The 141,546-nt window shown below is 48.3% G+C and overlaps 5 protein-coding genes, 1 long non-coding RNA gene and 1 pseudogene across 12 annotated transcripts; 5 read left to right on the top strand and 2 right to left on the bottom strand.

Annotated features, from left to right (window-relative positions):
• The first annotated feature begins 10,733 nt into the window (after positions 1 to 10,733).
• LOC142441042 (dynein light chain roadblock-type 1 pseudogene) lies at positions 10,734 to 11,095 on the top strand (annotated as a pseudogene).
• Positions 11,096 to 19,583: 8,488 nt separating this feature from the next.
• GNPDA1 (glucosamine-6-phosphate deaminase 1) lies at positions 19,584 to 30,566 on the top strand. Of its 3 annotated transcripts, none has more exons than XM_075541752.1 (7): positions 19,584 to 19,652; positions 21,019 to 21,148; positions 24,841 to 24,942; positions 26,026 to 26,208; positions 27,168 to 27,352; positions 28,704 to 28,878; positions 29,410 to 30,566. In XM_075541752.1, the coding sequence occupies exons 2-7, from the start codon at positions 21,025 to 21,027 to the stop codon at positions 29,496 to 29,498; spliced, it is 858 nt and encodes a 285-aa protein (XP_075397867.1). In that variant the 5' UTR covers positions 19,584 to 19,652; positions 21,019 to 21,024; the 3' UTR covers positions 29,499 to 30,566. The 3 variants fall into 3 exon arrangements, with proteins under 3 accessions (XP_075397867.1, XP_075397865.1, XP_075397866.1); XM_075541750.1 differs by having other exon boundaries at positions 28,704 to 28,899; XM_075541751.1 differs by lacking the exon at positions 19,584 to 19,652 and adding an exon at positions 19,665 to 19,756 and having other exon boundaries at positions 28,704 to 28,899.
• An 8,229-nt stretch (positions 30,567 to 38,795) lies between these two features.
• Positions 38,796 to 39,251, top strand: LOC142441041 (large ribosomal subunit protein eL27-like). The gene has a single exon (XM_075543143.1). It carries the CDS (start codon positions 38,828 to 38,830, stop codon positions 39,236 to 39,238), a length of 411 nt encoding a protein of 136 aa, XP_075399258.1. The 5' UTR covers positions 38,796 to 38,827; the 3' UTR covers positions 39,239 to 39,251.
• Positions 39,252 to 42,834: 3,583 nt separating this feature from the next.
• On the bottom strand, positions 42,835 to 64,685 carry RNF14 (ring finger protein 14). Of its 2 annotated transcripts, XM_075541748.1 has the most exons (9): positions 64,517 to 64,683; positions 59,705 to 59,880; positions 57,825 to 57,994; positions 56,411 to 56,562; positions 52,891 to 53,448; positions 51,711 to 51,939; positions 48,679 to 48,851; positions 47,261 to 47,391; positions 42,845 to 44,649 (listed from the first exon to the last, which is right to left on the bottom strand). In XM_075541748.1, the coding sequence occupies exons 3-9, from the start codon at positions 57,976 to 57,978 to the stop codon at positions 44,613 to 44,615; spliced, it is 1,434 nt and encodes a 477-aa protein (XP_075397863.1). In that variant the 5' UTR covers positions 57,979 to 57,994; positions 59,705 to 59,880; positions 64,517 to 64,683; the 3' UTR covers positions 42,845 to 44,612. The 2 variants fall into 2 exon arrangements, with proteins under 2 accessions (XP_075397864.1, XP_075397863.1); XM_075541749.1 differs by lacking the exons at positions 56,411 to 56,562; positions 57,825 to 57,994; positions 59,705 to 59,880 and having other exon boundaries at positions 42,835 to 44,649; positions 64,517 to 64,685.
• Positions 64,686 to 80,980: 16,295 nt separating this feature from the next.
• PCDH12 (protocadherin 12) lies at positions 80,981 to 95,839 on the top strand. Its single transcript, XM_075542699.1, has 4 exons — positions 80,981 to 83,863; positions 86,504 to 86,604; positions 89,312 to 89,463; positions 95,424 to 95,839. The coding sequence occupies exons 1-4, from the start codon at positions 80,981 to 80,983 to the stop codon at positions 95,837 to 95,839; spliced, it is 3,552 nt and encodes a 1,183-aa protein (XP_075398814.1).
• On the bottom strand, positions 92,829 to 120,232 carry DELE1 (DAP3 binding cell death enhancer 1). Of its 4 annotated transcripts, none has more exons than XM_075541746.1 (13): positions 120,076 to 120,232; positions 119,208 to 119,316; positions 118,996 to 119,119; positions 116,763 to 116,910; positions 115,534 to 115,695; positions 115,201 to 115,289; positions 115,004 to 115,100; positions 110,666 to 110,808; positions 108,127 to 108,285; positions 107,938 to 108,030; positions 105,332 to 105,491; positions 104,652 to 104,891; positions 92,829 to 93,525 (listed from the first exon to the last, which is right to left on the bottom strand). In XM_075541746.1, the coding sequence occupies exons 1-12, from the start codon at positions 120,104 to 120,106 to the stop codon at positions 104,653 to 104,655; spliced, it is 1,554 nt and encodes a 517-aa protein (XP_075397861.1). In that variant the 5' UTR covers positions 120,107 to 120,232; the 3' UTR covers positions 92,829 to 93,525; position 104,652. The 4 variants fall into 4 exon arrangements, with proteins under 4 accessions (XP_075397861.1, XP_075397859.1, XP_075397860.1 ...); XM_075541744.1 differs by lacking the exon at positions 92,829 to 93,525 and adding an exon at positions 101,084 to 101,830 and having other exon boundaries at positions 120,076 to 120,231; XM_075541745.1 differs by lacking the exon at positions 92,829 to 93,525 and adding an exon at positions 102,289 to 102,873.
• LOC142439406 (uncharacterized) lies at positions 119,997 to 135,364 on the top strand. The gene is made up of 2 exons (XR_012782851.1): positions 119,997 to 120,279; positions 135,249 to 135,364. It is a non-coding gene; the product is annotated as an uncharacterized LOC142439406 (long non-coding RNA).
• Positions 135,365 to 141,546: the final 6,182 nt, after the last annotated feature.

Below are 141,546 nucleotides of genomic sequence, written 5' to 3'. Positions count from 1 at the left end.
CCACCTCTCCCCAGGAGATGAGCACGGCCTTCTTGAATGTCCTTCCCGGGGTGGCTGTGCACATGGTATTCTCCGTCGCTGTGGAGTAATGCCGGCCTCTTCTTCACAGAGTAGTACTGGCCCGTGGGTTTCAAAGCCGATGGTTCGGCTGGTCTTCCAAGGCCATTCTGGGCCATTCCAAGGCCATTCCAACGCCAACCTTCCCACTGGTGGTCCAGCACTTAACCTTTTGCAACACCTAGAGACTCATGAATCTATCAAAGCAAACCCACTGCTATTGAATCAATTCTGGTGTAGAGTGACTCTATGTGGGTTTTTCATGACTATACATGTTTATCGGAGCAGAAAGCCTCATCTTTTCCCCCAAAGGGCAGCTGGTGGCTTCAAACTACTTAGCTACAGTTAACAACCCAACAGGTAACGCCTCCGGGGCTCCTAGTTTCTGCCTCTCTCACTGCCATCGAGTTGCTGCCATCTCAAAGCACCCTATAGGGCAGGGGAGAACTGCCCCTGTGGGTTTCAGAGACTGTCACTCTTCACAGGATCGAAAGCCCCATCTTCCTCCTGAGGAGTGCCTGGAGGTTTTGAACTGCTCATCTTTTGGATATAGCAGCCAACACACAGCCACGATGTCACCAGGGCTCCATGGCTTACGCATACAGGAGTAAATGTTTGTTCATGCCTTCTTGCACACTGTAGCACCAATGGTGCCAAACAAAGTCCTGCGTCTTGCTGTTTTCACTAAGCTGTCTGTCTTGGGGGTTTTCGTAGTGCTTCCTGTAACGCTGCCTTCTTGTTAATGGCCCCATTGTATTGCACTGGGCAGGTGTCGATGTTTTATTTTACCAGGGCCTGATAGACGAAACTCTAGGTGATTCCCTACATGTTTCTTTAAGAAGCAGGACTGGGATAAATGCTCTTGAAGAAGGTAATGGGAATGGAATTTCCTTAAGTAGGGAGGAGGCTCTTATGGCCCTTTCTCTTTCTTTCTTCTCCAATCACCACCTCCACCACCACCCTGCCCCCGAGTTGCCAGACAGGCTGTGTGTACAGGACGTGCCCTGTGCTTTGTCCTGCATCCTGTGTTGATTCAGTCAGGATGTCCTAAATGTCCTGGATTCAGCTTTCTCCGCAAAATTACTAAAATTCATCCATTACAGCTACACCTCCACCCCCTCCCCGCCATGGTAATTGGCACTTAAATCATTTCATGGTAAGACCAGCTAAAAACCAGACCTTCCCAAGTAAGGTCGGGACAATCCATTACAGTGACTCCTTCAAGTCTGGCTGAGAGAGACGGAAAGGGGCGCTGAGAATCAGATGCCCTTATTGTCATGTTCAACAAAGGGAAGAACTATTCTTAGACCAATGCACCAAGCAGTCACGAATACAAGGGGATTTCAAAGTGATGTTGGGGAAATTGAATGAAAAGATAATGGAATTTGAGTTCCGGAATCCTCCCACGCCTTTCTTATTGCCTTTCAGATTGCTGGTCTCTAGACCAGCCTAGCTTAGTCTCACCCTGGTGGATGCTTTGGCTGCATCTGGAAGCTAATGGACAGGCTTTTAGAATTTTGATGACTACATGAAGCCGATTGTGCGTTTTGCTACCAGGCAGGTAGCTAACATAGCCTAGCCTAACATATCATCGAGGTGAATGGGGACACAGCATCACCATCGAGACGCAGAGCACCTTCAAGAATACGACGTCAGCTTCAAGCTGGGAGTGGAGTTTGATGAAATAACAGCAGCTGCCAAGAAGGTTAAGGCCACTGTGACATTGGATGGAGGCACGCTTGGCGACGTGCAGCAGTGGGGTGGGCAAGAGGCGACACTGGTGTGGGAACTAAGGGACGGGAGGATCCTGACGCTCGTACAGTGTAGTGAACACTCGCACCTCCCAGGAGGAGGCATGAGCCGCTCACTCCTCCACGGACTGCTCTGCCCAACGGCGACCACTGGGCTCAGTGCCAGATCGCCTCATTTCTCCCTCCGACATTTCGTATAAATCCACTTTGGCTCAGAAGTTCTGGAATCAAGTGGCACCAACCTGGTTCTGGTTCCCATTGTGTATGCTTATTTTAAAAAAACAAACCAAAAACAACTATATTTACAAGGCGCTCTGAAGTCAATAAAGCAAAACCCAAGACCATTCAATTGGCTTTTTGCCTTTGGTGAAAGGAGAAAAATAAAAAGAGTGAAATGTCCCCCATGAACTTTTAAAGTCCCCTCTAGCAACTACCATTACAAAATACATATAGTTTTGAAAGAGTGTGTGTGTGTGTATAGAAAGAAGACAAAAGTTTATAAGCACCTTTATTGTAGATGAAAGTTTATAAGCAAATTCATTTTCCTTTCAACAATTGATACACATTTTGTTTCAAGACATTAGCTGCAATTTTCTCAGTGAAGCAGCGTTGTTCCCACTTGGGTTACAGGCCATGAATGCGGACATCTCTGACCTCCCCTGGCTTCCCAATTCCCAAGTAGCAGGGGTCAGCCAGGCCTCTACATTTCATCCTTCTTTACCTATTCTGACACCCAGCGTCCCTCCCATCTATGCTGGGTTTGATCCTTCATTGCAGTGAATTGAGGTCACACAGAACTTACAGCAGTATTCACAATTAAGAAGGTTCATTAGGGAAGTTAACAGGTTACCACATTCAGGCTCCCAAACAGTAAGAATACAGTCACTGGTCTCCTCAGCCAGCATCTAAGTCTTCAGTTCTCAGCCTCTCAGCTACATGGTCCCTTGGCCTTTGCCTCCGTGGGCCAGAAAGCCAGCCTCACTGTCACTATCCCACAGTCCCAGAGTCTCTGCACTTTGGGCCCCTGGTGCTGCTCCTGAGTCAGCGGCGCGTCTGACCTCCGTGGCTCCACCACTTCAGAGAGTTTGCATGTGCTCGTCCTAGGTCTTGGGGGGTTCCCCCCTCTGCTGCTTCAAAGGTGGCTCATCTTTATAGCCAGGACAGTGGGAATGAACGTGACACATGTCCTCTGTGCATAGTCCCACCCGGTCATTTGTTGGGCTTCAGAGACGTGGGTAGAAGGGACATATTACGAATGTCACTCCACCCCCCTTCCTCTCTGCGGTCCCTGTTCCCATTTGACCTTCTTAACGTTGTTTCTGAGCCCGTGCTGTACACTCCGTCTGTACCGTTCTGTAGGTGAGGGTACGGAGGAGTAGAGGCCTCCCTGGTGCAACTATTGGCTTTAGAGGCAGATCTGGTGTTTTGGCTGAGAGTTGGTCCCTAGGGGTGGGTTCAGTTCCAGGCTTGAAGAACGCCTCCTCAGGGTCATAGCCTTGGGGATTCTATGAGTCTCTATCAGATCAGGAAGTCTGGCCCTTTAATAATTTTATTTTATTTTTTAACTTTTGGATTTTTCCCCTCTCTGCCCAGGTGCTTCTACCGTGATCCTATCAGAGCAAGTGGCAATGATACGTGGACATCATCTAGTTCTTCTGGTCACAAGGTAGTGGATATTGTGGTTCAGGTGGCCCACTGGTCCTTTGAACTACGGTAATTGTTCTTTTGAATCTTTGAGTTTCTTCACTCGTTTTGGCTCCGGATAGAGAGGGAGAGCTGGGAAATCTCTTGACAGCAGCGCTGTACTCCAGTAACCAAGCCTCTGAAAGTTAGCAGATCGGTGACAGCCATAAGCCTCTGAAAGCAACCAAGCAATGGTATTCCCACGCTTCTGGACCACAGCCAATCAATAAGTGCCTCACTCCAGTCACCGTGTTTCTGAAAGTCAGCAATCAAAGGTAACGTTAATCCATGACCCATGAACACAACTCAAAATCCAGCATCCCTAACTCCTCCTGCTTCTGAAAACCTACCAGGCCCTGAACACACCAGGCTTTGCTCCACCTCACTAAGATCAGTTCGGGATTTGTTGGGGAGCGTTGCTTTATCAATGTAGCTCTTGGGCAGGCAAACAGGAAGTTCACCTATGTTGCATCTTAATTCAAGGTCAAGTAGCCAGATATAATCCTTTTAACAGTTTGATATCTGTTTGGGGTTCGTTATATTGATTTGCACATATTTGCAACTGAAGTTGCAGTGATGAGATCATCACATTCAATAATTTCAAGTCTTGTAGTGATTGTTATTGTCTACTTTTTAGATGCGTATATTTTAACGCAAGAATACCAAAAACTCACATGTAAATGCTGTGATGCACTTCCAGCAGACATTTGTTGAACTAGAAAAAAGTTATTTGAAAGCTCTTTATACGTTATCCAATTACTTACACACAAAAAAAAGGTGGAAACTTACATGTAAACCAACATACATTAACAACTGAATTCAACAAGTATTGAACAAGGTGGTAAACAAACTTATTTTTGTGACATTTTATTAGGGACTCATACAACTCTTATCACAATCCATACATATACATACATCAATTGTATAAAGCACATCTGTACATTCTTTGCCCTCATCATTTTCAAAGCATTTGCTCTCCACTTAAGCCCTTTGCATCAGGTCCTCTTTTTTCCCCTCCCTCCCCGATCCCCACTCCCTTGATAATTTATAAATTATTATTTTGCCATATCTTTCCCTATCCAGCATCTCCCTTCACCCCCTTTTCTGTTGTCCGTCCCCCAGGGAGGAGGTCACATGTAGACTTACTTTTTTTAATTAAAAGAAACATCAGCATCAGTCTTCCAGTTCAAATGATTGACTGTATTGTTACCAGCAGTTTTCTGGTTCCAAAATTGCAAGCAAATTTTCAAATCCACTGCCATGATAATAATAAGGCATCACTCCGTTTATTATTACAGAGATGACTGATGCTGCCTCATCCTCGGACAGCATGGCACAGATGCAAGTAGCCACAAGGGGAAAGACGTTTCCCTTGGTGCAAGCTTGTTCCCGTGAAGAGGGCTTGCTGACGAGACTATTGCAAGTCCATCTGCGCCAGGTGAGACCTCAGAAACCGCAGGGCATCTCTGCATGGCCTGGCTTCTTGGGTGAAGAGCTAAGAAGAAAGTTTTGTGCTTTGGTGGGAGATAATACAAATTTGGTAGATGTTTGCATAGAAGTGTAAAGAATGTTCATTCAAGCTGAAGCAGAGCCTGACAGATGTCCTGGAAGGAGCTGGTGGCCATGCCCATATGCTGCGTACATGCTGCTCAGATAGCATCTGAGACCCTTGCTGTTGGCATTGAAGCAATTCTCATGAATTTGTACTTTTTAAAAAAGTAATTATTTTATTGGGAGCTCTTACAAATATTATAGCATTCCATAATTCATTTAGATCAAGCAAAATTTTAAAATTGCTACCAGTTTCCAAACATTTTCTTTCTTCTTGAACTCTTTGATATCAGCTCCTCTCCCTTCCCACTCAACTCCCCTGAACCCCTAATCTTTATCTTCTTCATATTGCCATATCTTACCCCAGCCAAGATATCCATTCACTTACAATTCTGTTATTTGATCCCCTAGAGGAGGGTTATACAGTCAGCTCTTCCTTCCCCCCTCCTCCACCCCTTTCCTGTAACTTCAGGGAATCATTACTCCTGTTACTGCTTCTGAAGGGTTATCTAGCTAGCTTTCATGCATTGAACAATCTTAGTTATACAAATGAACATATGGAGATCTAACAAGATTAATATAAAACAAAGACCACATAGTGCGAAGAGGAAATATTAAAGAATGAAAGGATAGTTATATGTTTCATCAGTGCTATACTACACTCTGGATTTATCAACCCTTCTGTGTGGCCCTTCTGTGAGGGACTACCCAATTATCTTACAGGTGAGTTTTGGGTCTCCACTTTGTCCACACTCCTTCTCATCAATTTGATTGCTTGTTTTTGAACTTCTGATAACCTATTCCCATCAACACTTCATGATCACACAGGCTGGTGTGCTTCTTCCATGTGGGCTTTGTTGTTTCCATGCTAGATGGCTGCTTGCTTAACTCTAAGGGTTTAAGACCCTATACACTATATCTTTTGATCGGTGAGCACCATCAGCTTCCTTCACCACATTTGCTTATGCACCTGCTTTGTCTTCAAAATCGTGGGTTATGCTGAGTATCATACAGTGGCACATTATTCGAACAAACTGTTCTTATACTGAGGTAAGATCTAATTAGAGACCCACAGTCCATCTGATTCCTTGTTTTATTTAATATATATTCATATATCGACAGATACACCTGTCTATATCTATATATTTACATATATAGATATCTATGGTTATACCTATATATATAATTTTTGCTTCCTTTTTCTTTCTTCTTTCCTCCTGCCCCACTATCATGTCTACCCATCATTCACCTCTCAGCAATTCCTCTTAGATACATTTTGATTGATCAGACACTACCAAGAACACTGCACCCTCCTCACTGTCAATTTTAGAACCCTTACTGTTCCCTGACGCTGTCCTTATTGGCTCACCACTCATCTCCTCTCGCCTCCTCCCCTCCTGTGCCACCCTGGAACCGCCAGTCCCGTCACTGTCTCCTTGGGGTTGCTTATCCTGCCTATCTTATATAGATAGACACCACAGATAGATAGATGGATGGATAGATAGGTAAAAAGAAAAGAAAGACAATACAAATAGTTCCAGGTTTAACTGGTCTCCTGCCCCAAAGCAGATGAGCATCTCTCTGTTAAATAGCTAATGGGACCTGTTATAATCTCTCAGATCCATCCACTTTTCTTTCAGGGTTCCATATCCTGGGACCCACCTACCTAACAGAACTTACACCCTTTTAGTCCTCAGCATTCGTGTCTGAAAGGCACACAAGCAAGTCCCTATTGCTCTTCCTGTAGTCAGGGATGAAGCAGTCTAGTGCCCCCACCCCATCCCTTGACACCTTGAAGATTTCAGTGTGGCCCCCTTATGAGTGACCCCCAACCAGTCCAGATGCGGTGTCAGGAGCTGCCCGCTCAGTCAGGAGTCTACAATCCGGATTCTTCAGGGACTTGGTGGCTTTGCTCCCATTGCTGGTCTGTTGCATCCCCTCGTGGTGGGCAGTTCATGTGGGCGGGTCAGAACGGCTGCTCTCCCCAAGCTGTATCTTCAGGGTCATCCTCTGTAGCCCTGTCAACTAGGGAGGGGACATCATGTCTCCAGCTGAGGCCACCCTGCTGTCCTCTCGGTGAACAAGCTTCTCTGAGCAGCAGCATCACACTCCACGGCTGGTGCACCAGAATAAAGTCTACTCTCTCTCCCCCTTTCCTGTGGAGACATGAACAATACCCTGTCTGAATTAGTGCCCTGGTTCCCCATTGCCATTGTCTTCTTCCCCCACCCAACCCCCTGTGGTCCTTAAAGGCGTTTTGGGGTGGGGTGAGGGTGGGGAGACATCTTTAAACACAGATGCTATCTGCATCTTTTATTTAAAAAGTAATTAATTTTTTATGGCATCTGCTTCACTGAGTTTGGTCTGGCTCTTGTAAGAGTATCTGACCCTCAGCCAGGAACTGTGTGATTTTCCCCTATTTCTGTTCCGCTGTTTGAACTGACCTCAGTGGACGCATGTTGTACTTGTCCTTTTGTGCTTGGCTAGCTTCACTCAGCATAATATCCTCCAACTCTTTCCATGAGACGAGGTGCTTCATCTTTTCATCACTATTTTTTAGGAATACATAGTACTGCATTGTGTGAATATACCAGTTTTTAATCCATTTGTCTATTGATGGAAATTTAGGCTGTTTCCAATTCTTTATGAACCTTGGAGTGCAGACCTCCCCTATTTCTCCTGGATGTATGCCCAGTAGTGAAATTGCTGAGTCACAGGCAACTCGGTTTCTGTTTTAGGTAGAGCCAAATCGCTTTCCACAGTGGCTGTACCTAGCTACAAGACCAGCAGCAGTGGATGAGAGTTCCTACCTCACCACACCCCCTCCAACATTTGTTGGTTTCTGTTTTTCTAAATTGGGCTATTTTTTGTAGATGTTAAGGAGTATCTCATGGTTGTTTTGATTTGCATTTCCTGGATGGCTAATGATCGGGAAGATTTTCTCATATGTTTATTGGCCATTCGGGTTTCCTCCCTTGTGAACCTTCTGGTCAAGTCTTTTGGCCAGCTTCTCAGTGGGCTTTTCGTTTTTTTCTTGTTGTAAGCTTGCAGGATTCTGCAGATTTTAGTAATAAGCCTTTTGTCTGATATGCCACTACTAAATATCTTTTCCAAATCTGTGGGCTCTCTTATTACTCTCTTGATGAAGTTTTCAATATAATACAGTGTTTTGTCTTTAGTAAGGCCCACTGGTCTAGTTTACCTTCCTCTGGGTGTGTACCCTTCCTTACTTCCGATAGCCCATGTGACAGATCTGTTCTTTTTTGTCAGCATGTTCACTAGCCCGAGCTGACTAATTTAGGATTGGAGGGGTCATAGGGTGGGGGGTTGCGGAGGCACTGGTAGTCAATATTAATCAACTAATCTCTTATTCAAAAACTTTTAAAAACAAATGTAGTTATTTAAGATTCTAAAAATCTTACTTTAATTCTAAAGAAACAGCCTGGGAAAAAATCTTATTAACTTTTTAAATTATCTGTTGAATGAAGCCTACCTATTTCTTTTTCGTTATTTTCATTTTTTAGCAATTAAGTCTGTTACCACTGAGCGGATTCTATGTCAGATTAGAACTGGTTGCCAAAGGTTTTCAGTGCTGGCTTCGAGGAAGCAGCTGGCCGCAGAGAGCCCTGCAGAGCACAGTTCCACTCAGACACAAGTAGAACCGACAACACTGGTTTTTGTTTGTTTTAATGAGAACTAATTCTGATCAAAGCACCTTACGTATATGACCTGTACTTCTCCCCTGAGGTCATTATTCTCAATAATGACATCCGCTCATAGGCGCCCTCCAGGACACCGCAGAGCTGCTCCACAGGGATTCTAAGATGAGCCATTCCAGGGGCAGTCAGCCTCCGCCTGCTTCTAAGGTGGTGTTGGAGGGTTAGAAGTGCCAACCTTGTGGTTAGCAGCCCAGAGTGGTATGAGGACTCCCACTATCCTCAAAACCGAATACCTTGTCATCAAGTCAATTCTGATTCATCGTGACCCTAGGTACTGTAAGATAGGCATTATTTTTCCTATGTCATAGATGAAGAATTGAACCTAGCAAAAGTTACACCATTAGTAAGTGATGGAGCTGAGTTCAAAGCTAGGCAATGTGGCTAGACCTGTCTCTGAGCGTCCTCGGCTGGAATTACAGGGGGCAACTCTCCAGGCCCATCTTTTGAGGTGCCACTGGAGGGATTCCATTTGGTTGGCAGTCAACCACTTAACCACTGCACGGCCAGGATTCCCTGATATACTTCTAGACCAGGGATGGGGAGCTTTTTTTCTGGCAAGGTTCATTTGGATATTTAGATTTTCACGGGCCGTGAAAAATTATCAACATGAAAATTAGCCAGATGTGTTTTGTCAAACATCTCATCAGCTCACCCCTAACGTGATGACTGCACATTTTCTTTAGTGAGGCGTGGGATGACGATTTGGTGGGCTGTATGCGGCCGTGGGCCAGACATTGCCCACCTGGCTGGACATCAATAGCATTTTGATTATTTTTGGCTACTACACTATGTCTTTGAGTAGATCTCTGGTGAGGTGGCCATGCTGCGTTGAGCCACATGAGATTGCCAATATTTGGTCACTCCTGACCTAGAAGCACAGCAGTTTCATATGGTCCAATCTAATGGAGCAAAGCACTGGTGTGTGTTGGGTGCTGACCACGCACATGTCAGACCCAGTTCGCACTGCTTCACACTTACCTCTCGGTCGTCTTCACAACAGTCCACTACGGGGGCAACAGTGATGACCCCAGTTAGAGATGGAGAAACCAAGGCACAGAAAAATTAAGAAAAGTGTCCCAACTAGCAAATGGCTGATCCAGGACCCGAATCCAGCTGGCTGGGCTCCCGAGCCCAGGCACAGAGCCACGTGGAGCGCTGTCTTTCCCGTGCAAGGTTCGGAGGTAAGTGGGATGGGAAACAAAGGTTAGTGAGGCACAGCATCGGTATGGGGAGAAGACACGGCTGGATCGTTAGACGGTAGAAACCCGCAAGCAGTAGGAAAAAAAGACTCCATGAAAGGCTTCCCAGGAGATTCCACCAACATGGAAGGGTGGAGAGGTGGGGGCGGGGAGAGATTCTGGTTTGCAGAAGCTATGGATGACAGTGGAAGCCCAAAATACATTTGCAGGATGCACACAGGAAATAAGCCTCTGGTGATTTCCCTCTAACCATAGCTGAGCGATGGAAATAAACTGGTTACCAGACAGAGTATTGGAGAGACAACCATACTAAATTAAAATGATAAAGGTTACTTAAATGTTTAAAACCTTGTCACTTTTCCTCCCCTCTGGTACACTTTGGGTTTGATCTGGTTTTTAATATTTTTTTTGAGTTTTATCATATTGTTTTCATATTCATTTTGTCATTGTGGGTAGTCTTCTTGAATCTTTGCTACGTGTTTTTCTATGTTTTTGGTATATGAAACCCAGGATTGATGAACCTATACAGACAACTAGAATATGAGTTCCTGGGTGGGGGGTGTATAATGGGGGAGGGAGGGGGTGGGTAACGGGGAGCTGATATCAAGGAGCTCAAGAGGAAGGAAGCGGTTTTGAAATTTATTTTGGTAGCAAGTTTGCAATACTGCTTGATGTGATTGAACAATGGAATAGTATGATGTCTAGATTAGCTCCTAATAAAGTGATTTGGAAAATTAATTAGTTATTTATTTTTAAAAAGATTTCCGCTGGCCGAGTGCTGGCGACGCGGAGCTGCAGGATCGCTTCGAGATGGCAGAGGTGGAAGAAACCCTGAAGCGACTGCAGAGCCAGAAGGGTGTGCAGGGGATCATCGTGGTGAACACGGAAGGCATTCCCATCAAAAGCACCATGGACAATCCCACCACCGCACAGTACGCCAACCTCATGCACAACTTCATCTTGAAGGCCAGGAGCACTGTGCGAGAAATCGACCCCCAGAATGACCTCACCTTTCTTCGAATTCGTTCCAAGAAAAATGAAATTATGGTTGCACCAGATAAAGACTATCTCCTGATTGTGGTTCAGAATCCAACCGAATAAGCTACTCGGCTCCTTATGTTCGTCCTTAACTTAATCCCACACCCCGAAGCGTTAATCATGCCAATCCACTACGAATGGAATCACACACTAGAACCAATCCAGTGACCAAGGGAGAGCTGCTGCCTCACCCACCCCACCTGTGGAGGAAACCCTGCCCCACCTGTGGCTGCAGAGGAGGTCCTGCTGATGGGCCTTCTCCTTCCATGAGACCCGCCCCCCCCTCATGGCACCTGGAGGTCGGAGCAAGAGCTGTGAGGAGCCGCCGCCTGCTTCCTCCTGACCTTCAGTTCACATGTCCCTTGGAAAAGTCTGTTTTTCTTTACCTAAAAATAAACTAAATGCTTGTTAAAAAAAAAAAAAGATTCCCCCCCCCCCAAAAAAAAAGATCCCAGACGCTATTCTTTCTGATAGCCAGGCACCATCTGGTTTCTCCACCACACTTTGATACAGCACTCATACTGTCAGTGACCTCTCCCTGAGGGCAAGCATTGAGCAGGGCCATGTCATAAGAAATATATGTTCTTAGAGGCTAGAATAGAATTAAGTACCAGACCCAAATCCATTCATCTATCTAATGATTTACATATATGTCTCTGGTTCCCTTTAGAGACAGCATCATTTTATGATAGAGAACATTATAAACAATATCCCTGGTATGGTAGTTACATAATCTGTTGTCAGTGTGAAGGGGTGGAGTCTAGCCTGTCAATCAGGTAGTAGTTTGATTACCTCATTTGTAGGCATTAAAGAGATCAATAGCTCACTGGAGGTGGGACACGTGCTCACTCCCTGTGAGACATTTCTGATGAGAAGCCACATGAAGCTACCCTGATACAGTCAGAGTCCTGGGAGCTGGAGAAGCCACGTGGAGATCCCTGCCAGTGCTGAGAGGCTTACAGTACCACTGGATCCACAAGACTTCCCACCCACTGGCCTGTGATCTTCCTACATTTGGCATCATTGCATGTCTTTCGTGAGTCTGAAGAGGATTTTATAGATTGGTATCAGACATGTAGGCTAATATCAGACTTATGGACTTGGTCTGGAATGGGCTGGGATGTTCTCTCAATATTCAATTGCTTGTGTATATAAAGCTCTTTCCTATGCACATATGAATGCCCATGAATGTGTTTCAGACTGACACACCTGGGCATAAGGTAATTCTATTGCTAGTGGCCCTCATTTAGCCAATGGTATAGAATTTAAAACACCATTAAGAAAGTGCCAGTCAAATATTAATTATAGGTTAGTCTATGTAGCAGTCCTGCAAACAGAAACAGGGCATGCTGTGTACCCAGAACTACATCTTCTCACCATACTTGTGCAATCATCAGGGACTCTATGAAGAACTGAACATCAGAGGAAGGCTTGTTAACCACCTGGGATATGCAAATGACTCAGCCTTGCTTACTGTCAGGGAGGAGGACCGGAAGCACTTGCTGATGAAGATCAGGCCTGCAGCCCTCCATAGGAATTACAACTCAATACGAAGCAAACAAAATGACTCACAACTGGACCCATAGGCAACATCACAACAAATGAAATTTCATTCTGCTTGGATCCACGATCCATGCTCAGAGCAATATCAGTCAAGAAATGAAATGGCATATTGCATGGATTAAATCTGCTGTAGAAGATCTCTCTAAAGTGTTCTTCAACAAAACATGCCACTTTGAGGACTAAGGTACACTGACCCAAGTCACGGTGTTTCGATCACCTCATATGCATGTGAAGGCTGGACAATGAATAAGGAAGAGTGAAGAGGAATCATTGTATTTGAATTATGGTGCTGGGGAAAACTATTGAAAGTACCATGGGCTGCCAGAAGAACAATGTTGTCTTGGAAGAAGTGCCACATACTTCGGCCATTAGCAGGAGAGACTGGTCTGTGAAAAAGGACATTGTGTTTGGTAAAGGAGAAGGTCAGTTAAAAAAAGAAGATGATTGACACAGTGGCTGCACTGAGGAGGACACAGGACCGGGCAGGGTTTCCTTGTTAGCCACAGAGGCACTCTGAATCAGAACCAACGTGATGGCACTGAACACGTGTCTGTGGCAGATGGTGCTCTAAGAGGTCACACAAAAGTCCTCTTCCTAGCCACTCCGTTGACGGCCAAGATCAGAGTCAATGAGGTTTCAGCCTTCATCCGATTCCTGACTTGCGGTCTTCCAGTTGAACTCCCAGATAGCATCTCCTTTGTATCCTGTATCCTGTCGAAATTTTTGGCCCACCAAAATTGTAAAAGATAATAGATGGCTATTATTGTTTCAAGCCACTAAGTTTTGGGGGTAATCTGCTAGACCCCAATAAACCAAAACCAAACTTGCTACCATCAAGTCAATGCCAACTCATATCGATCCTGTAGGACAGAGAAGAACTTCGCCTGTGAGTTTCTGAGACTATAACTGAGCCAGTGAATCATATTCCATTTGAAGTCAGAGAAAGCTCTGCCAACAGTGCCTTACTGCTAAACCACTGATTATTTACTTAACAAGTAGTCCAGAAGTTGTTATTTACTTAACAAGTAGTCTAGAAGAGGCCCCAGCATGAGCCAATGGAAATGACTCAAGTCCTTTCCATGCTCCATGCCTCATGGTCACACTATGGCTGTCCTGCTCCGGGCATTTCATCTGCCTTAAAGCAAGGAAGAGAAGAGAAAGAGCATGGAACCATCGGTTCCTTTTTCAAGCCTGTTGCTTTGTTCAGGAAGCAAAGTATCTTTCCAGAAGACACCTAGGGAACTGGGTTCCTGCCTAATCCCTACCTCTGAGAAAAGGTGGAAAAGAGAATGTCTGGTGTTCCAGCTTATACAGTGGGCAGCAGCAAGGGAGCAGTAAGGGACAGAGTGACTGGTGGCTTTTGGATGAGTCGGTCAACAGTGTCTTCCTTGCCCGGCCAGCTCTGAACCAAACATAGCTAGGGAAATGGAGCGCTAATGGGTGAGACGCTAGTTCAGAAGGGTCGGGCTACCATCACACAAACCTTTTGAACTGAAGATGATTTGTGCTTGGAGGTAGGATATTTTCCCATGGGATGTTCATATATGTACACACACACACATATACATAACTGTTAGGATTATGTGGATTCTGATCCATGTCCCGGCGTTCCAGTATGGAACTGAGCTCCCTAGGGTTTTCTAGGCTAGAATGTTCATGGAACAGATGGCTAGGTCTGTCGTCTGAGAGGCCACTGCGCAAGGAGCAGGCAGTTAGGTTATTCAGTGACCACCAGCCCTTTGTACCACCCAAGCAGCTCTGCTGTGCACTGATGCCAACTCATAGGGACTTGATCGGACAGCAGAACCGGCCCACGGGGTTTCCAAGGCTGCACTCATGATGGAAGGAGAACTGGTGGGGCAGTGTTGACTAAACCACTCCGGGTAACCAGAAGGTCAGTGGGTGGAACTCACCGACCGTTCTATTAGAGAAAGGTGTAGTCATCTGCTACCATGAAGAGTTACCGCCTTGAAAACACTGGGGCAGTTCTAGTGTGCCCGGATGGGCAGCCATTAGTCATCATTGACTCCAAAGATGGAGAAACTAAGAGACTTGGGATAAGCAAAGCAGTTCTAAAGAAGAACAAAGTGGGAGGCCTCTCACTTCCTGATCTCAAAACCTACTACATAGCTGTGGTAGTTTCTAACTTGGTCCAGGTACAACAAGAGGTAAACAGAACAATGGAGCAGAATTAAGGACACAGAAGTAAATTCGTACACTCACAGACACTGGTCTTTGACAAAAGACCATAATGAATTAAATGGGTAAGAGATATTCTCCTCTAACAAATGGTGCTGGCATGTCCAGAATGAAACAGAAGAACCCATATGTCATATCATATACAAAAACCAACTAAAGCTTGTTCCAATATCTAAATGTAAAAACTGGAATGATCAAGGTCATTAGTGAACGTAGGGACAGACTTAGGGCCCCTAATACATGGAATAAACACACTATCAAACCTAATGGAAAACAGCAGAAGAAAAATAGATGACTGGGACCGTTTTATGGTACAAAGGAGACCCCAAAACTCAGATATTATTTAAGAAGAAGATTGATTAAGTCTCAAACAGGAAAAGTCAGATCATCTGGATGAGGGAGTCCATTAGCATCCGGTCTTAGTGGTGCCCAGGGGATTACAGACAATCAGAGGCTTATGCAGAACAAAGAAAACTGTCTCCGAAGCATGATTTGGCAGTAGATCAATGCATCGTAATTACAGGGGGACCATGGAAGCGGGAACAGAACCAGGATTGGGACACATGCATTAGGTCAGACAGAAGCGCTTACAGGATTGGTGCTGGGTCCACCTGGCATAGGAGTTTCCATCAAAGACAGGCAAGCCCTAACTAAGGGAGACTGCCCCTCCTTGGGCTGCTGCAGGGGGATGGAGAGAATTCACTTTCCAGCACATGCTTCCCGAGGACAAGGCTGTCTACACGCATGGTTCACAGTCGGAAGGAATGTGATGGAGGCTCGATCTATGTGGGCTCTCCGCAAATTGATTTTGGGTTTTCACTGTTCTCCGCAGCCTTCTACAAGCCTGCTGCTGTTGTCGTCATTGTTAGGTGCCATCGAACTGGCTCCAACCCAGAGCAGCCCTCTGCACAACAGAACAAACACTGCCCAGTCCTGTGCCAGCCTCACAATTGTTCTTATGCCCGAGCCCATCACTGCAGCCACGGTGTCCGTCCATCTCATTGAGGGCCTTCCTCTGTCTCGCTGCCCCTCCACTTTACCAAGCATGATGGCCTTCTCCAGGGATTGGTCTCTCCTGACATGTCCAGCGTCTCACTATCCTTGCCTCTAAGGAGCACTCTGCCTGGGCTTCTTCCAACAGGCTGATTTATCCTTTTAGCAGTCCATGGCCCTTTCAACATTCTTCTCCTGCACAATTCAAATGCATTTATTCTTCAATCGTCTTCCTTATTCAATGTCTAACTTTCACATGCATATGATGCAATGGGGAAAACATGGCTTGGGTCAGACGCACCTTAATCCTCAAAGTAGCATCCTTGCTCTTCAATACTATAAAGAGATCCTGTGCAGCATATTGACCTAATGCAATACGGTTCTTGATTTCTGGCCTGCTGCTTCCATGAGAATTGATTGTGGACCCAGGTAAGACAAAATTCTTAACAATTTCAACTTTTTCTCCATTTATCATGATGCTATCTATTGGTCCAATTGCAAGGATTTTAGTTTTCTTCCATCTGCAAATTTAGTGCTAGGAATTTAAGCTTTAATACAGGGCCTCCTGAATATTAGAAATGTTTGTGCATCAAAGTATTTCACCAAAAGAGTAAAAAGAAAGGCCACAGAGCAGGAGGGGAAATTGGCAATGACATATTGGACAAGGTACTAATCTCTAAAATTTATAGAAAACTTCAAGTCAAAATTTAAAAGACAGATAACCCGATTCAAAATGGGCAGAGAAAGGGAAATACACTGGTTTCAGCCTCTGAACTTGGACCAGGGCTGTGAATAACCTTGCTATCATGCAGACTGCATTGGAAAGTGGCTTTGTCCCCTCAGATGCTAAACCAAACCAAACTCGCTGCCATCGACTTAATGCTGACTCATAGCGACCCTATAGGACAGGGTCGAACTGCCCTGTGAGTTTCCAAGACTGTCACTCTTTTGGGGAGTAGAAAGCCCACGTTTCTCCAGGGAACAGGTTAGTAGCTTCAAACTGCCAACCTTGTAGACGGTAACCAACTTGTAACCATATGCCCCCAGGGTTCCTACCTTGGATGAAGTTGTGTTAAAATACAGCGCCGTATATCTGCTCTCCTTTTTTACCTACGTTAAATTTGTTCCAGTTTTTGATAGCTTCTGCTTCCTTTCTGATTGGGGTTTTACTTTATTAGTTTTTTTTATTTGTATGTTTTTCATCATAGGAAATACAGGAGAGATAACTCTACAGAGAGGGTAACTATGGTGCCTTGAAGGTTAAGAGGAAAGGGGGAGCTAATAACAAGGAATATGAGAAAGAAGAGAATGTTTTCAAACTGATTGTAGTAATGCCTGTATAACTCCTCTTCATACGACTGAACCACTGAATGTATGATGTGTGCATTATGTGCCCATGACGCTGTTTTTAAATTACTTAATAATAAAATGGGCAGAGGACAGGAGCAGACACTTCACTGAGTTTGGGGAAGACTCCCATTTCCAGTGAAAGCCCTACATCAAATTTTGAATCTCCACACAAAGACCGAAGAAGCGATGCATTTGAATTGTGGGGCTGGAGAATATTGAAAGTGTCACGGACTGCCAAAAGGACAAACCAGTCTGTCTTGGAAGAAGGATGGCCAGAGTGCTCCTTAGAGGCAAGCATGGTGAGACTTTTGTCTTACATACTTTGGGCATGTTGTCAGGAGACCAGTCCCTGGAGAAGGTTTGGGAGAGTGGAAGGGGCAGCAACAAGAGAGAGGCCTCTCAAGGAGCTGGATTGACCCAGTGTCTATGCCCACGGGTTCAAGCGTCAGAAGAATTGTGAGGCTATTGCAGGACTGGGCAGGGTTTCATTTTGTTGTGCACAGAATCACTATGAATCGGAATCACCCAACGACACCTAACAGCAATCCAGGAACTCAGTCTTTCTATTTAACATCGCCTTGTCCTTGGGCAGAGTGCATCAGAAAGCGGCTTATTACCACTCCCCTAGCTACTCCACAGAGCAGTCTAGCAGAAGGAGCGAGGGAGCCCTGGTGGCCTTGGAGTACTGGGGTTGGATAGTCAGGGGTCATACCCGACTGCCTTGGTTGGAGGCCGTCGTGAACCATCTTGCAAGCTCTCCTCTCCAGCAAGATGTACAGGTCACAACCATGGTCCCTTCCTGACTTCTGGCGTCACACCTGCCGCTGTGATGGATCAGTCTGCTGCCGATGTTTTTGTGACAATATCCCTCATACCCCCAAGTGGCTTTTAAGTGGCTGGTTTTCTGTAAATCCCTGCAGGCTATGTGGCTTCATGCCCAGGGCCCCTCGTTGAGATGAACAGTCTTTGTCCAGTTTAAGACTTAATAAATGTGTTTTTGGAAATTACATTTGGATTTGGGTTTTTTTTCTCCACTAAAGCACCCCTAAATCACCGACCACCTATGGACTTTTGCACACACCCACTGCCACAGACTGACAGCCCTCCAGGGCAAAATGGAACTGCTCCCTAGACACTCCGCAAATCTTTAGGGACCAGAAAGATCTCACCGTTCTCCCTGATAGCAGCTGGTGGGTTTGAACTGCTGACTTTGCAGTGGCTTTATGGGACAAAAACCTCACTCATCTAAATCACTGCCATTGAGTTCATTACAACGCATAGCAACCCTACAGAACAGGGTAAAAGCACCCCTTTGGGTTTCTGCAACTATAACTCTGCTGTTGTTTACTGAAGAAGAGGCGTCTTTCTCCCTCGGAGCAGCTGGTGGTTTCTAACAGCTGACTTGGCAGTTAGCCATGCAGCTCAGAAACACGAATGCATACAACCTGTTCCACTCCCCGTATTGCAACTTCCATCAAGGACTACCCAGGCAAGCCTGGAAGGGAGACTGCCCCTCCTTGGGCTGCCTAGGTTTCTTGTTGTTTTCTCCCTGCCATCAAGTTGTTGTTGACTCACATCGGCCCTATAGGCCAGATTAGAATTGCCTGTGAGTTTTCCAGGCCGCAATCCACTCTCCAAGACAGAAGGCAAGACTACTCACAGCCCTGGTTAATAATCAGAAACAATTTGATGGAGGCTGGGTAGCAGTGCAAACTCTGCAAATGGACTTTGGGCTTTCACTGCCATCCATAGCCGTCTGTAAATGAGGTGCTGAGCATTTAAGTTCTAATACACTCGGCAAATAAGTAACCTCTTCAGGAAGACTTTCACATTCCAAGCGCCAATCATCGAGGGCACTTCACAACAACAAACTGTAGGCACAGGAACCCTGGCGGCATAGTAACCAGGGTTGCCTGTTGGGGCTGCTAACTGCAAGGTCGGCAGTTCAAAACCAGCCTCTGCAGGAGAAAGCCAAGGTTTTCTACTGTAAAGAGCTACAGTGCCGGAAACCCACAGATGGAGTGACACCGTGGCTCTATCAATGGACAGGACTGTGCAGTGTTTTGTTCTGTTGTGCAAAGGGTCGCTCCGGGTGGAAGCCCACTCGATGGCACCTCACAACGACAACGGCAGGTGTGAAGAAGGCCGTGGCCGCGGACACCCCACTGAGTCTCCAAGGAAAAAGCGACGGTGCACCTTTCTCCCCACCTCTCGGGTCCCAGCCTGGAACACCCACGCCCCGCTCCTCCTCCACGCAAGCCTGCTCCACCCCCGCCGCCCACGGAGGGAGTTGTCCACGTCCCCTTCCAGACCGGCGGGCCCCGGGGTCCGAGACGCAAGGCTAGGGCCAGGGCAGAGTCCGGCTCCCGCGGCGGCCACGGCGGCTGGGCGGGGCGGCCCGGAGTGGGCGGGGCTGTGGGCGGAGCGGCTCGGAGTGGGCGGGGCGGTGGGCGGGGCGGTGGGCGGCGCTTCCGCGTGACCCGCGCCACGTGACCCGCGCGGAGCGGAACCGTCCGCGCTGTGGCCGCAGCGTCCGCGGGAGCCGGCGGGTGAGTAGAGCGGCTGGAGCGGGGACCCGGGTCGGGGGGCGGCCCGGCAGGCGTGTCGTTCCGGAGCCTGCCCGCTGCCCTGGCCCCTTCGCCTCCGCGGGGAGGTGAGCGCGCCGTGGCCCCCGACGTCTGCGCGGCTCGCCCCACGACGGGACTCCGCCGCCGTCGGGCTGACCGGGCGCTGGGGGAGCAGCAGGCCCCCGGACGCCGCGGGCATTTGGGGGCCCTGAGGGGTCCACAAGGCTGGGAGAGCCGGCGGGCGCCTACACGCCTCGACACAGCTCGGCGCCCCGCTGTGTAGCAGGGTCCGAGTTGGGCTGTAACCGCAAGGTCAGCAGTTCTAAATCGCCAGCTGCTCCGCCGGAGACAGCTGAGGCTTTCCGGCCTCTAGAGTCACAGCCTCCGAAACCCAGTTCCCAACCCGAGGGTCGAACGACCCTTTCACAGGGGTCCCCCGATTCATCACAGTGGCTCCAGGACAGTAATGAAGTAGGAGGCAAAATCATGTTATGGTTGGGGGTCACCACAACATGAGGACCTGTCTGACGGGGCTGTGGCAGGAGGAAGGTGGAGCTCCATGGTCCTCTGGGATTGCCAAAGAGTTTGGGGTGGCTTGTTTGGTTTTCTCTAAATCGGTTCTAGTGGCCCACGATGATTCTCTGACCATTTTTCTTGAAGTAAAGGGTACCAGGCGTAGAAATGAGGAGAACTGGGTGGATTTTCAACCCTGCTGGCCCTAGTTAACATGACATCCTGGCGGTGCTGACTCGTTAGCAGTTCAAACCCACCAGCCATTCCAGGTGAGGATGATGGAGGCGCTCTGCTTCTGTAGGGTCACTGTGAATTGGAATCGCTGAGGGCGGCGAGTTTGGGTTTGGGCTGTGTGCTTCACATGCACCTTCTCGTTTCGGATTCACCATCGTGAGTCTGTGAGGCAGGAATGCCCCTCTCCATACGAGGAAACAGCTTCTGAGGACTGGAGGCCTTCGACCAAGGTCCTCCAAACCCAACCCAGCTCACAGTGGCTCTGCAGGCTCCGGGGAAAGTGCCTCAGAGTACTTCCAAGGACGAGCGAATCCCACCGAACTGCTGCCGGTGGGTGCACACTGCCTAGCGCCTAGCACTTCACTCTGCAGTCCGTTGTGCATTCCGGAAGGAACTGAGATTAGAACTCAGGCCTAGCTCACTGTAGCCTCCTACTGGCTGGTGGAGGCTCGCCCAGTCGGAATTCCTCTGCTTTCTTTAGAGGAGGGTTTTGCTGGGTGGGAGGGATTCCTAACCCATCCCTCCATCCCACTCCAGCTACCTGCATTCCTTTTCCACCCATGTCCCTTACCATTGACTCACTGTTGTCACCTCCTTACAGGACAAGATGAAGCTCATCGTCATGGAAAACTACTCTCAAGCCAGCGAGTGGGCAGCCAAATACATCAGGAACCGCATCATCCAGTTTAACCCCGGGCCCCAGAAATTCTTCACCCTGGGCCTTCCCACTGGTGTGTTGTGGGACAGGGAGGAGACAGGGATGGGGGTGTGTAGGAAGTGGGCATCAGGTGGGCTCTTTGAGGGCCCAAGATAGGTGGGCTCACTGAGCCGAGACTTCAAGAAGGATTCTGAGAATATCTTTAGGCTACATGCACTGTCACTCCTTGTTGGCAGGGTTAATAGAGTTACAAAGCCACAGTGCTCTAAGGAAAAGCTCTGGTGGCGAAGTGGGTTGGCCCTTGACCTGCTACCCAAAAGCCCAAACCGAACTCACCGCCATAGAATCCATGCCGACTCATAGTGACCCCTAGGACAGGGTAGCACCTCCCCTGTGGGTTCCCGAGAGACCGACTACCTTTTCATGGGAGTAGGAAGCCCGTCCTGCATCCTGAAGCAGCTGGTGGTTTGGAACTGCAGTAACCGTTGCACCACCAGGGTTCCGTGGGCTGCTCACAGCAAGGTCAAATCCTCCAGCAGCTTCAAGGGAGAAAGGAGGCTGGCTGTGCGCACGAAGATTTGCAGTCTCGGCAGCCCTAGGGAGCAGTTGTGCTCTGTCCTCTAGGATAGCTATGAATCAGGATTGATCCAGTCAGTGGGTACTGCTCAGCGATAGCCATTGTGTGTGGTGGGTTGATTTATCTTCTGTGCATCTGGAGTGGTTCTCCCTGATTACTGTGCTTGACAGAATTCAGGTGGTCATACAAATCATTTTCCCTATGACTTGCTTACACACATTTTCCAACTAGAACCTCACTCGCTTCTTTGAGGGAAAATCAGCATGATCTCTATAGGAAGATCAAGTTTTTCACTCCAGTGTCTCAAAGCAAATGGCATGATTGTTTCTTCAGAGGCGGAGTAAATTTTCCCCAAGGCTTCCATCCGGCCCTACCGGACCCATCCCTTAGAGGCAGGGCTCTCCACCCTTTTCCTCTGACCAGATAGTGAATGGTCTATGCTTTGCTAGCCACAGCGTGCCCAGCACCGCTAGCTCTGCAGCTCAGCCACCCCAAACCCAAACTAGACTCCCCACCATTGAGTGCCTTCTGACTCATAGTCACCGTGTGTAGGGCTTCCGAGGAGGTCACTCTTTCTGGCATCAGACAGTCTCTTCTCCCTCCTGTGGAGTGGCTGGTGGGCTTGCAGCTCCGGCCTGCTGGTGAACAGTCCTGGCCTTACCCCACCTGGGCACCTCCTACTCAACCAAACTAGCGACACATGAAGAACTTCACCTCACACAATCGCTGTCTTAATTTTGTTTTTCTATTTAAAAATATCAAAAGAATTGTTGACTTATCGGCTGTACAAGAACAGAGAGCCAGCTAGGTGTGAGCTGTTGGCCCACATTTGTTACCTCCACCCTTGGATGCTTGGGGAGCGGTGTTTGCCTGCGTCTGCGAAATGGCTGGTGTCTCGGGCCATGCAGGAGCTGGGCCAACACCCTGTCTTCTAACTGGGGTGACCCGACCTCCACCACCTGGCTCAGAATCTGGGCTTCTGCTTTATACCCCATCCCCCACCCCCTCACCCCGACCTGCCCTAGTTCCCATCATCTGCATGGCCAGGTCCACGTTGCTCACAGCGGCATCTGAGGCCCTCAAAGCCCCGGGCCCCTTCCTGCCTGTCACACTTGAACCTGCAGTGTGTTCTCGGTTCCCTGGAACAGTGCTTCTGTTCTCTGAAGCTCCACTTAGGGTTTGGGGTAGAAACCACAGAAACCAACTCTAAGTAAAAAGCAGAAAAGGAATGGGTTGGCTAAATACCAAGAAGTTCGCGGGAAGAGTCAGAGCAGTGGTTCTCAACCTTCCTAATGCCAAGACCCTTTAATACAGTTCATGTTGTGGGACTCTCCCCAACTATATAATTATTTTTGTTGTTACTTCATAACTGTCATTTTGCTAGTTGTGAATTGGGTGACCCCTGTGAAAGGGTCGTTCCACCCCAAAGGCGTCACGACCCACAGGTTGAGAACCGCTGAGCTAGAGGTTTGGAGAATAGCGGTCGGTAGACTGAGGAGACTTCACAGAGTGCATGGAAAAGTAGACAATGAAGTATTTCCACGAGCCTTTGAACCCCCTTACACGTGATCTGGGTAGAGCAGAGGTCTTGTCGACGGTCCAGGCTGATGGTGTGTGTTTCCGTCTTGCTGTAAATTGGGCAGAGGTTCACAGAAGAGAGCACTGGATTACTTCCAGCCGTTTGCCACATTTGGTTTCACCTCATCCGTCCCCTCAACATCCCATCACCTGTTCCCCTTTCTCCTCGTGTTTCCGGCTTCTACTCCCCCTAACCCTCGGAGCCTTGTCCCTGGGCGAATGCTGCCCTTTTGATCTCAAATGCTTGGTTATTCTGTGCTGTGTGCACCTCCCTTACAGAGCTGTCCGCTTAGCTGGAATTTGAACCCTGGGGCTAAGTGCATTTCCAGATGAGGAAGGTGACCAAGGGCTATAGTCAGGCGTTCACCAGCCTCCATCCAACCCATCAACCCTTTTATGATGTTGACTTTGGTTCTTGAAGTTTCTCACTCTAGCCAGGCCCTTCTAGTGTGATCCCTTCCAGAGAGGCTGCTAGCGGTAGTCGGGCACCATCTAGTCTTCCGGCCCCAGGGTAGGTTGATTGTTTGGCATGGGTTAGAGAGAACTGGCACATTCATTCAGCCGATATTTATTGATTGCTCACCCAGGCTGAGCTATTCTTAGTGCTGGGGAGACAATGATGAACCAGAAAGACAGCTTTCTGCTTCCCCCTGAGCTTGAATTGTACTGGGAAGGACAGACAATAAACAAGTGGATGTGCAAAATATAGAGGATGCTAGCTGGTGATAAACAGTACGGAGGAAAATAGTACAGGGCCAGACACTGGGGCAGTCTAGGTCAGGGCACAGGTTGTAGCACTGCATGTGGAAGCAGGGGACGTCTCACTAAAAAAGTGAGTGAGCCATGCAGAGCCCTGGAGGAGGATGAGGAGGAGGAGGAAGAGCAGGGGTGTGGCTGGCGAGGTGGAAGGGGGCTTGGACCAGTGTGAGTAGAGGTGGGGGAGGTAGTCAGGAGCTGAGTTATGTAGGAACTGTTACTACACAGTGAAATGAGAAACCTTCTGGGGGTTTTGATGTTCTATCTAAAAAATTTTCAAATACACTTAAGAAAATTAAAACTCATTCTATAGTGTCATCTAATACTATGTTCAAGTATTTTGAATTGTTCCATATGTCTTAAAACTAAGTAGTCTAGAATTCTATCCGAGTTCATGTATCTTTAGTCTTGTAATCTACTGTGGTCCTCCTGCCACCCCATCCCCGCCCTTTTTAATAAGACTCAACTTGGGATTTACTCCTCAGGGAACCGTCTCTACCCTAAGCCCTGGGGGAGGCCTGTGTTTCCTGTCAGCACCGCTGACATAGCTGTTTGTGGCCCTGTCTTGGGGCCGGGAGCACTTCCAAGGGCAGCTTCTCGGCATCCCCACCACAGGGCCATGTGCTTCCTGCATCCATCGTAGGCATGAACCACAGCCATGCCAGTCATCACTGCGCCAGCCGCTGGGTTCTTGGCAGGGAACCAACAGTCCTGCCCTCCTGGAGCTTCCGGTCTAGTGAGGAAAGAGCCATTGACCAAGTAGTTGACGGCTGGCAGCTGGGCTTGGAGCACTGGGGCAGAACTTGTTTTTCTTGGGTGCCCCGAGGTATAGTCATGTCTGTGGCCCCTTTCAGGGAGCACCCCGCTCGACTGCTATAAGAAGCTCATCGAGTACTACAACAATGGGGACCTCTCCTTCAAATTCGTGAAGACGTTCAACATGGATGAGTACGTGGGTGAGTCTCCCAGCCCTTCCTCCTCACAGGCTGGGCCCTCAAGAGGAGCCAGGGATGTCGCTGTGTCAACATCTCTATCTTCGCCTCACGCACTGTGGATGTGGTCAGGAGAGACCAGACCCTAGACAAGGACGTCATGCTTGGTAACGTGGCAGGACAGTGAAAAAGAGGCAGGCCCTCTGGGAGATGGAGCAGCACAGTGGCTGCGACAGTGGGCTCAGGCACGGGGACAGTGGTGAGGCTGGCGCAGAACCGGGCACTTCAGTTTTGTGTGTATCAAGTTGCTATGGGTCGGAACCGACGCCGTAGCACCTCACAACACCACCTCTTGCGAGACTTGGTTTACTCTGCTTTAAGAAAACAAAGTTGAAAAGCTGGTGCCACAGGTCGTGAGCACTGAAAGGCATCCCAGTGACGATGGCGCCCCGTGTGCCAGTAAGCTGTTACTAACTCCTCCACTAGCCCCTCCTCCTCTGCCTCCTCTCAGCGCCATGTTCCCAGAATGGGTGGCTGTAAATGTGGGGCTGACGCATTCGTGGCGCCCACGGTTGGGTTGGCCTGTCTGGTCCTTGCCTCTGCTGCCCGAAAGTTACCCTTTGGCCCCTCACTAACATCACCATGACTTTGTTGGAGCTTCACCACACACTGAGGGGTTCTCCCTGGCTGAAGACACTCCGAACAGGAAACCCTGAGACCGTTCTCTCTCACAATGTGGCGTTTCGTGTGGGACTCGGGCTGAGCTGCTCACCAGGGCATAGCAAGGTGAATGGTGGGTTGGCAGGTGCAGGCTGAGAGCTGTGCCCATTTCCCTACCCTGGTGGGCGCCATCCACCCCCCGTTTGTCTAAGCCCGGAGTGGTCCCAGGCTCCCTCATGGTGAAAAGGTGCTCAGGATGAAGGGCCTCATCCAGCTCCTTGGTCATAAGTGGTGGCATCGAGTAGACACTTGGCCTTTCCTGAGGGACGGGGCGAGCAGGCTGGTACCGCAGGTGACCTGTGGGTCTGTGGGCATCCTGCTAGCCCTGTTGGTGGCAGGCCTTTAACCCAGCCTGCTGCGTGTGACAGGGTGGTCCTGGCTCTGCAGGTATTCCCCGAGACCACCCCCAGAGTTACCACTCCTTCATGTGGAACAACTTCTTCAAGCACATTGACATCGACCCCCAAAACACCCACATCCTGGACGGGAACGCAGCCGACCTGCAGGCCGAGTGCACCGCCTTCGAAGACAAGATCAAGGAAGCCGGCGGGATCGAGCTGTTCCTTGGAGGTGAGTGAGGCCCGCAGTGGCAAGTGTGCAGGGTGGGGCCGGGGCCTGGTGGGAGGAGACGGGGAGGAGGAAGACAAGACCCTGCCTGTGTAATGACAGCGGGCCCTCTTACCCTCTGGGGGTGGGGGGACGGTGCTGAGATCCTGTCCCTGCATGAGCTCTGCACTGTGATGTCCGCTTTGTGACAGGAGGTTTGCATTTGGACTCTGAGATTCTGTCTGTGCCCCAGGCTTGAGGTGTCATGAATCAGGCGTGGAACCTAATCGAACATTTAAATTCCAGTTCCAAAAGGTTCTGTCCTCATCCCCTATCTGCTCTCAGTGGCCAGTTGAACCCCAGAGAAGTGAAGTGGCTTGTCCAAGGTCAGCCAGCCAACGAGCAGTGGCGGGGTGAGGGCAGGGACTGAGCTGTCTACCCTCAGCGTTCTGCTCTTCTTTCCCTGCACCATCCTTGTGCATTTCTGTCTGCTGTTACCCCTGAAGTGCCCGCCCGCGCTCTGTATTTCAAGGTAAAGGAGCCCCGGAGCTCCAGCTTCTATCCCGAAGGTGGTCAGTGAGTCAAACCCGCCAGCTGCTCTCAGGAGAAAGACAAGACAGTTGGCTCTGTGAACATTTGAGTCTTGGAGACCCCACAGGGCAGTCCTGTCTCTCACAAGAGCCGCCATGAGACAATTGAGTCGACGGGCATGGGTTTGGTGTTTTAGGCTGTGCATTTCAGGGTCGAGGGGAGGTGGTCAGGAGTCGCTAGATGTCTGTGGGCCTCAGATAGAGCTGGGTGGAACTCAGATGCTGAAGGCAGACCTGCCGGGGGGGGGGGGGGGGGGGGAGGGGGAAGAAGAGAAGAGAGACATGCTGTCTAAGGATTTTTCCAGACCTCTGTTGGGGAAGGAGAGGTGGTCTTTTCTTGAAACCCTGGACCCCAGGGCCTCACAGGCTGCCCTGGCTCGCTCTCTCGGACAGGCATCGGCCCTGATGGACACATTGCCTTCAATGAGCCGGGCTCCAGCCTGGTGTCCAGGACCCGTGTGAAGACGTTGGCCATGGACACCATCCTGGCCAACGCCAGGTTCTTCCAGGGAGACCTCTCCAAGGTGCCCACCATGGCCCTGACGGTAGGTGTGGGCACCGTCATGGATTCAAGAGAGGTAAGGGGCCATTATAGAGCTGGAGTTAAGGGTTTTGTTTTGGTTTTTAAGTATAAGGAAAACACCTGAGTCTATTCTTATTTAAAATGGAGACATTGTATATAAGGCTGAATTCCCCACTGGCTCCTTCCACCTTGCCTTCCTCTTCCTCAGAGGTAACCATGTGCGAGGAGGGCTTTCTGTGTGTTTACACACGGACGTGGCCCTGGCTCCTGACTCCTCCCATGCTTCCTATGGGCAAACAAGAGGCCGACTCCATTGACACTGGAATAGCACTCACACCTGCCCAAGTACTAAGAGGGACCGCCTTGTTCTCTAGCTGGTGCTGGCCGCTGTTGGGACGCCCTCGGCTGCCCAGGGAGGCATGCGTTGTTACTCCCAGGGATCAGCCAGCCTGGCACGGCGCAGTGGAAAATAATTTTGTCTTGAACTGACTTGAGCTTTCCACCACCCCACCTCCTGAAAAAGTTAGGTAATTAGTTGAACATTTTGCAGTTTCAATTTCCTTAGAATTTTAGCAGATCATCTTTTCTGAGGTAAATTCGGTGGGAGCTGCTACAAGTTTACTTTCAAGTTTCTCTGAGCGAGGCCCCAAGCATTTCTGTGTAAAGGGAACACCTGTGAGATGAATGCCAGTCCCCAGGCTTCTGCGGGGTGACCTGGGATCAGGAGCCAGAGAAGCCACTGCCGCTGCCGGAGAGGGTGCAAGCCCACAGTGTGTCTTGGTCTGGAATGGTACCCGGGACTGGAGCCCGGGATGTACTCTTCTCTACATTGAGTTCTGGGTTGCTGAGGGGTCCCCACATATAGTGCCATCCTTTCTCTGCCTCTGCTTCTCATCTTGTAGGAAAGGAACAGTAAGTCCTCCTGAATGAGGCGACAAGATTGAGGGGCAGCCTCTAGGATTCCACCTGAGGGACCCAGATATGGCACCAGTGCTCCCAGACCCTCCTTGGTTCGCCACTTGCTACTGGAAAGTCACCCAACTAGGGCCCCCCAGGGCCAGGTGCTGGGATGAGAACTTCCCACGGCGGGTCTCTTCAGAGGGCTTTGCCTCCCCATCATCAAAGGCACTGAGAAGTACTCGCATGGTCCCTGGGCACAGGCTGCAGGCTCAAAACCCCCTGGTCTAACTGGATCTCCTGCTTCTTAGCTTTGAGGCCATAGCAAGTCATTTCATCTCCCAGGGTTCCTCTTCCCTACATACTGCCTCATTGGTGTGGTAGAGCACCGGGGGCACTGAGTGTTAACACTACAATAGCCCTTAGCCCCGTTTGGGGTGGCTTGACTAGAATCCAAGAGTCTAGCACCTGCTGTCCCCCGCCATCACTGCCTGCTTCTCCCTCCCCAGGTGATGATCCTCATCACTGGTGCTCACAAGGCGTTCGCCCTGTACAAGGCCATCGAGGAGGGCGTGAACCACATGTGGACCGTGTCTGCCTTCCAGCAGCATCCTAGGGTGGTGTTTGTGTGCGATGAGGACGCCACCCTGGAGCTCAAAGTCAAAACTGTCAAGTATTTCAAAGGTGCCAGAGGGAGGGGGAGAGGTGGGCCTGCCTTTCTTATGCCCATCATTTTCATAGGCAACTTGTGGTTCTGATACAGATCAAACCCTATGTCTCCCAGTGCCCGGTCATTCTTCCCCGCACCCTGACAACAGGAGCCCCTTTCTGAAGATGTGTTTCCATGTGGTGTGAGTGCCTGGCAATGTTCAGCCTCAGCATATCCCACCCCCCAGAGCTTTATTTATAATGCATCTGTTGATGGCTTTTTAATTATTTTTTAAATTTTGAAATGTAGATCATTTCACTAAAGCCTTCTCCACCCCCGGTTTGTTGGGAGAAAACCACATCAGTGGTTCTAGTCAGATCTCCGGGTGCCTGAACTTACTGAGGTGGGATCAGGAGAGTCTGCGCCTTTTCTCAGGGGCTTGTCACTTGGGGGCCACAGAGTCAAGGGGACGAGTGTCGGTATTAGAACAATCTGAGAGCCTGCTGCTGATCAGCATGTGGAATTCTGCCTATGGTAACCAGTGGCTATTTTCCTTTTTCTGCTAGGATTAATGCTTGTTCATAGCAAGCTGGTGGACCCCTTGTACAGTATGAAGGAGGAGAGTCAGCCTTCGAAGAAACCATACAGTGACTAACCTGTCCTGGAGCCTGCTGCCAAGTACCTTATTAATTTAAGCCACACGGGTCTTTCTGGAAATGGGCTTTAGAATAGAATCGGCTGTCTTTTATCCAGTATGGTCAGTCCAGATAAAGGGGCGAACAGCTCATTCTTGCTATACTCCGAAGGAAAAAAATTTCTGGAAATGTATCACACACTCTTGATCCCTACCACATGTAGATGAGGGGCATTAACTTCCTGTTCTGCGTCTGGCATTATTTCCATGCCCACCACACTCCTCAGGAGCCCCTGCCATTCCTCCTCTGGTTTGTCCTCAGGAGGGAACTGGCGCTTGGGTATGTTGCACTGACCTGGCCCCTTTTTGGAGACCTGCTGTCCTAGATTAAGATGCAGGCTGTTGACAGTGTGAGGAAGCAGTCCCTGCTCAATGACAAGGGTCATGGAAAGAAAACGCTCCCTTCCTTCCTCCCCCAACCGTAGTTTTCTGTTCTCACAGCTGACCTTTCTGTGACCTGGGAGGACTCCTTGGGGCGGGATTTGGGTGGAGAAGGCCTTTGCAGATGAGCCCAGATTCCCAGGGGGTCCAGACACGTCAAACTCCTCTCCCTCAGGGCCCTGAGGGCACCAGGAAGAAGGCAGAAACCCTCTTCCCTCCCCAGAGCCCTGTGTTTTTGTTAAATGGTCTCAATGGCTTCTCTCTCAGTTGAAGGTCAGAAGGGAGTCTCCTGGGGAGGCAGACACCACCTCCATTTCAGTGTTCATGTATGGCCTAAAATTCCCACAATATCAGGAAACAGGCCGCGTTCTCCATTTATGCTTCTGCCCTTATGCAAAGATGAGTCCAGTGCACGGCATCCCTCTTACTCTCCCAAGTAAGCCTTTGTGGGCTCGATGTTGCCTTCTCCCTGCTCCTGTGCCTGCCAGTTCGAAGTTACCTTTCTTTTTAGAAAGACCTTGCCAAGACTGGCTCACATCTCTTAGTAGTGCTGCATTTACTACCAGCATTTCGTCTTCAACCTTTGTATGTGATTGTGGTGACATTCTATTTCGGTCTAACGGATGAATGAACTTGTTTACAATGTAATATTTTCTATTAAATTCAGTTTTTTCAAATAAAATGTGTCATTTGCAGACTTCTTCCCCAGAGGATAAGAGTGGATTATCTGGGCTGATACATTTTGGAAAGGGTATATTTTGGAAATGGCATTCACTCCTCATACCCGTCCTGTAGGAATGTCACAGCCCTCACAACTATCTTTCGACCTCTAATCACCAGGGTGAAACTTTTTCTAAAAATAAAGCACCTGTGTGAAAAAATGGGTACAGATAGACGAGCAACAGCAAACACAATGCTTAGACTACACTAGTGATCCAACGAGAATATAACTGCAGCTTTGTAATGAGGAGTATAAAAACTGCTGGGTATAAAAGTTAATCTCAAGACCTGATTTGAGAATGCATCTCAAGAATAGATTTGGTGCATAGAACACTGATGACTGAACACCAGGTAAGTTGATATCAAGGGCATCATACACGAAGAAAGCAAAAGGTCACTCGGAAGGAAAGCAGGAAAACATCAAAGTGGAAGTCAGAGGAGGTTCGGAAACTTGCTGTAACATGAACACAAACTCAAGAGAATGGGAGCAATGCATGGGAGCTGACCCGAAGATTTCAAAGGGAAGCTCAAAAGGCAAAGGCAGAGTATTAAAATGTTCAAAAATAATAAGTTAGAAAACCAAAAGGGAAAAAAACAGCATTTCTCAAGCTGAAAAGATAGAAGAAAAAAAATTAGGTCTCAAGTTACAATACTCTCCTTGGATAGCAGTGGGCTTGGCTTGGTTTTATGAGCAAAGTATTGAATGACAAAACCTGCCACCAAGTCAGTACCAACTCACAGCAACTATATTGGACAGGGTCGGACTGCCCCTGTCAGTTTCCAAGACTGTAACTCTTTATGGAAATAGAAAGCCCAGTCTTTCTCCCAAAGAGCAGTTGGTGGCTTTGAACTGCTGACCTTACATCTTATCAGCAAGGTGTGGAACCCCTACACCACCAGGACTCCTGTTGAATAGCACAAGTGTAAGGTATATACAGAAAATGCTTTTCACACCAAAGGAAAAGTCTTTGACGACTAAAGAAATCTGCCTTGGAAATACAGCCAGGTATCAGGCATCATCAGAACAAAAAATTGTATCATAGTGAATGAGGTAGAAAGTACGGAGTGGAAACCCAAAGCCCATTTGTAGGCCACTGGAGATCCCCTCACAGAAGACTCTCAGGAAGGAGACAAGCCAGTTGGTGCAATGTAGCAACGATGAAACATACAACTTTCCTCTAGTTCTTAAATGCTTCCTCCCCCCAACTATCATGATCCCAATTCTACCTTACAAATCTGGCTAGACCAGAGGATGCACACTGGTACATACAGGAACTGGAAACAGGGAATCCAGGGAGGATAATCCCTTCAGGTCCAGTGGTGTGAGTGGTGATACTGGGAGGGTGGAGGGAGGGTGGGTTGGAAAGGGGGAACCGATTACAAGGATCTACATGTGACCTCCTCCCTGGGGGACAGACAACAGAAGAGTAGGTGAGGGGAGACATTGGCCAGGGCAAGATAAGAGAAAATAATTTATAAATTATCAAAGGTTCAAGGAGAGCTGGGGAGGGTGGGGAAAAAACGAGCTGATGCCAGGGGCTTAGGTGGAGAGCAAATGTTTTGAGAACGGTGAGGGCAATGAATGTACAAATATGCTTTATACAATGGATGTATGTATAGATTGTGAGCTGTATGAGCCACTAATAAAATGATTTTTTAAAAGTACAGCCAAAATGATCCTTAGAAGCAAAGATGCAAGACTTTGACTCATATACTTTGTACTCGTGTACAGTAGGGACCAGTCCCTGGAGTAACGCATGCTTGATAGCAAAAAAAAAAAAAAGGCAGACCATCAGTGAGACAGACTGATACAGGGTTGAAACATAATGACTGAGGATGGTGCAGGCCTGGGCAGTGTTCCCTTCACAGAGCCCTATGAGTTGGGACTACTCCATGGTACCTAGTAATAGGTATGGGAAAGTAGGTCATGTATCCAGTTTTGTACTGAAATTCAGTAAAAGAATAACATGGGTTAATATAACCTATTAAAGATGTACAAGTAGAAGTTAAAAGAAGGGCTTGCTTTTAACAGTTTGAGACAGTGTTTATATTGATGGGATTTTTATTAAGTATATGGAGTTGGGAAATTCATAACTACAGTCCATCTCCATCACCCCCAAAAGTGCCCTGCTGTCTAGTTACATTTTTTGAACATTTTTAAGGTGCCCAGGTGGCACAGTGAGTTAAGCATTGAGCTACCAACTGAAAGTTCATCAGTTTTAATCCACCAATTAAAACACGGCTGCTTCTGTAAGTATTTATAGCCTCAGAAGCCCTATGGAACAATTCTACCTGCCCCAGAGGGTGTATGAACTGAAATTGACTTGATAGCAGTGAATAGGTGATGGAAAAATATTTTAACTTCATAAATTTCTTGGATATGGAAACTATAGTTTTTGACTGTGACCCTTCACTTAACTTTTTCTCCTTTTATTTGTGTAACATACCACAAACATACCCCCATAGCATCAGAACAGTGACACTATCCCAGTAAACACCCTACCACCCTCTACCTAGCCTCAGTGTGGTTTTTTGTCCCCCCACCCACCTTCCCTTCTTGCTTCCCCACCCCCCATTATAGTCTTCAAAGTCTTTCCCTTGGTATGAAAACCATTTTCTTTTTTCCCTTTATATGGTGTCATCAAATATCTTTGGGAGATTGACTACCTCTGCTGAGCATGTCTTACAGTTTTGTCCAAATTGGGCTTGACAGACTTGTCATTGTTTTTTAAGGATGCATAATATTCCATTGTGTGTACGTACCATGATTTATTTATCCATTCCTCTACAGACAAGGTTTTTGGTTGTTTCTCTCTTTTTGCTATTATAGAAATTGCTGCAACAAACCTAAGTATGCATAAATCTGTTCATGTTTTGTTCCTTATTTCTTTTAGAATCTATACTGAGAGAGATTGCAGGACTATATGGTATTTCTAATCAAATTTATTTAAGGAAACACCATACTGTTTCCATAGTGGCTGGACAATTCTGCAATCCCATCAGCAATGTATGACCATTCCAATCTCTATACAACTTCTCCAGCAGTTATTAATTTTGCCGAGTCAGTGTGAAGTAGTATTTCAACACTGTTTTAATTTGAATTCTCTTATAGCTATTGATAGATCAAGAACATTTCTTCATATGATTATTGGCTAGCTGGATATCATCTTTAGTAAATTATCCATGTCTTGTGCCCACCTTTAAAAATTGGGTTATTTGTTTTCTTACCCTCCCTGGCGGTAATCCTGAGTGTGGCTCGGGGTAAAGGTTAACTGTCAGAAGCGGTAACCCTGAGGCACACTCGGGATTACACTGCAGAGAAGTCGCTTAACTGCTCCACTGTGATCGCAGAGCGATCTGACTCTGCTTGGGCATGGGGGCAGAACTGGACGGGACATTCAAAACTCCAAGTCTAAAAGAGAGAAACACACACACACACACAGTGATACAGTGTAAACTATGAGGATCACATTGTATCAAAGCAAATCACCTCAGATTTGTCCCTAGATCAGTCTATAGTGCTCTGCCTGTCCTTTTTCTGTCATTTGGAAAATTTTTTTTGCCTTGAAATTTTTGGTCCGTGGCATCAAAAAAGTATCACTTTAGGACAAAAGGAATTTTAGACCAGATAAATGACAGCAACAGTGACTTAGAATTACTCGCAGAATTGTGTATTAAAGTTTATCATACCTGAATGTCTACTAGAGAGATTAAAATTGAGTAATTTCTTAAGAATTACAGGCCTACAATATAAAAAATCTTTATGCAAAACAATGTACTGCTTTGGGTACAAAATTACTGACACAATTATACCACCAGGGAGGTTAATAGGATGTAATTTTATATGGATTTTGTGAAATTAGCCCTTTATGATATATCAGTGTCACATATTTTTCCCAATCTGTGGGTCCCCTTTTTACACTTTGATGGAGTCTTCTGATATGAACAAATGTCTTATTTTTATAAGGCCTCGGTCCTCTATTTTGTCTTCTATAGTGTGGATGTCTTCATGATGTTTGGCAGTGTATTTATGCCTTGTATTACGGTCCGTATTGTTTTCATTGATGATCCTTATGGTGCTAGGGAAGTGGTTCTCAACCTTCCTAATGGCGTGACCCTTTAATACAGTTCTTCATGTTGTGACGACCCCCCCCCCCCAACCACAAAATTATTTTTAGTTGCTACTACATAACTGTAATTTTGCTACTGTTATGAAGTGGGCGACCCTGGTCATTCAACCCCCCCAAATGGGTCACGACCCACAGGTTGAGAACCGCTGTTCTAGGGTTTATAGTTAGATTTTTAATCCATCTGAAGTTTGGTTTTGTATATGGTATAGGGTTTGGGTCCTATTTCGTTATTTTGCAGCTAGAGATCCAATTTTTCCAGCACCATGTTTTGAGAAGGCTGTTTTTCTTCACTTTAGTCCTTGATCAAAAATCAGGTATCTGTAGGTACTTGGTTGTATTTCTAGGTTCTCTGCTCTAATCCATTGGTTTTCATATCATTGTACTAAGACCAAGCTGTTTTGATTGCTGTAACTGTATAACAAGTTTTGAAATCAGGGAGTGAGACCCCCTCCAACTTTTTGTTTTTTAAGTGTTTTATTTACCCTTGGTTTCTTTCTTTTCCATATGAAGTTGGTGATTAGTTTTTCCATGTCTTTGAAGAATTTTGTGCTGGGCCTTGGATAAAATTGCATTTATATAGTGCTTTCAGTAATGTTGATATTTTCACTATATTGTCTTCCTATCCAAGGACATGAGATATTCTATTTATGTGTCTCTTTTGTTTTCTTATAGAAGTGTTTTATAATTTTCTTTGTTGTTTATTTTTCTAGATTTATTCCTAAATATTTTATCTTTGGGGTATTGTAAATGGTATTATTATGATTTTTTAGATTTCCTTTTCAAAGTCCTCTTATTTAATATACTAATAATCAAATTGATTTTCATGTATTGGTCTTTTAGCCCACTGTTGCCAAAGTTTTCAAGTAGTTCAGCCTTTTGTTTTATTGAGTCTCTTGAAATAGAGTTTTTCTTCTTCACTGATGATTTTGGATGCCTTTAATATGTTTTTGTTGTCTTAAGCTCTAAGGCTTCCAGGGCTGTATCAAATAAAAGTTGTGATAAAGGGCAACTCTGTCTGGTTACCATTAGGAGAAGGAATGGTTTCAATTTCTCTCCGATAAGTGAGATAATAGGCTCTGGTTTTGCATATATGACCTTTAATTATATTGAAATTTCCCTTCTATTCCTATTTTGTGAAGTGTTGTTATTATGAATGGACATTATGTTTTATCAAATCCATGCCTTTCTGCATTGATTGTTATGATCGTATGGTGGTAGGTTACATTTTAAAAATAATATTGAACCATACATGCACACCTGGTATGAATCCCATCTGATCATTATGCATCATTTTTAATGTTTTGTTGAAATTTTTAGCATCTATATAAGGGATATTGGTCTATAATTTTCAACTCTAGTTTTGTCTTTGGCAGACTTAAGCATCAGTTATACTTGTTTCATAAAATAAATTTAGTAGTATATCATCCTTTTCTATATTTTGGAGTAGTTTATGTATAGGATGGTATTAAGGCTTCTCTAAATGGTAGAATTTCCCAGTAAAACCATCTGGTCCTGAACTTTTTAATGTTGGGAGATTTTTTATGGGTGATAGACATTCCATATAAATGGAAGAAGCATACACATGTAATATCTTATGCCTAGCTTCATAGCATGTTTTTGAGGCTCCTCTATATACCTTGTAGAAGTAGTCTTGTTGAGTAGTATTTCTTGTATGAATATATTGTATTATATTTATACAGTTAAGAAAGGTTTAAATGTTAAGTAGGTATGTTACAGAAAAATAGAATTGCATGAAAAAATACCATATATCCTCCGAGTATAAGTTGACCCGAAAATCAGCCAAGGCATCTAATTTTACCACAAAAACGGCATTAAAAATGTGCTGGAAAACTCGGTTTATACATGAGTATATATGGTAATAATTTATAAATTATCAAGGGTTCATGAAGGAGGCAGGGTGTAGGAGGGAGGGGAAAAAAGTAAGGAGCTGATACCAAGGGCTCAAGTAGAGGAAAATGTTGATGGCAATTAATGTACAAATATGCTTGACACAATGGATGGAAGTATGGATGGGGATAAGAGTTGTATGAGACCCCAGTAAAGACTTAAAAAAAAAAAAGAAAAAATAGAATTAAGTGAAAAGACTACAGACGACAGCTCTACTGGTTATTCCTATTTGAAGTCAGGACTGTGAAAAGGCCTATTTTTGAGGCCAGTCTGTCCCCCGGGCGCCATCTTATTAGAACCAGCACTTACACAGATTGAGTGTGCCCAATTTGCACTTCTAATCGGTCTCAGTGCTCCACAGAGTTGTGTTACAGGAAGAATTGATAAGATGTGCTTAAAAGTAGAGGTCTGCTTTATCAAAGATTCGAAGTAGTCAATAAACATGAAAAAATGATCATTCGCCATTGGAGAGATGCAAATCAAAGCATTAACAGCAAAAGAACAAAACAGAAACACCCAACGCCACAGCAGCCGCTCTCTGGCCTAGACCCTAGAGAAATGAGAGCTGTGTCGCAGACAGATGCATGCGCACCACATTCACCGCACCAGGCGCCACAGGAGCAAGGCAGAGAGATCCTAAATGGCCAGCAGCAGGAGAATGGATAAGTAACTTCTGATAGATGGACAATGGAATAGACATGAAGAGTAATGATGAATCTGTGAAACACCTCAAAACATGGACACCGTGCTGAGTACAATGAGTCAATCACGAAAAGACAAATATTGTATGCAACTACTTTTGTTTAAAAAAGTCCAAGTTTTCACACAAAAAGAAACCATTTTTTATGATTAAAGGGAGGGAGAAGTCACCTCAAACTTTTTAAACAGGGGGACAGTTCACTGCCCCTCAGACCCATTGGAGGGCCGGACTATAGTTAAAAAAAAAAAACTATGAACAAATTCCTATGCACACATCTTATTTTGAAGTAAAAAACAAAATGGGGCAAAAATACCATGTCCTCGGCGGGCCGCATGTTAACTTGAGGGAAGGGGAAGGTAAGATACAGTAAGAGGGAATTGGGTTTAAAAAAAAAAAGTCTGGAGGCAGGAGGAAACTGAGGTTTGCACAAGTTAAAACCAACAGAGGCAAATACTGCTGCATTGTCCTTGTAACAGTGGTGATCTACAAGGAGCTGCTTGGACAGACTGCTGCTCAAAGGTGGGAGCAGTGGGACTATACCCTCAGACATTCAGATCAATAGATTCCACAGAGGACATCTGTTTACCTATATTGACCTTTGCTGCAATTCTATCCATGAATGTGGTGGAGCACGCAGGGGGAAAAGCTGCTCACACATAACCGAACACCCTGAGGGAATGAGTTGCTGGGCCTGGGGGACCAGGACCATCGTCTTACGGGACAGCAAGGTCAACTGGCATAACATAGTTCACAAAGACAAAGTTCTATATCCTACTTTGGTGCGTATTAACTAAGTTCTTAGAAGCTTTTGGCAGCCATCTAAGGTGTAACTATTGGTCTCTTCCCATCTCGAAGAAAAAGTGAAAACACTTAGTCCATAGGAATACTGGACTGACTACACATCCGCTCCATGACCGAGACCAAGGACTAGATGGTGCTCAGCCACCACTACCAACTGCTCTGAAAAGGACCACATTGGAAAGTTTTGGATATAGGGCGAAGAACATGTGGAACAAAACTCAAAATTATAAAAGACCAGGCTTACATGTCAGATACTATTGAGACCCCCAAGATTATAGCCCTTAGTCACCCTTTCATGAGAACTGAATTCTCCTGTTAGAATAATCAACCCTTTACCATCGAAAGACAGCGTTTACCCAAGGACAAAATAGAGTTGGGAAAGGAGGATGAACGGGAAGAGAAAACACAGGGAGAAAGTGGAGTAAGTGATGGCACTTTGAGGGATTACAATGGATGAATTGAATCAAAATGCATATGGATCGTTGAATGTAAAACTGGTGCTCTGCTCTATAAACACATCATTTACAATAAAAGGTTTTTAAAAACTAAATGAAAGCAGGGCTTCAAACTGGCTCTCCTTACTGGAATTTTAGCTAAAGAAGTATAATCGGGCTTCCTTTCTGTTGTCGGCCTGAGAGCCTGTTGTCGAAATGGGCAAGTTCATGAAACCCGGGAAGGTGGTGCTGGTCCCGGCGGGACGCTATTCGGGACACAAAGCTGTCATCGTGAAGAACATTGACGACTGCACCTCCGACCGCCCCTACAGCCATGCCCTGGTGGCTGGAATCGACCAATATCCCCGCAAAGTGACAGCCGCCATGGGCAAGAAGAAAATTGCCAAGAGGTCAAAGATCAAGTCTTTTGTGAATGTGTATAACTATAATCACCTCATGCCCACAAGGTACTCCGTAGGCATCTCCTTGGACAAAACCATCGTCAACAAGGATGTCTTCAGAGACCCTGCTCTTAAACGCAAGGCCCGTCGGGAGGCCACGGTCAAATTTGAGGAGAGGTACAAGACAGGCAAAAACAAGTGGTTCTTCCAGAAGCTGAGATTCTAGGTCTTGAGTCAAAATCATTTAAAACACCCCCAAATAAAAAAAAAGTATAATCGGAATGGATTCAAATTTGAAGAATGTGGGGGTACTACAATGTGAGAAACCATGGATCCACAGCCTGACACACTTGATCCCCCTTCTAGAAAACAAGGGCAGCACAGTGTGCTGCCTAACCAAATCGCTTGAAAACAGTAGTGCCTGGATCAAAGAGGGTAGCCAATTATGCCAATGTGAATGAGTGTCATTCTCTCACTTCTGGCTCCTCACAGGACTCAGTACCCTGGAGTCTTCCATTCCAGAGCTGCTCCACTTGGGTGATTGTTCTGGGGCACTCAGTTTCCTAGTTTGTTCTGAATTTGCTGTGTCGGCCATGACTGTACTTTTATAAACTGGTTCAAAGCTCTGGTTTGTGTTCTTCTTTCTTCTATTAAGTATGTCTGCTTTCTCAACATTGACTCAACACTCAAGAAAGGGCAGGAGGTCCATTAGAGCAAGAGCCTGGCTCACCCTTTCCCACAGAGAGCAACCATCGCTTACTCCTTTCTTCAGGCTTCGGCTCATCTGCCAAATGTTCAGCCATCTTCCCCAACCTCCAGTATAAAGTACCAGTCCCCAGTTCCCTATCTCCTCTCCTTACTCTATTTTCTTGGAATCATTTGTCATCTCACATCTATTGTTTCCCACTAAATATACATTTCATGAGGGCAGACTTTTTACTATCTCTGCATTAACTTGAAATCTAGAAGCACTCACTGATGGTTAAACTATAAACTTGACAGTTCCCACCAAGAGTAGTGATTACACACAGTAAACTGGTAAAAATACTGGCAGATTATATGAGAGTTATGAAAATTACAGAGGCTGCATTACATGAAGTACCTTAGGCTAACTGCATTAATAAAGTAACTTGGGCTAAACATTCTTGAGAGAGGATGGGGACAGAGGGTAGGTAAGTCAAATTTTGCTCCAAGAAGTGAGGATGTCACTAAAGGGGGGAAGAAGGGATTGAAAATTTGGTTTTGCGTTTAAAGTTTTTAAATTAAAAATAAAAGTTTGAAACAAACTTTTATGTCATTAAAGACTGCAAATCCACTTCCGTTTTAACGTTCTGCTTGTTAGCCACTCAGACCATTATTTCATTTTAAAGGATACGGATTCTGGAGTTTTTGTTTTCCATGAAGCAATTTTTTTTTCCTGTTAAACCATTTTTTTTAACCTCCCCTTCCCGTCTGACCCCTCCCCTCTCTGTTCCCACCCCCGCCCCTGGCTTCTTTGTAGTCATCAATCATGTCTATTGGCATATAAACCACAGCTCTTGTTTTTCCGGGTAACAACGGTGATACTTAATGTTTATTTTTGTAAGACTCAGTTTGCTAAGCATAATGTTCTCTTGTTTTGTCCATGTCTTTCAGTGTTTATCATTGTTTTTTATTGATGCATAAAACTCCATAGTATGAGTGTATCAGAGCTTGTTTATCCATCCCTCCACAGTTGGGCTATCTGGTTGTTTCTGCTGTTGCTAACGTGGAAACTGCTGCACTAAACATAGCTGTTTATAGTCTGTTCATGTTATATTCTTAATTTCTTTTAGCTATATGCCCAGTAGAGAGATTGCTGGATCAGGGAGCAGACTGCTTGGCTACTCTTACCAGAGGGTTACAATTACTCCCGTTCTACGTCCGGGCCTTATAGATAGTTTAAGTTCTCTATATCAGTGACAGAAGAGAAATGCCATTATTAAGAGTAACATAAAATGCCGACTACGGGTCAAGCATTTTGAAGCGATCCTAAGTGATCTTGCGTGGTGGTTGAGTGGGGCTGCTAACCATATGGCCAGCAGTTCTCAACTATTAGCCGCTGCTTGGGAGAAAGACAAGGCTTGTTACTCCCGTAGTTAACACTGTGGAAACCCACCGGGCAGCTCTACCGCGTGTCCTGTAGGGTGGATATAGGCTCTCCCCGATGGCAGTGAGAAAGAACAGTGGTTTGGCAACAGTTTCTCTCCTGCTTAGCTGGTATCACTAGACCCATTCTGTCCCCCGCAGTATCTAAGACACAATAAGGAAATGTAAACCCCCAGAAATTAAACCTGCCTCTTGTAATGGAACAAAATATGAATCCTGGCTTAGTGCCTGCATTTTTAAAACATGGACATGCTGCCATCTGCTGGTAATGCTTATGCCAAAGAGAATTTGGAGAATTTCATCTCCTCAAAAGGAAGGTGCATGCTTGCTTCCTTGCCTGCCTCAGTATTTGCCCGAGATGGTGCTTGTCTGCTGTGCCAGGACGGAGCCTCCTGGGTCCAGCTGACCCCAAGAATGGCTTGGTAACCTTGTCTCCTTCTAATCATTGCTCCAGAAGCCACGCGAGAAAGGGCCTTAACAAGGTTACACAGCGATGTGTCCTGAAGTAAAGGGCTTCAAGCTACAAAACCTGCTCAATCAAAATAAATTTCGCTCATCTGTTGGGCTGGCTATGATTAAGTCATCGGCCTTTTCAGCTTCTGAGCATTCCAGGTTCATCAGAGAGGGCAGACATGTCTAATACACTAACCACAGACATGGAGGAGCAGCTGTCGTGGCCGAGTGGAGCCTCCGGAGATACGAGTGTTGATGTACCGGTCAGTCTGGATGGGATTCTGGAACAGAAGTGTCCAGCTCCAGCTCATGGGCTCTAGTTCACAAGACTGTACCTAGCATTGCGCCTTGTACGAGGAGGGCAAAGAGCGTGGGGGACAGGGAACCCTCTCAGTGCATTGTTGGAATGTTTCTGTGAGTCTAAACCTAGACTGAGATGGACGGGACAGGCTCACTCGATTGACAAAGGCAGGCCCTGCAGAGCCTGTTCAATCTCAAGCATAAGTCACAAAGCCTCTGGCTTAACTTAAAAAGCTGTTTAGTAGAAGCTTTTCATTTATTAGTTGCACACCCCAAAACTTCTCGTATAAACCTCAAGAAGCCTTACCCCTCCAAACTATTGCCTGGGGCAGGATGAACTATCTGTCTGTGTGTCTGCAAAGGGACTCTCTGGCTCGTTCTCAACAAAAAGGCCCAGGAGGGTCCTTTCAGGTCATGGCAAATCGCAGACTACTGTCAGAACAATGGCTCTGTGAAACAAGCCTGGGGACAAACAGCTCTGCCCACTCAGGCTCTTTCCTGACCGGCAGCCTTGCATGGACCCGAGTATCACGGTGTCCCCGTCTTCCCTTGACTCAAGGGCAAAGTGCCCTACCAAAGTGAAGTTGTCTTCATAGGAGCTCAGACCTCCTGCCACAAGAAGACTTTCCAAGCTCTGCTTTGTGAGAACGGCGCAGTGAAGTTTGTACCTGCAGGAGAAAGGAGGCAATGCTCAGATGCACACACCAGTCTGGGAGGTGACCTTCAAGTCCTATCTGGGTGGGAAAAAATACATTTCCTTCATAAAATTGCATTATGAAGGTGTCTTGCCTTCTACTATAATACAAGGTGCAATTCTAGAATAAGATGACCGCTAGCAATGCCAACCAGTCCACAGATGCTAGGGCTACCGCGGCAACTGCTAAAACAAAGCCGAAGGGGGGTTCATGAGCAATCACAGCAGTCCCTGTCCTCAGATATATTTTGTATGTAATCAATCTTTCCAAGTTCCATTTATTAGCTTCAACTCATCCTTAAAATTACCTTGGCTCTCACATAAAATATGCTGAGAACATCTCGTTTAAATAAAACGTGGGCCCGAAAACTAAGCTCAGTCACAACCCCAGGATGAGCTGAAGCACTGTCCAAGGCTTCCTTGTCTTCTGAGACGACCTGTGGTGCGCCAGGTCGAGTTCTTCAAGGTGACCGGTGTCATGTAGCAGCAGCTCTGCGCTATTATTAAGACCGAGGCGCTCTGGTGGCACGGGAGTTAGGTGCTCAGATGCTAACCAAAGGTCAGCAGTGTGCACCCACCAGCTACCCTGCAGAAGAACGTGGTGGCAGTCTGTTTCCCTTAAAATTACAGCCTTTGGAACCCGAAGGAACCAAGTTCTACTCTGTCCTATAGGGTCGCTTTGAGTTGGAATCATCTCCACGGCAACAGGTACTGTTAAGATTAAGCACCCTCATGGACAATCCAGAAACACCGCCCAGGCTGAGCCTTTAGACCAGAGCCCACTCACAAAATGGTTCCAAGTGTTTCCCCAGTGGTCAATAAAGAGCATTCACAGACTGCAGCTGACTTCCTCTGGCCTCGTTCCCTCCAAATTTTTATTTTGCTACCAAGTCACTCACCAAATCATAAGGAAAGGCAATTTTTCAAAAAGTCAACAAAAACCTAAGTATCACGGTATCCAATATCAAACCAGAAAGATTCCCCCAAACACTGCTGTTGGAAGAGGAAAGAAGGGGCAGGAAGCAACATTCCTTCACTTATGAGATAACAGCTTAAAGAAAACAAATCCCCAGTGCAGTGGTGTGGGTAGGAACTGTGTCTTCACCTGGAGGATTATATCGGGCTTTCTCTTACTCCGCAGAGGAAATAAAAACAGGAGCTGCCGGAGGTAACATTAAGTCGGTTTCACGTGCAGGTGGTGGGTGGAGGTCCAGGGCGGAACGTGCAACAAAAGGTAGCAAAGACAAACCAATTGGGACCCAGGCTCGCTTGCCTGGGTAACTTAGATTCTTCTAGATTTGGCTCACCAGTGGACGATACACCACCATTCATATAGGATCAGGTGCCCCACCATACCCCATCGCACCATGTCTGTGATAATAAACATATTTTTAAGATAAATGATCTCTATACATTTACATTCTGAAAAGCTTAAGATCCAAATGACACAGGGCTGTCTAATATAAAGTGCACCCTCCAAGCAGAATTCACTCCAAAGACACCGAGGTTGGAAGGAATGTAAGAAACACGGAGGGAATTAGCTCTGCTTTGTAAACGGCCACCAGAGCTCTCGGTATAATTCTGATGAGGCTTCTACCCACCCCAGTTGTGCGTAACAGTACTGAGGGGGCCCCAACAGGAGTGCCTTAAGAGATCCATCTCGGAGGTCAAAGGGTCTGTAAGTTAAACTTGCGACCCCCTCTCTTTAGCTAAAGTTTAAGGAAGAAAATAAATATTTGATATTTAACTATGTAGAGTTGAGATACACTATATTATTGAATATTCTCTAGTTCTCATTTTCTAAACCTTTGGCTTATAATTTTCTCCATTTATGTTACACTTAGAATTATATGAATGTGCCTTGATCAGTAGTATCAAATGAAAATATAAACCTTGTTCTTCCATATCTTCTACATAGTGAAGTGGGTGAATGAATGGTACCCCAGATATCCTGCAAGAGTAGGGAAAACCATCCCACTTCCTTATTTTGAGCAGTAGGAATTAGCTAATCTTCAGTCTCATCTTCTCAAAAGTCTCCATTAACTTCCATAGCATAGAACAACCTGTAAGCATAAAATGAGGTACATTAAAAAAAAAGAAAAGAAAATTTCACTTAAAAAAAGAGAAAAACTCCTATGTTTACTCAAGCATTTCTGCTAATAAATTTCCAATTCCTTTTCTTTTTCACCGTGCTACTCTTTCACTGGAATTGCTGTTGTTGTTATTGGTGCTCTGTCGGTGAATTGCCTACTTTTCCACATGCCTGTTATTTTAACGTTTCATTAAATACTCTCAACACTCTTTTGAGAGTATCTGTGCGCATCTTCTCTTCTCCTTTAATCACCCTCCTGAGGACAGCTGAAATCCGAGTCTCTTGACGAGCTCTCTTAAAGTTTCTAAGGAGCATTTCTGGGCTCCAGACCAGTCTTCCAGGTTGGTGATAAAACAGTGAGTGTGAGGAAAGGAATCACTAAGCGCCCATATTCAGTGCACACATTACAGGGAGTAAGTCAGAAAAGCGGAGTCCTTTTCACCGCCTCGGAAACCCTGGGGAGCAGCTCTACTCTGTCTGCTAGGGCCACTGTGAGTCACAACTGACTGATGGCGGTTAGTGATGGTGAAATGTGATATAATATCAACTCCCAGGAAGTACTGTCCAAAAGGTTTCCTTTCAGTCTAATCAAACAGATACTCATGCCCACTGAAGCCACAATAACAAAAGGATGGAAACAATCTACATGCCCATCCGTGGAAGAATGGGTAGATAAACTTTGGTACATACACACACTGGAACACTACACAAAATTAGAGACCTGTAAAACACCTCATGACATGGATTAACCTGTCGGTCTCTATGCTGAATGAAATCAGTCCATCACAGAAGGACAAATATTGTGTGAGACCACGAAAAGGGTCTCAGGCCAAAGAGGGAGGGAGGGCTACTTATGGTACCTACTACAGGGAAAGAGAAGGCAATCAATAATACAAGGGAGGTCAGGAAAAAGACTGTGGAGGCAGGCAAGACTCTGGCAGGTGTGTAAGAATTAAAGGCCATGGAGACAAATCCATAAGCATAACCCCGCAATAACAGTGGTCTACAGTAGATGCTTGGTAGACCGGGTGGAGGCTGAATGGGTGTCAGAGGCTATTTCTATATGTGTCTTTATCTATGCTGCAAATGTTCCAGTGGGAAACGTTATGAACATTTCTGCGATACACCATGTCTCTTGAAAGGAGGAGTCACTGAGACTGGCGGCTCAGGACCACTGTGTTGAGGGGCAGCAAGGTCCACTGGCCTAACCCTGCTCATAAAGACAATGTTCTACAGCCTACGTTGGTGAGCTGTGTGTGGGCTTTGAAAACCATCTGTGTTGTCTAGTTTGGGCAAATGCATAGCCAGCATTACAGCATCACACAGAATAGTTCCTTGGCCCTAAAACTGCCCTGGGCCCAGCCGATTCGTCCTTGCCCGTCCTGCACCCCTTTTTGTCACTGCCCTGTAGTTTTGCCTTTTCCAGGCAGTCATACAGTTGGAACCAAACAGTAAAAAGGGGCTTCAAAAAGTTCATGGAAAAATGGAATCGAAAGATAATGGAATCTTTAAGTGTACCTACTGATTTTTCCCATCCAGAGCAAAGGGGAGTAAAGAATAACAAAGATGAGCGGGATCGAGTGGTCTAGTTGTTTAATGAACCATGTGAACCTCAGCCTCCTCCATGACTCTGAGGCCGGAAGAACTAAGGTTACTGACAACCACTACCAACCACTGTGAAAGCTACACACACTTTAGAAATAACCCAGCATTTGAGATCTCCCAAGTTTGGGAGAGTTGGGAGAGGAGGAGCAAACACAGGGAGGTAGTGGGATAAGTGATGTGACCTTGTAGGGACTGCAATCAATGACATGACACAAACTGTGTATGAATTGTAATCAAACCTCACTTGAGATCTAACTCCTAGTTTAAAGAAAATAGAAAGAATGAAGAAACAAGACACCATGGGGAAAGGGGCAGGAAAAAACAAACCTATAAAAGGTAGGGTAGGATGTCATAGAGGGCAACTTACCTACACTCCTCAAAGAAGTCACGTCTCCACCCAATACACATCAATGGGGAAGTTCTATTCTATATTAAAAGTGACTAAAGATAAAGAACCAAGTACAACGACTCGACTAGATCTTGGTTCACAATTTAAAACTGCGTAACAGGGCATTTTTGTAATAAATTGGGCTGTTTCAAATACTAGTAGTTTATTAGATGATAGCATATTACTGTTAAATTTTTAAAACACATTGTGGTTATGTGGAAGAATTTTCTTATGCTAGGTGATATAAATGGAAGTATTTAGAGCTGAAGTATCATCATGTCTCCAACTTAGCTTTTAGTAGGCCAATAAAAAATCTAAATAGAGCAAAAATGTTATCAATTGTTAATTTAAGTACAAAGTGTTTTGCTATTCCCAATGCTATCCTTTCGATGTTTAAAAACTCTACCTATAAACACTGGGGGGAGGGGAGGGGTAAAAATAAAACAGAAGTTCCCAATAGTGTGTGTTCTCATAAGATTCATTGTTAGGAATATAGAAATTCATGTCTTGGGAAACATGTCAAAGAATGCTCTAAAAACAATGGCCTTATGATCGGCAACTCAAGTACCCAAAGTTGCTGCATCCATACCGGTTAAAGCAGGGCGAATCAGGGTCATTGAAATGTTTGTAAGGGTTCGCTCTGGAGAGAGTCCCCATGCAGATCCAGCAGAAGTACTGCATGCAGCCAGTGCACGTCATCTTGTTACACCCGTCTAATTTCTGCGGGAGGAGAGAAAAAGAAGAATCCTGGTTCAAAAGATTCCCTATAAAAATAATAATAATTTATAAACTGTCAAGGGATCATGGGGGAGGGGAAAAAATGAGGAGCAAATACCAGTGGCTCAAGTAGAAAGCAAATGTTTTGAGAATGATGATGGCAACATATATACAAAAGTGCCTGACACAATGGATTGTGGATTGTGATAAGAGTTGTACAAGCCCCCGATAAAATGATTAAAAAAAAAAAGATTCCCTATACCATTTTTCTAGTCTTCTCCATTTGCTCATGTCAGGTTGAGATATGCAGGTAACAGCTCAATAACCATCTGTATTACTTGTAACACAGAAGAAGCATTAATGGACATATATGGCAGATACTCTTACAACTAAGCACCTAGTAAGGTCTCTTCTGGTAAACAGCTACTGCTACCGCATATGTGGAATGTGTAGTAACAGATTATTGGACTGAACGCTTTTGACATGAATTTAAGAATCAACCCCCCTCTGGCCTAAGATCGAGGCCTGCCAAAACTGACTAAACACAGTGCCAATTCCGTTCATGGCACCAGCGAGGAATTCGAGAGGAGCCAGTTTGGATCTAGGAAATTGGCACAGTTGAATAAAAGCAAGATACATTTGACTTTAATATGTATCGAAGATTTATCTAATTATTTTGACTCAGGTAATTGGGGAAATGGCTGCATTTCCTGAACATGTAAATAAATGCTAAACAAGTGTTGTGCATCTCAGCATCAACAGTTCTGAGGAAAATCCAAGCTGGGGTGACTTTTGTCTTTTGAATCAGAGGTGAATTGTGACTGGGGTGCTAGTAGGGCCTCCTTGCAACCCATCCCGTCTCCAGGTAGATGTCAGATTTTCAGGATGGTACCAACAGGTAAGCACTACTCACTGAAAGGTCGGTGGTTCAAACCCACCCAGAGACACTCGGGAGCAAGGCCTGGCAATCTACTGCTGAAAGATGCCAGCGGTTGATAAGCCTGTGGAACAGCTCTAACTAGGACACACCTGTGCCAGCGTGAGTCGGTGACTGCTTTCACTGGGTTTTTAAAAAACAATGTGGGATGACTGTCACCAAAAAAAGCACCTTGAACAGGTAGTCTACATAATTGAAGGCTAATCCTATTTAATAATAAATTTGCATCCTCTCAGGACAAAGCTGCCAACACGTGCTTTCGTAATAAGCCAGACAATTAACTAAGGAGCTTCTCCAGGGAATCCTAAGAGGCTTGCGAGTCTGTTGACCTCCGAGCTCGTCCTCAGAGTTACCTCTATGGGGGTCCCACAACACGGGCAGCTCTTGGCGTTCTTTTCCAGCCACTCCTTACTTTCCATCTCTTCCAGCGCCTTCTGGATCACTCTCTTACCGAACCTCTGCTCCAAAAACCTTTTAGTGGCCTCATCAGCTTGCAGGTACTCATCTCGTAAGTCTACTAACTTCTCTAGAAAGTGAAATGGAAAAATTAACTTTTATACAATTTTGCCATGCTGACTAAAAAACATTTTTAACCTTGACTACTCAATTCTGCTCTTCCTGGGACTCTTATCATAAGGAAATAATCCAAAGTCAAGGCCGATGCATATAACAATGGAAAACAAATTAAATGCCCCAGGGAATAATTATGGGTGGAAGAGCCATTGAACAGCATAATATTGTCATTATTACAACACAATTAAAATGCTCACTATAGAATCCAGAAAAAACTGCTCATTTTACAATTATGGAAAAATTTTACATGCACATATTGCAAAGAATGGAAGGAATCTTTCCCAGATGCCACCCCCCACCAAACTATGAAAGGTGATTTTGCTAAAAGGAGTAGAATAATAAGTTTTCCCTTTGATTGATTAATATTGATATTATTTGTGTAAATTAATATTGTTGAGTTAAAGACAAGGGTTATCTAAAAGACACAGAGGTTGAAACAGACACATTCACTGGTGTTTCACTCAGTCAGCATGATTCACCAATTGGTAATACTGCAAGGTTCAGGCAGTACACAAAAGTGCCTATGGCTTACGAGCCAAGACTAAACAATTCAGTCTGTCTGTAAAAATGTCAGCGGAGAACACTGATTACCCTCCGTCTCACCCGGCACTCTGCTTTGTCATGGGTGCCAAGAGGTTCCTCCTGCCAACTTTTCTGCTAGACACTCTTCAGCCTGACTCCTATTGCTCTATCACTGAACTCCAGTAGAGAAGGCAACCATTCCTGAAAGCTTTACTTGTAAGCCAGAGGCTTCTTCCCCAACAATTCTATTCCCTTAATTTTTTAACACCATTCATTAGCTTCTAAAACCTCTCCCAACAAGGAGTCCTGATAGTGCAGATTAATCAAACCCATCAGCTGCTTCTTGGGCGAAGGCTAAGGCTGTCAGCTCCCATCGAGATCTGCAGCCCTGAAAACCCTGAACGGCTCCACTCTGTCCTAAAGGGTGGCTGTGAGTCAGAACCGACAGTGTTCTTGGGCCTTCATTAGCTTGCTTTCCCCATGTGATCTAGAGATCGGCCTCTTTTTATTCCATGGACATCACAGGGGGCAGAATCCTCACTCATAGCCACTTACTTAAGTTTCTGCCTCTAGGTTTTGAGATGGTAAATCTTTACAGGAGTAGAAAGCCTCATCTTTCTCCAAAAGTTGAGGTTGGTGGTTTTGAACTGCTGACCTTAAGATTATCAGGCCAACACGTAACCTACTATGCCACCAAGGCTTCCCCGGTGTTGTGTGTTCCCACTGGTCCATCACCTCTACCAAGATATACAGCCATGGACCTTTTTACCCCATCACTTTTATTCTCTGATCATTCAAAGCATTTTTATGTTCCTAGATACCTTACAGACAAAAGATTATTGCTCTAGGGAGCTAATAACAATGAGTATAACGAAGAAGAAAATGTGCTAAAATTGATTGTGGTGATAACTGTATAACTCTAATATGACTGAACTTGATATGTGGATTATATGCCAATTAAACTGTTAGAGTCAATATTTTTTCTGAGATGATTGCTCTAATATTGTCAATCAGAGGAAAGTATCCATCTGTACATTTAGTGTGGTAATCGTGTGTGCGTGCACTTTCTACCCATTCTGCTGAAGCCCCCAAGCCTCACTCTACATGTTACCTGTGTCAGCCCAGTGCTTCCCCAGCGATGGTGGGGGTTCAACACTGGTCCCCTTCAATCTCTTCTGGACCCAAAATTATAGAACAAAATTATAATGAATTATTACACGCAAAAACATCGCACCCTACATTTTTTTAGTTGGATTTGACGGACATAAAATGACTATCAAAAAGCTAAAAGAAAAAAAAAAGACAATTTCTGACTCTGGCAGTCAACTTCTATATTCACCTTTTCAGAGAATGGAAAAACAAACCTAACATCCTGGGTTCATAGGAGATCTGATCGCTCATTCTCACAATAACCTATGAAGTAAGCAGCTCTTAGTGAAAGTAGTGGCGGGGGCCTGATCAGGCAAACTGGGCTCCCCTCTGATGCCTAGCCCCCAAGCAGGGACTTTCTGAAGTGCTATGTTGAGGGAGATTCCCAGGCCTCTCTAGGCCCAGTGAGGAGCCCATGGAAACAAGAGCAGCAGCTTAAATGCTCTGCACGCATCCCTGGGATCCACATTATCCCACGGTCCCAGGGAGACAGCACCTCGTGGTTCCTGCTCCTGGGCTGCTCCCCTGATGCAAAGCCTGCAGGTCCTGTCTCCTTCCTGTTCTCAGTCTTTACTCAACCCACTCTCCCAGTGCAGACTTCCCGGCTTTCCTAACCAACATCCGAAGACCCCTGCACTCAGGACATCTTATGACCTGTCCTTGCCTCCTTGTGAAGGTTTTTCTCCTCGCATGCCACCCCGCCGCATATCCTCCTCTCTTGTGCTTCCTGCCTCCATCGCTTAAGTTCTATGAAGGCGGAGATTTGTTCTCGGGGTCATTCCTGCATCCCCAGGAGAGACCGTCCCTGGAGAAAGACATCATGCTTGGTAAAGTGGAGAGGCAGTGAAGAAGCAGAAGGCCCTTGAAGAGATGGACAGATATAGTGGCTCCAACAATGAACTCAAGCACAGAAACAACTGTGAGGGTGGCGCAGCACTGGGCAGTGGTTTTGATCTTCTCTGCATAAGATCATATGGGTCAGAACCAACTCAATGGCACCTAAGAACAGCAGCATTTCTAAGACAGCAGTTGGCCCCAAATGTTTGTTGAAGAGACACTTCCCAATGGAAAGGATAAGGCTTTTTTTTGGAGAGTGGGTGGAGAAGAGAAGGGAGTTCAAGTTCACTTGGTTGCAACTGACCTGCTGTCACCTTACAGGGAGAGACCCCATGGTAGGTCAATCTGCACAAGGAACAGAAGGCAAATTTGCAGCTGGAGCAGATGCCCATGGTACAGCCGGGCTCCTGCATCACGGGCAGCTGGCAACAGGGGCGGGGGCAGTACACCACATCTGCCATCAAGTCTAAGGTGGACTGGAGGAGAAGGCGGTCATACCGGGCAAATAGCTCAGCTTCCACCAGCTCTTTGACCTACAGAGAAGACAAAAACACCACGAGTCGGATGATTCTCCAACCCGATCTCCTCCTTTGGAGAGATCCACCGAGTACAAGCCAGAGGGGCACACACAGGAAAAGCCTGTCTGACTTCAAGTCCGAGTCAGGTGTGGGAAGAGGACATCTTGACTGAGGTGTTATAAGGGTCTAGACATTTGCTAAACTAAGCAGACCATGCACTTTACATGGGTACAGTCTACTGCAATGAAAACTAGGGCCTAATAAAGTTGATTAAATAAAATAAAGCAAGTCGGCTGTCTTTATTTTAAAATTTAGAAAGGGTTCAATTAGCCACTGTAAGGGCTCGCCCCTACAGATCCCAGTCACAGCAAAAGACAGCAAGGTTAATGGATCCTCACGCACTTGCTGCCAGGAAGCCCATTCTGACTCACAGCTATGCTACAGGAGAGGAGAAGTGCCCCTACTTGAACTGCTGCCAATGGACCTGATAGGACAACGTAGAACTGCTGCTCTTAAGAGTTACATGTCAATCAAGCGGTTTTGTTTGTTTTTTTTTAAGAACTGCCCCTGTGGGTTTCTGAGGGTGTAAGTCTGCATGGGAGCAGAAAGGCTCTTCTTTCTCCCAGAATGACTGGTGGGTTTGAACGGCTGACCTTGTGGTTAGCAACCTAACGAGAAACCCACTCTATCACCTGGGTTCCGTGATGGGAACCCGGCAGATATAAAATAACTACACTTACTTCACACTCATCCCTGCATTTGCTCGACTACAATATTCTAAGGTCGGCAAAGAAACCCATCTGCCTAAAAGACCTCAGAATTCTTGAGTGATACAATAAGGAACCTTGTGGCCTGCTCCCTGAGGTCTCAGACTGCCCTGACAAGCCCTGTCCTGGAAGCTCCTGAGAAGACCATGCCTGCCCTCGAGGAGAACCAGGAGGCAGCTGCCAGCAGACAAGCAATTACCTGGCCAGGAGTGGCCACCGAAGGACACTTTGGTTCTGGACAGTTGAGGCACTGAACTTGGCCATCTCTGATCTGGATTTCAAAGTAGTCCTTCAGACAGGCCTTGCAGTACACATGCTTGCACTCCAAGAAGCGCATGCACGCACTGCCCAGCTTAGCACAGAAGCAGATAGGGCACAGGAACAGTGTGCCGTCGAAGCACTTCTTCTGCTGAGCTTGATCAAAGTCCAGGATTTCCTGGATCAGACTTGACAAGGACTCCACATCCTGCACAGCTCTGTCATCCACAGCTTCCTCTTGGTCTACATCGGATCCCGCAGCTCCCCCGAAACCTTGCCCGCTGTCGGTAGCTCCCCCTAGATCTTGCTCGCCGCAGGCCAAGGCTTGTGCTGCCGTTCTCTGCACTTTTCCCTGAGGGTCCATCTTGAGCTCAAAAGGAGAGATGATGTTCAGGTAAGCAAGGGTCTCTTCCTTCAGAAACTGCACCCAGGCAAACAGGACCACGCTGCCACGGTATTCTTCCCACAGATTGTCCAAGTGTTTGCACAGAGCAGACAGCTAGGAAACAAACAAAGGCAGGTGCTGGTGAGTGAGCTGGGGAAGGGAGATTGAGACCCATACCAACTGCTGATTTCCCTTTAAACCTAAAAGCTGGGCCCTTGTGAGTCTCAGCTGACACCGGGTTTTTGTTTTTTTTTTTTTGGGGGGGGGGGCTACTGTCGAAAGCTACACTGCAAAACAGCCCTAACGTTCTTATCAGAGGATTTCTTAACCTTTTCAGCAACAGTGAACACAAGCACAACGCAAGCTAGAAGGGCCATGAAAGCCCAAGCAATACAAGACACCACCGGTGAACCTGGACAACTGGCCTCACCTATGAGCCGCTGAGAGGGGGCCGGCTCTAGCCTTCCTTCTCTCTGTGTAGGAGATCTAGCTCTGCAATGAGCTTTTCCCCCCTTCCTTTGGAGGCCTCGCCTCGTAGGGATCATGGAATAATGGTTCCAAAGAGAACAGTTTAAAAATATGAACCAAGTTAACTGCAAGTTAATTCTGACTTGTAGTCCCACCAAAAGGCCAGCTCATGTGAACAAGGCGCTGGCAAAGTTCACCTAGTGTCCTTGTTAGTCAGACCCACAAGTGGGTCTGAACTAAGCCATCGGGGTTCACATCCATCAGCTCCTGGTCAGTGGCAGGGAGCAGAGGGACCACACTACACGATCGCCCCACAGCTTTGCTGGTCCACGGAAAGCTCATTCCCCAAGCTAAGCAACTAAGGTGGAAACTAGGTAGACTTTTCCTTCTTCAAAGTGGTCTGTTCAGTTTGAAAGGGAAATATAAGGGAGTTTTCCATTAGAGAGGTAAGATATAAGTAGAACTCAAGGGTTATAAGCAGCTTTTATTTTTAAGTCCACATCTAAAGGATGTGAACTTAAAGAAGCCTTCCAGATGGCAAACCAATTTGGCAAATGGAAATTACAAGTGCAAAAAAGACCTCGCTCTACATCCAAATTCTTCCCTGCACCTTGCATGGTGACGCACAAACACAGGGAAAAGCTCATGACGACTGGCGCTTTTCCGCATTTGTGTGACTCTCCCTCCCCGTGAGGTCAGCCTTGGTTCTGAGAAAGTGCTGGAATCTGCAAAAAGGAATCAGCTCTACCAGGGAAGTTCTGAGTGTCACAATGGAGAAACTGTTCTCCTCCAGCCTCAGTTCTCAGTTCTCCACCTAGCACTTAAGTATTGTTCATGCACAGAAAAGGGTGCGCGAGAGAATGAGGTCGTATGTGCATGTGTTGGGGGATGAGTGGGGAAATAGAGGAAAACACTAGTGGACTAAGCCCACGTCCCTCCACCACCCATTCCAATCCAGTGAGTGGCAGGCCCATGTGTCAGCTTCACTGTCAACAGGTATGGTTCATGTCAACAATCAAAGGCCCGACAACAAACACAAATTGAACCAGGGGCCAACTAAGATGCCAATTAAATGTGTGATCGTGTGGTATAGAATCCTACTATTACTTTAGGTAAAATATTAAATAATAAATAGCTCTCTCCTCCTAACAAAAAGCAGGCATTCCAAAAGCCAAACTCAGTGCCATGGGGGCGTTGCCAACACAGAGTGACCCTATAGGACAGGGTAGAACTGTCCCTGTGAGTTCCTGAGACTGTAACTCCTGAGAGGAGTGGAAAGCCCAGTCTTTCTCCCAAGGAATAGCTGGTGGTTTCGAACTGCTGACCTTGCAGATTGCAGCCCAACACATAACCACTGCGCCACCAGAGCTCCTCCAAGCAGGCATTAAGTAGATGCTATTTGGTTGGAGTATAAAGTAATCCCCATACTCGTGTGTGTGTGAGAGAGAGAATAACCACACATGCGTGCGTGCAGACAGACATAAATACAAAGTATAGCGAGCTGTCTGAAGAAAGGTGGCTATAAATATCTGTGTTATTCAGTCAACGCTGTGATCTAAATGTCAGCCAGCCTCGATACTCTTGTTCAAATAACCCGCTGTCTTCTCTTGCATCACTTCTGGCATAGATATTAAGATATAAAGCAACACTGCTTTTTCTTCTACGTGTATTATCATTTTTAAAGTGTAATTTTGTTATTAAACCATTAGCTCATGTCTGCAAAAGATTAGGCTGGTGAGTAGGGAGGGAAAACTGCAGGGTCAGAAAGGAAAAACTGACAGGCTGCTCTTCGAGGTCAGCAATTCTGACAGCCTTTGTCTTAATACACAACGTCTGTCAATCTTCATCATGGCTTCTAGAAAAGTAGCTGCTATCGATCCATTATCTATCCTGGGATACTTTACACAGACTGCAAGTCAAACTTATTGTCTCAATCAAGGGCCGAGGTTGTCACTAGGACAGGAGAGAGGACCAGAGGAACTGTAGGCTCTGGACACCAAGGCTCTGGCCTTCCCAGGATGACACACAGCATTGGATTTGATCCCGTTTCTGAACATTGACATCTGTGTGAGAGACCAGTCCACCAGGGTTCATTATTAATATGCAAATCTTTACAAATAAAACTATTTTTATGCTTCTTTGCAAAATGTGTTTATTACAAATGCATTAGCTTAATTTTCATTCCTCTAATTACAATTAAATCTTTCATTTAAAGAATGAACAAGAAACTGAGGCGGGGGGGGGGGAGAAGGGGGGATATGAACATCTGAGGAGAATGAGGAAGACCCCAGAGTGTTCACTTCAACACAGATTAAACTGGGAAAATAAAAAGATACGAAACAATGCACTTGATTAGAAATTATTGCTACTGCAAACCATAATGATTAGGGGCTTTAATTACTGCCATGCCATTCTAAAACACGAAAGTATTTTCAATTCATTAGCATTAGGATTCATGAATGCAACGGGGAAGAAGTAACAACATGAAAGTCATTTGTTCATCATGCACTGAATTCAAAATTACCAAAAGAAGTTTTCCATTAAAGATGATTTTTTTCTTTTTCAAGTTCTTAAAAACGGGTAGAAAACATGAATGCCCGGGTCTAACCTGAGTTGGTGACAGCCATTTACCGCTGAGTGTGAATGAAGGTGGGGAGGAGGATGGGTAGTCTGGCGGAAGTTCAAAGTTCAGCACAAGTGGAGGCAGAAAGCAAATGGGGTATTCAAAGGCACCACTCTGGCGACACTCGTCAGAACTGCCTGGACCGAAAACAAAGGTGAGACAGGGTCAGTGGGTGGGCACGTGTGTGCCCACAGCTGCCAAGCGGCGCTCAAGGGAAAAGGCTTGCGTGGAGAGAGGAGAGCTCCTCCCCCAAAGCCCTTCCTACTCCCCAATCTTCACTTTGCCGCCTTCATGACACACAACTTCTCCTTGTACCCGCTTCTGAGCACAGTTCCCATTGCGAATTAACGCCCGCTGTGTTCTTGTGTTGTGTCCCATAGAGACCATGAGAACACACCCTGAGATGAGGGTTTAATTCTGTCCAACAGCCACCACCGACTTGGAACAGCATGTGCCAGCTCCCCGGGAATCCTAGAGCTGGGGAAACGGGTGCCAAGACAAAGATCTCAGGGTTGAGGGCACCAGAGGGCCCACAACACTCTCTCACAATCAGGGTCCGGCTGGAACCGCCATACGCTCTTTCTTTACTCAGTGCTTTTCAAGTGGAAACGGTCTAGCACACTGTGCATCAGGGGCTGCTTTGAAATGTTTGCAACAAAAGCAAAAGTTTGGGCTTTCTCTGAAGCCAGAGTAAACAGCGTGTGTCACATATGTATAATGTGACTCTGGCAACCATGGAGTGTGACAACCACCATGACACTGTAAAGCTTCCCGTGTTGTTTTCACATACATTATACCCACTCTTACCTATTAACCTGATTGGGTGAAAACAGAGGAGGACCACATCCAGTCAAAAATGGCGGATGACTACGTCATTACATAACTGCAAACCACCAAGAAGCATGGCCCAGTCGAGCTGACACATAACCTTAACCATCACAGCCAGCGTTGCTCTCACCTAACACCCTGGCATTTGTTACTGTCACACGTAAGTCCTTCATGTGCAAAACAGATACTTTTTTTTAAACAATGCTTGTAAATACAAAACATTGACTACTGAAACAGTTAATAGGCAAGAAGTTCGAATATGTCATTTACTTTTTATTATCCTAATTTAAGTCAGTGTGATTCCTGTTGACAATTGCTAGTTAGTGGGTGACTGGAATGCAAGAATTACCCACGCTAACAACCTAATTCTGTGGTCAAAAGGGAGGAATCAAATGGAAAACTATTTACCCCAATTCTAATTTTCAACAAAGATAGACACATGTATTAAATCTACAGTAGTTATTACTAATGCCTACACACACAAAATGATAAACAGTTTAGGGAACACTTAGAAACAAGCATAATCTCTATTGAAGGAAAACGATAATCTCTTCAGAACAGTGTGACTAACCGCTCACGAATATCTTGAAATTCTGTGGCAAATCCAAATAGATCCTGGTTTCTCCACCCGGCACAGACTCTGCTTTTCTAAATTCATCTGCATCGTAAATACTCGCCAAGGCCAGCAATTCATCCTCCTGAGCTTCTCGGTCCTCTGACGACATTTAACTTCCGGGGAAGCTGAAGACAATCATTCACATCCATTTAGAAGAGGCACAAGATTTTTTTAGTGGCACCAAATTAAAAAATAAAAGAATGCCTCACAAATAATTACAAAGGATTAATAACCATTTTACCTTTTTTTTTTCCTAAGGGCATGCATGTATCCAGCATTCCATTAGCGTTCAAACAGAAACTCAACAGAACACAAAGAGAATCCCAGTAGAAACAGGCTTTTTCAAAAAATGTTTTTGCTGCTTCTAAATGTTGGCTGTGGTCACTTGTTTTATGACTGATGTGGGGTGTGTGTATGTGTGTGTAAAAGCAACTATTTTACATTTTCTGAAAAATGATAAATCACAAATTACTTTGATTTTCTCTACAGAATCTAATAAGTGCCTTGCTCATGAAAAGAGTCAAAGTATATGTGGTATACTTCTTTAAAATATTTTAAAATTTTGTTTAAATTCACAGAAATCTCTATAGCAGTGTCTCTCACCCTCGGCACTATTGACAAAGACCAAATAATTCTTTGTTGTGCAAGCTGTCCTGTGTACTGAAGGGTGATCAGCAGCATCTCTGCCCTTCTGCCCCCTAGATGTTAGTAGCACCCTCCCTTCCCCCAGGTCCCCCTGCTCCCATCACAATCAGAAATCACCCCTCCTTGAGAACACTATGTTCTAGGTTATGTTTCAGAAACAGATACTAAATACAAAGTTATGAAGAAAACAGTTCATGCAGCAAAATGACATGAGTTTTTTGGACATAATGCCAGATTTTGTCAACTCTAATAAGCCTTCAATGTGAAGATTTAGCTTTATTTTAGGTAACAGTAAGAATGAAAATATGCTAAAACAGAAGTGTAAATCAGTGGGGTTTTTTTAGGATTAAAGGTCATTATATTTTATTTCTGAGCTAGTGAATAACAAAGCAAAAAAAAGCTTCCTGTCCCAGCAAACCTAGAGTACAGAGCCGACCTCGCTTTGGGCTTTCCTAGACTGTAAGCCTTTATGGCCACAGACAGCCTCTTCCTTCTTCTGGGGAATGACTGGTGGGTTTTAACGTCTGATCTTTTATATATATAGTTTTATTGATTTAAAATTCACTTTATCACGAGCTTCATAGTTAAGTAGCCTTTAAGAATCAATGATTTTTAAAACTGTGACTGTAAGATGCAGAATGATTTTAGAGAACTTAAATGTGAGAAGATATGCAATGAGAATCTATGAAAATTATATCTAAAATATCACTCAAAATTAAAATTCTAAACTATCATTACATTTGTAAACAAGGCTCCCTAGGCAACTAAAACTTTAAAAATTGTAATACACAAAAGTAAAACATTAGGACATGGTTTTCACATTATAAAAAGTGTCACTAAAAATCTGAACAAATTCATTTAAAATTATTCCATTAAAAAAAATATTTCACCCCAAACAGAAGAGCTACACTCATATCCAAGACACAGGCAGCAGTATGTTCTATTTGAGTTCAACTAGTACCTGTTAACAAAGGAGTTCTGGTGGCATAGTGGTTACACATTGGGCTGCTAACTGCAAGGTCAGCAGTTCAAAGCCACCAACAGCTCCACAGGAGGAAAATGGGGCTTTTTTGTAACTCCCAGAAAGAGGGACAGTCTCAGAAACCCTCGGGGGAAGTTCTACCCTGCCCTCTAGGGTCAGTATGAGTCGGCATCAACTTGAGGGCAGTGAGTTTAGTTTGGTTTAGTACCTGTTCCTAACAAGAACAAAGGGGTATGAAGAACACTGCAGTCTATGCTTCAGCTCAGAGTGTGGGTCCGTGCAAATCTTCTTTTAGTTTCTAGTCAGTGGAGCTGAGACTACTGAAGCTGGATAGGAGGCCGAGATGTGGGACTCATCCTAGGCACACTATGGAGATCCTGCCATCTGCAGAAAAGAAAGGCAAAGCAGGCATTAGGATCTCTCCAGATTTAAACTCTGAATCCAAGTAGCACCACGTAAGTGAGACATATCCCAATATATACTCAGTTCTAATCTACAGCTGCAGATTGGTCCCTCAAACAGCTTAACTGAGCACACACATACGGCCTGGTGTGTGTTTGTGAGCCCCAGCTTATCTGAGTCCCCTCAGCCAGGGGAGGAGCTGAGGAGGAACACCAAGGTCCTATGAGAGGACAGAATACCGTGTCCATGACCCACATCGCCTTAGATTGGTTTGGGGTTCCCCCATCCTCCTTTCTTCCTCCTGCATCTTCTATTCCTTCATTTCCCACCCCCCTCAGTTGTCACTCTCTTGTTCATGCATTGGCGTTCCTGGGTGGTGTGAATAGTTAGCACATTCAGGTGATAAGGGAAAGATTCACATTCACCCAAAGGCACCTCCTAAAAAAGGCCTAGAGACCTAACACTCCACCCCGCCATCCCCACCCAAAATCAGCCATTGAAAACCTACAGAGAACCACCGGTGAGGATCACCAAGCATCGGAAGTGACTCTACGCAAATGGAGGGCACGGACTGAAGACCGAGGGCAAAGGGTGTTCCGATTTAATGATGATGATAGCAACTACCACTTCTTTGGTGCCGACTGGATTCTAGCGCAGAGGGAGCAAGAGACGACCTCACAAATGACTGTTTCATGACAGGGTGAATGTGGGGTCTACTCTGAGTGCCTCTGAAGAAGGGCTGGACGATCTAGCTTCAAAAAAACAGTGACTGAAGCACGGTCCTGTCACCCTGACACCTCGAGGGCCACAAAGTGGGCATTGACTCCACAGCAACTGCTGGTGGGTAGCTCAGGCCTTCTCTCGCCAGTGACATTCACTGTTAGGTGACCCTAGGCATGAGAGCAAAGCAACACCCAGACCCACTCTGAAGTCTCATCCTAAGTGCTTTAGAACCGGGCTAAGCAGGGAGCGCAGCCAATATGAGACAAGGAAGTACTCCACAAACAGGTTACAGAGCATGCAGGGAACACCCTGAAATTATCTGCTTTTAAAAAAAACTTTTCAGATTTGCAGTTCCCAAATACATGAAGGATGAAGTCCAGAATCAATTGACATTTCCTAAACGCCTACGAGGTCCTTTCATGTTACCTTATTTAATAGTAAACAATTTTTCCAGGTGGTAGCTAGTATATGATGATAATGTACGTAAGCTTTCTGTTTCCCCTATGAAAATATTTACGAATGCACTAAGGGGCGAATGTGTAATAACATTTCTGGGTTTTCAGTCCATGCTTTCCATTTGCATGTAGACTCTCTGAGGAGCTTATCTAAAAATTTCAATGTTGACAATTCCATCAGTTGACATATACAGTTTATAAAATTCCAGATCACCCTAGTTTGCTGTCTTAAAGGAGCCTCAGTGGTGCTGTCAGGGAAAGCATTGGAATGGTAACCACAAGGTCAGCCATTCAAACCCAGCAGCTACTCTGAAGGACAAAGATGAGGCTCTCTGCTCTCATTCAGATTTACAGCCTTGGAAACCCTATGAAGGGTTGCTGTCATTCAGAATGAACTTAGCAGTGGGTTTTTCTGGAGTACTGGAAGCTTGTAAGCAGTCATTTAGTATTCAACGATTGGTCTATTCTTTCTGAGCTAAAGAGAAAGATGGGAACTCAGGATCAGAAAAGAAATCACACTACAGAAATAATCATCTCCATGAACCCCAGTGTCCTTGGCCTTGACACCAGGAGACCTGCATGGAGCCTGACCGTCACTTCTAAGCCTCTGATCAGGGTCAAAATCGATGGATCCTGTTGTAAGGGGAGAACAGGACTTCAGATTAAAAACACACACACACACCATACTTACTGGATCTACTACATCTGGAGGAATCCCTGGAACTATTGTACTGAAATAGGAAAGACTTTACACCATGGACCAAAAGTCAATTCTCACTACCAGATGAGCTCAAAAGTAAAGAATGCCAACCTTGTACAGTGCTTAGAAAAGCCTTTCTGTGAGACCTTGGCCACAACTGACTGCCATCAACCCTGTGGCACAGGGGAGAACTGCTCCTGAGGGTCCCCGAGGCTATAAATCTTTACCGGAGTAGAAAGCCTGTCTTTCTCCCTCGGAGCAGCTTGACCTTGTGGTTAGCAGCCCAGTGCGACAGTGGACTACAGCGACTCGACAGCGGGAGGAAAAGGCTGGGGAGCAGAGGGAGCAAGGTAATGGAACTGGAACAACAAGGGTGAAAATCATGAGAAAAACGACACAAGGTGAGAACTGGAGCTGATGCTACTGAACAGTGCGTGCAGACACTGTTCAATGGGAACCCGTTTTGCTGCCTATAGTTTCACCAAAAATGCTGCTGATGTTGTTAGGTGTCAGCGAATCGGTTCCAACCCATATCGACACTACGTACAAGGGAATAAAACACTTCCTGGTCCTTCCTCATCCTCATGAGGATTCCTGAGCTTGAGCCCATTGTTGCAGCCACTGTGTCAGTCCATCTCATTGGGGGCCTTCTTCTTTCTCACTGCCCCTCTACTTTACCACGCATGATGGCCTTCTCCAGGGACTGCTCGCTCCTAGCACAGGCCCAAAGTCATGAAACTTACAAAGTCTCGCCATCCTTGCATCTAAGGAGCATTCTCACTGTACTTCTTCTAAGACACATTTGTTTGTTCTTTTGGAAGTCCCTGGTACATTCAAGATTCTTCACCAGCACCGGAACTCAAATGCGTCAATTCTTCAGTCTTCCTTCATTCAATATCCAACAGGCAAAGGAGGTGATTGAAAATATCAGAGCCCACCTTAGTCCACCAAAAATACCATATACCATTTTTAACTCGGGCCATACTCTAGACCAACGAAGTCTTGGCCTTGGGCATCAACAGCTCTCCTAGTTCACCAGGAAATTCCAGTACGCAGCCAGGGTTGAGAATTTCTGCTCCAAGCAGTGTTTCTCTTCAGTTCCTTTGACCTCCCCAACCAGGCTCTTCATTCAGGGCAACGACCTCCTTTTTCCTTCTACTTCAGTGGTTCTCAACTTTCCTAATGCCGCAACCCTTTAATACAGCTCCTCATGTTGTGGTGACCCCCCCCCAAGCATAACATTATTTTCGCTGCTACTTCATCACTGTCATTTCGCTACGGTTATGAATCGGATGACCCCCTGTGAAAGGGTCACTTGACCCCCAAAGGGGTCGCAACCCACAGGTTGAAAACTGCTGTTCTACTGATGGTATCCAGTCCACTTTCAAGGCCCACCACTCAAGCCCTACATCTGTGGAGCACTGCCTAATGGGATACCACGCCTTCCTCAAAAAATCCAGCTAAGCTGTTTTTACTGTTAACTTTCCCGTGACGTGGTCACAGCCCACCTGGCATTTCAGTCTCTTATGCACTCACACTTCCTCTCTTCTTCAAAGGCAAGAACCACATCTTTTGCCTCAGTGTGCTGTCCTCAACAGCCAGCACTGCCTTGCATTAGCCGCTGGGAAAGATTACAAGGAAGTTGGAGTGAGATGCCGTGTGCCACAAGAGGACTGGAGCCCTGGCGTGCTGGCGGGGTCAGCATGGACTGCAAACAAGGTGGGGGGGTTCAAACCCACCAGCCTTCTCTGGAGAAAGAGACCCCTATAAGAGGTCACTGTCTACCACTGGCGGTAGATTTGGGTTTTAGGGGGTTGGCTCATAAGGAACCAAAAGCATAGAACTCGGTCACTGCTCTGCTACATCGCACTAGAAGCAAGGACAGGGTGGATTGTCACAAGTTCAGCAACAAACTGCTAACCGGTGCTAAGCCCTCTAAAAGCATGAATTCATGTTATCACCCACAATCACAGGAAGCAACATCCTACTACTATCTCCATAACACAGCGGGAAAAAATGACCCTTTATGTCTCCTTGGGACCCACCATCACACCGCATCTATATTCACTAAATCTGAATTCAAACCACTCGGTTTCTTTATCTGAAAACCCAAACGTGCATAAATCCAGGTGCCATCGGTCAAGAGATAGTGGGGGGTGGGGTGAGGAAGGGACAAAAAGAGGTGCTGATACCAAAGGCTCAAATAGCAAGTCAATGTTTAGAAATCAATAATATCAACATATGTACAAACATGCTTGATACAGTTGATGTGCGGGCTGTTATAAGAGCTGTAAGAGCCCCCAATAAAACGATCTCTTTTTAAAAAGTCCTATGAAAGGGGAAAGGTCGTTCGATTTTGACACTCGTTTGAGCTACCTGGAAACCGTTGTGAGGGCAGCCCCATCCCCAACGCGTCCGGCGCGGCTGGGAGCTCCGCCTTACTCTTCCAGGTCACGGTGCGCGGCCGCCAGCCCCGGGTGGAGGTCAGCGCTGGCGCCGGGCTCGCACGCTCCGCCGGCGTGCTGAGTCGCTGTTGGCGCGGCGCACCCACCCCCGGCCGGGCCCACCCTGCTATCTCCGCCCAGCGCCTGGCACAGCCGCGGAGCGAGCCGGGGCGCCTCAGCCCGGCCGGGGGTGGGCACCGGGCACCCCGCCCCGGCTTGGCTGGACTGCGGCCCACCGAGCCGCCCGGCGCGGCCGCCAGGCTGCCCCTCACGCCGGAGCACGATCCCCGCCGTACCTTCCGGTCTCGGCGCCGCGCCCAAGAGTTCCTCCGGGCGCCCGAGCGCCAGGCCTGTGGCCGCCGCTCGCCGGCCCCTCAGCAGACGCCGGCCCCGCCGCGCCACGCCGCTCCAGCACCCGGAGCTGTCACCGAGCCGAGAGCCGACGACCCGGGCGCGCGCCAGCCTCGCGAGAGTCCGCGCAGCCGCCGTGACGCCCCGCTCCCGCGGGCGCCCCCTGCAGGCCGGAGGCGGTGCTGCGGCCGCCGCTCTCCCCGCCCCGCCCCCTGTCCCCCCTCCCCCCGGGGGCGGGGCCTGAGCTGCGGCCCGGGACCAAAATGCGCGCTTTGAGGAGCCCCGGGGGCGAGCTGGCAGTTCACAGCCAGCAGCCACGCCGCGCGAGAAAGAAGGCACTTGGCACTCCTGCAGAGAGTGTCTCTCAGAAATGCTGCTTGTCCTTCCACCACCGCCACCATATCACAAGCGTTCACTCGGTTGCTCATGTTATCACTTATTGAGCAGCTTGGGGGTGGGGGAGGGAGGGGGGTTAACGTTGTTTTTACCGTGCAGTTAGGGTGCTCTTGGTGATTTCCTCTTTGTGAATGAGGACAGTAAGTCTGAGAGAAGTTATTTACCCAAGGCCACGGGATTATTGAGAGACTCCGGAATTTAAATGATATGCTCTCGACCTTGTACCCTAAGAAGCCCTGGGGTGCAAACCCGCAAGTGATACGCCCTTAGCTGGTAATCAAAGGTCGATGGGTCCAACCAACCCACTGGCTCCACGGGAGAAAGGTCTGGTGATCTTCTCACAGTGCATGAAGATGACAGCCTACAACAACTGATGGAGCAAGTCTACCCTGCCACATGGGTCGTCATTGTAGGGTTGAAAATCTAATCAAAGGTGCTTATTAACAAGAACAACTTTATGCCACATACAAAAATGAATCAGAAACCTAACTGTAAGAGCCAAATAAATCTATATGGCATTGACTACGGCTTCTTTGATATGAAACCAAATGCAAAAGCAATGAAAGACAAAAGAGATCAGTTGAATTCATCAAAATTTAAATTTTTTGAGAAGGGTAAGCCACAAAATGAGAAAAAAATGTTTACCAATCAGATAAGGGTCTAGCAACCAGAATATATAGAAATACATATTAACTGTTATAATCCAGCAATAAAAGACAATTTAATAATAGGCAAAAATGTGAAGACACTTCTCCAAATAAGACATACAAATGTCCCATAAGCGAGGAAAGGATACTCAACATTGTTTCTTGTTCTCACTCTCTCTCTCTCTGCCATTGAGTAGATTCTGACACACAGTGACCAGGTGGCAGAGTGGTTTACAGCAAGGTCCGCAGTTTGAATCCACCAGATGAAGCCCTCTACTCCCGCAAAGATTTAACAGTCTCCAAACCTACAGGAGCAGTTCTCCTCTGTCTCATACAGTTGATATGATGATAATTGTTTATTCCAATGAACTCCAAACTCACTGACACGGAACTGATGTCAATGCATAGTGAACCTACAGGATAGGGTAGAACTGCCCCTGTGGGTTTCCAAGACTAACTCTTTACGGGAGTTGAAATCCCCATCTTTCTCCCTCAGAGCTGCTAGTGGTTTGAACTGGTGACTGTAGTTAGCGGCCCAACTCTGCCACCTGGGCTTATTAAAGAAATGCAAATCCAGACTACAGTGAGATACCACTTCACATGTGCTAAGACGTTTATTTTTAAAAGGAAAATAAGTGTTGGCAAAGGTGTGTGAGTCTCCTGCATTCCTAGTGAGAACGTAAAGGGATGCTGCTGCACCCATGCGTAATGTGCTCCCTTAAACAATGAACTCTAGGAGACCACTCTACATTTATGCAGAGGCAAAAATGAGAAGGTAGGGGAGTGGGGTTGTGGGGGGCAGGGACTTGATAGCCATAGAAACAGGACAAAGAAAATGGAACTAGCCAGAACACTGACACTTCGTGAAAATTGTATCAGAGGTCACAGAAGAATTTGTATAAAAGTTGCTCCATGCAAACCTAATTTGCTGGGTACACTTTCACCTAAACCACTACTAAAAAACAACCTCTCTCATGCTCATTTTAGCACTGCATTGGAAATTGTGTTAGTACATTAGCAAAATCAGATCAGAGTAGTAGCATTATTTCTACCCAAAATGCTTCCATCTGTGCTGTCTTCTTAGATAAATTAGCATATCCCAGAATGTTCCTGATTTGCTATCATAGAAGAAGGGGAAATGGTGCCACTACTGTGGAAAACAGTTTGGCGCTTCCTTACCAAGTTAAGCCTGGAGTTAACCAGGTGACCCACAGTTCTATTCCTAGGATCCGTTATCAGGAGAATAAACAGCCTGTGTTCACACAACAACTGGTACAACAACTGGTACTCTATCCATAGTGCCAAAAGGTGGAAATATCCAAATGTCTACCCACAGATAAATGGGTGAACAGAATGTGGTATGCCCTTACACTGGATATCATGCAGTCTTAAAGGAAGGAGTACCGCTACATACATGCATCACTGTGGATGACCCAGACCTTGCAAGCATTATGCTAAGTGAAAGCATTATGCTAAGCGAAAGGCCACCTATTATACAATTTCATTTACATGAAATATCCAGAATTGGCCGAATGATTGAGACAAACACTAGACTAGTGACTGTCTGGAGCTGTGGGAAGGAGGAAGGAGAAGTGACTGGTAATGGGCTACAGGACTTCTTTTCGGGATGATGACATTAGGTGGCATAGGATTGGTGGTTGCACAACATTTCTAATAGACTAAAATCCACCAAATTTTATATTTTGAAAGGTTAAAGTTAATGGTATATGAATAACTAATGTCAAAATTCACTGCAAAGCACTGCTGTTAGCCTTTAAATGGGATACTGAGATGTTGGTTTCTGCTTTTAGGCACTGCCAATCCAGCGTCCCTGATGACCCAGTGAAAACTCCTGCATCCTTCTCATGATGTACTTCTGCCCCCAGAAAAGTTCCTTCCAGAGCGAGGACTCACTCCAAAGCCAGCCTACAAGATTCTAAAGCTTGTGCACAGCCTCCTGGTCAGGATTGGCATTTTAGGCCTGTAACTTGTGCATCTCCAGAGGGCTCTCCCCTTGCAGGGGGCTGCGCTTGGTTTAATACTCTCCTGGGACCGTCTTAAAAATCCTTCATTGTTTAACAAGACTCCCCATTTCCATTTTGCACTGGGCTTCACAAATCATGTGCCTGATTTTGTTTCCAGGAGAGAGGATAGCCAGTGGGGAGAACCACGGAGCACCTGTGGCTGGTGGAAGGCGTCCTGAGGGGTCTTGGGTTACAACTTGGGCTGCTAACCTCAAAGTCAGTTGCTCCTTGGGAGAAAGACAAGGCTTTCTGCTCCCATAAAGGTTGACAGCTTTGGGGAAGGGGAATTGGAGAGGAGCAATCAGTAGAAGGGGGGCAGGTGGTGGGAGCATGAGAACTGATTTGTGATCCAGTAGATACTACTCTTTTTAGAAGCGGTTTAACAATGGAAGTGTATGCTATGTGAATATTACATCAAGAAAATGACTAAAAGAAGAAACCAAAAATAAATAAACAGGTAGATAGATAGATAGACAAATTAAAGAAGAAACCAAACTTGACCTCTGGTTACCATGGGTGGAGGAGGAAGAGTTTTCTCTTAGGGCGCAGTGAGTTCATGTTGATGTTGCTAGAACAATTTGGAGAGGAATATCAATAATGGTTGTACAACACGAATGACACTGAATTATACATGTAGAAGTTATTGAATTGGTGAATGTTTTGTTGTGTATATTTTTGTAAAAATGAAAAAAATTACATCAATAATAATGAGTATGGGGGAAATGTTCTAAAATTAATTGTGTTCAAGATTATACAACTCTTCCTGATATGGTTGAACTATTGAATTGTATGATATGGGGATAAAATTCCAATAAAACTGTTTTTAAAAAATGCAGTGGAGATTGTCATACTGACCAATCTAGGCAACCCTTACAATGAGTCAAACTCAATATCTCAAATGTTGTATAATGTTAAATATGTTACATTTTAAATAAATATTTAAAAATATTTAAAGCCATAGAGGCAGTTCTCCTCTGTCCTCCAGGTCACTATGAGTCAGAATCAACTCAGCGGCATCGAGCCGGTGGGTGAAGCTGTGGGTGGCAGTAGGACCACAGCTGGCAGAATCAAAACATTTTAGAAATGCAAAGAATCAGTTCTACTTATTCTGTAATTTCAATCCTGATTGTCAGATAGCAGGAAACGTAACTACAGTGACAGACACTGAAGCAGAAACATGTCCCTAAAAATGCAAGAAAGGAGACGTCTCTGAAGCCACTCATGAATATCAATATTCACATTTATTCAAAGAAAATAAAAGAAGGGTGAAGTGCCTGGTACCCCTACCTCAGAGTGCTCAGATCAAGACTCCTTCCCTCCACCGTCCTCCTCAGATACACTAAGATGTAAAGAGGGAACACACCTCCCCTCCCCCAAGGCCCCCTGGGAAATTCTCACAAGGGTTGAGGGGTGAATTGTGACCTCACACTGTGAACTCATGTCAGAGGTCATCTGAGAGAGAGGATAGAAGAGAGCATTTTAGGGTAGTGTTCATAATTGGGATGAATGTTTAAAGTGGAGTAAGATTTAGGTGTTAGTTTTGAGGTCAGGGTGAGATAAAGAGAGTTCAAATAAGTTTCTTATTTTCTCTCAAAACAAAAACCTCCCTGCCGTAGTGTGATGCTGACTCATAGCAACCCTACAGGACAGGGTAGAATCGCCCCTGTGGGGCTCTAATAGGGTCACTCTTGACGGGCATAGAAAGCCTCGTCTTTCTCCCAAGAAGCCGCTCGTGGTTCAAACTGCTGACCTTGGCCTTAGCAGTCCAACGCTTACCTGCTATGCTGCCAGGGCTCCCAGGGAAGTGACCAAGTTCCCACAAGGCAGGATCAGCGATAGTAAGGAGACAGTCATTGGTCTCCAACGCCAACAGTCAAGTCTCTCTGGTCCTCAGTCTCTCAGCCACATGGTCCCTCGACCTTTGCCTCCACGAGTCAGGAAGTCACGCCCTGGCACTCTGTCCCACATTTCATAGTCTCGGGCCAGATAAGGAGAAGGTACCCCATAGTCGCAGTGTGGCTCCTCTGAGTCTTCATGCCATGATCTGTGGCATATCTGGTTTGGGGCCTCTGCCACTTCGGACAGAGATCTTAGTGAGTTCTTCCAAGGCCCTGGGGGTTTCTCCGTTCTCTCATACTGCTTCGAAGAGGACTCATCCTACAGCCAGAGAAGTGGGAACTGACGATGACCAATCCCCTCAATTAGTGTGGTGAACACCCTGTTTGCATAGCCCCACCCAGTTATTTGGCAGGCGTTTCAGAGACTTGGATAGCAGAACCTTATTAATAAATGTCCCTCCACCACAATACTATGCTATGCATATCGCAGGTGTGAATTCATTCAAATGTCCAGCCCTCATGACAGGTGCTTTCTTTCCCCATGTTATAGTTGCACAGTAAAGGCGCTGCGATGGAAGTAATTTGACCAGTACCCTACCGTGAGGAAGCCAAAATTAGGACACATTTCTTGATAAGTCTTACCCTGTCCCATAACCTATAAGAGAATTAAGATTTGTTTTAACAGACTGAAAACAAAGAATAAAATAGCTGCAGCCTTTTCCCTCTAGTTCTTAAATGCTTCCTTCCCCTCCCATGCCCCCCACTATCATGATCCCAATCCTACCTTGCAAATCCAGCTAGGCCAGAGGATGTACACTGGTACAGATAGGAACTGGAAACACAGGGAATCCAGGGCGGATGATCCCTTCAGGATCAGTGGTGAGAGTGACAACACCGGGAGGATGGAAGGAAGGTGGGGTAGAAAGGGGGACCAATCACAAGGATCTACGTATAACCTCCTCCCTGGGGGACAGACAACAGAAAAGTGAGTGAAGGGAGATGTCAGACAGTATAAGACATGACAAAATAATAATAATTTATAAATTATCAAGGGTTCATGGAGGGGGATAGGGAGGGAGGGGGAAAATGAGGAGCTGATACCAAGGGCTCAAGTAGAAAATGTTTTGAGAATGATGATGACGACAAATGTACAAATATGCTTGACACCGTGGATGGATGGATTGTGATAAGAGTTGTGCAAGACACGGGAGCAGATGAAGGAACAGGAGGAGAGAGTGGAACACAGCCTGGCCCACCAGGTCGTGAAGATGATGTTCCTGAGTAGAGCAGCCAGTCCACAGAGAGAACAACATGGCTGGCCCCACTATGAGACATGATGCCCCTCAGTGACTAAGGGCGATACAGGGGACAGCACCGGAGACACAGTGTGGGAATTGCACCTGACCTGATCCCAACACACCGAGGCAAAGCACTGGGGGAGTGTAGCAGAACAGCAAGGGAATGGAGTGGCAAGGTCCCCAGGGAATGCTGAAAGTGGACTTTGGGGCCAGGGCGTGGTGCCCCAACAGACTGGACTGGAAAACGCTCCTAAGGGCCAGCAAACGATCCTTGAACAAACTACAAGCTTTTCTTTTGTGAAGTGTTTTGTTTTGTTCTTTGTCAGTGGTTTATTTTTGTTGTCTGGTTGTATACTGTTGCTTTGTTTTCCTCTGTCTTGTTTTTGTGCATGTTAGTGTCTCCACAAGTCTGCCTGAATAGGACAGGCTGGATGAACTATCTGGAGGAAAAACAACTGGACTGACAATTCCGGGGGGACTTGGGATAGGAGGAGGTGGGGGGTGGTGGTAAGGAAGTGGTGTTAACAAACACAGGGACAAGGGAACAACATGGGACCCAAAATGGTAGAGAGGGGGGAGTGGCAGACCTGGTGGGGAATGATCAAGGGTAAGGTTGCGTAGAGAAGAGGTATAGCTGTAGCCCAGGTGGTGACGGAGCATGGTAGTAGGGCAGGAGGAAAGTCAAGGGAGATGGAGGAAAGAGCTAGGAGTCAAAGGGCATTTATGAAGGTCTAGACAAAGACATGTACATGCAAATATATATAGGAGGATGGGGAAATAGAACTCTCTATATTTATAGGTTAAGTATTAAGGTGGCGGAGGGACCTTGGGCCTCTACTCAAACAGTCCCTCAATGCATGAACACTTTCTTTTATTAAATTGGAACTCTATGATGCTCACTCTCCTGACACAACTGCTGAAGCCAAAGTGGGTGAACAAGTAAATGTGGTGAAGAAAGTAGATGGTGCCCGGCTATCAAAAGAGATAGTGACTGAGGTCTTAAAGGCTTGAAGATAAACAAGTGGCCATCTAGCTCAGAAGCAACAAAGTCCACATGGAAGAACACACCAGCCTGTGTGAGCCAGTGGTCCCGAAGGGATCAGTTATCAGGCATCAAAGAACAAAAAATCATATCATTGGCTGCACACCTCCATGATAGGATCGCTGAAGACAAATGGGTGCATAAGCAAATGTGGTGAAGAAAGCTGATGGTGCCTGGCTATCAAAAGAGATAGTGTCTGGGGTCTTAAAGGCTTGAAGGTGAACAAGCGGCCATCTAGCTCAGAAGCAAAAAAGCCCACATGGAAGAAGCACACCAGCCAGTGCGATCACGCGGTGTCAAAGGGACCAGGTATAAGGCATCATGCAAAAAAATAGATATATGTATGTGTATATATGTGTATATGTATATATATATACCATATTGAATGAAGGGGGAAGTGCAGAGTGGAGACCCAAGGCCCAAGGGTCGGCCACTGGAGATCCCCTCATAGAGGGGTTTAGGAGAGGAGATGGGTCAGTCAGGGTGCGAGGTAGTACCGATGAAGAACACAGCTTTCCCCCAGATCCTGGATGCTTCCTCCCCCAAACTACCATGATCTGAATTCTACCTTGCAGGGCTGGATAGGGCAGAGGTTGTACACTGGTACATATGGGGGCTGGAGGCACAGGGAATCCAGGGTGGATGATACCTTCAGGACCAAGGGTGTGAGGGGCGATGCTGGAAGAGTGGAGGGTGAGTGGGTTGGAAAGGGGGAACTGATTACAAGGATTCACATGTGACCTCCTCCCTGGGAGAGGGACGGCAGAGAAGGGGGGGAAGGGAGACTCCGGATAGGGCAAGATATGACAAAATAACGATGTATAAATTACCAAGGGGACATGAGGGAGGGGGGAGCGGGGAGGGAGGGGGGAAAAAAAAGAGGACCTGATGCAAAGGGCTTAAGTGGAGAGCGAATGCTTTGAGAATGATTGGGGCAGGGAATGTATGGATGTGCTTTATACAATTGATGTATGTATATGTATGGATTGTGATAAGAGTTGTATGAGCCCCTAATAAAATGTTTAAAAAAAAAGAGTTGTGCAAGAGCCAATAAAATGATTTTTTAATTGAAAAGGAAGCTAGGCTTAGAGTTGATACCATAAGAGTAGAAAAGAAGGGGAAGAGAGAGTCCGGGAATACTGACTGAAGAAATCCAGGCATAAGAGAGCATGAGGTGTGTGCCCTAGACCAGAGGTGAGGTTCAAAGCCACCAGGTGCTCTAAGGGAGAGAGATGAGGCCGTCTGCGTCCATAATCGTTTTATTGTAAGGGGTCACTTTGGGTTGGAGCAGACGCGATGGCAGTGGGTCAGCTTGCTGGGCTGGAAGCCTACAGCAGCACTGTCCCATAGTCAGCCCATGTTTGAAGCTAAAGCCACTGACCCTCTAGAGGTGAAGGGACTGGCCACTGGCTCCCAGCCCAACCCACGTCCTAACTCTAGTTATGCTTAGGCCCAGTTTTCGCTTTGCCCAAGGAACGTGGTCAGCTAGGTCTGCAAGGAAGACCTGTCAGACAGACTGTATGACCATCATTCCTGGTCAGTGTGGCCCAGACAAGACCTCACGGCACCCCAGAGTTAGGTACAAACAGACTCCTAAAATGGCTTGAGGTGCCTGACAGTCCAAAAGGTTTTTCTGTGCTTCTGATTCCAGGTAAAATTTGATTTACAGTAATAGGTACAGAATGATCGTGTTTATACTTGCAACCTGGCATTGTATTATTATTCCCCTGGATAACGGTGAAAAGAGTTTTGTAACCCCAAGGTGACACGACTCTGAAAGAGGGAAAGAGGGGTGAGATTTAGCAGTGGCTGCCATCATCAATCAGCGAGTGGCTGTTCCTCCCGGAGCTCCGGGCTCAGCTCCCGGCTGTCATAAACGTGTAAAGGGAGGTCCCACGAGAATTCCTGTACCGATGGGGAAGCCTCATTTCCCTTCCTGCAGGAGCCTTTCTGAAGCAAGGAGAGCATTAGGCTGATTGGATTCTGCGTGAAGAAAGCCAACTAAACCAATGGTTTATAGAAAAGGAAAATGTGGGTCAACTTGAGCAATTGCCCATGCCAAAAAAAGAGCGAAGAAATGACCTTGTAAATAGGGAAGAGCATGCGGAATGCCACCAAATAAAAACTGAGTAGCCAGATGACAGAATGCACTCAGGAGTAAGTGTGATCCGAGATGCCTCCCGGCTGGCTCCCTCGGTGTAAGAACAGTTCGATCCTGGAGTCACCCAGAAATGCTGAACGCGTAACAAGGCCAATCAACACAGTGAGCTGCTGAATATTCATGCACAGCTGAGGCTTCCAGTCAATATGCTTGATCTTGGTGTTGACTGACAGAGTTTCAAATTCACGGTGTGAACCAATATTAATAAAGAGAACATGAACATTTTAAATGAAAGAAAGGGGCCGGGGTGAGGTGTGGGGGGGGAAGGGACATGTTGACAGCGTGCTTTTTAAAAAAAATTCTTAAGAGCATGCATTGTTTCTGGATAATGTAGAAAAATATACTACAAGGGTATGAACTGATCATCTGCAATTCTAATTGAGCCGGGCACCCTGTGTTTGTATTTGCTAAACGTGGCAGCCGATTTCTGGGCCAATCGCCCTATAGAGAGGACAAGGCTGAGGACAGTATCTAGCTGTCCCAATGCCTGGGAGTCGCAAGGATGGAAAGCTAAAGAAGTCAGAGAAAAATATATTAATAATTTATAAATGATCAAGGGTGAGGAGGGAGGGAGGAGGGAGGGGGGAAATGAGGAGCTGATACTAAGGGCTCAAGTAGAAAGCACATCTTTTGAGAATGATATCAACAAATGTACAAATGTGCTTGACACCACGGATGGATGTATGGATTGTGATAAGAGTTGTATCAGCCCCTAATAAAATGATTAATTAAAAAAAAGAGGTCAAAGAAATCGCTAAGAGTCCATAGATATATGGATATCAGAAAGGGTGGTGAGTGACCAAAAAGCCTGATGGAATGGGATCGCCACTGGCCCTTCCACAGTGACGTGGGCTTCTGAGAAATTCCACACCAGTGGTTCTCACTGAGGCCAGGTTGTAGACCGAGTGTTCATGCCAGCATCACCTGGAATAGATTAGAAGTAAAAGCTACAGTCCAGGCCGACCTCATCCCTCCCACCCACCCGGGCTGATTGTAGACTGGAGGGGGGGGGGGTTGAGTTTGGGGGCTATTGTTGTGGTTGGTAAAGTACAAGAGAAGCTTTGAAAAGAACATTTCCCCCTTGTCTCTTTTCTTGAAACTCACAAACCTATCGTTTGCAACAAGTCTCTCGAAAGTCCCTCGCCCTCCCTCACAGCCCTGGGTAGCCCTGCTCCTCCCACAGGAAGCCCTCCTTCCTGCCCCTTCCCCCGATTATGCAAATCACATTAGCCTCGCTTCTCAGCAAAAAGATCCTCCCAACTTTGCCCTACCGGGGTGGAAGAAATCGATCTGGCAATTTCTGGATTTTATTTGGCGGCCACAGAAAGGCACGCATTTTCTGTGTTGTCCCGAGTGCTTTCTTGTTGAAATTGTTATTAAGCTTTAGGTGAAAGGTGACACATCAAAGTAGTCCCATTCAACAATTTACACCCAGGTGTTCCGTGACACCAGTTGCCACCCTTACCCTCTCCCAGCATTCTTCTCTTTCCTACCTGGCCTTCTTCTTTCCGTCCCTTCAGCTTTCCTTGCCTTCTCATCTCTGTTTGGGGCACAAATTGCCTGTGTGGCCCCACAGAGTTGATTGACCTCAGGAGCCCATTTCTCACGGGCTTTATTGTTTCTTTTATAGGCCAATCTACTCTGATGGAAAGCTGACTTCCATATTAAAAGGATTAAGACAATAATCTCAAGGGTTTTGCCAATCAAGTCTGGTCTTGTTTTATGAATTTGGGTTTTGTTCTCAATGTTCTCCCCATCTCACTGGGACCTTCTATTTGTCTCTGGTCAGAGCAGTTGGGAGAGGTAGCCAGGCCTGACTTCTGCTGGTCTCAGGCTAGAAGAAGCTGGTTTCCTTCCCTCCCCTTTGCTCTAGACAGGAAGAGACCAACTGCTGTATCTTTGATGGTCACTCACAAGCTTTTTACACAACTCAGCAAACACAACTCACCCAACTGGAATGGAGAACATTATGAACCATGTTATGCCGTTGACCTCGGTGTCTCCCCGAGGCCCTGATTTTGCCTGTGCTGACATCTATATTCCTAAAAGGAGATTCTTTTATACGAGTATATGCCTGTGGGGTTCGTGTTTGTTGGGTACCCTTCGTTGGTCCCATGGTTGCAAAAACTAGATTCCTAGCATTCCCAGGTCATAAGAAAGCTTGAATTTGGATTACACATGTGTTTGCTCCACCCCCACCCCACCCCCACTTTGGAACATGAAATTAAGACAAACTTTTAAGAATTCAAAAGGCAGAAAACAATCACAGGTCTCTAAATTCCATCATCCCTTATTTGGGCATTGGTCTCCCACTACTAGAGAGAAGTATCATCCGTGTGCCACTCCTCTGCTGCGTTCTGCTGGGCACAGCACAGAGCTGGGGTCTTTGGGAGCCCTGGCACGCTCTTACGGGACCCCCGGTGGCACAATGACTAAACCCTCTAAATGAAAGGTCCCAAGTTCGAACCTACCAGCTGCTCTGCAGGAGAAAGACGAGATGTTTACATTAAGATTTGTAGCCTTGGAGACCCTCCTCTATCGGAATCAACTCTACAGCAACAGGTTTGGGGTTTGGAGCTGGTTACCCTCTCCTATGGTATAGTGGTTATGCATATGGACTGCTAGCCATATGGTCAGCAGTTCAAAACCACTGGCCACTCTTTGGGAGAAAGATGGAGCTTTCTACTCCTGTAAAGAGTTACAGTCTTGGAGACTCACAGGAGGCAGTTCCACCCTGTCTTACAGGGTCACTACGTGGACTCGTTGGCAGTGACTTTGATTGGCTTGGCCTCCTTCCCTGCCTTTTTCTCTGCATTTGGCCACCAGATGGCACTCTGGAAGCGTTCTCACCACCAGAATGTTCTGCACCAAAGCTCTCCTGCATTACGCTTCATCGGGCCCCCTCCCTCCTCTAGGTTCCACTGGTCCATTTTCCAGAGGGGAGCAAGCAGGGGCTTTCTGGAGGGCAAATCTACACAAGTTTGGGCAAATGCTTGAACCCCTGTGTTTTGGCTTCTGCAACCCAATGGGCTAGTTGTTTGAGGCACAAGATGATGCAGCCAACGCACTCAGGACAAGGCCCTCACGGAGCTGCTGTTCTCATTCGCCTGCTTTGAGCTCCTCGGCAGCTCTCCATAGCCTTCAGGGCAAGCCCAAGTCCCAAGCATGGGACCCCAGGCCTTTCTTGAAGCCGTCTCCTCCTCCTCCCTACTCGACCCTAAAGGTCGTCCTACAGGTCAGGAGGGAGCCAGCTTACCCACCCCCAGGCCTTTGCCCCTTGAGCTCACTGTGTTAGCCTGGGCAGACTAGAGAATCAAATTCATAGACACTCAAATGTATATAAGAAAGAGGTTTATATACAAGAACAATTGAATAGTGAGTAAGCATCCCAGCACAGTCCGGATCAAGTCCATGGGTCCAATATTAGCTGATATGCCTGATACCAATCTATAAAGTCCTCTTCAGGCTCACGGAATACATGCAATAATGACAAGTACAGGACAATCACGGGCAAGTGGGTGAAAAGTCTTTTGGATCCAGTGGTGGTATAGCATCTCAGCCCTGGCAGGGGTCTCCACATGGCTTCCCCGCACGCCTGGGCTGCATCAGGGTAGGTCCGTGTGGCTTCAGGAATGTCTAGCAGGGTGTCAGCCTTGTCAGTAGAGAGTCTCCAAAGGAGTGAACAAAGTGTTTCCCACCTCCAAGGAGGAAAACTGCCGGAGTTCCCAGAATTCTCAGGAGAAGGCCATACCCATACAGAGGTCTCATTGGGTATATCTGGATCAACAGGCCAGACTGCAGCCCTTCACTCATAATCCTCTCAAATTGACACCAGATGATGTAACTACCACACACATCTTCCTGCCCTGCCTGATCACCATCCTCTGGCCAACTCCTCCCGGTCCTTTAGGATGCACAGAGGAACCCAGGAGAAACCTTTCCCAGCCCTGTCCTGAAACCAGAGCCACTCCACTGGGCTACCTGTTCCAGTTTGCCCTCCTCCTCTTTGGACTGTAAGTCCTTCGGGGGTCGCTTTGTCTCCTTCACCACCTAGCGAATAGTGGGCTGAAGGAGGCCATCGCCTGTCACTGGAGGGGAAACAACTCCTCTGGGTCTCTAAGCTCCAGTGCCGCTTCGCAGCCAGGGAGCAGAGAGAGGCCTGGGAATGAACTTCTTCAGCCAAGGAGGCAAAGAAAAGAGTAGAGGGAGCAGGAGGCAAAACTCTCCTCACTGGGAACAAGCCCTGGAAAACAATGAGCAGAGAACGAATAGTCCCACGGAACGAGTGCTTTCTCTGTACCGGCCCAGATGGTGTATCATCTCATTGACCCTTGACCTTGACCACTGACCATCGCGAGGTGGGTGCCATCAGTCCCACTCTACAGAAAAAGAAACAGAGGCTCAGGTTCAGGAATGTGTGCAGTATCTCCAGAGCTACACCAAGGAAACGGTCCAGGGATTCTTGCCCGTGCCTATCGTTCACAGGCTCACGTGAGACGAAGGAAACCTGAGATACGGTGTGGAAGAACACGGCTGTGCAGCTCTACAGACCCAGCTGGTCCTTAGGCCCAGGGCCAATGGCCGCAGGTCTCCATGCCAACAGGCCCTGACAAGTGGGGCACCTCTACCCTGAGGGTCTGAGGGAAACACCTGGTCCTTCCACATCACCTCAAATGCTTTCCGGACCTCTTGAGTCACCCTCCAGGTGGGGTGAAGGCAGGGGGAATGTTGGGGCTCCACCCAGCAGACTGAGGAGGAGAAGCCACCACCTCAGTTCTGAGAATAATGAGAGGAAGAGAAGGGAAGGGAAGACCCAGACACAGGGAGAGGAAGGTGTGGGTGAGGGAAACAGGAGCTTCTCTGGGGTGGGGGCCGGGCCCCCAGCGGGAGGCTGGGGGTTCCCCTACAATGGCTAAGGCTGGCTCCAGCCCAGAGAACAATAGACCTAGACTGAGAGGATGGGGAAGCAGGAAGGAGTGGGGAGGGAAAACACCTTCAGATCACAGAGTCTTCTGAAGCCAAGGCTATGGGCACCCCACGGGGTTAGTGGGAGCAGGTACTGTGGCAGATTAGTTTGTGCTTACTTACTAATCTGTAGTGAGCCATTTCACATTTTTACTGCATGAAAGAGTCAAAATAAAACATGTGAAATATGGAAAAAGATTTTTTGAAACTGATACCAATTGTGGTAGCAATTGTACCATTCTACTTGATGTGATTGAAATATGGAATGATGATATATAAACTAAAGAAAAAAAATTTTAATGTGAAACACTTCACTACAGATTGGTAAGTAAGCACACGTAAGCCTGTGCTTACCTTGCTTACTGGGTAGTCTTTCCCTGTCCAGATTGTAAACTTTAAAAGGAGCTCTGATTCTGCGGGAAAATGTGGTGGGGGTGGGAGAGACAGATGCCAGCCATGCCTAGAAGCAGGATCTTTGATGTGGTGAAAACATGTGAAATTGTTCACTAAAGATGCATAAGTAAACACTAGTAAGTCAGTGCTTACCTTGCTTATTGAGAGCTCTGACACTGCCTAGGGGCAGCGCAAGAATTGAGGGCAGCCACAAAGTGGGGCATGGCACCCAGATTCAGCACCCACCAGGATAATAACGCCCGTGCCTCTGGGAAGGCCCCTTCACGGGAGCCCCGGTGGCAGTGTGGGTAACGCAGTAGACTCTACCCACAAGGTCAGCAGCTCAAACCCACCTGCTCTCTAAGAGAAAGAAAACACTTTCTGTTCCTGTAGAGTTAGTCTCAGGAACCCATAGGGGCAATTCTGTTCTGAGTCCAAATCCACTTGATGGCTGGACGACCCTTCAGACATCACTTCATTCGATCCTTAGGACCTCAAGCTGAGACCCCTCCTCACTCCGTAGGTGAGGTTCAGGAGGCCCGGGGAAGCTCAGTGACCTGGCCCAGATGGCTCCGCTGGCAAATTTCAGCCTTCGTGGTTTGCACCCCGACAGTTTAGCTTTGACATCCACTCTCTGGACCACAGCGGCTTCCCAGGCCCAGAAAGCCAGAATGACTCACTGTCATTCGGACTCACGGTGACCCTCTGGGGCAGAGGCGGACTGCTATCGGAGATTTCCCAGGCCGTCAGTCGCTATGAGAACAGACAGCCTTATCTTTCTCCCTCGGAGCAGCGGGTGTTTGCGAACGGCTGACCTGATGAGCCGCCCATGGGTGCACCACCGTGTCACCGGGGCTCCTGCAGGGAGACCAGCGCTTCCCAGTGCAACCAAAGGGAGGCGTGGAGTCAGAGTCAAGAACAAGAGATATAGACAAGTGCGGGGACGGAAAGGAAAGAGGGCATCCTTGATGACGTCATGAGAAAGAGCCTGGGATAGGAAGGCGTGAGAACAGGAAGAGAGGCGGGAACTTGCCCCAGACCGAGCTCAGGTTCTCTGCTGCGCTGGGTCACACAGGCGTCCTTCCCTGTCCCTGAGCGGCCACCACGCCGCGAGGCCCCGCACCTTCCCATCCAGCCCGCCCGGGAGCCGGCCCGCGCGCATCTCGCATGGTCCTCCACTGCAGGCCTCTGCTTCACAGGACGTGCCCTTTCGTTAATTGACATTGCAACTCGCAGCCCTCCCTTTTCCTGTAGGTGGGGTTTCCATAGGAAAAAGCTGCTTCTCTGTTTCCCCAGCCTGGCAACTGTTTGGAAGTCAGCGCGCCCGCATCCTGCTCTGCTGGCTCAAGTCCCCTCTGGACCGGCTCGTGTCCATCACTTATTGGGATTGACCTGCGAGCGCCTGGCAAGGTTTACTTCATCCGCGCCTGGACCTCTCGGATCCCTTCAGATGAAGATGCCCTTGCCTGGGAATCCCGCTCGCTCCGTCATGCTCTAGCTTTGGGCCGGCTGGTGGGTTTCAGAGCAGAGCAGAACCAAGAGCACCCAGCCACCCAGGGAACGCTGGCCGGCCGCTGTGTCTCTGAAGGATCCAGTCTCTGAGGTTTCTGGCGGTTTGTGAGTCTACCCACCGATGGCGGTAAGCATGACCCAACTTCTGCCGCTTCTGCTGGGGCTTTGGGGGCCAGGTGGCTATTTGTTTCTTTCAGGGGATTGTCAGGGAGTGGCCACTCTCACTGTGACCTACCAAGTGTCCGAGGAAGTGCCACGTGGGACGGTGATAGGGAAGCTGGCCCAGGATCTGGGCCGGGTGAAGCAGCGGAAGGACTGCATAGGGGGTCCCTTCCGGGTCTTGCATCCGCCTCGGGTGCTCAACGTTGAGGTGATCGCGGAGGACGGCATGCTCAGGACAACGGGGCGGCTGGACCGTGAGCAGCTCTGCCCACAGCAGGACCCCTGCCTGGCTTCCTTTGACCTGATTGCCCTCAGGCATTCCGCCCTGATCCATGTCGAGATCCAGGTGCTGGACATCAATGACCATCAGCCCCGGTTCCCCAAGGACAAGCAGGAGCTAGAAATCTCTGAGAGTGCCTCTCTGGACACCCGGATCCCCCTGGACAGGGCCGTTGACCCAGACACAGGCCCCAACACGCTGCACTTGTACACTCTGTCTCCCAGCGAGCACTTTGCCCTGAATATCATCGTGGGGCCCGATGAGACCAAGTATGCTGAGCTCGTGGTCATCAAGGAGCTGGACCGAGAAATCCACTCGGTTTTTGACCTGGTCCTAACTGCCTATGACAACGGGGACCCCCCCAAATCGGGCACCTGCTTGATCAAGGTCAATGTCCTAGACTCCAATGACAACAGCCCTGTGTTTGCTGAGAGCTTGGTGGCACTAGAAATCCAAGAAGACACTCTCCCTGGTACCCTCCTCATCAACCTGACTGCCACGGACCCTGACCTAGGCCCCAACGGGGAGGTGGAGTTTTCCCTGGGCAAGCACATGCCTACAGAGGTGCTGCAAACCTTCAGTATCGAGGCCAAGACGGGCCGACTCGTTCTGCGTCGACCACTTGATTACGAGGAGAAGCCTGTCTACGAGGTGGATGTCCAGGCGAAAGACCTGGGGCCCAATCCCATCCCATCCCACTGCAAAGTTCTCATCAAAGTTCTGGACATCAATGACAATGCCCCGAGCATCCACATCACGTGGGCCTCCGAGGCACCACTGGTGTCCGAAGCTCTCCCCAAAGACAGCCTGGTCGCTCTCATCACAGCAAACGACTTGGACTCGGGAAACAACGGCTTGGTCCACTGTTGGCTCAGTCAAGAGCTAGACCACTTCAGGCTGAACAGGACCAATGGCAATACCTATATGCTGCTAACGGATGCCGCGCTGGACAGAGAGCAGTGGCCGGATTATAATCTCACTCTGTTGGCCCAAGACCAAGGATCCCAGGCCTTGTCTGACAAGAAGCAACTCAGCATTCGGATCAGCGACGTCAATGATAATGCCCCTGTGTTTGAGAAGAACATGTATGAGGTCTCCACTCGAGAAAACAACCTGCCCTCTCTTCACCTCATCACTGTCCAGGCTCGTGATGGAGACTCGGGCAGCAATGGGAAAATCTCGTACCGCATCCAGGACTCCCCGGTTTCTCATTTGGTAGCTATTGATGCCGACACAGGAGAAGTCACTGCTCAGAGGTCTCTGGACTATGAACAGATGACCAGCATTGAGTTCCAAGTGGTAGCAGAGGACAGGGGGCAACCGCAGCTTGCATCTAGTGCCTCCGTGTGGGTAAACCTCCTGGATGTCAACGACAACATCCCAGAAGTGATTCGGCCTGTGCTGAGCAATGGCAAAGCCAGTCTCTCAGTTCTCGTGAACGCCTCCACAGGCCACCTTCTGGTGCCCATTGAGACCCCCAGTGGCTTGGATCCAAGAGGTGCTGGTATGCTACCCGTGGCCCCCCGCACCTCTCCGCCATTCTTCCTGGTGACCATTGTGGCAAGAGATGCAGATTCGGGAGCCAACGGAGAGCTGCGCTACAGCATTCGGCGCGGTAACAATCGGTACCTCTTCGTCCTCAGCCCCGACCTGGGGCAGCTGTTCATTAATGTGACTGATGCCAGCAGCCTCGTTGGTAGTGAGTGGGAGCTGGAGATAGAGGTGGAGGACCGGGGCAGCCCCCCCTTGCAGACCCAAGTCCTGTTGAAGGTCATGTTTGTCACCAGTGTGGATCACCTGAGAGACTTTGCCCCTGATCAAGGGGCCCTGAGCCCCGTGGTCCTGACAGTGATTTGCCTGGCGGTACTGCTGGCTATCTTTGGGTTGATCTTGGCTCTGGTTATGTCCATCCGTCGGACAGAGAAGAAGGACAGCCAGGCCTACAACTGTCGGGAGGCTGAGTCCACCTACCGCCACCAGCCCAAGAGGCCCCAGAAACACATTCAGAAGACTGACATCCACCTGGTGCCTGTGCTCAGGGGCCAGGTGGAAGAGCCTTGTGAAGTTGGACAGCCCCACAAAGACCCAAGTAAGGAAGCAAATGCAGGCGAAGGCTGGGACCCCTGCCTGCAGGCCCCATTTCACCTCACTCCAACCCTGTATAGGACCCTGCGTAACCGGGGCAACCTGGGAGCCCTGGATGAGAACCAGGAGGTGCTGCAGGACTCCGTCCACCTCCTTTTCAACCACCCCCGGCAAAGGAATGCCTCCCGGGAGAACCTGAATCTTCTTGAGCCCCACCCTGTGGCGGGACAGCCACGCTCAAGGCCGCTGAAGGTTGCAGGCAGCCCTATGGGTACGCTACCCAGAGACCAGGGCATTGGAGAAGCCCCACAGAGCCCCACAGCCTCCTCAGCAACTCTGCGGCGGAAGCGAGGTCTCCACGCCAAAGTGGCCCCTGAGAAGGAGTCTGGCCCCCGTCAGATCCTGCGGAGCCTGGTCCGTCTGTCCGTGGCTGCCTTCGCCGAGCGGAACCCTATGGAGGACCTCACCGTGGATTCGCCTCCTGTCCAGGTATGTCAGGTGTGGGCAGTCCCTTCCTGTTCACCTGTGGACCACCAACAGTGGCATCCGATGCCCCTATGGCTCTCATATCCCTGATACCCATCCCTTTGTGGTTCACGGTGGGGCAGTGGTGGAGAGCACAGCTCTGGGACCAGGAGCGCTCACACCCTTGTGATCTTGAGCAAATCACTCACTACCTCTGAGTCCCAACTTGGTCACCCATAAGATGGGCATGACCATGTCAAACTTTCCCTGCGTTCACCTCCCAGGGAGGTGCAAGGTTAACTGGCTGATGGATGGCAACATGTCGAGTGACCCAGAATTTCCTACACATAAATGGGAACTCTCTTTTCCTGGGTGGTGCCTGATCTTGAACCCACAGCCGCTCCTCTGGGCCTCCGTATAGTTTTCACTGTGCCAGATTGGCTGCCCAAAGCAAGCACATTTCTGTTTAGTCAAGCCATCAGCGTCAGTCTTGGCAGAGCAAGGACATGGGTTCCTTGCCCCCTTCCTTCCCCAGGAATCCCTCTGGAAGGAGTCCACCTGCTCTCATCTGTGGCTCATCCTGGGCTCCATGCAGCCCCTGAGGTTGCCAGGAGCCATCACTCATTCATTCATTCATTCATTCATTTATTCTATACTGATTGGAGAAGTCTTTTATGGCAAACGCTTTGCTGATAGCTGTGAATAGACAGCTGAGAAAGGCACTGTGGTTGGTCCCACTGGAGCAATAGGCAAGAAGGCGCCCTTTTGGAAGCAACTTAAGGGAAAGAGGAGACATGCCTGGTTCATATGTGATGTGCTGCACAGTGTCACAGGGCACGGAATTTAATGATAAGGGTTGCCATCCGTTTTCATATCTGCAAAATGGGTGTAATAACATCTCTTCCCTTTTATTAAAGTTGAGGATTAAATGAGCTTGTTTGTCACCTTGATAAGTTAAAAAGTGCCTGTTTGGGGATCTACTGATACTGTCTCTCGCTTTGGCTTATTTCACCCTCTCCCTGTTACAGGACTTGATTTTCTTTATTATTCCCTGACTTACTGCTGAGGAGACTGAGGCTCAGAGAGCTCCTCATTCTTCAAGGGCACACATGGGGCCTGGGGAAGCGGCAGGCTTAGGACTGGAAGCCCGGTCTGGGTCCAGAGTCTGGGCTCTGTGGAGTGACCCTGCATGGCAGTGTCTGGTCATCTGAGGCTGTGCGCACACCAGAGTCACGGGCTTCTAGACCTGAGCCAGGAACTCAGGAGTTGAACTTAGCTTGGAGGTGGGCAATGAGGCCCTGACTTTCCCAAGTCACAGTGAGACCCCACTCACGGGCCCCCTCTTCTTTCACTCGCCTCTACGGTCGCCACTTTCTACCTTGAGCTGCCCAGAGGGGCGCAGTGGGCATCCCCGGGGTGGAGTGGAACAAACCCAGGGCTCAGAGACAGAGAGTTCTTGCAGGTGTAAAGAACTTCCAAATCCTTCACCTCTACAGAGCATCGTTCACTTTTTCAAACTGTCTAATTAATCCCCACAACCCTGTGAAGAAGTATGGGCAAGGATGTCGAGTCCCACACCTTAGAGAAGAGGAAATTGAGGTCTGCGGAGGCCCAGACCCCGCCTGACATTATACAACACACGAGAAGTGGTGGAACGAGAATATGGCCTCACAAGCCTTGGCCTGTTGCCTTCTCCCTCACAGGCCCCGCCGCAGGGCTTGATCATGACATCCCACCCACCCCCAGCCCATCCTCCAGCCTTCCTGAACCACTGCCATGACTTCCGGCCTTTTCGGCCTCTCAGCCGGTCCACTTGCACAGCCTGCTGCCGGAAACCCACTCTTCAACCCTGCCTAGGCCCTCACCGCCTCTCCTGTGGAAACTTTAGGTCTCAACACACCTATGTGACCCATAGTATAATTTCTGTAGGCCTTTGTGAAAGGAAAGGAGCATCATCTCCCTGATACCCTCTTTTGTCTCCCCTTCAAATCAGGTTAGGGCTCACATCTGTTCCCACAGGGCCCCACCTTCCCCTACCACCAGGGCAACCCCCTTAGTCACCCCTCTCCCTGCCCTCCCCAGACTCTGTGAGCTCCGAGGGCAGTGAATGGGTCCGGTTCTCCTTCTTATTCCCGTACCAAGCCCAGGGGCCGACCCAGACAAGCCCTTACTAAAAACTTGTAGAAAGAAAGGATGAATAAACAAATACTTAAATAACACAATTTTTCCTTTTCCACAACACAGTGCTACATCTGGTCCACAAAAACTGGCTGAATAGGAATTTCACTGAAGGGAGAAAAGAGCTGTTTGTTTAAGATAATCTTTATCAGTGTAAGAATGAATTTATGGTCAGGAAATGCCTTCTTTACCCCCATCCTACAGATTGCACCAGAAGCAGGTCACTTGAGGTACGGAAGGGGCAGGGAGGAGAGGCTCCATCCTCTCCCTCAAGCACCCGACTCCTGGGGTGACACAGCAAAGGGGGGAGCCTGCCCGCACAGGTCCCCGTCTGCAACACCCGGCACCATCCCCCCTGACCCCGCAAGCATCTGCAGCCCAAGGAAAGACTATAAAAAGAAAGCACCGGCATTGAGGGAAACATCCGGCGAGGAAGTGTGCTGGGTCGGAATTGTGTGGAGTCAACAGATTTTTCCTGTCTTGTAGCAAATTTCCCAGCTGCTGTCCTTGCTGCATCAGGGCCAATTCCAGCCCAAACCAAACCACCGGGGAAATAAGTATCCGTCCAAGCCCGCTGGTGGCGGCAGGTAAGCAGCACGGAGTCCCGAATTCTCTGGGTCCCCCACCGGCCTGGCTCTCCCCCTGTGAGAACACCTGCCCCAGACACACTGCTCCCCGGGGAGCAAGCGGCAGACAGCACCCCTCCCCCGTCCCCAGGACTTGGTCCTGGTTTACTGTATTTATGGTACTTACAGGACACAGTGTCACTAAGGAAATGACTTCACCCGAGGCTCTCACTATCCATCCCTGGGTGACAGAGGTGCTGGGCCAGCAGCTTTAAACCTGTAACTTTTGACTTTCTCTCTCTTGACCCTTAAGCTTACTATGAAGGCCCTTGGCCAAGGTCACAGAAGTGGCCCTGTGGTAAATCCTAGATTAGAAGAGACCTCACAAGGACATGTTACAGATGGAGACACTAAGGCTCTGAGAGTTTGGTCCAACTCTTTGTAAGCTTGAGCAAGTCAGATAGTCTCTTAGGGCCTCAGTTTCCTCATCGGCAAGCAAAGGTCCCAACACTTCCCTTGTAGAGGAGTAGAAAGGAGCCGATGATCAATGGATCCTATACTCAGTCCACCGGCTGCACACTATTGGTGCTAGGGCAGGGGTTCTCAACCTTCCTGATGCGCGACTCTTTCAGACAGTTCCTCATGTTGTGGTGACCCCCCCCCAACCATAACATTATTTTTGTTGCTACTTCATAACTGTAATTTTGCTACTGTTATGAATCGGACGACCCTTTCATAGGGGTCGCGACCCACAGGTTGAGAACCGTTGTGCTAGAGCAATGCTAAATCCTTGCCTCTTAAAGTGACCTTCCTCAAGGTTACACAGCATGGGAGATGACAGAGCACAGGACTCGTGGTCCAGTGCTCTTGTCTACTGAATGTATGGAATGTATTGTGTTTACAACTTGGAACTGGGTTTTTCACAAAGACAGTGAGAGTTCGTGCAGAATAGGGGTGAGTCACACCTTCAGGGTCACATGGCCTGGATTTGAATTTGTGCTCTGTCACTCAATCCATGGCAATCTTGGGCAAACTGCATAATCCTGATGAGCCTCCGTTTCCTCGTTTATAAAATGGGGTGATAACACAAGAATCCCTTCGCGGTGGGACAGGCTGGTATGAGAAGGTGACGCACCCTTCTCAAGCACAGAGCCCAGCGCGGAGAAGCTGCCCGATCAATAGTGCTGGTGCTGCTGCTGCGGGTGGTCAAGCGGACTTCGAGTCATCTGACCCCATACAACAGAGCATACCGAGTCACAGGCTTGCCAAGGCTGCAAGTCTGGCTGTCCTGGAGCTGCCACCTGATGGTGAGCCATCGATTATGTCACTGTCACACAGAGGCCCTTCCGCCAACAGCACTTAACCCACGGCCTGTGTGAGCCAATTTTGACTCAGAGCCACCCTACAGATAGGAAGCTTTGCAGCTCTTTCCGGGAGCAGACAGCCTCATCTTTCTCCCGAGGAACGACTGATGGATTTGAACTGCCAATCTAGCAGTTAGCAGTCCAACTCTTACCTGACATCCCCACCAGGACTCTTTGGCTGTTATTGGTGCTCAACTCACCACCTTCCTCCTGGTTCCTTCACAGCAGCAAAAAAGGCCAAGAGGATCCCAGGCGTTAAAGCCCTTCAGGGAGCCTTCCTCTCTAACAGGGGCTAGGGGCAGGTCTGTGCTCTCAGATCAAGACCGCCCTGCTGGCCTCTCCCAAGAGACAGGGCGCATTCATGCGGAAGAACCCTGGCGGCACGGTCAGGATAAGCATTGGACTGATCAACACGAGGTCAGAGGTTCAAAACCCAGCCGCTACTCCTCAGCAGAATGAGGAAGAGCCAGAATCACCCCGAGGGTGGTGGACTGGGAAAGAGCTGTGGTCTTCATGGGAGCAGATCACTGGCCTTCCATGGTACTCCTGGGAGAGTTTGAACCTCCAACCCTTAGATTAGTAGTAAAGTGCAAGCCACGTGCTTAGAGGGCAGTCCTACTCGAGAAAGCATGGGGTCGCCATGAGTTGAAATCAGCTCGATGGCAAAAGGTGGTTTTGGAGTTGGAGGGTTTTGTGGGGAAGGGCAGAGGGTGCCAGCAGGACCCTGGACTGTGGTATGTCTGAGAAGTTTCCAGTTGCCTCACCACAGTGCTCTCTGCCATAGACCGGCTCTTCTGCCCTGGAGTGACCGCAGGCAGGGAGCAGGGAACATTTAGTCCTCCATTCCACATGGTACACATACTCCCCTGTGGACCAGCCACTGAGAGTCGGGACGAGAGAGACAAAACTCCGGGCCCTCACTGAGCTCACAGTTTGGTGGGGGGACGAGAGAGGACTCTGTGTCCTGGATGCATATACATCCTATCAATGCATTCATAAAGGCTGCCATGGTTGCATGCTGATGAGGTGCCGGGCACCCTGCTAAGCCCTTTTAAAACCACCTCTAGTTTTACCCTCAGCCCCAGAGGAGGCTGTTACTGATTAGCCCCATTGTACAGATGAGGAGGCTGAGATTCAGGGTAAGAAGCCGGGCTGAAATTACATGTCCAGGTTAGTCTGACTCTGAAGGCTGGGGGATGTGTACACACATACACACATGCACGCACGCACGCACACACCTCCACTTTGCTACAGGAGCTTGGTTTGGGTGTGAAAAGCATCGATGAATGAATGAATGAATGAATAGGATGCATGACTCAATGCATGCATTTTCTCACTAGGGGGCTGGGTGGCTTCCTTTGCAGGAGTGGGGTGCCAGATACAGATGGTCCCGGTGCCAGCGTGGGTGGCCAGGCAGGACTGGACCAGGAGGACGGGCTCTTGGACTCTGAAGAAGACCTCTCTGTGAAGCAGCTACTAGAAGAAGAGCTGTCCAGCCTGCTGGACCCCCACACAGGTAGGGGCCACTCCAGGGCCGCCACTCCTGCCTTCAAAATCCTCACACTCTGGGCTTCAGAGTTCTACTCCCACCCCCACCCCCTACAGGGAAACTTGACTGCTCTTTTGTTGGGGGTGGGGATGAGGGCCATAGGCAACTGTTTACTTCCCCTTGAGCCTCAAAAGGTATTCATTTGTTTAAAGACCCAGTTGGACTTTATTCATTTAAAAAGTCATTGTAAGGTGAACAATACCTAAGCTCCTCTCTGATGCTCAGCATGGGCAGCACCTTGCATTGTGAGACTCCAACAATCCTCTGATGTTGGGAGAAAGTAGCCACCAGGCCTGCCTGGCATCTTGGTGGCTGCTTGCTGTCGAGTCCAATTCCAAGCCACCCTATCCAAACCAAACTCTCTGCCATCAAGTCGATGCCAACCTATAGCAACTGAGACTGTAACTCTTTATGGGGAGTAGAAAGCCCCATCTTTCTCCCAATGAGCATCTGGTGGTTTTGAACTGCTGCCCTTGTGGACCACAGCCCTATGTGTAACCACTATGCCACCAGGGCTCGGAGCAACCCTGGAGGACGGGGAAAAACTGCCCCACGGGCTCCCAAGGCTGTACTCTTCACAGGAGCAGATCGCCAGGTCTTTTCTCCCTGGGAGCTACTGCTGGTTTCAAACCATCGACCTTGAACTTAGTAGCTGAGCTGCTTAACCATCCTTCCACCAGGACTTCTCAGCTGGTGTCAAAAAGTCAAAATCAAACTTACTGCCATCGAGTGGATTCCGATTCATAGCAGCTCTGTAGGACAGAGTAGAACTTCCCTTGTGGGTTTCTGAGACTGTAAGTCTTTATGGGGGTGGAAAACGTCATCTTTCTCCCACAGAGCTGCTGGTGGTTTTGAACTGTCCGCCTCAGGATAGCAACTCAATGAGTCACATTGTAACGCCAGGACTCCTCACCTGGCTTAGGAGTCCCTTTACCGCTTAAACCGCTCATTTGCATCTCTTTGGTGTGTGTTTGATTTTCCTTTCATCCTGGGGATGAAGTCAACTCTTTAATGTGTTACTACTTCTAATTGAAGCAAATGATTCCCCTCCACCTCACCCCCCAAATGAAACCATTAGTTTTGACATAAATACATAATCAGAACTTTAATTCAAGGATCCCCCATGCTCCGGACATCGGTCTGCCTTCGTCAGATAGCATAGCTCACCGGACACCTCAGACCATCCTTACGCTGTGGTTTTTCGGTTTCCATAGCTAACGATTTCTTTCTCCTGTGGCCATCTCCTGTCAGCTCCATGTGACTGCAAACATGCACAAGGCAGTGCAGGGATTTCCCTTTCCTGGGTTTTTTTTTAAGTAGCTAAAGTTACTGAGCACTTCCTATGTGCTAGTCCCTGTTCTCAGTGCCTCGGGAAAGATGTATGAGTGGGTGCTATTCCTATGTTCTACTTATAAAGGAAAAAACCAAGAGCCACGGTGGTTCCACAAGGTCTCAGGTCATGCCGACTGCAGATATTCACACAGGTGCAGTGCACGGCTCTACTAAGAGCTGAGCTGCCCACTGTAGGAGCCCTGGCCACGAGTACCTATTTAAATGTATATTGTAATTAGTTACAATTTAATTAAGTGGTGCGTCCTGCAGTCACACTAGCCACATCTCAAGGGCTCCGTAACCAACCTGCGGCTGCCAGTGGCCACCACTTTGCATTCGTACGAAGTGTTTTAAGACATTGTGGTCTAGAACCACACACGGAGCCGCCCAGGACAGCAGCCACTGACCACGTGTGGCTGCTGACATCTGAAGAATGTCCACAACCAATTTCGAGAGGTACTGGAAATTAACACACACTTCAAAGTCCGCAGTGGAGGGAAAGAATGTAAACACCTCTCACTCGCCATTGTAAAAGTAGTAATCACCTAAGATATGATGGGGAGCTATTGGATATAAGGGGTGAGGTTTAAAAAAAAAATTTTTTTAAGAAACTTTCTAATTCGAGATGTGACTGGCACTGTATTTTTTATCAGACCAGCTCTGGGCTAAAACCTGTGTGCTCGGCTCCCGCAGGGTCTCATCTCTCCATACCACAGCAAGCGCTGAGCATTAAGTGCGACTCATAGACACCCCACAGAACCTGACTCGTAGTCACCCCACAGAACCTGACTCATAGTCACCCCACAGAACCTGGCTCGTAGTCACCCCACAGAACCTGGCTCGTAGTCACCCCACAGAACCTGACTCGTAGTCACCCCACAGAACCTGACTCGTAGTCACCCCACAGAACCTGACTCGTAGTCACCCCACAGAACCTGACTCGTAGTCACCCCACAGAACCTGACTCGTAGTCACCCCACAGAACCTGGCTCATAGTCACCCCACAGAACCTGGCTCATAGTCACCCCACAGAACCTGGCTCATAGTCACCCCACGGAACAGGGTAGAACGGCCCCTGCGGGTTTCCGAGACTGTGTATCTTTCTACAGAAGTACAAAGCGTACTCTTTCTCCAAGAGGTAGCTGGTGGTTTCGAACCACAGACCGTGCCGTCAGCAGCCCAACTCGTAACAGATTACAACAGCACCAGAGCTCCATGAAAGAGGGCAGGGGTGGGGGTGGGTGCAGGAGAGAAAAGTCTGCCCCGTGCACAGGATGGGTTGCTGTGGGGCTCCTGGGGTGGGTGCCTAAGCCTGGCATCTTTGCTGCTTCAAATACAAGCCTCATGTGATGTGGTGATGCCAGTACTTCACCGATTGCACAAGCTCATAGGATTCCCACAACAATCCAACCAGACCAGTAGTGCTACCCTGCCAATGTAGGAGAGGAGAGGGAGGCTCCAAGAGGTTAAGCAAGTTTCCCAAGGTCGCACTGCTCCTAAGTGGCAGCCCAGGTGGGGCAGCGCCCACCTGCAGCTGGAGCTGGTGAGTAACGCCGAGCGAATGCACTATTAGTCGTCAGGGGCCCTGTGTTCTCGTACACCCCAGTGATTTTCTCATTCCAAGCTTCACTCTTTCAAAAGCCCTCTGACCCTTGTACAAGCAAAGGCCTGATTCTGTAACAGCGAAAGTGTTTCCCCCTTATTGCCTCAGAGTCTCGGAACGAAAGCTTACAATTCCCGAAGGTTAATATTTATGTTCATTCAATCACTCAGCAAACATTCACTAAGCCTCCGGCACCAGGCTGGGACAAAGCACCAGGGAGGGAAAGGGCCCAAGCCCACCTTGTCAGGGGAAGCCAGCCCCTAACACATCATCACGGGTCCGCTAGGCGCAATTGAACAGCGATAATAAGTAAAGATCATAGTAAAGTCATAGAGGCATGAGAGATAGAAGTATTGAAATAAATGGAGTCAGACACAATTCATGGTAGCATGCTCACCTCAGCCCTGCTTGGTGGTCCACGTGAAGGGAGAGCGAGAGTTTAATACTAGCCCAGGCTTTTATATTCTCTGGGGACAACAAGCCCCCTAATTACAGATGAAGACATACGTCACAGGAAGGGTTTGCGCTATACGTAATACAGTAATGGGAGGGGGCGGTCTAGGGGTATCCACGTAATAGGAAGAGGAGGGATTGGGGGCATACATGTGGCAAGATGGGTGGATCCTAGATTTAAGATGGCAACTTAACTTTGGATATCACAGAGCCAGTTTGGCCTGTTCCCTGGCTCAACTGATAGAGACCATTATTGGTAGGGTGTGAATGCTTGGCTTGGTCTCAGGCCTCAGGGATAGTTTATTGTCCCCAGCAGCTGGGAGGACGCCTACCCTGTAGTCTGGTGACTAATTGCCCTCAGGGAGGGTGTCTGTAAGCGGCTGACCTCCCCCCACACCACCTGACTGCCTGCATGGCCCAGCACGGACCACCAAGAGGGAGGCTGGCTATTAGTGTGAAATGAATTCGCTTTATTTTTAGTACGGTTTTTGAATGACAAAAGTCACATTTGACAAATGTAGAAAATAAAGATTATCCAAAAGAATGAAATCACTTCTGCTCAGGTGGGAAAATTCCTGTTAACCTTTTGACTTATCTCCTCTTCAGCCCTTTTCTCCATGAACAGATTCCAAAGCGGCTCACTGTAAGGGAACGTCACAGAAATGCCGTAGTAAATATTGTGCCTCTTATTTTTAGACACTTTTGAATGTCTAAATGTTGTTGCTAAAAATCCATGTCCTGCACTTGTCGAGTCACCATTTCTGAGATGTAAAAATGCAGTGATATCAGTTACATTCATCATGTAATGCAACTGCCAACCGCACCAGATGCCAGATTCCCCATCACAGTCACCAGAAACCCACTGCTTCCCAAACAATGGCTTCTTCGCCTCCCCCTTTCACCCACCCAGGTCATCATTTAAACTATTTCTTAATCACAAGGCTCCTTCCTACCTTCTTTTCTTCCCTCCCGCTTGGCCTGTACAGTCAGACGTAGGATTGGTTTTCTGAGACGGGTTTGAGGTGGAGAGATGGGGAAGGAGAGGTGTGGAGGTGGCATTGGGGAGCTAGAGGCCAGCTTTTCAATTTTCCTGGCTGGCTAGTCACTGCCACTGCCTTGATCCCTGTCCTGGGACAGCCCTCACAGAGTGAGTCTCTTTCCAGCCTGTAGCTTGAGAAGATGTTGACGAGTGGAGGGCATGAGGCAGGGTGGGGACAGAGCCTGCCTGGGAATCCCAGAAGCCACAGGTGGGAACTTGGACCATTCAAGGGGCGTTCAGAGCAGCTGCTCAGAGTGATTTGAGGTGGTGTAGTTGTCAACTCCCAAAACCAAACTCACTGCCATGATCCTAAATTGAAAGCAATATGTAAATACACAGAAATCGAGTCCTAAACAAGACCAAAAAAAAAAAAAACCAAACAAGAAAAGACACATCATCTGAATGAGGGGAGCCATTAGCACAAGGCCATCGCGTGTCCAGGGATACACAGAAACTTGGCCACTTACAGGATACGGAAAACAAGAAACTGTCACCGAAGCCTGATTGGCAGCAGATGAACTGATCACGGTTCCAGGCGGGATTGCAGACGTGTGAAAGAGACCACAATTGTATACAGTTGACAACTGAAAAGCAGTTTACAAGAGTCGTTCAGGGCTCTCTGACCAAGGCTGTCAGAGTCTGACTCAAGACTGCATGACCCCAGTACTCCACATTCCAGCAAGGACACTCCCAAGCGAGGCCCTACGGCTGGACTGCCACTCCCTGGATTGGCTAGCGGAGGTGATCATCTGCTTTAAACACACTGTCTGAGGACAAAGCTGTCCACACTGCTGGTTAAGGGTCAGTGAAAGCTGAGTCGGTGTGGAGTCTCAAAATGGATTTAGGGCTTTCACTGTAAGCCATGGCTTTCTGAAAACCTAGTGCTCTGGACTTTACACTCTAATACATACGCATATGAATAAAAGGCAGCGCCAAGCCAGAGAATTTAGCCTTGGCTAAGAAAGAGGATTGCCCCCTCGTTCTCAGCTAGTGGTGCCCTGAGAGAGAGAGAGAGAGAGAGAGAGAGAGAGAGAGAGAGAGTTAGTTGGGGGCGGCAGGAGGGAGGGGTCTTTGCTGTGCAGAAATGAGTGGGACACCTACAGCAACAGCTCATTTCTAATTGAAGGTCAAGGTCAGTAGTTGAAACCACCAGCCAAGGGGGAGAAAGACCAGGCTTTCTACTCTAAAGAGTTACAGTCTCCAAACTCACGGGGATCATTTTAGCCTGTCCTATCGGGTCGTTTTAAGTCAGAGTTGGCCCCATGGCAATGCGGCCTTCCTCCTCCTGCCTCTGGCTCAGTGTGCTTCAGTCCGCCACCTTCCTGCCCAGCCAGGGTCCCAGTCCTGGCTCATTTCCTCCTCCCCACCTCTGTCCTGTCTGCCCCCCAACCCCCGCCATTTCCCTTTCCTCCTTTGCCCTGCGCCCTCACCCTGCCCCCATCCCGCCCACAGCCTGAGCTTCCCAGGAAGCCCTCACTGTGCCCTGTCCTCCCCTTGCAGGCCTGGACCTGAACCGGCTGAGCGCCCCCGACCCAGCCTGGATGGCGAGGCTCTCTTTGCCCCTCGCCACCAACTACCGCGACAACGTGTGCTCTGCGGACGCCTCCGTCTCCTCGGAGGCGCCTCGCACCTTCCAGACGTTCGGGAAGGCGGCGGGGCCCGAGCTGAGCCCCGCGGGCACGCGGCTGGCCAGCACCTTCGTCTCCGAGATGAGCTCACTGTTGGAGATGCTGCTGGCGCAGCGCTCCAGCGTGGTGCCTGTGGAAGCCGCCTCGGAGGCGCTGCGGCGGCTCTCGGTCTGCGGTCGGACCCTCAGCCTGGACCTGGCCACCAGCGGGGCCACGGGCCCGGACGCCCAGGGGCCGCCCGCTGGGAAGAAAGGTAGGACCAGCAGCAGCAGCAGCAGGGGCCTCTGAACCCAAGGAGGACATCTCGGGATTCTGGAACATTGGGCCCTGGGAGCTGTCGGGGAGCCCTGACTGCAGCTCCTGAGGCCTGACCTGGCTTCTAAAATCTCTGAACTCACTGACCAGAGGCAGCCTACAAACTTGGAGGTGACCCATGCTGGCCCTGAACAGGCAGCAGGGACCCTAGGACTGCTTCGGAGGGCAGGCAACTGGGGGCTGAGATCAGTGTTTGCTGGCAAAACACACCCCGGTCCACAGAGCCTCCCTTCAGTGGAAGCCATGGCAGGGAGCGCCAAGCAGGAAGAGGGGGCTTGGTGGATCTGGGGGTGGGGAGCTGGCTCCTGGGGGTCCCGGGCGATGCTCAGTGACCTCCTAATAAAAGAAAACAGTGACTCATTCTGTTTGCCCCAGTCGGGGAAGTGGGAAGAGTAACCCAGAGAGACCCTTCCTGTGTCAGGAAGAGTCTTGTTGTCCCTGGACAGGCTGAGGGACGCTGATGCACAGTGTTGGGTACACAGGCCATGGACACGGGTGCTCTTGAGCCCACTCCCCTCTTCATCATCCCAGCTGCTCGCCTGGGAAACTGAGGCTGAGAGCAGTGGTACTGGTTTATCAAGCCCCTATACAAAGTTGTGCACTAGGCTCGACAATGTGGAGTGACTTAATTTTCACAACCCTGAAAGGGAGATCTGAGTACCCCCGTATGTAACAGACGAGGGCTCGGAGACTTTGAGACGACCGTCTCTCCTTGCCTTCCCCTCCCACCCCACCGCCATCCCCCAAGCAGGGAGTTGGAGGCAGAGGCAGCATCTGGGCCTCAGCTTGTCCAATACCAAAACCTATGCCCTTGACCTTGACATTAGACTGCCAGTCAAGGAAAAGACAAGCGAGAGCCTCCGAAGGCGGGGTTTTACCCAAGGTGGCCGAGCCTGAGCTTCCGTCAGGCCTGTGAGGTGAATATTTCCCAAGCTGCTCAGGCCTGCACATCTCTGTGGCCAGCACAGAGGACTTGGCTCTGGCCTGCTGCAGAACTCTGTCCTTCCCCAGCAAGCAGCCCTTCAGGTACAGGAGTCATCTTTCCTGACCCACTGGGCGAGTAATCTCTGCCACCAGCAGGCATAGGCTCTGCATTCAGGCCCCAGAGGATAGTGGATGAAATGCACGCTGACAGCAGGGGACCTTCTGAAGGGTGAGAGGAAAAAGAATGAAGAAACAGCAAATATCTTCCCAAGGCTCAGCCTCACAATTTTCCTGGAAATTTCCAAGTCGACAGCTCTCAGTTACACCAGCCTCTCCGGACACTGAAGCCTGCATCTCTCCTCTGCTCCTCCTTCTGTCCCCTTAGAGCTCAGTACTTAGGTCCACGGGAATGGGCCAATCATCCTTTCAGATGGAGATAATGACAATCAGGGTACGTGGGATGCAGGGTGGCAGTCATCACTGCATTTTACAGATGAGGGAAATAAGGCCCCACATAAGCCCGTGCTTAAGGGGCAAGGCAAAAACTGGGTCTCTGCTCACCTGACGACCAGGTCTGAGTGATCTCTTACAAGATCTAAGCATTTTAAGCTGGCCCACAGAGCTGTTCGGTTCTGTAGTCAGTGAGGGAGGTGTGGGGAAACCAAGCACAGGAAGGATCGCTGGACTGTCCAGGCAGGGGCTGGGCATCAAGCTGATGCATAACGCGTGGTCGTTGAATGGGTGGCTGGACGGAAGGGTAGATGAGTGCTTCAACCAGAGAGCCCTTTCATGTATACGGGATCTCCAGATCAGATGTCTCTAGGGAGGAATGATTATATAATGGAAAACAGATTCTGAAGCCATGGCCACTGGATAGTCCATGCTGACTGCTGCCCCACTTACTAAGGGCTCTTCAGTACAGCGCTGGTGTTGGCGAGGTGAGAGGAGCCTAGAGGGGGAGGAGGTGACTTGAGGACCACGGGTGACAGCAGGACTCTTGGGAACACTGGATCACTGTCACTCTAGTTCAAAAGTCCTCAGCCTGTAGCCGTTGGGTCCCCCTCAGTAGCTGGCCACATTTTGTGTAAAAGCATTTTTCTGGGCACAAGATGCATATAGCAGCTCTCCTCAGGTTCTCAAAGGCACATGTGACCTATAAGAAAGGCGATGCAGCACCGCTCTAAGACACTATCAAACGTCCTCAGGCCCAGGCAATTCACACATCATTTGTCAACCTCAGCTCTTCATTTTAGAGCCAAGGATGTGGAAAGAGCAGATGCTCTTTCAGGTGTATCAAAGGTTCGTTGTCTTTGATTATATTTTTGTTGTGGTGATTGATGAGAATGTGCACAGATGTTGCTATTGTGTACCCTCAAGTCGACTCTGACTCTCAGCAACCCTGTGAGGGAGGCAGAGTGGGACTGCCCTGCAGGCTCACCTCGGCTGAAATCTGCAACAGGATGGCCAGGGCTTCTCTCCCAAAGCGGCTGGTAGGTTTGAACCACTGACCTGTTGGCTAGCAGCCAAGCACTTAACCATTGTGCTACCAGGGCTCCCCATACACAGCCAAACACATGGCAGCTCGACAAATTCCCCGTGTGTAACTCGGCGACCTCGGCCTCGCTCTTCAAGGTGCACAAGCCTTCTCTCTCTCTTTCTGAACCACCCCTCGCAATGCCCCGTTAGAGTTCCCAGTATCGAGTCTCTCGAGCTGCTGGTACACCAAGCGTCCTTGATGGAACCTCGGGATCGATGAACCTTCTGAACTGCATACCAATCTGGATGGCTGTGCCCTTGTTCTAGGGAAGGGGCCAGTGCTTCCAGGGCGCCTGTGACCTAAATCAGATGAAGGACCACTGGTGAGGTCATCCCCTAGGTCAGTCTTCAGCTCTGCCCTCTCTGCAGAAGCCTGGGGAGCTCGTGTGGAGAGCTGCTTCCTACTCTAAGACAACAGCTCTTGGATGGGCAGGGAAGAGGGGGTTGTGTTAAGCTAGGTGAGGGTTGGCTGCACTTTGCTTGCTCCCTCCCACACCTGGCAATCCCTCACCCCCACCCCATCCCACCCCGGCAGGCTCTACCAGCCCCTTGCCCAACAACAGGCTGAGAGGGACGCAGTTCATGCAGTAACAGAAGCCAGAGTGCTGAGCAGGAAAAGTTACAGAAACTTCTTGACCTCAGCCAAGATGTCAAAGCTGAGTCTTTGGATGGGCTCAAAACAGTTCCCTTCCCACCAAGTTGGACTCTGTCCCCTGGGAAGCTGAGGGAGCAGGCGAGCCAGCAAGCACTCAGTTAAATGTCGTCTTAATTTGGAAAGCGCAGAGGGACATTTTTTATCAATAGTCAGCTGTTCCCCAGCGCCAGGAGTGCAATGCGGAGCTCACTCAGAGCCTGGGGGCAGCTGGGAGATTGACAGGCAGCCTTCAAGCCTGTCACCCAACTGCAGCGTGGCAGCTCACTGACCCTCCTTCGCTGGCTGAAGCGAGAGAGAAATGGCAATCAGCACCCTTGGGACTGGAGAGAACCAGATCCCAAAAGAAGATGGACGGGTAGGCTGGGGTGGGGTGGGAGGGAAGGCTTAGCACAGGCCAGCTTGGCACATGGTGTGCCCCTAGCAAAGACGTTGGCGTTCTCTAGCCCCTATTAAATAGCAGGTATGTGTAATGGGGGGGGGGCATGATCAGTAACACTCACTCAACAAAGGGTTTGCCTTTAATGAGCCCTTATCAGGTCCCAGAAGTGGCACCAGGGGCAGCAGTGAGGAAACAAAATCATGCGTGCATTCATTCATTCAACAGTGATTTAAAGCACCTCCCGTATGGTAGGCAGACCTGGTGGTCAAGCACTGGGTGGAGAGATGAGAAGATGCATTGACTCATTCACAGAATAAGTACTTACAGGCCACGTAAGTGCCTGGTACCTTATTAGCACAGGAGATACCATGAACCAAACAGCCTTATCACCCTCCTCCCCTCCCTCACCCTCCTGTCCTGGTATCAAGCTCCCTGGAGGAAGGCAGTAGGCGCCTGCACAAGGTCTCATTGCTCAGGGGCTCAGGCCCTGGACCTGGGGGTCACTCAGCATCCTGGCTTGGGGAGTCGCCTCCCTGCCCTTCCTTCGCATTTCCTCCCAGGCGCTGACGAGGAGGAGTCATTAATAACAGGAGCAAAAGCACTGCAGTTCCCGGTCTGCCGGTGAGGTCCGTCCCCTGGGGCTGTAGCAAGACCGCAGTGACGGAGAGCCAAAGATTTCTGGTCCCTTGACAACCTCTCTTATGACTCTCCCATCCTTCCCTCTCCACCCAGCTAGGGCCTTCCTTTTTAAACCCGAGTTTAAAAATATCCCACACCCACTTGTGTGCCTCAAATCAAATCACTGGGTAACTTGCAACAGAGAACTGTGCCTGGCCGCCCGTTCCTGCAAGTGGCCCAGCCCAGCAGGCTGGTCTGACTGACCTGGGCCCAGGCGTGGTTTGGAGGAAGCTGCATCCAGAGGGCGCAAAGGGACAATGAGGGAGGGGAAGAGGCCGGGGTGAGCGGCTCCCTGGCAAGGGCCAGTGGTGACATTTCACCCAGAGCCTCCCCACCTTCCTAAACAATCTTCAGGGGCCACAGTGTCTGCTCGGCGTGGCTCGGGAGACACTGGGGTAACCGAGTTCTTGCGGTAGGTAGGACATCTTGGCACCCTGCACATGCTGCTGTGCAGCGTGGCGAGTCTATAAAAAGGGGATGTCCAGTGCTGCGGCCGCAGAAACCGTTATTTATTTATTTATATATATATTTATTTATTAATTAATTTTTGCGGCGTGATTAGTGCGCAGCACAGCTTTAAATCCCTGGGCTTTAACCAATGGGTACCGAGCCCCCATGTGGGGCCCTGGGCTAATTGTTGAGGAGCCTGAGGCATCAAGGAGCAGGGCTCTCTGCAACCAAGGAGCCAAGCATGTGAGGGCCCAGGGGGGCTGACTGTAGTGCCAGACTCAAGATGCCACCAGTAACAAGGCCCAGACCACTAGTGGTGACGGAGGGGTGGGGGTGACGTGCATAACTTCCCCTGCCTTTCCCCACTGCAAACCCCCCCACTTTTGAGCTGCGTGGCCCCTCCCATTTAAATAGTCACCAGTGAGTTTGGCCCTTAGTCCTCCCCCTCCCACCCCACCTCAACCACATTTATGCTATTGAACTCTGGCTAATATCCGGAAACCAGGGAACAGCTATTTTGCAAATTCAGTAATTGGAGTCATTAGTGTTGACTCAGAAATCTTATTTTTCCTAAGTCTCTCTTGGAGAAGCTTTTAAGACCCTTTAAATTGGTTAATGGCGAGTTCAGAGATGAGGAGGGCGCCTCGGCTTCCAGCTCCCCTGCCCATCGCCCGGGCTCTCCACAGCACACTCAAGGGCCATGGGGTGAGATAATCCGATAGCAATTTTATTAAACACGCCCTTCCCTAAAGAAGATCTCAGAACTGCTTCTCCTGCCCCGAGGAACCAGAAGCCCCAGCTCACGTTGGCAGATCCATCTCAAGGCCTCGCGGACTGGTGAGAGCGAGCCCTGGGCCAGGACTCGAGATGCCAGGTCCAGCCTGGTGACTCAGAGAGCTGTGTTGCCCCGGCCATCGCTCTGGCTCTCCAGGCCTGAGTGAGCACCAGCCAAGGCCCCCTCTGTAGGGAACTGCTGTGACGGTCATGTTCAAACTCAGCTGCCACCAGCCCTGTAAGGCAGGAGGGCACACTCCACTCCACTGCTCGTGGGCTACAGCTGAGGCAATAGTGCAGCGAGTCAGGTTGGTGTGTCGAGGGGGCACGGCAGGCTAGGGGCTGGAGCCTGGCTCTGCACACGCTTTCCTCAAGGCTCTTTGGGGAGGGGGGTGGATAACTGGCCTTTTCTGTGGCACCCCAAATGGGTGCCAAGTCTCTGAGCGCCTCAAGTTCCAGCTTCAAGCTCCAAGGGTGACGGCCCGAAACACCCATGCACACACATCCCGGTATTTCGGTAGCTCCTTTCTTCCATTCCAACAGGGAAGGGAAGAGGGGCATGAACCCACTGTGGGAAAACAGAGGCAAATGTCAGGCTCCATTACAGAAATTACAGACCAGAATGCTGGTCATCATTTTACATTATATGTTAAATACTATATAGTAAATACAGGGAGGCCTCAAAAGTTTGTGAGAGGCTTGGACCTGGTTCCTGACGCCATGGCAGAGCCACATGAAGCTATACTGATGAGCCAGAGCCCTGGAGCTAGAGGAGTCCCATGGAGACCCCTGCCAGCACTGAGATGATTCTACCACCATTGGATCCCCAAGACTTTCCACCCACTGGCCTGTGATCTTCCTACAATTGGCATCCTTGCATGGCTGCACTGGAAGGCCCAACTGAAGCCTGTTCACCTTGGGTGACCCTGATGGGATGTGAAATATTGGTTATACAGCTTTCAGCACCACAGCAACACACAAGCCACCACTCTATGCCAAAATGATGGACAAGTATTGGTATCAAAATTGGAGCGAGGTTTGTTAAAAACTTGTAATATGCAAATGACACAAGCTTGCTTGTTGAAAGGAAGGACGTGAAGCACTTGCTGATGGAGATCAAGGACTTCGGCCTTCCATACAGATGACAACTCAATGTGAAGAAAACCCAAATCCTCACAACTGGACCAACAGACAACATCATCATAAACAGAGACGAGATGGAAGTTGTCAGGGACTGATGGACAATCAATGCTCATGGAAGTAACAGACAAGAGATTAAGCTACGTATTTCAATGGGCACATCTGTTGCACGGAACTTCTTTCGAGTTTTGAGAGGCAAGGAGGTTACTTTGAGGATTAAGTTGCGCCTGACTTAAGACATGATATTTTCAATCTCTTCATATGCATGGGAAAATTGGACAGTGAATAAACGAGACCAAAGAAGAATCGATGCTTTTGGATTATGGTGCTGTTGAAGAACATTGAAAGTATTGTGGATTTCCAGAAGAACAAGCAAATCTGTCTTGGAAGAAGTACAGCCAGAATGTTCCTTAGAAGCCAGGATGGCAAGGCTTCACCTTTCATACTTTGGCCACGTGATCAGAGACAAGTCTGTGAAAAAAGCCACCAGGCTTGTTAAACCAGAGGGGCGGCACACAGAGGAAGGCCCTGGCAGCTTGCATTGACACAGTGGCTACACAATGAGCTCAAGTCTAACAATGATTGTGAGAAAGGTGCAAGCCTGGCCAGTGGGCCATTCTGTTGTACAGAGGCTCACTGTGAGTTGAAACCAACTCAAAGGCACATAACAACAATAATAGGATTACACCGTCATGACTCATACTTTAGCCAAGGTATTTTGGTCAGAGGGGCCTGACCAATCCTGGAAGCTGTTTTTTTTTTTTTAATCATTTTATTGGGGGCTCGTACAATTCTTATCACAATCCATATCTTGGGAGCTTTTGTAATCATGATTTTGTGACAGTTTCCTATGATCAAGTTGCCACGTGACTGTGAATTCTGTGTTAGTAGTCCCTCTCATCTGCATGATTTGTCTTTGTTCTATTGGAGATTTAATAAATGAGTTTCTGTAAATTAAAAATAAAAAAGTTTGTGGGAATGTGAATATCAGCCCCCATGACCCTGAGACCAGGAGAGCTGGATGGTGCCCGGCTACTGCAACCAACTGCTTGGAAAAGGATCATATTACAAGGTCCTAGATAGAGGGCTGAAAATGGGTGGGGCAAAACTCGAAATCATAAAAGGGACTAAGCTTATTGGTTAGAGACCGGTGATGGAGCCCTGGCGGTGCAGTGGTTACACGTTGGGCTGCAGTCCACATGGCCGGCAGTTGGAGACCACCAGCAGCTCCTTGGGAGAAAGATTGGACTTTCTACTCCTATCAAAGGTTCTGGTCTCAGAAACCCACAGGGGGTAGTTGTGAGTCAGCACTGACTCCACGGCAGGGAGTTAAGAGTTAAGAGACAGATGGGGCCCCTGACACTATGGCCCTTCGTCCTCCTTCAGGACTAGAAATGAACTCACTCCCATGGCTCAATTTTGAGTCAGACAGTAGACAGGAGCATAAGGGAAGCAGTATTAGGAGAGGTCTGTACAATCGACCATTTGCGATCAGAAGGGCGGCGTGTACCCAAGGACATTGTTCAGAAGGATTCAGTAAGAAGGAAGAACAGGAGCAGTAAGGATACAGTAAGGATACAGCCAATGGTCCTCAGCCTCTCAGCTACGTGGTCCCTTGGCCTTTGCCTCCAGGGGCCAGGGAGCCTGCCCACCTGTTGGTCTGTCCCACAGTTCCGTGGTCTTAGTCCAGATAGGGAAACCCATTGTGGACGTGATAACACAAAACGTGTAGGACTAGTTGAATGTAAAACTGGTGATCTACTGTTCACCACCGCCCAATTCACAATAAAGAATGAAAAAAATTCAGTCTGTGGAAAAAAAGGGAATCGAAAAATAATGGGATTTTTTCCCATGAGTTTTTTGAAGTGCTCTCATATATAACAACAAAAATATAAAATCCTCTCATAAACCCAGCTGGGGATCAGTCTAAGCCTGAGGAAACTGAGGCAGGGGGACAGAGAAGGCAAATCACGGGCTCGAAGACACACACAATGCCCTTCAGAATTGCTCATCGGCCAGTGAATGGGCCCTTTCTGTGAACAGATCAGAGCATCCCCTGCTCAGTTGTGAGGCTACCAACCGGAGGGCAGCCATGGCATTTATTTGTTAGCCATGCCCTTGAAATGATGTGGGACCCTTAGCTCCCACTGCAAGGACTATGCTGGAAAGGGCTCCTGCACACCCTGTCCTTGTTGTCATCCAACCTCTTGACCCCCACAAAAAGTACAGAGGACGGTGTTTTGTCTCACCTTAGCCAAAACCCAGTCTGACCAGACTCCTTTCCAAGGACTGCGAGTGTAGTGGGTTACCAGTGCTACTGGCACCAGGGCTGCCTCCCAGGTGTCCACTTCTGCAGAGGAGCCCGAGGCTCCCCGTGCTCCAGGCGTGTGGGAGGTGCGAAGCTCCTGCCAGCAAGGTGTTCAGACTGCACAGGGAGGGGCTGGAGAAGGACTTCACTCCTGCCACGGCCAGCTCGCTGGGCCCGAGGGCTGCAAGAAGTGAAAGCAACTCTCGTTCATGCTGGACTCTTGGACCCCTAGCTTGGAGCACCTGGTTCCCCTGGCACTGTGCACCCAGCCCACCCCAGGGAGTCATGCCTCCGCAGGGAGCTCAGAGCCCTTAAAGGGTAATTCCGGGCATGGCGGCCTCAGGACACCTTCTTCAGAGCAGCTCCTGCTTACTTAGCACCTCCTGGTGAAGGACAGGCTCCCTTCCTCTTTCAGCCACCCACTGGTTCGGTTCACCAGGGCTCTCAGTGTGAGAGGTGAACAAGCAGGCTAGAGCCCAGTGATGGGGCGAGGGCTGAAACTCAGGCCTGCCATGACTCCAAAAGCCATGTTCTCAACCACTATGAGGTAGGGGACTGAGACCAGTGACCACTGCCACCCTCTTCTGTCACCCGGTGCCCGGCTCTGCTGTGGCTCTGTACCGGATGCCTCTGTAGAGACGAGGGTCCGCAGCCTCTCCTGGGCCGGCTTGCTCCCCAGAGCCGCCGCCTGCTGGTAGCACCTCACAGCCTCTCCCAGATTCCGCTGTACTCCAATGCCCTTCTCGTAGCAAATCCCTAAGTGGTATGTGCTCTGTGGGTCCTATGGAGGAAACAGACAGACACACGGGTGCAAGACTGAGCCACTGTAATGTGAAGGCAAGAGGAAAACCTTGCCCCTCCCGACGCTGAGGGGCCCCGTCTCTGGAAATCCAGAGCTCAGCATCCCCCAACCCAAAGGATACAGTGCTCCCCCCGCCCCACAGACACCCAGGGAGAGTCCAGCCAGCAGGCATGGGGCTGCTAGCCTCTCACACCAACGCAGGGCTGAAACCCAGCCCAATAAAGGCTGCAGGAAGTACTCAGCGAGGCCGGGGGAAACCAGGGAGTCAGGCTCCTACACTATCCGGAAAGAGCCAGGAGGCCACGGTGGATGATACGTGTCCCAAGTGGCCTATTTGCCTTCCGGAATCTCCGTCAGGCAGGCCGAGAGGAATCAATGACAAGAAACATGCTTCTACTCCCTTGAAAGGCCGCCACCTCACCCACCACTCCGCGGCTCCGGCCCTTCCTGGGAACTGTCAGGGGCAGTGTCGGGTAGGTGTGGGTGCTCATGGGCGCAGCAAGAGTGCCTGGGTGCCGATCTTGGCTGCACCACTGAGCAGCTACGCAACCTCAGCCATGTCCCCGCCATCTCTGTGCCTCAGTTTCCTCATCTCGCAGCACCTACCTCACGGGGCTGTTGTGAGGAGTCAATGGGTGAACAGATTAGCACCTGGTGGTGGTGTCAGGCACCATCGAGTCGGCCCTGACCCCCAGCGATCCCGTGCACGACAGAAGAAAGCACGGCTGGTCCTGCGCCGTCCTCAACATCGTCCTCTGCCCGAGCCCCTTGTTACAGAACAAATAGTCCACTCTTTGTTCCCCATCAGTTGCCGGCATTATCAGTCTCCCCCTCTCTACTGGAACAGCGTCGCCAAACTCATTCTCTCAACTTGAAAAAAGACAAACCAACCCAAAACTCCCACCTTGGACTCATTTCTATGCTACTCTCCATAGCCCAATTTCTAGGAAGTCCTGACCCCATTTCTGTAAGTCAGGGCAAAGGCTGGGCGAGAGCTAGCGTGAGCTCACGGCTACAGACCGGGCCAGAAAACAGAGCTGGGCATACGGAAGGCCCAAGGCGCACTCCTGCAATCCTCTCGGGGTGCAGCAAGGAAGACACTTCCCTGCGAGGGGAACGCGTGGGCAGCCTGTGGTCCAACACGGCCCTGCACGAAGCGGGACACACATCCCTCTGTGTGCGTCTCCTCCCACCGTGCTGGGCCTGCGCCAAGGGATGCGGGGCGCTTTCAGGCGGGAAAGGCAGGTACAGCAGCAGGGACCAGCTGGCTACCTCAGTCCTCATTTTGGAAAGCCACTGTGGACTACTTTGGATGTATCCCAGGAGGGATCAGTCCCTAGGAAAGGACATCATGCTTGGTAAAGTCGAGGGTCAGTGACAAAGAGGAAGACTCAGTGAGATGGACTAAAGCAGTGGCTACCACAACAGGCTCAAACACAGCAACGACCGTGAGGATGGCACGGACCGGGCGCAGTCTGCTTCTGTTGTGTGTGGGGTCACTCTGAGTCCCAGCTGACTGGGCGGCACCTGACGGCCAACACTGAGTGCTCAGGCACCCGGTGAACCAAGAGAAGCGACAGCCCCCACGCAGGCCAAGCACAGAATTCACCCATGGTGTTTTTTAATCCCTCCTTCCACACACAACTCAGACCACAGGTGAGCCACACACCTTTGGGGAACCCAGCAAACCAGAGAGAGATCCCTTCTCGGGGAGTCACAGGGACACAGAATTCTGGGAAGTTCCTACAGCACAGAGGCCCTAACTGCGTGATCCCGTGCTCCCCAAGTTCGAGGACCATTTCCCGCCCCTCTACGGTTATAAACAGGGCAGGGACCAAACGCCCTGTGGAATGTTGGGCCAGGCTGCCTGGATGACATGCCCCAGGACACTGGTATTTGTCCCCTAGGCCATGGAGTATCTTAGGAGTCCCTTATGTTCCGGGTCTGCCTTCTCTAGACTCCTGCCTCCCCTCGGAATGAATGTCACTTGCAAAGGCTTTCACACCTACTACTGCAGTGAGATTTTGATCCTCACAACAATTCACCGAGAAAGTAGACAAAGGGAGGCAGGTACAACTCTCTCCCCTGACTACAGAGATAAGGAAACGGGTTGGGTTACAGAATAACCGGCCCGCAATATGCTAGGAAGTGTTTAGCGACAGGCTCCCAGGGAGAAACGCTCGCTTTGTAGTGGGTGCCAATCCCAATGGTGCAAATACTCCCACATTAAGCCGACTTTAAGCACCCGACAGCTCTGGCACTAGGCTGGCCCAAGGGTCAGCAAGACCCAAGGCTTGACGCTGGCCAATGTCCCCGTGCGTCTAAAGGATCTTCTAAGCACAGGGGAACGCAATACTCATTCCAAAGCCCCTTCACTTGTCAGCCTCTATCCCCAATAGGCCATGCACTATCAGGGACCTCCTACCCCATTGTTGGCTGCAAGCCAAAGGTATTTCACCGCTCTCAGCTCGTCCAGGTCTGCCTCCTTGGTGAGAAGCACCCCGAGGAAAGCTTGGGCCTGCGGTCAAGGAAGGAAGGAAAAAGGGCATCTTAGTGTCTACTCGACTCCCACATACCCCAGCTGCCCAGGCCAGACCCCACCAAAGACACTCACCTCTCTCAAGCCCGAGTCGGCAGCCTGCTTCAGCATGGACACTGCCCTTTGGCGGTCGGGGCCCTCCGAGGAGGCGAGGCCTTGCAGTAGGCACCTGGCATAGCGATACTGAGCCAGGCTATGGCCCTGGCCAGCGGCCAGCTGGTAGCAGAGGATTGCCTGAGCAAAGGGAGAAGCACTCAGACCAGCAGTAACTCGGGAAGCAGCCTTTTCCTCCGAAGGGAATTTTCAAAAATTACCTTAATTCAGTAAGAGCTGAACGTGAACAATAAGTCAGAAAATGCAATTCCGCCAGAATTTTAACATACGGTTAAGGCAAAAATAGAAACAAATCTGGAGAAGCCCTCCCTCCTGGAGCGCATTCTCTAAACCAGCGGCCAATATATGGTGCTGTGTCTCCAATAGCCAGAATTCATGGGTCCAGGAACCAAGGGGTGGAAGCTGGAGTGGCACCACTCATTATTACTCCTAGTGATCCCCTTGCAGCATTTTTGCTTCCTGTTCCAGCAACCCTGTGTTCCTCAGGCCTGGAAGTCCTGGTCCTGAAGAAAGGAACTCTCCCACCTGGAAACACAGCATGGATTCCACTGAACTGGCAGCTGAGAATGCCCCCTGGGCACTTTGGGCTTCTCATGCCTTTGGATCAACAGGTCAGGAAGAGTGTCACCGTACTAAGTGGTGTGATTGATCCTGAGTACCAAGGAGAAATTGGACAGGTACTACATAATGGAGGTAAAGAAGAATATGTCCGGAATCCAGGAGATCCAATAGGCCGATTCTTAGTGTTACCATGCCCTGTTATTAAAGTAAATGGTAAGTTACGGCAACCCAATCCTAACAGGACTTATAATGACCCAGACCCCTCAGGAATGAAGGTCTGGGTCACCCCGCCAGGCAAAAAACCACAGCCAGCTGAGGTGCTTGCTGAGGGCAAAGGTAATACAGAATGAGTAGCAGTAGAAGGTAGTTCTACCTATCGATTACGACCACATGATCAATTGGAAAAGCGAGGCTTGTAATTGTCAATGTATTTTCTTTGTGATTATTGCATATATTTCCTTTGTTCAAGTATGTTATATCAGATATAATTTGACTCGTGTGTTTTCATTTACATGTAAGATAGATGATTGATGATAAGTATAAGTGTGATTTCATTAATATCTGGAACTTATATAAGTATGTATTGGTAAAGAATTGTGTACAGGTGCCAGGTTGGCAAGGGGTAGATTGCTATAGTTTATTGTGCCAGCCTGGCCGATAAACGCAAGGATTAACTGAAGGGCAGAGGGATAAATGGCTTGCTTGTTCTGTGCCTGTTTAAAGGGGTACACTACCTGTGGGATGTCTAGCCTGTGGACTGTGTCACTGTAAGGTGAGGTCCCTTCAAGCCCACACGATTGGAATGTTCATCTCTGGAGTTGGGGTCCGACATTTGATGACAGTTGGGGACCTGCCTTGCTGTTTGCTGCCTGGGTATATATAGCCCAGCTCTCTCTACAGAAGGGCACTGGCAACTGGCAGCTCTCAAGCCTTAAAGGACTGCTAGTGTCTGACTGCTTTATAATTTAACTGCTAATTTCTTGTATTATCTATCTGTATATAATTTAACGGTTCATTTCTTGAATTATATATCTATCTTTATAAATATACTTATAATTACTAGCAATCTGGTTTGTCTCTCTAGAGAACCCTGTCCAATACATACGGTTAAGGCAAAAATAGAAACATAAATCTGGAGAAGCCCTCCCTCCTGGAGCGCATTCTCTGCTGGCATTGCAGCGCACGCCTTGCGAATGTCTTCCCACGGCACGTGTCTTACAGGACACGGGCATCGCACAGATGCCTGGGCTGTATCTACACAGCACGGACACACCCGACTCATACTACGCGCGTTATTCTGTAACCTGTTTTTTCACTTCACAATATACGGGGTGGGGGGAATCTTCAAAAATTTGTGGAAAAACAGAATGATAATAGGGTTTTCCCCATACATTTCTTGAGGCCCCCTTGTACAATAAAAGTCTCTTCCAGCCACGACTACAGCTCTAGCGCATCATGTGTTGGGGTCTCCCTTGCGGGAACTTGACCTTGCTCTTTCCATGCTCCTGCCCTCACATACAGCCAGAAGAAAGGCATTCTTCTCTCTAACACGGTGGTTCTCTACCTTCCTAATGCTGCGACCCTTTCAGACAGTTCCTCATGTTGTGGTGAACCCCTCCCAACCATGACATTATTTTCATTGCTACTTCATCACTGTCGTTTTGCTACAGCTATGAATCGGGCGACCCCTGTGAAAAGGTTGTTTGACCCTAAAAGAGGTCGCGACCCACAGGTTGAGAACCACTGCATCTACCACCTCTCTGTGCTTACCTTGTAGCTCTTTTAAAGATCACCTCATCAAGGTGCATTTCTGGATGCTGAGGGCCCAGCTGTAAGCCAGACAGGGACGTTCCCTTGCCTAGAAGTTCAGTCTCTTTGCAGGCCTTCCCTGACCAACCCACTGGCGCTCACTGTAGGCAGCCTGGAGGGGGTACAGTACCTTGCTGAGGTCTCGGGGCGTGCCTCTGCCATGTTCATGACACAAGCCCGTGTTGTACTGTGCTTTGCTGTAGCCATGGCGGGCAGCTTTTTGGAAGTAAGAGAAGGCTGTTGGGTAGTCCCCGTTCCTTATGCTCTCTGTCCCTGTAAGAGAGCGCAGGCCACAAACGTTTCCAGTGCCCTTGGCACATTCCCCACAGGCCCAGCCCAAGGTCCACAGGCTCCTCGCCTGCACCCAAGCTGCGGCCTTCCCTTTCTGTCCTGGCCACCTGGCGTGCATTTCTAGCCTCTGAGTCTGTTAGTCCAGAGGGAAAAACCCCAACCCGAACCGGCCACCATTTACCCTCTTGCGGATTCCCTGGTGAGCCACAGATCTCAGTGGGCCCGCCCTCCGGGGATCCGGCCCACCTCCTCTTGGTCCCTTGGGGGATGGCCTGCCCTCTTCCTGAACCAAGGAGAACCTTCTCCCCAGGAAGGGGCGTCCGCTGTGGTTCACTCTGACAGCAGCCTCTGAGGATTCTATGTAGGTCCTATGTGGGGGGTTGTGGGAAAATTCTCTTGTTATAATTTCATGAACATGTTAAGGTCCCCTCGTTGTCATAGCCTGCTGGGTCCCTGGGGCTTACGTTACTCAGAGTGGCTTTGGGCTGCTTACCACCAATGAACCCTATGGGACGGAGGTAGGGCCACTAATCTCGCTTTAAAAGGAGAACCCTGAGAGAGGCAATACAAGAGGACTGAGACCTGAACTCAGGTACATCTAACTCCAAAGTCCAGGTTCTTTTTTCTTGCCCAAACCAAAAGGAAATCAGGAAAAACATAGGCCAACAGCATCCCACTAAGCCTTTTTTCCAGCAGGTTCTCCTGCCTGGGGAGTAGCTCTGTGTGCCCCACCATCGGGCCTTCTGCATCCGCTTCTGCCCAGGAACTTCATACCACACTCGGGCTTTAATGCTCTTCCAGTGCTCACTGAATAACCCAAGGCTTATGCTGTGAACTACACTGCTTCAAGAGTACAAGCCCGTAGAAAGCCAATTTGCTCGGAAGACTTTCCCCCAAATCGTAATTAAAAAAGCAAGAGAGGGAGTACAAGCCTTGTCTCCTCAATTAGACTGTAAAATCCTGGAGGTAGAGGCAGAAAGACTCTAGAAGAAATAACTTTGCATAGGGTGAGAGCGCTATACAAATGCAAAATCTGATTATGGCTTATGCTCCCTTTGTGTTCTGCCACAGTGCCTACCCTCGCGGAAAAAATGAATATATGAATGCAGGAACGGGCAAGGAAATTCTCAGAAGGGCCTGTCTGCCCATCAACATCACGAAGAGTTAATGAGGTAGAAGTCAGGTTCAATTCAGCCAGAGGCACATGAAATTACCCCCCTGCTGATGGAAGGCTTGCTGGCCCGACCTGGCTTCCATGCCATTCCTCACACGGGCTTCATCAATCGATTTTGACCCATGCGCTCTTCTAAGTTTCCTCTGCCTCCAACCAAGCCGAGCCTCTACTGTGCTGTGCTGAGTCCTCAGTACCAGCTCCCACCCAGTCTCCTTGATTCCCTCTGGCGTCTCTACTGTCCACAGAGTAAGTACTCAGAGATTTGAGAGAAAACGAAAACGAACCAGACCCCTCTCCCCCCTCCAGCGTAAAGACCTTTCTCACTTAGGAAATCCACTCTTCACCTTGGTTGAAAGGTCTCACCTGCTCCATCCCCCTGCCTACTTCTCTGATCTCCTTTCAATCTCCTGGTGATCTCGAAGCTATTTTGTACCGTAAGCAGCAAAACTCAAATCAAGCCTTTGGGCTTGTGCTTCACTCTGCTCGGCTACCTCTTTCTCCAGATAGTCACCCAGCCTGGCTCCTTTATGTCAGTTGGAATTTAGCACCAGGATCTTCGGTAAGGCCATTCTACATCAAAACTTGCTCGTTGCCCCAGCCACTAACACAGAAATGTTTCATTTTCTCTGTAACATCAGCCAAATATTTTTTGAAGTCCAATTTTTTATTTTGAGACATAGTTTCACACAGTCTCAAGAATCAATACAGAGGGATCTGATATACCTTTTAAGCACCTGTGGTAGTTAAATAATCTGGTGTCAATTTGAGACTATTAAGAATGAAGGGGTGGAGTTTAGCCTGTCAATCAGATTGCAGTTTGATGACCTCATTTGGAGGCGCTCAGAGAGAAATAGCTCCCTGGAGGCCAGACCCTGCTTCGTATTCCTGATGACAAGCCACATGGAGCTACGCTAATGGAGCCAGAGCCCTGGAGCCGGAGGAGCCACACGGAGACCCACGCCAGCACTGAGATGCTTCTACCGCCACTGGAGCTACAAGACTTTCCATCCATTGGCTTGTGATCTTCCTGCATTTGGCATCATTGCATGGCTGTATGAGTCTAAAGAGGAAGTTATGAACTGGTATTGAACATATGGGCTAATATTGGACTTACGGACTTGATCTGGACTGGGCTGGATGTTTCTCAGTATACAACTGCTGTTTGATATAAAGCTCTCTCATACACACACCAGTGTCTCAGGATTTGTTTCTCTAGTCGTCTTGGACTAACACAGCACTGTTTTCCCCAAAGGTGGTGGCGGGGTAATTACATGCCACCGAGTCCATTTCGATTGGTAGCAACCCCCTGTGACAAAGCAGAATTGACGTATAGAGCTTTCTAGACAGTAATATTCATGGGAGGAGCTTGCCAGGTCTTTCCTGCATGTGAAATTCTGTTTCATTGTTTGCCAATTTATTATTTTCCCTTCCTTCAATACAATGTCAGCTCCCTGAATGCAAAGGCTTTGTCTAATGAATCACTCTATCCCCAGCCCCTGAGGTTTGGCCTAACAAAAGGGAAATGCTGGATACATGTATTTGGAATGAATTCCAACTTCTTAGCTACCTGCCCAGTAACTCCCACTAGATAGATGCTCCTTGGAGTCTGGGTCTACATAGCACAAGTGAAGCTCAAGTCAAGGCAGGACAAATGGGGGTGGGGGATGTGAAATATCCAGATGTGGCCTGTCATCATTGCCATCGTTTGATGCCTTCGAGTTGACTATTGCCGATAGTGACACCTTGTGATGGAGCCGACCTGCCCCATAGGGTTTCCTCAGCTTTAATCTTCACAGAAGCTGAGGGCCAGAGAGTGCTCCTGAGGAGAGACTGAGTACATTCACACCACCAACCTTTCAATTAGCAACAAGGACTTGACAACTGTGACCCCAGGGCTCCTTGAATATGTGGGTGAGATGTCCTATTTGGCCTGCTCCCAATCTCAAACCAAACCCATCCAGTCGAGTCTCACTCAGAGTGACCCTCTAGGACACAAAACTGTTCCATGAGGTTTTTGAGACTGTAAATCTTTATATGTTTCTTTCTCCAAAGCAGCAGCTGGTGAGTTTGAACTGCTGACCTTGCGGATGACAGCCCAATCATGAACCCATTCAGCCACCAAAGTTCCTTCTCCAAATCTCAGGAGTTCCTCTTTCCTTAGTGTGGCAGAGAATGCTAGTTATCCTCCAAGACGTATTTTCCCCTTCCAACACTGGACTGATAACCACAAAGTCAGTGGTTCAAAACCACCAGCTGCTCTGCAGGCGAAAAGACGAGGCTTTCTGCTTTCCTAAAGAACTACAGTCTCAGAACCCCATCAAGGCAATTCTACTCTGTCCCCCAGGGTTGCTATGAATCAGAACTGATTTGATGACATTGAGTTTGAGTTTAACACAGCAGAATTGTCAGATAATCAGAACATAATCAGTTAGTTAAGGACTACATTTCCCAGGCTTCTTTGCAACTGGCTATGCCTACAGTAATTGGTGCAACTTCTAGGTCATATCCTTAAAGGATATGCACACACACAAAAATTCACTGCTACTGAGCTGATGCTAACTCACAGTGACTCTGTAGGACAGAGTAGAACTGCCCTAGTGGGATTCTGAAGCTGTCAGTCTTTACAATTGGCAGCCTTATCTTTCTTCTGCGGAGTAGCTGGCAGGTTCCAACTGCTAACCATATGGTCAGCAGCTCACACATAGCCTACTATGCCACCCTGGGTCCTTCAAGGGAAGGCATAGTCTTTCGGTTTTTTCCCCACCTTCCCCTCCCAGGTAACTGGAATATGGATAGAAGAGCAGGAACAAGAATAGCCAAACTTGACAATGAAATAGGCCAGTGAATGAGTCTGACCCACTGAGCCACAGTACCAGATCTGACCAACCTGGGAAAGAATATACTCTCTTGTTGATCCCACTGCCCCCTGGATTCTACTGAACCTACCCCATATTCTTCCCAGTCCCCACCCATCTCTGCCTGAGGCTTGGTCCCCTTCCTTACCCAGAAGGTTGAAAGCAATGGCAACACTGAGCTGGAAGAGCTGCTGAATGGAAGCCACTGACTCCTCAAGGGAGAGAGCTTTTGATTTATCACCCTCCTGAGAAAAAAGACAAAGACTCATTATGGGAGGATTCACAGAATTGCCAGCTGCCCAGGGAACGGTTATGGGCATCCACGTGGCCAAATCCGGATAATACCTGCTTGTCCCCAGTTGTCTGCGGCTGGGCTGGCTTTGCCTTGGACTCAAAGTGACTGTTGGCAGGCGGAAACCCAAATCCACTGGGATCTGCAAGGAGAATGCCCACCACCCAGCCAGGGCAAATGAACAAGGGGGCTTATTTTTCCCTTCCCGCAGAGCACCCAGCCCCACCACCCAGGCTCACTGCCAAGTGTCAAACAGATGTATGGCTCCAGAAAGGGGGTCACACAGGAGTGGTAATTCCTTTACCTGCAACTATGTAGGTATAAGGGTCTATTTGCCCAATTCTCCCCTCTACCCCTTTCTGAGGATTCTTAAGGTAGGGGCTCACCTTCTTCAGAGGCATCCTGGGCACTGGCTGCCCTCAGGGGGCTGTGTGAGGAGAGCCTGCTGGGCTGAGCCGAGGGCCCTTCCTGGCCGAGCCTGCGGTCCCTGTGGCTGGAGTGCCTGGGGGCTGGGCCCTCCGGGCAGGGCAGGATGTGCCTCCGCAGTGCTGGAAAGAGCCAGCAAGAGTGATCAGGAAGGGGCAGACCGAGTCCTACAGAGGACTTTGTTAGAAAAATGTGACCCAGCTTTCATACTCCTCCTCGAATTCCTTGGCTGGCTCCCATCCATAGTGGTCTAGACCCACTTGCAGACTAATCTCCAATCCTCAACCCAAATGCCCTTTATTGGTCCTCTGCTTTGAATTCTAGTGGCCAGGAGTGGATGCGTTATTTGCCTCATTTAGTATGGTAGCCCCAGCACTCAGCAGGGGTCTTTGATGGAGTGCTGATAAGGATCACCCTCCTAACAATCATGAGAAGACCAAAAACCCACTGAGTCATTGACCAGGTGCGGGCATGACAGTGAGCTGGTGCCACGTACGTAGTCCTCCCAAGAACCCGATGTGCTACGTCCTCACTCACTGCCCTGGAGTTGATGCCGACTCATACTGACCCAGGAGGATGGGGTAGAACGGCCCCTGTGGGTTCCCAAGACTGTCACTCTTTATAGACATAGAAGACCCCATCTCCCTCCCACGGAGTGGCTGGTTGTCTCAACTGCTGAACTTGCAGATCGCTGCCCAGCTCGTGCCCACTAGGCCACCAGGACTCCCCTGCGGTGAGTGCTCGGGTTAGCTTGTTTTACAGATGAGGCCACGAGGCACAGGGAAGTTGCAGGGTTGGACCAAGGGCATGAGTACATCGCCGCACTGAGGCTTGAATCCTAGTAATCTGACTCCAGAGCTAGGCTATCTCATCTCTGTCCCAAGGCACATAGTAGGCACTCAATAACTACTCATTTGTTACTGAATGACTGGGCAGGAATGACCTAGATGGGTAAGGGTTGGCAGGCAGCCGTGCTGGGATCTAGAGTAGCCAGGATCCCTGTGGAAGGGCATGGAGAGGCACCGAGGGCAGGTGTGGCCACACCCTGGGTGGACAGGGCTTCTCCACGTTCCCCTTCCTCTGACTTCGAAAGGAAAGGCAAGGAGCTGCTGATGGCTCTTTTCCTGAGGTGTGTCCAGAGAGGCTTCCTCCCAGCCCAGCCCTCCTGCCCCCAGGACTGAGAACTCACTGGAGCTCGGCTGCCACAAGGGAGATGACAGGAAGTGATCCAGGGGACGGCGCCAAGAGCAGGACTCCACTCGCTGCGGTGCTCCTGGCAGGGACGCCTGGAAGTGGACCTGCCTCGCCAGCTGCAGGGCCAGCACAGCCAGGGTGCCCTGGGGAAGGCAACACATGGGGGCACAGTCGGCAGTCCACTCCCCTAGACTTGTCTCTGGCTCACAGCTCAACTATCCCTTTCTCAAGAAGAGGAGCTTTTCCTAATTCCTGGCTCGAGTGACTCCCCCACCACTCGGACAGGACTCGAGCTTATCCTCTGGAGCCCTGACCACACTGGCACGTACGTACATAGTCATCTCTATAATTATTCCTCTAGGGTCTGGCTCTCCTGTTGGTCTCTAAACACCATGTGGGCAGAATCCCTTTCTGCAGAGTGAAGTAAGATTTTGGTTGTGGTCAGTTGCTATCCAATCAATTTTTGACTCACAGTGACCCCTTGTGTCAGAGTAGAACTTCCCCGTAAGATTCCCTAGGCTACAACCCTGGTGGTGTAGAGGTTACATGTTGGGCTGCTAAGCAAAAGGCCAACAGTTCAAAACCACCAGCTGCTCGTGGGGAGAATGATGGAGTTTTCTGTTCCCAGAGAGCGTCGCAGCCTCGGAAACCACAGTTTTACCGTGTCGTACCGGGGCGCTACGCTATGGATCAGAAGTGACTTGATGGTGGTGAGTTTGGTTTTGAGTTTTCAGTCTTTACAGGTACAGATCATCAAACCTTTCTCCTGCAGAACTTCTAGGTGGATTCGAACCACCAAGTTTTTAGCTATCAGGTGAGCACTTGACTACTGTAACACCAGGGCTCCTATTAAGATAAACCAAACCCATAAAACCAAACTCAGTGCCATCGAGTCAACACAATCATGGCCCCCTGTAGGACTGAGTAGAACTGCGCTGCGGGTTGCGGAGGCTATATATACATCTCTACGGGAGCAGGAGGCTATATATACATCTCGACGGGAGCAGGAGGCCTCCTCTTTCTCACACAGCAGCTGGTGGGTCCAAACTGCTGTCCCTCGGGTTAGCAGCTTAATGAGCACCACGGGGGCCCCTATTAGGATAAATTGGGAGCTTAATAAATGCCCAGTGAATGAATGCAAGAAAAACTGACTGAATAAATGAAGTCTAAGCCAGGGTTTCCCCTACACTTTATCCTGGATCATGGGCTGTAGAACATAAGTTTTTAATTCCCAGGGGGCAATTTTTCCCCCCTGAAAAGGAGGTTGGCAGGCCAAATACATTTGGGAAGCCATGGTCTAAGCCAGCGGTTCTCAACCTTCCTAATGCCGCGACCCTTTAATACAGTTCCTCATGTTGTGGTGACCCCCCCCCCAACCGTAAAATTACTTTTGTTGATACTTCACAACTGTCATTTTGCTACTGTTATGAATCTAGCGACCCCTGTAAAAGGGTCGTTCAACCTCCCCAAAGGGTCACGACCCACAGGTTGAGAACCGCTGGTCTAAGCAGACACAAAAAGGCAGTGTAGTTAGCTGGGGTTTAGGCACAAATGCAGAAAGAGGGCACCAGGTTCAATCTTTTTCTCTAGCCTAGCACACCCCCTCCTCTGCCCACCTCCCCAATCCACCACACACATTCTCTCTCTCTCTCTTTCTCGCTCGCTCGCCAGTGCAGATTTGCTAACACAGAAGGTGCCTCTTCTCTGGTAGCTCTGCAAAAAGCCTGAGCTAGTCTTTATCCCACTGACAGCTTCATCCTGTGTGTGCCAAAAACATATTTGTTGCAGCGAGCACTGTGTGTACAATAGCAAACAAGCCAAGAGAGTCTCTGGCCTTATGGATTTTACGAGAAGACAAAAGCCAAGTACACAGAAAAGAAATACAACAATTACACATTATGCATAAGGCCACAGAGACAGAAGCTCTGGCTTGTCCAGGGCATATGAGGAACGTGTGGGTCGAGGCCAAAAGGAAGAGGAGACCTTGTAAAGAGCAAAGACAAGTGTCCCCAGCAGTGGGAATCCCACATTCACAGGTTCTTTCAAGGGGCAATGAGAGAGCTGAGGAGAGGTTTCAGTGGCCCTGGGATCCAGGCCCAGTTCCCAAAAAGACTCAGTGTGGACTCAGCCAAACAGGAAAGCAACCTCATCCCCAGGATGTGTTATGAGAACTGCTTAGCTAGGCCTTACTTCCAAGCAGAAGCAGGGCAGGGCTGAAGAAGAATTACCCATGATAAGGCATTCCACAGGGTGTTTGGGGAGGCTTGAGCAGACTTCCACTGGAAGGCATCTTTCCATCCATGGGTCCTTTGGCCCTTGCTTGTGTCTGGGCCTGCACCACAGGAGCCTGAGCTAGAGAAACACAATAGAGACGGTCAGTTTTGGCCTGGAACAGGGGCAGGAGGCGGCCAGGGAAGGAGTGGGAAGGGCAGTGGCTCACCTATCAAGGCTGGGTACAGGGACCAGCAAGCTGGAGGAAGTAGCCTGAGGCACATTTGGCCTTGTGGACCTGGGGTTCAACTCCCATCGTCTTGGCAGTAGATGAAGAGCTGTGAACAGAAAAGGATCGGTCACCTCCACAGAAGCAGGATGGAGGGCAGACAATTCCAGCCTTTCCTTCAGCTCCATCATCCAGCATCACTACCCTGACCCAGCCACGCCGAAGCAAGCCAAGCAGTGGTCCTTAAACAAGGATGCTGTGGGAATCACCTGGAGAATCTAGGGTACCACTCACTTCCAAGCCCAGGACATCTGCCTCGCTCAATGTGGAGCCCCTATAGTTAGTAAAAGCTCCCCAGGGGCTCTGATGCTCCGCTTGTCCTGACAACCACAGTTGTAAAGTGGCAAGCCCTTCGTGCTCATTGGCCCATCCAGTGTGGGGGCACTAGGTCTCCAAACCCAGCCTGTCTTCCTACTGGCTCCTCCTACTCAGTACCCCTCGAAGCCTACTCTTTCATTGGCTCCTCCTGCCATCGGCTGACACTTGACTCCTCCCCCTGGCAATGTTCGTTGTAGTTAGCTGTCGTCCAGTTCCGACCCATAGCGACCTCAAGCACAAGAAAACGAATCACCGCCCAGTCCCGCGCTAGCAAGAGCCCCACCCTCTTCCTATTAGCTCCACCCTCCAGATCCGGGAGTCTAAACTCCGCCCCTCCTCCCGAGGGTCACCCACGTCTCACATCCAATGGCCTCTGAGTTCCCGGCTGTCGCTCCGCCCCTTTTAGGGCCCTGTCTTTCCCGGCTCTAGCTCCGCCCACCGCCGGCCTGGCTCGGTCCCGTGGCCCGCCCGCTGCTCCCGTGCCCCTCACCGCGGCCCAGGAGTCCCGGGAGGCGCCACATGGCTTCCCCAGCGCCACTGAGAGCGCGCCGCGGAAGGACGCGGCCGAGCCACGGGCGGCGGCTGCAGCGGCCGTGGGGGCGTCTCGCGTGGCCGAGTCCCGTCGGAAGCTCGCGGCCAGCCAATCAGAAAGGAGCGCGAACGGAAGGAGGCCGCGCCAGAGGAAGTGGCGAGTGTAGGACTCTCGGGGCGGACGCGAGGGGGCGGGGTAGGGAGGAGGGTGAACTCCGGCTAGGACGTGGGGTGCGGGCCCAGTTTCCCACTTTCCCTTCCCTGCAAGAATATAGGGAGCGCGCAGGTGGCTCCGCTGAGCCGCCTCGGAAGCCGGGCGGTGGAGAACCAGGGCGGAGCGGCCTCGGTGGAGCCAGAGGACCTTGCTGTCTCCGTGGGGCCGGGAGGAGCAGCAGCCTTCTTCAGGCCCCGGGCTTGAGGTGGAGTGAACGCCTGGCTGCGGAGGAGCCGAGCCGAGGCCGACCGTCAGCTTCCGGGCCCCAGGCCGCGCCTGATTGATGCGGGCAGGCGACCGCGGGACCCCTGCGCAGGGCTAGCGAAGTCGGGGATCCTCAATCTGCGCCTCAGCAGGGCCAGATCGATGGTCTCCAACGGTCCTTCCAGCGCTGGCAGGCTGTGGCGCTTGAAAATACACACAGGGAGGGGCACCCCACTTAATCCAGCCCCGATCTGCAGACCCAGCTAACCTTGGATGCCCATGCTTTTGCTTGACAATGTTTCCTCTTTCACCACCCTTGATTCTGACCTGAGGGCGCTCCCATTCAAATTCAAATGTAGGTTTGCGACCGGAGGTGGCGCTTACACGTGCCTGTCGCGCCTGACGATAAGCTTTCCTAAAGATGTCAGCCCAGATGTGAAATCCTCTGGGGCTGTTCTGCTCCGCTCAGCCCAAAGGGTCACTTGGAGTCTGAAATGATTCGATCTCCCACAACAACGGCATACGATGTGAAAGTTGCATTGATTTGTTCCACGTGAATCTCTGAGCCAGATAGAGGACAGACGAATAGGGAGCATTTGTGGTCTCTGAACAGTTAGTTGGTGCAGGGTTTCGGAGGGGGCTCTGGAGTCCAACAAGTTGGGGGTTGAATCCCAGCTTTATTATTTCTTAGCCCTGTGCTCTCGATCAGGTTACTTAACCTCGCTAAGCCCGGGTGGGGGGAAGGGCGGGAAGATAACTCATGGAATTGTTGTGAGGCTTAACTAAGATAACAGATTGAATATGTTTGACATAGTTCATGGCACAGAGGAAGAGCCACTTAATGAATGTAAGTTGTGATTAATTGCCATGATGGAGGAGGTGAGTAGGCAAATAGAGTAGTCCAATCGAAGCATGAATGATGGGCTAAGTAGGTGCCAGAGAAGAATGCAGAGAAGTGGCTGCGGTGGGGGGAAGGGGGGAGACAGAGTTTGCTAGATGAAGGGAGAAAGGCACACTGAACTGAGGAAACATAGACTCTGGGGTTTGAATATTGAGAACCTACACAGAAATATCCTTGCTTTAATATTGGGGGCAGATAAACAGTGTAGGTTCAGCTCTGTCCTTGGTATTTTTGTACCAAGTGCCTTCAAAACACTTCATGGAAAAATTCCATTTTCCCCACAAGTTTTTTTTTTTTCCCCACGAGCTTTTTGGAACTCCCGTATACTGTCTTCTTTTAACCCACTGCGTCCAGTTTGCTCATTCTCTAAGGCTTAGCCCAACCCCACCAACTCAGTGAAGATTCCCCCAACTATTTGGGGCCTCGCTGCTGTCTGCTTCCCCCAATTCCTGTAGCACTTCATTGTGTACCACCCAATTTAGCAGTAATTATATGTTGTCCTCTTATTAAATGACTTCATTTGGTTAAGTCTAGTCTCCCTAGTTCTCTCCCTCAGGGCAAGGGATGGTATTTTCTCCTCCTCGTCCCTCATAGGGCTTGACATAAACTGTCAGCCCCGAGAAGATGCTCAGACAATGCCTGTTGATTGATGGAACACCTTATGTGCAGAATGATTTAAACCAAGCACATCAGACCCAATTACAAGATATATTGATTCAGTCCACATAACAACATTCATTGACAGCCTACCATGTTTGAAGCTAATTGAAAAGTTTTAAGCAGACAGTAGGGTGCCTGTCCCCAAGTGTAAAATGGCATTATGACATCTCTCATCCCAAGGAGCCTGAGAATACCAATGGTGCAGATGGTGAGGGCAGCTGGAGTGATCCATGGTTCACCTGTTAACCCCTTCAGTGCTGCCCAGAGAACACCAGCAGGGAGGCAACTTTGTGCCCCTGACCTGCTTGTCCAGGCAAACTGTCTTAACTTAGAGAGGGAGCCTGTCACCTATATGCCTAGTGAATCACTCTCTGCCTGTTGATGTCTTTGTATGTATGTTGACCACAATGACTGTTCTAGACATTTCTTAGTGCCTTCTTTTTGGTAGACACTCTTGATTTGTGTTAATTAAATATATGAGAGCCACTGCCATGCTGGAGAGTATCCCGAATATATGATGCTTTTAAAAGATGGGTATAGTCCCTACCTTTGCAGAGGAAATAGTCTACTGGGGCAAACTAAGTTGGCAGGCAATTAAGATAATAATAGTGTCTTAGGTATGTGTTGCAGCCATAACCAAATACCCCAATGTCTTGTGGTTTCGAGAAATGATTGTATTGTCCCACACTGTTCTGTGTGTCAGCTGAGACAATCAAGTTGTCTCATCAAGTTGCAGTCAGACAGAAGCTGGGCTGAAGCTCTCGGAAGGGTCCCCAGGGGCCCTGGGCGTCTGCACAGGAGGGAAGATCCAGACTACGAATACTGTTCTGTCAGCTCTTTGGAAGCAGCCTGTGCCGTGGTAGGGAACATACATGGGGCAATGGGAACAACTGGAAGAAGCCCACAGCTAAGGCTCAGGAGTCAAGAAGGCTTTCTAGAAGCAGAGACCTCTAAAAAGCCAGAAGGAAAGCACAATCCTAGCAGGAGAATGGACGGACTAGACCAGAAACTGAACCAATGACCAAATTCCCCACCATTGAGTCGATCTCCACTTGGGGATCCTATGTAGGATTTCTGAAGCTGCGGATCTTTACAGGAGCAAATAACCTCCTCTTTCTTCCTTGGAGCACCTGGTAGGTTTGAACCCTTAACCTTGCAGTTAGCAAGCAATCCAACACTGACCAGTCAGCCACTTGGCTAGAGCGCTCTAAAAAGGCCATTGCTGGCTGGCATGCTCAGGAGGGATGAACTGAATTGAGGACATGGCAGGTGTCAATCCCACCTTTTCATTTGCCCCTCCTAGGCCAGTGACCCCACCTTTGTCACCAGAGAAGGCTGAAGCATCACCTCAATGCTAATAGCATTTTTTTTGTTTTTTCTTAGTGACAATTTTTTAAATGATAACAGAATGAAAATCCCTTTATGCGACTTCCTCTAAATATTATCTTTAAAAGGACATATGGTAGAATGGCTCCAACCCAGTTAGGTCGGGACCAGGGTGGGGAGGATGCTCAGATGGTTAAACAATTGAAGCCTAAGTGTAAAGTGGGTTAAGGAAGAACCTACTAGCAGGGAGCACACAGCATACCAGGCTCAATGGGTCTGACCTCTCAGTAAAGTAATGGTTGGTTAAAAGAGAATTCCTACTCTTCTAAAAAGTCAAATAGTACAAAAGGCTTCTAACAAAAAGCCCCAGCACACCCTCCACAGGCAGCTCCCTGCCCTGTAGTCCTCTTCCCTAGAGCCTATAGTTTTCAACTCTGAAGTTTCAGGAGACAGCACAGAAGAGCCAGGATTCTGGAGTTGGATTGCCTGGGATCCAGCTCGGCTCTCCCACGTGCCAGCTGGGTGACCTTGGCAAAGTTAATTATAGTAGCTTGGTACTTGAGTTTCTTCATCTGCGAGATGGGGGGATATTTGTCCCCAGCTCATGAGCTAGCACGTGTACATTGCCTGGCGCGTGGTCAGCGTGATAACGATGAAGAGCTGGGGGAACATTTGCAAGTGTACTTGGAAGTTAGTTGGGCACCAGACAAATAAGTGTGCGGCACGCTTTAATTGGGAGGGACTGACGGGAACCCAGACTCAGTTGGGGAGGTCTCTTTGTGCTAAGGCCACGGTCTGCACTCCTTCCTGTCTCTTCTAGAATCTTGTCTCTGGAATTATCCTGACCCTCAAGCCAAAGCTGACATTGCTCAACTAGCTTTTTTCTCTTTTTTTCATTATTATTCCTGAAATAAATGTGGGACTTTCCTATCTTGGGGCGAAAGTCCTCTATTTGATCCTCCTGCCCTTTTCAGCAAACATTCTGTTTCTCTTCTGCTACTGCCAGATTTCTTAATTAACACACATGCTGTCTCCCATTTCTCACAGCTCCCGCGCCTTTCAGCTCAGTCTCCCAGCGTCTCGGTCTCTTCTGCTGACATAGTTGTCAGGAGGGTCACTAGAGACCGCCTCAGTCACCGCCAAGGAGCCCTGGACTCAACTGACCATCCAGTTCTTGGGTCCCACGTCCCAAGCTGCCTCCTCCTCGCCCCACTTCCTTCTTCCTGTCCATTGCATCCTTCCTTGAGTCATCCAGGGGAGACACTTGGGACTCAGAATTGACTCACCTCCTACCCCTGCCCTCCTGTATTAGTTTTGACTCTTTCAGGAACCCCAGATAGGAATTGTAATGCAGACATTTTAAAAGTTTTATGAGAATTTGAAGGAGTAGCGGGCCCAAGTGCAGAGTATAGCTGGAACCCAGGAGAGACTAGAACCAGAGACTCCAGCACTGAGAAACTGAGTCCTTTCTCTGGATTTCTCATGATCTGCACTGTGATGTTTAGAGTTATGCCAACTAGACATACCTGGGTGAAGACAGGGATGGAACCCAACCTATCAGTCCGTCACAGCCTGATGACGCCTCCTGGGGGGGTGACCTTTCGTATCAGGGAGAACCCCTGAGCAGAGCAGAACTCTCCCTTGCTCCTCCACCTGCTGGATCTGGCTCCTGCGTCTGGTGTGTCGATCTCCTGTGGGATGCCCTGCTGAGCCCAGGAGCCACCTCTGGACCCATTTGACTGACCTTGGATTTACCTCAGCACCCACGAGCCCAGGGCACTCCTGCTTTGTCTTCCTGTTTCCTGTTCAGCAGCTTCCACAGCTACATGAGTCGGGAGAAGCCTCGAGCTAACATCCTTCCAACCTAACATCGGACCTACCGGCTTGAACTAGACTGGACGTAACCTGCGTACTTGTAAGCAGGTTAAGCCATTTGCAAGCCATTTCTGGATATAAATCTCTTTCTATAGACACACACATACAGACGTCACTAGTTTTGCTTCTCTAGAGACCTAATCTAACACATGCACAGAAACTCCAAGGTGCCAGACACTCCCACATCCAGCTAGTCACCAGGTCCTGTTGCATCTCCAGCTCTTGCGTCAAGAGACTCTGTCTCCTCTCAGGCACCCATAGTCCTGTGTCTCCTTGTTTGTTTGCCTCTTGAAAAATCCTTTTTCTGAACCCTCGGAGGAGCATTGGCCATAATGGTTCTCTGCCCAGTGCTCTCAGCAGGAATTTCCTGCTGTGGCCTTGGCTCCCACCTCTGATCTAGTACTTAACAGTGTGTGTTCCGGAGTCCTGATGACCTCGCTTGAACCCTCCTCTGCCTTGCCGATTGAACTTGGGAAAGTTACTTAAAATTTTCAAGCCCCAATTCCTCATTTGTGAACTGGGGATAATGTTGACAGCTAACTGGCAGGGCTGAAATGAGGGTCACCAAGTTAATAGTACACGTCGTGTTCCTTTGGCACAGGCCTGGTGGACAGAAAGGATTCAGTAAATGACCGTGCCTCCAGGATGCTCCTTAGAAGCAAGGATGGCAGGACTCTTTCCCATGTGCTTTGGACGTGTGTCAGGAAGATTAGTTGTGGAGAAGTACCACATGGTACTTGGCAAATGGAAGGTCAGCGAAAGAGAAGACCCTCAGGGAGATGGGTTGGCGCAGGAGCTGTACAAGAGGCTCACACCGCAGTGATGGGGAAGATGGTCCCTATCAGCGCCAACTCAAAGGCACCCACCCAGCAACACTCTTGCCTTGGGTTCCAGTCCTCCATCACCTGCTAGACTTTTCTATAAGAAATTCACCTGTGACTTCAGATCCACCCATCAAAATTCTCCAGATACTGCTGGAAGATATACATACCAGAGAGAAGAGGGGAGGGGACCTGAAAAATGAGGTCAGTCTAAGGGAAGACCCACCTGACCTCAGCCAGGCCTCCGCAGAGAAGAGTCTGGGGAATGGGGACCCCAGGAAGCCTCTGCACCGGGAGTTGGCTGACTCGTTTGCGATTCAGGAGGGTGGACAGAGTTCCAGTAAGCCTGCAAATAGAGGATGCGAATCCAGCCTTTAAAAAAAGCCCAGGGGTGGTGAGAGGCGAGGTAGCAGGATCTGCAGGTGTGAAAGGTGAGAGCAACACCCTCAGGGCGCTGAGCCCGGCTCTGGCTGGGTCCTCCATGGGAGTGCTGAGGAGCTGGCAGCCAGGAGCCAGAGGCGCTCCTGTTTTCAGCTGAGCTGTTGCAGGTCCCTGTTGCCGCCCTGGTGAGCACTCCTCATTAAGCTCAGGGTGTGCAGCCCCCCTGCCACTCAGCCCTGCTCACCGCGCCTCCCGCCCTGCTCCTTCTCAGAGACTTGACATGGCAGTCCTATGGGCAGGATTCTGGTGGGGTGGGGGGCTGCACACTGGTCACCCAGGAAGAATGAGCCGGGAGGGTGGCCTGACAGCTGTCTGCCCAGCCCTGTTCTGCTATTGCTATCTGTGTGACCTGCCCCTAGGCAAGTTGTTTCCTATCTCATCTATATGGGGTAGTGGACTCAAGATAAGCGGTTTGAACCCACCAGGGGGAGAGAGATGAGCAGTTTCTGCTCCTGTAAAGATTGATAGTCTCAAAAACCCACAGGAGATGGGGGTGGGGGGTGGTAAATTGATTGTGATAATGATTGTACAATTCTTCTTGACATGATTGAACTGTATGATGTGAATTATGTGCCAATAAAACTGAGGAAGAAAGAAAAAAAAACCAAAAACGGAGCAGTTCTAGTCTGTCCATAGAGTCCTTATGAGTCAGAATTAACTGGACCGATGGCAGTGAGTTTGGTTCTGGTTTATACCATATGGATAATAAAGGCCATTGAACGCGTGCAGTTTAAGGAGCTTTGGTGGTGCTGTCGGGTAAGCATTGTACTGCCAACTGCAAGGTTTGTGGTTCAAATCCACCCTCTGCTTAGAAGAAGAAAGATCCGGTGATCCACTCCCCTACAGAGTCACAACCTCAGAAACCCTATATAGAGTCACTGTGAGTCAGAGTCAACTCGATGGCAGTGGGTTTGGTTTTGGTTTTGGGGGGTTTATCTTACAGTTACAGTGAGTTTTGCTGAGATAATGCAGGTAATGTCCTTAGCATAATCTCCTGTACCTCTGGAGCTAAGGCTCGACCCTTGCAAGGACAGTCACTCCAGCCCTCACACTCATTATCTGTTGATGTCATCTGTATGTGGCTGTCTCTGTCACTTACTCAACTATGAGCTCCATGAAGTTAGTGATGGAAATCCTATGGGTACTGAGTCATTAAAGTTTATTGTGCCAACCTGGCTGATAAACACATGAGGAGTTAATTGAAGGGCGGAGAGATAAATGGCTCGGTGAGCCTTACCTTTCAAGTTCTCGGGTCTCTTGCTTTGTGATGGTCAGACCAGGGTGCAGCTGCCTTAGCCAGTTTCCTGCTTCAGCTGGTAAGGCTCACTTCCTGCGAGACATCCCTGAGGAGAAGCCACATGGACCTACCCCAATGCAGCCCTGGGTGCTGGAGCAGCCGTGTGGAGACCCCTGCCAGTGCTGAGATGCTTACGCGTTCACTGATTTGGCTTTCCTTCTGCAGTCGGCATCATTGCATGTGTTTTGTGAGATGGAGGAGGACTTTGTGGATTAGTGTCGGACATATGGGCTAATGTTGGACTTGTGGGCTTGGGCAGCACTGGGTTGGGATGCTTTCTTGATGTGCACTTACCCTTTATATAAAACTCTGTCTTATACATATGAGTTTCTATGGATTTGTTTCTCTAATACCCAGACTAACCCAGGTACTAACGGGCCCTGGTGGAACTATGGTTAAGTGTGTGGCTGCTAATGGAAAGGTTGGCAGTTTGAACCCAGCAGCTACTTCATGGGATAAAGATGTGTCAGTCTCCTTCGATAGTGGGACAAGAGGAAAGTTAAGGGGAACAGAGGAAAGAATTAGGAGGCAAAGGACATTTACAGAGGTCTAAATACAGACATGTACATGTGTAAATATATTTGTAATCATAGGGAAATAGATCTATGTACATATAAAGTATTAAGGCAGCAGATGGACATTGGGCCTCTACTCAAGTATACCCTCAATGCAAGAACACTTTGTTCTAATAACATTCGCATTCTGTGATGCTCACCTTCCCTGACACAATCACTGAAGACAAATGGGTGTATATGAAAATGTGAAGAAAGCTGATTGTGCTCAGCTATCAAAAGATACAGTGTCTGGGGTCTTAAAAGGCTTGAAGATAAATAAGCGGCCATCTAGCTGAGAAGCAACAAAGTCTACATGGAAGAAACACACCAGACTGTGTGATCATAAGGTATCGATGGGATCAGGTATCAGGCATCAAATACCCAGGAAAAATCATATCGATGAAGATGAGGGGGAAGGTTGAGTGGAGACCCAAAGTCCATCTGTAGACATCCCCTTACAGAATGGCCACAAGGAAGAGACAAGCCGTCAACGTGCAGTATAGCACCGGCAAAACATACATCCTTCCTCTAGTTCTTTAATGCTTCTTCCACCGCTATTGACCCCAATTTTACCTTACAAATCTGGCTAGACCAGAGCATGTACACTGCTACAGACAAGAGCTGGAAACACAGAGAATCCAGGATAGATAAATCCCTCAGGACCAATAATGAGAGTAGCAATATGGGAAAGGGGGGAGAAACAGGGAACTGATCACAATGATCTACATATAACCCCCTCCCAGGGGGACAGACGACAGAAAAGTAGGTGAAGGGAGACAGTGGTGGGTGTAAGAGATGAAAAAAATAATAAATTATCAAGGATTCATGAGAAAAGGAGGGGGAAATGAGCTGATACCAAGGGCTCAAGTAGAAAGCAAATGTTTTGAGAATGATGATGGTAACAAATGTACAAATGTGCTTGACACAATGGATGGATGGATGGATTATGGTAGGAGTTGTAAGAGCCCCCAATAAAATGATTAAAAAGCAAAAAAACCTTCTGACCTTGGAAACCCTTTGGGGCAGTCTACTCCGTTCAGTTGGAATCAACACCGCAGCCATGGGCTTTTCTGTTTTGTGACTCAATGCCTAGCTCAGCACCTGGCATGTCAATTCACTGACTGGCATGGGTCTCTTCTGACTCATCATGACCCTGACACATGCATGAGTTTAACAATCATGGAAGGGGGGGGGGACAAGCAAACTACCAAATAATAGAAACCTTTATTAAACCTTTATTAATGTGTCCTCTGTGGATGCACTTCTGAAGATGCTGTTTCTGTCCCTCTAGCCCTTCCCCAAAGAATCCTGTGCCCTTTGATTTGCACCACCTCAAAACAGCAGCCCAGGCACTCACAGGAGCTCAAGTCCTTTTCAAGGGTCTTCGAGTTTGGGAAACAGAAGTCTAAAGGGGCGGGGTCAGGGCTGGAAGTTCTCAGTGAAATACTCATTCATCGGCCAGCCTTTGCTGCCCTCGAAGGCTGAGCAGGGGCATTGTCTTAATGGGAAGAAAGTCCTTAGTGCAACTGCCCTCGCCTTCTCCGCACCAATTCAGTTTTCTTACAACCTCTTCATAATAAGCCCCTATGCTTGTACTGTGTCCTTTAAGAAAATCTATCAAGATTACCACTTTGAAATCCCAAAATAGGGTAGCCATCACCTTCTGAGCTGACTCTGCCTTGCGTTTATCTGGCCTAGCTCATCTCCTCCACCAATTGTCTGTCAGTTTGTCGTCCTGGGGTGGCCTGTGATGCTGGAAGCAAGGTCACTGGTATTCTAAGTACCAGCAGAGCTTCTCAACTAAGAAACAAACTAGGAAGGACTAGCTATCCACTGCCGAGGAAGCAGCCACTGAAAATCGTTTGGGTAGCAGGACAATGTTGTCAGACACTGAAAACTTCATGAATAACAGCAGATTGTTGTCAGCGATTGGGCCAGATGATGAGCTCAAAATACATATGACTGGGCATGGGCAGCCCTCTCTTGGTTCCAAGTAGATGGAGGAAACCCTGCGGAAGGAGAGCCTTTGGGGCCTTCATTTGTTGATGGGGCATGACTCAAAAGGAGAAGAAGCAACCATAAACATCATTCATCATTGGAACTTGGAATGTACCAAGCATGACTCCAGGAAAACCGGAAGTCGTCAAAAATGAAATGAAACCCCTAACGATACATATTGTAGGCATTAGTGAGCTGACATGGACTGGTATTAGCCATCTTGAATCAGAAAACCATATGGTTTAATATGCTGGGAATGTCAGATTCAAGAAGAATAATGTTATATTCATCACCAAAAAGGACATTTCAAGAGCTATCGTGAAGTACAATGCTGTCTGCGATAGGAGAGTGTTTATCTGCCTAGCAGGACACATCCAGTCGATACCACTTATTCAAATGTATGTATCAACTACTAAACTTAAGTGATGAAAAAATTGAAGAATTTTACCAATTGCTTTGGTCTGAAATTGATCAAACACGCAATCAAAAAACATTGGTGATTGGAGTGCAAACGTTGAAAGCAAACAGCAAGAAACGGTGGTTGGAAAATATGGCCTTGGTGCTAAACATGAAACCGGACATCGTAACACATGATAGAGTTTTGCAAGGCCAATAACTTCATCACAAATACCTTTTTGTAATAACACAAAAGGGGGCTGTACATGCGGGCTTCTCCAGCTAGAACACACAGAAACCAAAGGGACTGCATCTGTAGGAAGAGACAACAGCTAAAATGAGACCAGGTCCTGACTGTGGAACTCATATCACAGTTCAAGTGAAAACTGCAACAAACGAAACAAGGTCATGAAAGCCAAGATGTGGTACATCCCACCTGGATTTCGAGAGTATCTCAGGAACAGACTTGACACATTGGATATTGATGATAGAAGACCTGATGCGCTGTGGAGTGACATCAAGAATATCAGAAAAGATTCAAGGAATGTCTGAAGAGGCTCTGAAACTAGCTCTTAATCACAGAGTTGCTCAGGCAAATGGAAGAAATGCTGAAGTCAAAGAGCTAAACAGAAATTTTCAAAGGGCAGCTCGAGACAAAGTAAAATATTAATGAAATGTGCAAACACCTAGTTAGAGAATCAAAAAAGTAAGAACATGCTCAGCATATCTTAGACGGAAATAATTCAAGGAAAAATTCAAGCCTCAAGTTGCAATATTGAAAGATTCTGTGGGCAAAATATTGAATGCCAGGAAGCATCCAGAGAAAATGTAAAGAATATAGAGTCACTGTACCAAAAAGAACTAGTTGACATTCAACCATTTCAAGAGGTAGCATATGGTCAAGAACCAATGGCTCTGAAGAAGTCCAAGCTGCACTGAAAGCATTAGCCAAAAACAAGGCTCCAAGAACTGACAAAATACCAACTGAAATATTTCAATAAGCTGAAAGCATTCACTGGTCTAGGCCAAGAAATTTGGAATACAGCTAGCTACCCGGACAACTGGCTGAAAAGATCTACATTTGTACCTATTCCAAGGAAAAGTAACCCAACATAAGGCTCAAACTATAGAACAATATCATTAACTTCACATGCAAGTAACATTTTGCTGAAGATTACCCAAGAACAGTGCAGCAGTACATTGATAGGGAAATGCCAGAGATTCAGGCTGGATTCCGAAGAGGATGTGGAACAAGGGAGACCATTGCTGATGTCAGTTGGATCTTGGCTGAAAGCAAAGAATACCAGAAAGTTGTTTACTTGTGTTTTATTGACTACTCCAGGGTATTCAACTGTGCGAACCATAACAAAATATGGATAGCCTTGAGAAGAATGGAAATTCCAGAAGAGTTCATTGTGCTCATACTGAGCCCGTACATGGATCAAGGGGCAGGTGTGAATAGAAGGGAAGACTGTATGGTTTCCAGTCAAGAAGGATGTGTGTCAGGGTTGGATCCTGTCACCATACTTGTTCAATCTGTATGCTGAGCAAATAATTCAAGAAGCTGGATTATATGAAGAAGAATGCAGCGTTAGGATTGAAGAAAGCCTTTTTTAGCAACCTATGATATGTAAATGACAATTTTGCTTGCTAAAAGTGAGGGTGAAAAAATTATTTTAAAAACAATGATTTACAATCCTTTCAAATATGATTAAACCATTGAATTGTATGATGTGAATTATATTTCATAAAATTGTTTGAAAAACAAACAACCCCCACCCCACCCCCCAAAAAAGCAAAGAGGATGACTTGAAGTACTTGCTGATGAAGATCAAGGATTGTAACCTTCAGTATGGACTACAACTCAATGTAAAGAAAACTTAAATCCTCACAGCTAGGAAAATAGATAACATCCTGGTAAATAGAGAAGAGATTGAAGTTATCAAGGAGTTTGTCTTGATTGGATCCACAATCAATGTCCATAGAAGCAGCAGTCAAGAGATCAAACAACACATTGCATTGGGTAAATAAGTTTAAAGTGTTGAAAAGCTGGGATGTTACTTTGAGGACTAAGATTGGTCTGACTGAAACCATGAGATCTTCTATCCCTCATATGCTTGTCAAAGGTGGACACTGATTAAGGAAGACCACAGGAGAATCGATGCATTTGAATTGTGGTGCTGGCAAAGGATACTGAAAGTACTATGGACCACCAAGAGAACAAGCAGATCCCTCCTGGAAGACGTATAGCCAGAATGCTCCTTAGAGGCAAGGATGGCAATGCTTTGTCTAACATACTTTGGACATGTGTCAGGAGAAGCAAGACCCCGAAGAAGGACACTCTATTGGCCAAGTAAAGGGACAATGAAAAAGAGGGAGCCCCTGAATGAGATGAATTGACACTGGCTGCAACAACGGGATCAAAGAAAGAACCACTGTGACTGGGCCGGGTTTCGTTCAGTTGTACCTGTGGCCTCCAGAAAGGACCGAACAACAATAACAGCGAATCCTCTCAGAAGCCAATGTTTGAACTGGACTTCTGTCCAAAGGAACTCTAACGAGATTGAGACAGGTGTGTCACTGAGAGAGCTTGTCTGCCCCCATCCATGGATCATAAAGACTCGTTTATGTTTTGATTAGAATAAACCTATGCATGCATGTAAGAACTGTAACCCTAGTAGCAGTACTTCTTTTTACTTAACCCTTCTACGTGTTTTCTGTCAGGAGAACAGGTGAAACAACAGTAGAAGACCCAGTTCCCTCTGGCCTTAAAATCCCACTGTCTACAGTGGGTTATTCACCACGAGTGGAGGTTCTCGGCCAATCACTGTGCTGGGTTACCAGTCACTGTGCTGGGTTACCAGTCACTGGGCTGGGTTACGGTGTTGCTCCAGTGAAAGGGTGAACGTAGGCTTGGTGGAGTGAAATGAGTGATAGACCTTAAACACATAACAAAACTCACGATATGTTTCAACGGTGATCGTTGCTAGTAAGGCAGAAACCCAGGATGCTATGAGAGTAGAGCAGAGGAGAACCATGGGCACAAAAGGAAGATCTGGGAGAGTTTCTGGAAGGACCCAAGTAAACTGAGACCCAAAAGAAAGGCAGCCTAGGGGAAGCAGAGGGAGAAGGGGTAGAAAGGGGGAACCGATTGCAATGTTCAATGTATAACCCCCTTCTAGGGACAAACAACAGAAATGTGGGTGAAGGGAAACAGCAGATGGTATAAGATATGAAAATAATGATTATAAATGATCAAGGGGTTCTTAGGGTGGGATGGTGGGGGAGAGAGGGAAAAAAGGAGTTGATACCAAGGACTCAAAGAGAAAGAAAATGTTTTGAAAATGAAAAAAAGAAAGAAAATGATGATGGCAACATATGTACAGATGTGCTTGATACAATGGATGTATGGATTGTTGTAAGAGCCCCCAATAAAATGATTTATTAAAACCAGAAAGAAAGGAAGGCACCCTGGGTTAAAATGACAGGTAAAACAGAACTTTCCAGGCAGAAAGGACAGTGCATGCAAAGGTCCTGAGGCAACAGGGAACTAAATTACTGGGTTCATGTGGCTGGAGCCTACTGATGATGGAGATGTGGGGCCTCCTCATGAAGGCAGAGCTGGGAGCACAGATCATGCAGAGCCTCCTACCCAGTGACACCGGCACCAAACCAAACCCATCACTACAAAGTCGATTCCAACTCGTGGCGAGCCCACGTGTCCCAGAGTGGAACTGGCCCATGTGGTTTCCTTGCCTGTCGTCTCTGAGGAGGCTGAGGTGAAGGTTTCCTTCAGGGGCGCTGCTGTGTGGGTTTCAATTGCTGCCAGAGACCTTGATCCTTGGGATAATGTCTGTTCAATCTTGTGCGCATGCACGCACATCGTACTGAGTAGTGCACCTGTTTATTTCCTCATTTAGCTTTCCTAAGAGGCTGGGGCTCTTATTCCCATTTGACAGACAATGAAACCCTGGCTACGGAAAGGTTTGACCTTCCCAAGGTCACCTTGATCTGGAAACCAGGCCATCAGGATGCAAGGCCTGCTGGCTCCGTCTAAGGGCCAAATGTGCACTTGATGCTGCACCATGGGTTTCTTGGGGGGGGAGCGGCTAGATTCCTGTCCCCCTCCTCTTCTAGAACTTGGGGGAACCCACTCACAGGTTCTTCCTGCTGTGGGGGCCAGGCTCCGGGGCTGCAGTCTCAGCGCGGCATGCACCCCTGACAGCGCCCCGCCCGGAAGGGCGCGCTCCGCGGCCAGCAGGGGGCGCTCTCCCCGCGCCTAGCCGCCAGCAGGGGGCGCTCTCCCCCCGCGCGCCCTGGCCGCGCCGCAGCCCCCGCCCGACCACGTTCCCTTTCGCCTTGAGGGGCGAACAGCGTTCGTTTCTGGTTAAAAATGACTGTTTTTTAATGGGCTTCATTCTTTATTTCTCTCTGTCCTCTCCCAGGGCCAGCGAGAGGCAGAAAGCGACACCGAGAATCCATTCCAAACGAGCAGCCAAGAGGAGACGCGGCAGCTCCCAGATGTTGATGTTTTGTTTTTTGACATAAATCTTTCCACTCATATGGGAGTTTTCATTGATTCATGTTCCCATCTGCTGAATTTCCTTTTATTTATTTAATACGGCTTTTTGGGGAAATCTTGCTCCGAAGCTCTGGTGGAGCATAAACTGTGGCAATGGCTGCACTCCCTCTCCGCCCCACCCCCACCCTTGGCTGGGCTGGAGGGGAGGACTCTGTAGGGGTGGCACCCTTCAAGGAAGGGGCCCCCCAGGCCTGATTTAACGCTGCCCCCCACCCCTGCTGGGGCCTGCCCGAGGCTGTAAACTGGAGAAGCAACGCTGGAGAGAGGAGGCACACTGAACTCCCCCCTTCTCCCCTCCCCCCTTTTCCTCCCCCTCCTCCTCCTCTTCCTCCTTCCGGCCCACCCACACTACCGCCTTCTCCCGGGGCTAACCCACACTTACTCCCGTTCTCAATGTGCAAGTCAGGAGGAATCTTGCAGTGTATATTCACATTAGGTGTGGTAATATCTCCCTCTCTCCCCAAAAGTGATTCTTCGCTGCTGCATAGCTCAGCCTCATTCAAGAGCTACTGATGAACTATCCTGAGCCTCAGTTTCCTCCTCAATAAACTGAGAGTTAAAATACAATACTTGGGGAGACGGGGAGCAGGGAGGGAGAGGAAAAACAGCTGATACCAAGGGCTCAAGTAGAAAGCAAATGTTTTGAGAATGATGAGGGAAATAAATGTACAAAAGTGCTTGACACAATAGATGTATGTGTGGATTGTGATGAGTTGTACAAGCCCCCAATAAAATGATTTAATTATTTAAAATGTCTCATTATAAAGTTAAAAAATACTTGTTTACATCACTTTGGAAAACTACCTTCAGGCTTGTCCAAGTTGAAATTACTCAACTTTTGGGTCTAGGACCCAATACTCACACTACTGATTACCCTAGAAATGTTTGTACACAATTACATATTCATCCTGTTTTGAAAGGGGATGTGGGGGGAGCTCAATACCCACCTCTAGCGAGTTAACTGTAATGCCGCTAGTTCAAACCCAACAACTTCCCTGTGGAGAAAAATTTGGCTATTTTACCCCATAAAGAAGATTTGTCCTCTCAGAAACCCACAGAGGCAGTTCTGCAGGTGAGACCTGACTTGATAGGACTGAGTTTGGGTTGAGATGGACATGGACACAAATCCATTTACAATTAACTTCCGGTACGTAAAACAGCATGGGTGAAGTTCTGGAAGATGAGTCAGCTGTGAGAAAACAAAGCAATAGACAGAGGGCTTCCAAAAGTTGGTGGGGAAATTCCACGGCCTTTTCCGGCCATGTTTTCCCCATGAACACTTCGAAGCCCCCTCATCTACTGTGCAATTCTATTTGTATGCAGTTCAGAAAGTAGATACAGCAAAACCCTATCAGTTAGGAATGCGCACTCGCTCACTGCCATCAGGTTGGTTCCACAGTAGAACTGCCAAGGACAGAGTGGAACTGCCCCCGCGGGCTTCCCAGACTAACCCTTCACAGCAATCAGCTGCCTTGTCTCTCTCCTATAGGTATGTGTAGGTGGGTTTCAACCCTATAAAGAAAAGTAGTGAGGGAATGTTTTTCACAGATATAGTATATTAGAACAGAACCAACCAAACCCACTGTTACAGGGTCAAACCCGACGCATCGCAACTCTCTATGGGGTGTCTGGCTGTCAGTCTTGATGTGGGTGGGCAGCCTCATCTTCCTCCACAGAGCTGCCCATCGGCGTCACCACGGCTCCTTGTGGTATATTATAGGGGTAATCATTTGTGAGACCATTCAAATATGCCTTTTAGATACGTGATGTACATGTGTTCCATTTCCTAATGAAGTCTTTATGGCTTGGTAGCGTGAGGGCAGGCGGGAGCGGTGACTGCATGGAAAGCACCACATGCCAACATCAGGCACAGAATAGATGCTCGACCCACATGACTTTTTGTAACACTGGGGGAAAGATGTGGGGCCTTGGAAAAGGATGGAATTCAGAAGAGATCCCCGTGCTTGCCTGGGAAGCACACCCACTTCCCATTCTGTGCTGCCCTGTGGGGAGCAGTGGGGGGCGGTGAATGTCTGTGGACATGTCTGGGGTTATGGGGTGATCCATTCATGGTTCACTGATGGCGAAGTTGGAAAGCTTGACTCTCCTCAGGAAGTCACAGAAAGGAGGGGAGGAAAACTGGGTGCCTCCCCAGGGGCTGGGTGAGGAGGGTAAAAGCACAGGGGGAAAGTCGCATTGAGCAGGCTCTTATGAGAGCCCCAGGTGCGAGGCTCCAGACAGGGCCTGGATGCCTCACCTACAAGCTCTTGGCTGCCTCATGCTGCCTGCAGTGTGGCCGAGGCCCCAGAAGCCAGCACAGGCAGCGGCAGGGATGGCCCAGGCCCAGCGCAGCATTGGTAGGGAGGTTGGGAAGCCGTTCTGCTGACTGTGTTCTCTAAGATACTGTGGAAGCTGCCAAAAGCGAGAGTGGCCACCCAGCCAAACAGTGGGATCAGCCAGGGAGGCAGGGAAAGCCTGGGAGGCTGCCAACCAGGAGGTGCCAACAGATGTATGCACCTCTGGATAGCAAGCCAGGCTGCTGCTGTCCAGGCTTGGCAATGAGCTCCCTTCGTGTCCCTCCCCAAGGGAGACCCAGCATGGGGCTCTGGGGCAACCATCCCCTTCCAAAATGGGATGCTGATTTCCACACTGGAGACTGATGCACTCAACTCTCCACGCCAAGGCAGTCATGGAGTAAAAGGAGTTTAAACTCTGAGCCCAGCACTTGGACTACGGGTTCTTGAGCCAGAAACGCTTCTGGATTTTGCCTCAGGAATCCAACTCATCCTATAGGTACTGAGCATGGTGCTGGCAGACGACAGAGAAAGGAGGTCAGTGATTGGGGTTATGGGGTGTGTTATGACAAAAGATGCTCGGCGCTGGGGAAGACGAGCAAGAGGAGGCGTAACAGGTTAGTGACGCGTCTCACAGAATGGTGCCTGGGCCACCTGTGTCACAGCATCTGAGATACTTGGTCAGATGCACTAAGTCCAAAGCTCTGAGAGTGAGGCCCAGGAGTCTGCTTTTTTCACTAAGTTAAAATCCACATAACACATTAGTATTTCACTAAGCTAAAGTCCACGTTAACCACTTTAATATAACCTTTACATGAAAATATGTCAAAATAAACCCCAGGAAAATAAACCTACAGGCCAATATCCCTATGAACAAAAGACAGGACTTCAAAAAGTTCATGGAGATAATGGAATTTTTCCATGAACTTCTTGAAGCCCCCTCATCGATGCAAAACTCCTCAACAAAGTACTAGCAAACATAATCCAACAACGTATTAAAATAATCCTACAGCACGGCCAAGGAGAATGTATTGCAGGAGTGCAGGGATTGTTCACCAGAGAGAAAATGCTGATTGAGAACAGAATATGCACACCAATTAAAAAAGGAAAAGAGCCCCACTTCTAAGGATGCAGAAAAAGCATTTGATAAACTCCAACACCCTTTCTTGATGAAAACCCTAAAGATAATTGGAATAAAAGGGGCAGAACTCAATATAATTCAGGGCACATATAAAAAGCCGACATCTAACACTATATTTAATGAGCAGACTGAGAGACTTCTTAAAATTAGGAACAAGACAAGGACCACTTCTATTCCATACTGCATTAGAAGTCTGCAAGTCCTAGGCAGAGCAGTAAGGCAAGCACAAGAAAGAAAAGGGATACAGATTGGAAAAGAATAAGTCAATAAACCCAATAATGTATTCCACTGGGCAAATCTGCTATACAAGAACCCTTCAAAGTGTTGACGAACAGATGTCGGACTAAGGAGCCCTAGACCCAAGTCATGGTATTTTCAGCTGCCTCATATGCATATGAAAGTTAAACAATGAAAATGAAAGACCACAGAAGAATCGATGCATTTGAATTTTAACTTTAGTGGAGAAAAAACCCCCAAACTCGCTACCATCTATGTGCTGCCAACTCATAGTGACTCTACAGGACAGGGTAGAACTGCCCTTGTGAGTTTTGAGACTGTGAATAGGAGCAGAAAGCCCTGTCTTTCTCCCACAGAACAGCAGGCAGCTTCAAACTGCTGACCTTTCAGATCGCAGCCCAACATGTAACGGACACACCACCAGGGCTCCTTAGTGTTAGTGAAGAACATGGAAGGCACCATGGACTGCCTGGAGAGCCGGCAAATCCGTCAGGGTGCTCTTAGAAATGAGGATGGAGAGACGTCATCTCACCTACTTTGGCCGTGCTGTCAAGAGACCATTCCCTGGAAACAGACAGCATGCTTGGTGCCGCGGAGGGTCAGCAATGGGAAAAGGAGAACCCTCCGTGAGCTGGGTTGATGCTGCGGCTGCAACAATGGGCTCAAATGTAGCAACTGAGAGGATGGTGCATGGACCGGGGGTATCTCATTCTTTTATACATAGATCGGGTTGCTATGAGTTGGAACTGGCTTGATAACACTTAACAACAACACTATCCATTTATAGATCTTCTTTGGAGAAATGTCTATTTAAGTTCCTTGGCCATTTAAAATTAGGTTGCTTATCTTTTTGTTGTTCTTTATATATTCTGGATACTAGAACGTCATCAGACACATGATTTGCACATATTTCCTCCTGTTCTGTAGGCTGGCAGTGTTCTTGGATGCACGGTTTTAAAGCATTATGGGGAAAGTCTATTCTTCCTTTGTTGCTGTGTTCCTAGTGCCATATCTCAGCATCTACTGCCAACTCAAAGGTCCCAAATATTTATCCCTACCTTTTTAAAAAGAAAGAAAGAAAGAAAGGGGAGCGGGGAGGGGGGGAGGGGGGAAAAGGGAAACCGAGCTGATTCCAGGAACCCAAGTGGAAGGTGAATTATGAGAATGATGAGTGCAACGAATGTATAAGGGTGCTTTGCTCAATTGATGTATGTACGGATTGTGATAAGAGCTGTATGAGCCCCAATAAAAAGATTTACTAATTTTAAAAAAAGAAAGAAAGAAAGAGGTCTCCGAATACTGTAGGTTAAGTGTTGGGTTGCTAACCTCAAGATTGGTGGTTCAAACCTACCAGCCACGAAGGAGAAAGAAGAGACTGTCTGTTCCTATAAGGATATATAGTCTCAGAAAGCCTAAGGATCAGTTCTACTCTGTCCTATAGAGGGTGACAATGAGATGGACTTGGCTTGGTGACACTGGGCTTCTTCTAAGTCGTAGAGTACCATATTTCAGCTCTTACATTTAAGTGTTTGACTCAGTGAATTGATTTTATATGGTGTGAGGTTGGAGTCCACCTTCATTCTTTTGCATGTGGAAATCCAATTGTCCTAATATAATTTATTGAAGAAACTACTTATTCCTTTTTTTTAAAAAAAGTCATTTTATTGGGGGCTTTTACAGCTCTTATAATATTCCATATATCAATTGTATCAAGCATATTTGTACTTATGTACAAATCATCATCATTATGTACAAATTACATCATCATTTTCTATACATTTACTTTCTATTTGACCTTTTGTTATCAGCTCCTCTTTTCCCCCTCCCTCTCCCCACCCCTGTCTGTGACCTCTGGATAAATTATAAATTATTATTGTTCTCATATCTTAAACCAACAGCTGTCTCTCTTCACCTCCATTTCTGCTGTTCATCCCCCTGGGGCTGGGGGGCTACTTATTTCTTAGCACACTTGTTGAAAATCAATTTACCACAGATATATGGGTTTATTTCTGGGTTCTCTATGTCATTCATTTATCTACACGTCTTTTTTGATTTATTTATGTCAGTACCACACTATTTTGATTACTACAGCTGAATAGTTAACATGCTTATTCAATCTGTATGTATAGCAAATAATCAAAGAAGTTGGATTATATGAAGAAGAATGAGGCATCAGGATTGGAGGAAGGTTTTGGTTTTTTTTAACAACCTATGATGTGCAGATGACACAACTTTGTTTGCTGCAAGTGAGGAGGACTTGGAGCACTTGCTGTTGAAGATCAAGGACTGCAGCCTTCAGTGTGGGTTACGACTCAATATCAAGAAGACCAAATCCTCACAGCTGGACCAGTGGGTGACATCATGACAAGTGGAGACAAGATTGAAGTTGTCAAGGATTTTGTCAAGGAGCTTGCTTGCATCACACCCAATCCTCCTAGAAGCAGCAGTCAAGAGATAAAGGAAGAATTGCATTAGGCGAATCTGCTGCA

Source organism: Tenrec ecaudatus, chromosome 2 (assembly GCF_050624435.1).
Source record: "Tenrec ecaudatus isolate mTenEca1 chromosome 2, mTenEca1.hap1, whole genome shotgun sequence".
Classification (NCBI taxonomy): domain Eukaryota; kingdom Metazoa; phylum Chordata; class Mammalia; order Afrosoricida; family Tenrecidae; genus Tenrec; species Tenrec ecaudatus.
Note: the sequence above shows the minus strand (reverse complement) of the source record. Positions and strands in the feature narration are given on the sequence as shown.

Coding starts and splice junctions, on each gene's coding strand:
- RNF14 (XM_075541748.1), bottom strand. CDS start 57,978: ATGTCGTCAGAGGACCGAGAAGCTCAGGAGGATGAATTGCTGGCCTTG. Junction 51,940..52,890: donor CGGTGGCCACTCCTGGCCAG/GTAATTGCTTGT, acceptor TCTTCTCTGTAG/GTCAAAGAGCTGGTGGAAGC. Junction 44,650..47,260: donor GATTCGCCCTGCTTTAACCG/GTATGGATGCAG, acceptor TTATGCTTACAG/GTTGTTCTATGCTATGGAAG.
- LOC142441041 (XM_075543143.1), top strand. CDS start 38,828: ATGGGCAAGTTCATGAAACCCGGGAAGGTGGTGCTGGTCCCGGCGGGA.
- GNPDA1 (XM_075541750.1), top strand. CDS start 21,025: ATGAAGCTCATCGTCATGGAAAACTACTCTCAAGCCAGCGAGTGGGCA. Junction 24,943..26,025: donor CAACATGGATGAGTACGTGG/GTGAGTCTCCCA, acceptor CTGGCTCTGCAG/GTATTCCCCGAGACCACCCC. Junction 26,209..27,167: donor GATCGAGCTGTTCCTTGGAG/GTGAGTGAGGCC, acceptor TCTCTCGGACAG/GCATCGGCCCTGATGGACAC.
- PCDH12 (XM_075542699.1), top strand. CDS start 80,981: ATGACCCAACTTCTGCCGCTTCTGCTGGGGCTTTGGGGGCCAGGTGGC. Junction 86,605..89,311: donor AAGCCCGCTGGTGGCGGCAG/GTAAGCAGCACG, acceptor CTTCCTTTGCAG/GAGTGGGGTGCCAGATACAG. Junction 89,464..95,423: donor CCTGCTGGACCCCCACACAG/GTAGGGGCCACT, acceptor CTCCCCTTGCAG/GCCTGGACCTGAACCGGCTG.
- DELE1 (XM_075541746.1), bottom strand. CDS start 120,106: ATGTGGCGCCTCCCGGGACTCCTGGGCCGCG. Junction 115,696..116,762: donor CTTGTGGCAGCCGAGCTCCA/GTGAGTTCTCAG, acceptor GGCTCTTTCCAG/CACTGCGGAGGCACATCCTG. Junction 108,286..110,665: donor CGCCCCGAGACCTCAGCAAG/GTACTGTACCCC, acceptor CCCTTTGCTCAG/GCAATCCTCTGCTACCAGCT.